General features: G+C 46.4%; 11 protein-coding genes, 2 long non-coding RNA genes and 1 pseudogene across 20 annotated transcripts in view; 9 read left to right on the top strand and 5 right to left on the bottom strand.

The window, feature by feature from the left end:
- Positions 1–25,369: 25,369 nt before the first annotated feature.
- LOC105416564 (uncharacterized) lies at positions 25,370–26,405 on the top strand. The gene is made up of 2 exons (XR_964613.2): positions 25,370–25,660; positions 25,969–26,405. It is a non-coding gene; the product is annotated as an uncharacterized lncRNA (long non-coding RNA).
- Positions 26,406–43,311: 16,906 nt separating this feature from the next.
- On the bottom strand, positions 43,312–48,486 carry gpat3 (glycerol-3-phosphate acyltransferase 3). 2 transcript variants are annotated; one of them, XM_003965462.3, is made up of 13 exons: positions 48,344–48,486; positions 47,709–47,897; positions 47,536–47,602; positions 46,215–46,497; positions 45,451–45,525; positions 45,256–45,345; positions 45,080–45,173; positions 44,891–45,006; positions 44,358–44,413; positions 44,194–44,279; positions 43,997–44,125; positions 43,835–43,914; positions 43,312–43,723 (listed from the first exon to the last, which is right to left on the bottom strand). In XM_003965462.3, exons 2-13 carry the CDS (start codon positions 47,853–47,855, stop codon positions 43,570–43,572), a joined length of 1,377 nt encoding a protein of 458 aa, XP_003965511.2. In that variant the 5' UTR covers positions 47,856–47,897; positions 48,344–48,486; the 3' UTR covers positions 43,312–43,569. The 2 variants fall into 2 exon arrangements, with proteins under 2 accessions (XP_003965511.2, XP_011603113.1); XM_011604811.2 differs by having other exon boundaries at positions 43,482–43,723; positions 48,349–48,466.
- An 8-nt stretch (positions 48,487–48,494) lies between these two features.
- On the top strand, positions 48,495–51,816 carry abraxas1 (abraxas 1, BRCA1 A complex subunit). Its single transcript, XM_003965461.3, has 9 exons — positions 48,495–48,651; positions 49,170–49,260; positions 50,099–50,135; positions 50,224–50,290; positions 50,377–50,573; positions 50,711–50,830; positions 50,908–50,992; positions 51,068–51,179; positions 51,261–51,816. Exons 1-9 carry the CDS (start codon positions 48,568–48,570, stop codon positions 51,545–51,547), a joined length of 1,080 nt encoding a protein of 359 aa, XP_003965510.3. The 5' UTR covers positions 48,495–48,567; the 3' UTR covers positions 51,548–51,816.
- Positions 51,817–52,182: 366 nt separating this feature from the next.
- mrps18c (mitochondrial ribosomal protein S18C) lies at positions 52,183–53,318 on the bottom strand. The gene is made up of 6 exons (XM_003965460.3): positions 53,179–53,318; positions 52,971–53,023; positions 52,811–52,894; positions 52,556–52,613; positions 52,410–52,469; positions 52,183–52,301 (listed from the first exon to the last, which is right to left on the bottom strand). Exons 1-6 carry the CDS (start codon positions 53,237–53,239, stop codon positions 52,225–52,227), a joined length of 393 nt encoding a protein of 130 aa, XP_003965509.2. The 5' UTR covers positions 53,240–53,318; the 3' UTR covers positions 52,183–52,224.
- Positions 53,319–53,516: 198 nt separating this feature from the next.
- On the top strand, positions 53,517–61,721 carry helq (helicase, POLQ like). Of its 3 annotated transcripts, none has more exons than XM_003965459.3 (18): positions 53,518–54,292; positions 54,473–55,091; positions 55,260–55,438; positions 55,583–55,783; positions 55,872–55,944; positions 56,028–56,125; positions 56,217–56,315; positions 56,438–56,583; positions 56,649–56,888; positions 57,391–57,532; positions 57,928–58,032; positions 58,136–58,343; positions 58,443–58,600; positions 58,690–58,788; positions 58,886–59,059; positions 60,966–61,079; positions 61,310–61,444; positions 61,529–61,721. In XM_003965459.3, the coding sequence occupies exons 1-18, from the start codon at positions 54,116–54,118 to the stop codon at positions 61,610–61,612; spliced, it is 3,051 nt and encodes a 1,016-aa protein (XP_003965508.2). In that variant the 5' UTR covers positions 53,518–54,115; the 3' UTR covers positions 61,613–61,721. The 3 variants fall into 3 exon arrangements, with proteins under 3 accessions (XP_029693138.1, XP_003965508.2, XP_011603111.2); XM_011604809.2 differs by having other exon boundaries at positions 61,509–61,721; XM_029837278.1 differs by lacking the exons at positions 61,310–61,444; positions 61,529–61,721 and having other exon boundaries at positions 53,517–54,292; positions 58,886–59,063; positions 60,897–61,027.
- Positions 60,911–62,724, bottom strand: LOC115250138 (uncharacterized). The gene is made up of 3 exons (XR_003888697.1): positions 62,586–62,724; positions 61,358–61,597; positions 60,911–61,052 (listed from the first exon to the last, which is right to left on the bottom strand). It is a non-coding gene; the product is annotated as an uncharacterized lncRNA (long non-coding RNA).
- A 33-nt stretch (positions 62,725–62,757) lies between these two features.
- On the top strand, positions 62,758–67,473 carry hpse (heparanase). The gene is made up of 12 exons (XM_011604810.2): positions 62,758–63,013; positions 63,501–63,619; positions 63,696–63,824; positions 63,942–64,115; positions 64,369–64,540; positions 64,884–64,931; positions 65,023–65,116; positions 65,194–65,300; positions 65,661–65,775; positions 65,969–66,090; positions 66,160–66,306; positions 66,705–67,473. The coding sequence occupies exons 1-12, from the start codon at positions 62,790–62,792 to the stop codon at positions 66,862–66,864; spliced, it is 1,611 nt and encodes a 536-aa protein (XP_011603112.1). The 5' UTR covers positions 62,758–62,789; the 3' UTR covers positions 66,865–67,473.
- Positions 67,474–68,043: 570 nt separating this feature from the next.
- On the top strand, positions 68,044–80,659 carry ppp3ccb (protein phosphatase 3, catalytic subunit, gamma isozyme, b). Of its 2 annotated transcripts, XM_003965373.3 has the most exons (14): positions 68,046–68,593; positions 72,371–72,568; positions 73,189–73,313; positions 74,973–75,084; positions 75,162–75,307; positions 75,628–75,767; positions 76,488–76,565; positions 76,669–76,763; positions 76,871–76,996; positions 77,069–77,146; positions 77,725–77,809; positions 77,950–78,047; positions 78,618–78,644; positions 79,228–80,659. In XM_003965373.3, the coding sequence occupies exons 1-14, from the start codon at positions 68,542–68,544 to the stop codon at positions 79,410–79,412; spliced, it is 1,545 nt and encodes a 514-aa protein (XP_003965422.1). In that variant the 5' UTR covers positions 68,046–68,541; the 3' UTR covers positions 79,413–80,659. The 2 variants fall into 2 exon arrangements, with proteins under 2 accessions (XP_029693293.1, XP_003965422.1); XM_029837433.1 differs by lacking the exon at positions 78,618–78,644 and having other exon boundaries at positions 68,044–68,593.
- Positions 80,660–81,863: 1,204 nt separating this feature from the next.
- Positions 81,864–89,000, bottom strand: dmtn (dematin actin binding protein). 2 transcript variants are annotated; one of them, XM_011604808.2, is made up of 15 exons: positions 88,822–89,000; positions 86,646–86,693; positions 86,214–86,294; positions 85,996–86,139; positions 85,831–85,875; positions 84,717–84,831; positions 84,417–84,461; positions 84,196–84,324; positions 83,891–84,091; positions 83,745–83,800; positions 83,514–83,559; positions 83,368–83,375; positions 83,192–83,257; positions 83,003–83,048; positions 81,864–82,913 (listed from the first exon to the last, which is right to left on the bottom strand). In XM_011604808.2, exons 2-14 carry the CDS (start codon positions 86,652–86,654, stop codon positions 83,037–83,039), a joined length of 957 nt encoding a protein of 318 aa, XP_011603110.2. In that variant the 5' UTR covers positions 86,655–86,693; positions 88,822–89,000; the 3' UTR covers positions 81,864–82,913; positions 83,003–83,036. The 2 variants fall into 2 exon arrangements, with proteins under 2 accessions (XP_011603110.2, XP_011603109.2); XM_011604807.2 differs by having other exon boundaries at positions 83,003–83,083; positions 88,822–88,999.
- Positions 89,001–89,836: 836 nt separating this feature from the next.
- On the top strand, positions 89,837–91,382 carry pbdc1 (polysaccharide biosynthesis domain containing 1). The gene is made up of 6 exons (XM_003965456.3): positions 89,837–89,942; positions 90,388–90,453; positions 90,541–90,600; positions 90,688–90,828; positions 90,904–91,015; positions 91,095–91,382. Exons 1-6 carry the CDS (start codon positions 89,913–89,915, stop codon positions 91,187–91,189), a joined length of 504 nt encoding a protein of 167 aa, XP_003965505.2. The 5' UTR covers positions 89,837–89,912; the 3' UTR covers positions 91,190–91,382.
- A 211-nt stretch (positions 91,383–91,593) lies between these two features.
- Positions 91,594–101,898, bottom strand: xpo7 (exportin 7). 2 transcript variants are annotated; one of them, XM_029837600.1, is made up of 28 exons: positions 101,756–101,898; positions 99,627–99,773; positions 99,440–99,533; positions 99,132–99,298; positions 98,941–99,006; positions 98,766–98,870; positions 98,476–98,641; positions 98,333–98,406; positions 98,142–98,261; positions 97,918–98,064; positions 97,424–97,596; positions 97,146–97,339; positions 96,973–97,078; positions 96,650–96,785; positions 96,229–96,302; positions 96,066–96,146; positions 95,900–95,963; positions 95,717–95,825; positions 95,532–95,638; positions 95,363–95,451; positions 95,172–95,279; positions 94,921–95,003; positions 94,618–94,832; positions 94,396–94,534; positions 94,157–94,314; positions 93,972–94,070; positions 93,775–93,902; positions 91,594–93,638 (listed from the first exon to the last, which is right to left on the bottom strand). In XM_029837600.1, the coding sequence occupies exons 1-28, from the start codon at positions 101,786–101,788 to the stop codon at positions 93,545–93,547; spliced, it is 3,276 nt and encodes a 1,091-aa protein (XP_029693460.1). In that variant the 5' UTR covers positions 101,789–101,898; the 3' UTR covers positions 91,594–93,544. The 2 variants fall into 2 exon arrangements, with proteins under 2 accessions (XP_029693460.1, XP_029693461.1); XM_029837601.1 differs by having other exon boundaries at positions 94,157–94,296.
- Positions 101,899–102,710: 812 nt separating this feature from the next.
- Positions 102,711–107,171, top strand: LOC101067982 (uncharacterized). The gene is made up of 3 exons (XM_029837373.1): positions 102,711–102,737; positions 103,394–103,435; positions 104,727–107,171. Exons 2-3 carry the CDS (start codon positions 103,425–103,427, stop codon positions 106,339–106,341), a joined length of 1,626 nt encoding a protein of 541 aa, XP_029693233.1. The 5' UTR covers positions 102,711–102,737; positions 103,394–103,424; the 3' UTR covers positions 106,342–107,171.
- Positions 107,172–127,189: 20,018 nt separating this feature from the next.
- On the top strand, positions 127,190–129,865 carry LOC115250147 (uncharacterized; annotated as a pseudogene).
- A 965-nt stretch (positions 129,866–130,830) lies between these two features.
- Positions 130,831–139,080, top strand: part of LOC105419816 (uncharacterized) — a 15,784-nt gene continuing 7,534 nt past the window's right edge. Inside the window, exons 1-2 of one of the 2 annotated variants that reach the window (XM_029837374.1) lie at positions 130,831–130,981; positions 132,220–132,354. The gene's annotated coding sequence lies outside the window, so the exon portion shown is untranslated. The remainder of the gene's footprint in view (positions 130,982–132,219; positions 132,355–139,080) is intronic. The other variant, XM_029837376.1, reaches the window with a different exon arrangement.

Below are 139,080 nucleotides of genomic sequence, written 5' to 3'. Positions count from 1 at the left end.
GGCTTTTTGGCTTTTAAATGAGACTAGTGTAGAGAAAAAGGGCTGTCTATACTAACACATAGCAACATAGACAGCACTTCAATTCAGCTTTGTTAAGGTGGCAAAGGTGAAATAAAGTTTTTACAGTGGAAAAAAGTTCAATATTTCTACCCATCGTTCCTCAAAAATAAAATTACATACATACATAGTAGCCAAGCAACATCTGAACATTTGATGTTGCAGTGAGGCTAAGATGGCTACGGTCCCCACCCATAAGTTTTTGTTTCTTTTTAACAAAACAAAAAAAAAGTGTAATTTAATTCAAGTTTAACCAACTGATGAGGGTGGGTGTGTACGGTGGGGGCAGGGGTGGGGGGGTAGTGGATGGGGCCAGCTGCTATTTTTTTGGAGTCAGAGAAAACACAATAGCCATCTGAGTGACAGAGGTTAAGTCAATCCATGGCTGACCAGCTGCCCCTCCCACCACCACACACACACACACACACACACACACACACACACACACACACACACACACACACACAGACACCTCGGATTCACGTGAACACACAAACACACACATGCCTATTCATGGCCCCCGCCCTCAGCCCACCCTCCAACCTGCTTGATGGATCAGCCCTAATGTCATTACCTAAAATGTCCAACAAATTGCAGCCAAGGGTTGCTTAAAATCAAATAAGCCCCCACGTTCCGACTGCTTCACCTAATTAGCTGCGATGGGATTTACGCACAGTTTCAGTCCCAGAGAGAGACGGACAGACAGACGGCTGCAGGTTCAACACGTTAAATCAGCACCACAAACACAGGCGGACGGAAAAGACGAGCCGATCCGCGACGTTCCACGTTCATGTCAGGCAGCAGGAGTGTGTGATCAGGGGAAAACACACACCTGCGAACATGTCAGATTATTTTATAATCACTAAAACCCTAATACTTGTGTACTTTTATACTTTTGGATATGCAAATGCCATGAATTAACCAATAACATCAATTACAACTTTGGATTTTCAGGCTGCACTGAGAACTAAATAGTTTATTTGAATCAATTTTACGTGATTAAAATGGCAAAAACCAAAGTAAGAGAACTGATGCTTTAAATGTTTTTACATAGTTATCAACTGGGGATTGGTATCTTAGCGCATGAATATAAATGAGCAACTACAAACGTATTTGGTCAGCCAATGCAGAGCTCACGTCCTTTTCCCGTTGGTAAGACACTCAAATCTGGAAAACAGAAACAGAAAAACATCACTTATTTACAGAAGATTCGAACAGTAACAGTCTGATATGATGTGCAGGCAGCCAGTGCACATGGAGGGGTGAAGTACAGCCCCCCAATGATGTAAAGCTGAACTGCAGCCGGCCTAAAAAATGCAGTAAACAGTTTTTATCAGCTCTTTGCGGAGTTCAGTAATTTTACACAAATCAGGAGTCTTAATGTACAAATCCTAATCCATATACTCACCCGAATGCATATACTCTTTAAAATAGCCTTTTTCTGCAAATGGATTAATATTAAATGATACAGAACCTTTTCACTCTAAGTATTCTATATTCTCTCTCTATAGTTGAGAGCTTTATTGTCCGATTTTGTCATTTATGGAAAGTGATCTTCCCCTTAAAATCTCTTAAATTTAGAGCTCTATAAATTCTAAATGCCTCAGCGGCCAAGGTCTGTTTTGAACCAACACTTTCTCTTGTTACACACCTGTGTGGCGTTTCTTCCCTCACGTGTTTAGCCAGTGTGCGGCGGCGCCCCGCTCCAACGCCGCCCCCCTGGCTCTTCGAAGGCGCCAGGTTGTGCTCAGGTCTCCACGGCTCTGCTGCTCATATCCATAAAGTCATAAGATGTGCTGACATGTGACAGGAGTCAGGGCGAGTCAACGGGTTTTATAAATCAGAAATCTGCGGTCACAGTTTCAATCAACCGAGTCCCGACAACCAAACACGATCAAAACAAGCCGATGAAATGTCACCGCGACAAAAAATTACACCCAGGCTGTAAAAGAGATATCATTACATCATATCTCTGACATGTTTGATAGTTTAGGTAGATAAAACAACATAAAGGCCATAAAAACACCTTAAAAATTACAACTTTGTTAAAATGTAATATGGGGATTTTTTTCAACATTAGCAGAGACGTCGCTCATATAACATCAAAATATTCAAACATCTGAATCTCCCTGAGATCGGATGGCGCCTCCGAGGCCGACCGTTCGCCTCCGTCGTGCAGGCCTGCTCCTCAGGAGGAGCCTGTGAATGCTGGGAACAGGAGGAGGCCTGATCAACACGCAGAACACATGGGCGTGACGTGTCTGCTCCGGGCCTGGAGAATCGATCCACTGACGTTCGGACCTGGGACATGTTGAGAAAGAGCGAGTCAACTTTTCCCAGCACTTGGCGTGAGTGATGCTCTCTGGTAACGGCCCCGTGAGAGACAATTCCATTAAATCTGTGTCATGTGAGAATCATTAGTCCGTCCTCAGCGGACACGAGCGTCGCCGCCTTTGCATCCGCGACCGATTCGCTCTCCTGAAAGATGTCGCCGGTTTAAACGAAGCGTCACGTCCGGTCGGAGGCTGAGATCAGGCGCCGGCGGCCAACGGCCAGCTCCCCCTTCTCCTCCCGTCCGGCAGGAGAGTGAAGCCACGCTGCGTTTTAAAATATACTTTGCGAGCGTTTCCTTCGGCGGACTCACTTTGATGTGAATTTGTGGAGGGATGCTCGGCGCTGGAGCGTGGTCGAGGGGAAATACCGCTGGGATTTCTGCTCTTTGAGAAAACACGATGCGCTCTCACATCTCCTCAAATAGACACTTCGGGGTCCTGACCCGTTGTGGGGGTGGGGTGGGGAAAACTTTTATTGTTGTTGGTGCAGTTATTTTGGATGCAGACACACAGAAAACTTGAAGGTGTCCCCGTAAGCTCTCCGTCATCATCGTGTGCGCGCTCGTGAGCGGGCTCTTTGATGAGGCTGATGATGTCCTGCGAGGTCACGGCTGCAGGACGCTCACTCAGAACACTTTCAAACAGAGGTCCGTGCTACAATAATATTTTCCCCCTGTGACTTTAGCCCCTTCCCCTTGTGAAGCAGCCATCTGTAAGACATAATTCCCAAGCTGAGTAAACTGAGTAAGAGCAGGACACACACACACACACACACACACACTGTATTTACAGACGTATGAATAGCTGAACAACAGCGAGCACTGACAGTTTATCTGGCTCGTCCAAACATCCACATGCATCACACCAAGTTAAAATGGGATTATCCTTTCAGGTTCGGCGTTTAGTGGAATTTCACCCTCTAACTGAGGTCATGAACATCACCTGCCATGGCCATCGTGGCTTCATCTCAAATACTAAAAATAATAATTACCCATCCATATTTTTTCTACATTATTTCCCCTCCCAAGCTATCATTTATTGTTGGAACCAAACAAATCATTTCGGGAAGAGTCTCACCTTTATCAGAAATGTGGAGCTAAAGCAATAAAATCATTTTAAAGTCAAGAAATCGTGCTGTTCTCGGTGCTTTTCTTCAGTTCATGTGGAAAGGAGAGCCGATGAGAGGGGGAGCTGAGAAGAGACGGGGGTCAGTGTTTGATGTGGGAGGTCTCCCCCCCTCACCCTGCTGAGCTGCTCCGCTGGACCCCTCATTAAGCATGTCATCAAAGGCCCTCTGCCCAACCAATCATAACATTAATGTTACCACACAGGCAGAGCTGTCCATAAACATGAACCCAACCGGTCCTCTCGTCCAAACACCGACGAAAAACACCAGAGTCCCTCACGTTTCCCCCGCGGCCCCGATCAACGTTTCAGCAGACGTCGGCCCCGCAGATCTGCAAATGCGAATAAAACCAGACAACGTGAGGACCAGATGTGACCACCTCTGTGTTCTCTGAGTCCAACATCCTGTGTGCAGATCACCACTTCCTGTCCGACAGAGCAGACCCTCCCCCAACTTTACCCGTCCAGGCAGGACATCCAACCAAAACCAGCCAATCAATCATATGCACGTGCGGTTCAGAGTTTAAGGTTGATGTCCCTTCATTTTAACAGTGTAGAAAATAAATCCAGCATTTAAGCAGCAGGAGTAGATCCACCATGAAGACCTGACCATGGAGGCTGGAGAGTCTGATTGACTGGTGGTGATTTGGCTGACGAAGGGAACACGGGTGGATCTGGGAAGGAGGAAGAGAGGAACGTACAGAGACGTAGAGCAACCACACTTAAAAGGGCAGAAGCTTGATGATTGGCGGACAAATTGCCGCGGCGCTGCCTCAAGGACAAGGTCAGACGGCGAGATCAGCCCCTGAGAAAACGTTAAAAAGTGCACGAGAGGCTTGAGCAGTTGTGCGCCTGTATAACACCGCCATGCTAGTCCTGCAGCAGGTGTCTCCTCCTCTCTGGTCCTGCTGAACAGGAGAGACGTCCCACGCTCACACGTCCTTGATTAAAGCAGCAGTGACAGACTGCAGAGACCGACTGACAGCGGATGACTGTCCTCCTCCCCCTGTCCTCTAGCTCCGCCACCCCCTCCTCCTCCCTCTCTCGCCTGTCTCAGGTCAATGGGTCTCCAGTGGCCACCTTGCTTTTAAGCCATCATGCTCCCCCATGGGGCGCGGGAGGGAGATCTATCTGTGTCACCCTCTTCAGGTGATCCCTCTGTAATGTACCGAAGGACGGGCGAGCTCGGACCAGTGCGCCTGACTCCGGCACGCGCCGCTCCTGCTTTTTGGTGGGTAATTACAGTGAGGCTTGCTCTGGTCGTGAGGGAGGCAAACCAATTAGAGAGTGTCTGCGCAGTTAAAGGACATCTCTGCGACAAACCTGGCCACGGGGTCGCATGTTTATTATGTCATCCTTCCACCTGGGGGCCGTTATTACAGAGAAGTGTCACAGTCTGGAGGTCATTGATGGAAATGGGATTCGGTTTTGGCCTGCGCTTTTACATGCCCTGATTATTCTGATGGCTGCCTGAGTGCTTAATTATGATCATTTGTCTCCGATTGGGCTTCGAATCACATCCATAACTTATCGGTTTAAGAGGGTATCAGCGAACGTCCTGCAAGGATCACGCAAAGAGCGGCGGGGGTGGTGGGGGGAGAGGGGATGGGGGGGTGCAGTTAACTCCAGATGGAGTTTATGTATAACATGAAGTGCTGCATCTCCCAAAATAAAATATAATAAAATTAAATTAAATATCCTGAATATATACTATACAATACTGTGGTTTGCTGGACCATCAATCTGATATCCATATTTTCTCCTTGAAAAACCTCCAGGACTGATGGGATTATTGTCCCCAGTCAATCTAAATACATTGTTGCTCCTCTTAATAACACTCAACCTGTTTAAAGAACATTATAGACGAGAGGGAGCACTGCAAGGAGCAGCTGGTGCGTGCCGCTACGCTTAAAACGTAATTAAACAACAGGCCTCAGGCATCAGGGGAGCCATGAGTTTCAGCCCATTTGCGAATCAAAGTGTTATGAAGTGTCAATCAAGGCTGAAGCATTCTTCACTTCTCTGGAGGAACCACACCAGCACCCGTGACGGCGTTTTGTCACTGATTTTGCTCGTTGGAGGGAAATTCGTGGTCATCCGAGGTCTTTTGAACGTGCATGTTTTTAACACTGGGTGTAAAATCATTGAGCCCCTTCAGGGCTCATTAGTTGAGACTTTGAAAGCAAAAGTCTGTCAGCCTGTGTGTTGAGCAGCGCCGCCTGGGCTCTCTAACTTCACACTCCATTTGCTTCATTCTCCCGAGCAGCAGCTCCTGCAGGTGTAAAGTGAGGGAACGCTTCATTAGGCTCCATTCACTTAATGAGGCATCGTTGGAGGAGCGCCGTGATCGCCACACCGCTGCCACAGGAAAGCAAACACGCCATGACAGGCCAGCGAAGGAGCTCAGTGTGATGGAATCAGCTTTCATTTTGGAGGATTTCTTTTCCACCAGAAATAAAATCTGTTTTGTAGCAATCGAACATTCTAAGTTATGTTGTGTGACAACCGGCTTTTGTTGTCTGTTAGCAAAGTAACTCAGTTATGAAGAGATTTTAATGAAGTTTTCGGGAAATATTGATAACGGGCCACAGAACAGATGATTATATTTTAGTTTCCGATTCCAGAGGGGCTTTGATCATCAAAGCAACCTGCTCTGTTATGTAACCATGTCTTTCTACAGCCTGTATATAAATATAATACTACAACACGATATGTGGGTAAATGAGCTGCTTTTTCTCTGGTTCATTCTGCTTTCAGCTGATTTTTAAGTAAAAAAAATAACTTATAGTCACATTTGGATCACATAAAATCAATAGACTAAAAATAACCTTAAGTGTCTGATGTTCTAGAAGGGAAGAAAGCAGGTAGTCCATGATTTGGAGGAAGGTTTAAACCTTATAATCCCGAGCAGCTGAGCCACAGAGATGTCGGCTGTTGTCAGTGGGAGTTTTTGCTGTTTCATACTGTATCGTCAAGTGGGCATTTGTATGTGTGCGCAGTAATTGACCCCAGTATAAATCAGTGTGCTGATTTGCATACTGCGTGGGCAGTACTGCGGCTCTCTCCATCAGCATGCACTGACACCTGCACAGTTTAATGCACTCCTTCAGTTTATTAATGCCCAAAGTGTGATAAACATTTCTGCAGAGGAGGCTCACAGGTCACAGGCGCACATCCCCGACAGTCTGCACGGCCTCCACAGGAAACTACAAGTTTCAGCAACATAAACATTGTATTAGTGTATGTTCTACAGTCATGATAGCTGTCATGTTACCATATTTCTATCATAATGTGCAGCATTAAGTAATTAATAATTAGTTACTTAAGTTCCACAATCCTACCTGTCAAAATTCTATGAAACATACTAAATACACCTTTATTATGCTTCCATACAAGAATCCTGGGGAACTACCTTGTTAAGCCTCAGGTCCTTGGGATTGAACTGGATTTTACATTCAGTCTAATATATATAATATAATATATATACGGCAGACAGTGACAATGCATTGTTATTGTTACAATAAACCACGGCTGGACCTGAACAAATCATAGAAACCATAGCAACCATGCTTCTACAGTACAGCAGCTGTGATAACTATCTGAATAAACTTCCTCGCGGTGGTTTGATGCTCAACAGAAATCACGTATCCACGCCTACTGTTATTACGCCGACACAGTGACGGGCCCATTGATACCCAGAATGCAGCAAACATCACAACTCAGGCTGGCGTCGAACATCCGCGACTGTCCTTCTGAGGCGTAAATTCCAACATTATCCCGCAGCCTGAAACAGACAGCCCGAAGCTTCTCTGGCTGATTAAGTGTCTCCACTGAAATATGGACAGTTCCAATGTCCTCGCTGTTTGCCTGCCGTCACCGAAGGTGTCTGTCTGTGTCGGACGGAGGTGTGAGAAGATTAATTGAGTCGTGCTTTCTGCTCAGCAAGGTTTCCGGGGGCCCCGGGGCAGAAAAAAAGGGCCTGGACGGGCCAAAGTAAAGAGACCATCTCATTAATATATGATTAATAGCTCCTGCTTCGGTGATTAATTAGTGTTTGTGACAGTAAACTTTTAACAGGCCTTTGTGTCGTCCCCTGGAATGCCCATTTATCTTCCCCCCTCCACCACTACCACCACAGCTCCCCAGCCATCCTGAGAGAAGGCACAAGTTTGCATATTCTAGTCTTGTCCTATTTCATTCTGCTGCTGCCTGGTAGGAGCAGCCAGGAATGAGGGCTCTCTGACATGATTGATTGCTTTGCTTTTTTTATTTGCAAGTTGGAATCCAGAGTTTTTTTTTCTCCACCTCTTTCTCTCTGAGACTTGTTATTTCTTCCCTCTCTCCTTCTGTGTACTTGTTCTTCTGCCTGGGCCCACTGGTGTAGAAATTTCTCCCACCTATGCTCTGAAATTGATTTGAATTGCTGTTGTATGAGCTTGTGTGTTTTTCTCACAGGCCCCTGCTGTGGAATCTCAGCGTCCTCGCCCAGCGTCCCTCCTCTGCCACACACTGAACCGCCACGTTTCTATTAGCGAAGTGTAATGTGATGCTTTTTTAATCACTTTAAATGGTTCAAATTTTAAAGAACAATTATATAATGAGGTATTTTACTGCTGTGGGCTGAACTTTGACCTTTACTATGGAATGTGATAGTTCTACATGTGGAATTGGGCATTAATTTATTACTGAAGCTGTAGTCATCCATCATTCACTCCATACCCTAAAAATGCACATGAAACTCATATATATATATACTCTAACATACTGTTTCTCCTTTAATAATAATAATCATGCTACAGTTAGGTAAGAACAGGATGCATTGTGTCTTATAAACCAGGGCAGAAAATGATGTCATTTGAGGGGAATAAATATTTATTCTTAAATAAGAGCGCTTTTTAAAAATTATTATTTTACTTCCAACTGCACTTGATGGAACGAGCTTCGGTCTGTGACAACTACAGAAGAAGAATTAGTCCCCCAGAAGGAAAATTACACGGTATTACGCACAAAGCACTGAGGGAGAGGTGACAGAGGAGTCGTCGGGCTCCAGTACCTTGCTCAAGGGCACTTCGACAGTGCTCAGGCTCTCCAGATCCTCCTCATTGTCTCCCGACTCAGGTGCTCGTGTGTTTAAACCCCACGGTTGCCGACTGGTTACGAGCAACACGGCAAATTTGATGTTTCCGTTCTCGGCCAGCAGTCGTATAACACAAACAGCCTGGCGGTTGCCTGGCAGCTTCCGCTTTAAGAGCAGCCTGGGCGCAGACATATGGACATTAACGGTTGTTTTCTGCAGTATGGGGAAGATCACAGATGGTTGTTCTCTTTCATGACCCGCTAATGTTGTTGCCTTCACAAAATCCCTTACAACCCAAGAACTGGTGCTTTTTTATACGTGCCCACCTTCAAATCCTATTAAATGCAAAAAGAAAAAGGGAAATCAGCAAAACAGCTGCGAGTTTTACGCTCCGAGTGCTGATTTTCCTGTTTGAACGATATACATGTTCAGAATTATCATCAAATATTAAGATACGATACGAAGGGGTTTGGCTTGTTGGAGTCTGAACGCTTAATAGAAGCAACCAAACATGGAAACGGACTTTTTTTGGTGCCCGACCTGATCGAGGGTTTTTTTTTTTTGTCTTATCGCCCAACACGCAACACTACGATCAGTCGTGATGACGTCTTCATCTCATTGGAGTTTTTCTGCTACAGAAAACCAGAAAAATTGCAAGCGACCGTTGAGAAACCCGTTCGGCGGGCCTCTGCTGCCACTTTCTCAGAGATTCCTTCTTTCTTGGAATTCAAGAGGAGGAGAATTAATCAGAATATATGGCTTTTAATATAAAAGCCTATCATCCCTCCCCTGTGTTATTGAGTTTGTAGAGGCGAGTGGAGCTGCTGGAGATCACAGGGTGAGCGCACGGCCACCTGTACTGCCCACCCGCCTGCACTTATACAATAAAAAGCCTTTTCTAGGAATTTGCTTGAGAAATGCCAGGACTTTTCCGGGTGTCCGTGGAGTGCAGGAACTTTTCTTGAGATTATTTTTATTGTCGATAATCTCTTTAACTACAGGGGTGAGCTGCTACACCTGAACCTCTCTATCCAGGACCGCCGCAATCGCTCTATAGCCTCCACCGCTAATCCCATCACACCCCGAGGAGGACTCCTCTTCTTCCTCCCGCTATTTGGCCGACGGGAGAAAACAGATTTAGAGTAGATCCATTTCATTTCAATAACCTGCATCTGCCCCGGCGTCCTCCCCGAGGAGCAGAGTTCAGTGTTCAGAGATCAGATCAACAAAAGTTGTGGCTGCAGCAGCATAATATGCTGAATCAGCAGCTTGTGGACGCCCCAGAATAGAATGCCCTGATTCTTCTGCATGACTTCTTCCTTATATTATGCAAGTGAATAACTACTGATTAACAGCATGTACTTTCTCAGTTTCCCTATATTTATAATGGTGAGTTAATTCAATCCCAAATCCCAATTTTCTCATAGACTAAATCAAATGGAGGCCTCTACATTTGGCTGTTTTATTTCCTTGCGTGCCAGGAGCTGTTGTCCACAGAACACAGTCCCTTTGTATCTTAGAGGGAATGGATGCAAAACCTTCTGTTGCAGTCATCATGGGGGGATCTCTAAACCTATTTAACTTAGACCTGACTTTGAGCCAGTCGTTGCTCTGAATCTTAATTTATTCATTCCTGATTATACTTCCTGGCTGTGAATTGTGAAAATAAGTTGACAAATATAGCAGTCAGTAGCACCACGGCTAAACTAAACAGCACCTCCAGTGTGTGTGTGTGTGTGTTTCATTTAAGGAAAAATAAAGTAGATATTCTCTCATCATGCAACCCAAATAAAGACCAATGGAAACCAATGGGGAGTTAATTAGATCAGCAGCACTCTAATTCAGTGGATATTGATCAAGTCGGATTCTTAGTGTGTGTGTGCGCGTGTGTGTGTGTGTGTGCCAGAGAGAGACAGATGTGACACTGAAAGACCCACTCTTATTGTTTCTTGTGCATACTAAATTAGGAAAAGATGCAAAATTGGCAATAACTGGATGCAAAGGTAATTATTTCGATAAAGTCGGACAGATCCATTTCCCCGAAGTGGGATTTGAAAAGCTCAATTACAGTTATTGAGGTTTATATTGCAGTTAAATGTTTGTTCTGAAGCAGCAGACACGCAACAGAACTGACAGTAATAGCTTTTTAGTGCATTTCAAAGCTATTAGCATGATTGTTCATTTTTACTGAGCCCATATATTCATTAATTTTCCATTCAGTGGTTCTCTAATGTAATGGGCAGGCTGAACTCTCCCCAAGTGTCCAGTCATTTCTGAGGACATTTACATTTTATAACCAGTTTTTTTTTTTCCATCACAAAAAAACAAAAACAAAGGAATTCATTTCCACTGAAATGTTTTTGGCTACTTTCTAGGATTATGTCTTCAATAAAATCTTCATCTAAATGTATTACATGCACATTCCCTCTCTTCCTGCTGTGTGAATTATAATGATAATTTGCTGAAAGAGAAGGCTTTGCTTTGAGTTAAGAAAGACAGGCTTCTGTCAGTTTTCTGTGTTTTTATGTAAAGATATTCAGTTTCAGCAACATTTTAATTTAATGTGTCCATATTGTCGGCCGACGCTTGTTCAAACAATCATTTTTCTTGTTGTGGGCAACAGTATTAAACCTTTTAAATGTCCTCGTCTCTGCATAAATGAAAGATGGTAAGCAGGCGGAGGCCATGTTTTTAATAATATACCTGACATCAGAGCAGCAGTCTGAAAGAAATGCCCCCCTCCTCCTCCTATTGCTTGTTTTTATTAGGAAGCATGAGATTACATTGTTTTCCCCGTGACATCATTTTCTGCCCCGGTTTATGTTTGCTCGCCACAGTCCATGCAAATCAAAAGCTTTGATTTATGCACCTTTCCCGCCGCGGATTGGACATTAAATTTAATTTTGCCGCTGTGGAAGGGTGCCTGCCCCGCGCTCAGCCTCAACACGGTGAACCGGGCCCGCGGCCGCCCCCCGCGAGAATTCATTACTTCCTCCACAATATGCGAAAGCAACATTTGAATGAAACATTTGTCTCGTGTCAGAACAGAGTAGCGTCCACTCTCCCCGCACAGATACGTGGAAACGGGGAGGAGAGGGCCGGGCGCCGGCGCCTGACTGTAACAAAGCAGCGAGTCTCGTAATGGTGGCACATTGAAATGAGGCCTGTTGGATGTGAGTAGCAGAGCAATCCGTTTCTCTCGTGAGCATTACAGCTTTGTAATGATGGTGGTGGGGGGGGGGCACCCAGCAAAGTAATGAAATGTATTTTTCTCCTCCACCTGCCGTAACTGTAAGCTCCCACGCCGCGCCTCGGTGGCAGCCAGCAGCCGCTGTCTGTCGTTTTTATAAGCGTTTGCTTTATGACTAGAGGGTTTATTTGAGGTCGCTTTCTATCGTTTGCAATCTCATGTCATATGTGTTACGCCGTGAGGCGTGTGCAAACACTTTGTGCTCTTGTTAGCATGTGCTAACATGGCAGGCGTAGAGCTCCGGGTTCTGCAATTAGCACTCTCAGATATTAGCATGTCCGTCCCTCCCTCGGTCTGACGGGGGCTGGCTCGCTTCCTGCAGGTAAGAGGTGAGGTGGATGTAAAGTTGCCTTTATTATTGTCGCGCACCATTCCTATCCCATCAAATTGGATCTGACTTTGTTTTCAGCAAAAACTCCAAACATGCTCGACCACCACCTCGGTTAGAGCAGCTGTGAGCACCAGAAGGCAAATCCTGCATTATATTCAGCTGCCTCTGCCCCCACGACTCTCCCATTTACAGTTTGATAATCATTGGAAACGGAAATGAACCAAAATGGCGGGTGAACGATCTGTCCGTTTTGCTCGTCTGTCAGTGATAATAGAGGAAACACACGCTACCTTTAATTCGTGACAAGTCATTTCCACACGAAAGTGAAAATAAAACCCCCAAAACTCTTGTCTGGTCTCTGAGCGTTGTCAGATTGGGGGGGTGGGCGCACTGGCGAGTATGTCTACCTCAGCCGTCCACCTCACAGTGTGCTGGACAGATTACAACCTCATAGCTGTGGATGTGAAAGCAGACAGGGTGATTACAGGGCTAGTGTGATGTGGCCCAGTCTGACCCCATGATAAAGTAGATCCTCTGTGTGTGTGTGTGCGTGTGTGCGTGTGTGTGTGTGTGTGCAACTACTGGCTTTGCAGCCTCGGAAAAATGTTGGGAGATGGTTTCCAGGTCCAGTATAACCCCCCCCCCAACACACTGTTTCCTTCGTGTGTGGATTTGAACACGTCCGTGTGTGTGTGTGTGCGTGTGTGTCAATCTTTTAGATTTTGCATCTTTTTCGATATGCCAAGTAGTTGGAAGCTTGTGATCTAAGCAGCCTACTAACTTTGGCCTTTGTTGCCAGGCAACATGGCCTCATCTGGACCATAACGCAGAAAGTTCCCACAATGCACCTCACACACGTGAAGACAGTTTTAATGCAACTAAGAAACACCCAAAAGCATCAAAAGGTCTTCCTCTAGGTCTCCTACAGGTGCTACAGCTACACCCCATTGAGCAGATCCCACCTCAGATTCTGGCTTCATCGGGTCTGAAAGTCCAATTGTTCTGGTACATAAAAAGCTGATTTGTCTTGTTTCTGGAGCAGAAGGGTTTCTGGACATAGTGGATCCTGGGTCTATTCTCTAATTATTATGTGTGCCGCGCGTCCTTTCTTCCTTAAACGGCAGCAGGCAGGGACTACTTTGCAGTATCATGGCTTCTCTCTGCCTCCCTCGAGCCCACTGCCGGCCAAAGTGAGGAGCCCGTGCCCAGATGCAAATGACTTTCCAAGGTCCTTGTGATTGCTCATTAACTTTCCGTGTGCATAAGTCCTAACTTTATTATTGACTGCACAGAATACACAATCCGCCGACCTTTGCCACCTGCAACTAAATCTCTTCCATCCGATCCATTGCACTGATTTCTGCTACGGGCCAGAAAACTCGAGCCAGCAATTTAGTCACCTTAAGCGTTTACACTCCCCCCCCCCGGGACTCACACATCAACGAGACCCCGCAAATATTCATTTCAGTTTCAAATTTTGGCATCAAAACACAATCTTAAGCTTTTTTTTTAAAGCACCTTGAATGATTTTTCTTAAACCACAAAGTCCCCGCAGTGCTGGTTTATTCAGTGCTGGGGGGGGGGGGGGGGTCACCTTGCATCCTCCCGCTCACGCGGCTTTACCACTGCATGAAATATTTATTAAAACCCACGGTAATTTTCAGCCTGTCATTATTTGTCCTCCCTCGGCGTGGGGACCTGCCCCCGGTGAACGCAGTACTTATGCAGATCAGGCTCCAAGAATCAACATATTACAAGCAGCTGACATTTGTCCTGATATATTGAATCATTAGGGCGACAGAATCACTTAAGCCGGATCCACTAACATCAAGTTTCCTCTCGTTATTGACCCTCGTGGGCCAGGCCTGACAAGTGGAACTGCGGCAAAGTTCATTAATAATGTGAAATAAATCAATTTGCTTGGAAATAACAGGATGGCAGCAGCCTGCAGGAGGCATCCGGATTCTTTTGTTGTGGTTTCAAGCATTTAATAAAGGATAATCTATAATTTAACAATCGGAAGGGTAAAAGAACAGTTCTCCCTTTTTTAACTATCCCAGAATGTGGCTGAAAGCACATTGCTGGGGTGTCCCCATGTCCCCAAACTAGCTCAATGACATCATAGAGACCCACCAATGATGTATTTATTAATGTCCTGGGTTTATAATATAGATCTAACAGATGGAGCATTTCCAGGGGCCCTTTAGGGACCATTTTTGTTACAGGATGACAAGTAAATAACATTAGTGATGCCAGCACTTTATTCTGCTACCTTTGTTTTTACATAAAAGCTGACCTGTAATTCATGGATTCATAACTGTGTGCTGTATAAATGGTTGGGTCAAAGGTCAAGGCACTAGCTAACCAATAACTGCACCCATGTTGACCTGACGGCTTTCTCTTCCGTCTCCAAACAATCGCCTCAACCTCCGACCAACCTTCGTACCAGCAGCACTAGGCTGCTTTGAGACGGGCACCTCATATTTGTGCACTTCCTGGTGGGCCGGGTCTCTTCTCAGCACATGTGGCTCTGCCAGAGGCCGAACGTAAACACCGGCTCACCTCCGTACGAAGACAAATAAACCGCGTCTGACTGGCGTCCAACCGGGGAGCAGCTCAGGAGGCCATCAATCATTTCCCTGCACATCGCTGCTGTGATGATCTGGAAAAGGAGAACTGATAACTTAAGGCTCTTAGGAGCCATTCAAGCAGCCGTTGTGGCTGCGGCAGCAGTTATCGATCACTTCCTCCTCTTTTTTGCGTGTAAGTTTGAAGCCCCACCCCCCCTCCAAAATGTGACACACTCATTTGCGCCGCGTGTCCGTCCGCGCCCCTCATTTCTTCATCATTCCTCGCTCCATCGATTCTCCTGCTTCATCAAGGGCCCGCGCCGCGAGCGGACCTCTCGCACCTTGGCAGCGTCGGGGGAAGTGACGGCTGGGCAGGAAGTGCACCGTCAGCCCATCGGGACGCCCTTCAGCAGCCGCTGTCACGGGGAGAGAGGTCAAAGCTGCTGACAGCGGTTGGTGGCGGCGGTGGCAGTGGGGGGGGCAAATCACTCCAATTACCATTCCTACCTGAAGAGGGGCGATCAAACATCCGTCTGCGTGACTGAGAGCCGCTTCGATCAACTGATCGGTAGCCGTCAATTTTTTCCAGCTGCATCTGCTCCAGGAAGGGGATTTTGTTGTATACTGGGCAAAACTGTACTGGAAATGAGCTGAATTGAGAAATGTTCTTTTTAAAAATGTGGGTTTTCTGCTTCACGTCGAGTGAAATGTACAATTTCCCTGTTATTATCTGGTCTATTTCTCTTATTTGTTAGTCTTCATTAATTATAATTTAGTTAACAGCTAAAAAATTTAAAATAAATGACAGTGCATCAAGAGATAATGAACTAAAACCAGTTGTCACTGGGTCAGTCGCCCCCTGTTGGTGGGTTGCAGTATTGATGCTATGAAACCTGTTTCTGGTGTTTCATCCTCCTCCCTCCTCTTTTAAAGGCCTTCGGGTGTCCGTGCTTTAAGAGTCTGACCCTTTAATCAATGGCCTAATGTAATGATATTATATTCAGTTAATTTCATTGCTGTATGAGAAGGACTGGATAATTCCTGCTGGCTCAGCTCTCCTCCATCTTACCTAACCCCTCCTGGGTCGTGATTGGAGTCGTTCCGAGCAGTGGCTACCTCGGCGGTCGAGCTCATTTGCTAATTGAAAAGTGATTGACAAAGCAGGAGCTTCATGACTGGGAATCCCCTCAGCCAATTTCGAGCCTTCTGCTCCCCGCAGATCACACGCAGCAAGCGAGGGAAGAGAACCCGAAGTGGCAAAGGGAGGAATCGGATCCAGGCTGGAGTCAGGCAGGAAGAATTAGTGGCGGCAGAAGTGGAATCCTTCATTGTAATTCCGAGCAGAGGAGTCATCCACCAGTTGAAATGCCTTCTGTCAGTGCCTTTAAAAGTGAGCAATAACAAATCTCAAGGCTAATGGTCAGTGAATTAAGCCGCCAGCCTGTATAGACAGTGTGGAGCGGAGCCCAATCTCCCTCCCGGCTTCACCTCCCCCACAACCCCATTACCTGTCACACTGGCCGCTCCTCAATTAACGCAGACAAGTCCTTTTCTGTGCTCACAGGAGAGGAGAGCACACAGCTCCCCAGAGATCCTGTCCGATCTGTCACGGGCTGCAGGGGGAGCTCCACTCGGGGAGAGAAGCTGGATTTTAATGGCAGAAACCAGAGGAGCCACCAGTAATGGTGCGGAGATGCTTGGGGACTCCTCAGAAGCCACAGGGTAATGGACAGAGGGCGCCAGACCCCTCAGGTCCCCTCTGAGGAACATATTCCAGGAGATGGAAAACTACTCAATTAGCCTGGACATCAATCACCTCTTTATCCATTTACTTCTACTGGTATTCCTACAAGATATTTCCAAGTGTGATGACTTAAATTATATCCAATTACTGTCCAGTACAATGATACATGGCTGCGATGGGAACAGACACCCAGCAAGGCAACTGAACTCCCTGCACATTAAGCTCATAATAGATTTTATTTCCATTTTTTTTAATTTGATAACGACATGGAGCCCACTGGTCCAGGAGGATTATAGCAAATGGAAGTGTTAAAGCTTTGAAGTCCGGCCGTCCCATTCAGCTTAGCATCAACTGTGTGGTTTGGATGTTTGATGTTCTGAAAAGAAAAAGTTCAATCTTGCCTGTGTGAGAGGACCAGACTGTTTCTGACCTACAAAAACTACAAAAACAGATTCTTTAGATCGTTAGTAAAATCTCCAAATTCGTTTGTTGTGGGTAGCAGAAGTGCTACCACTCCAAGCACGCTTCTCTGGTGATCTCCACAGGCGTCGTCTCCACGGCACCAGCCCGGGTGAGAGCAAACAGTTTCTGGCTCTCTCTTTGTGTGAATGTCTGGCCTGACAGGACATTCAAGACTCTGGAACAAACCTCGGCTTTTAAATGTGCCTGCCTCCTTTGAGAGTGTGTGGGATCGTCACCGGCGACCAGCGTCGTTAACCACACAGCCCCTGCACAGCGTACACGCTGTCCTGACATCGCCGTGAACAGGCTTTAATTAATTCTGATTATCGCTGCAGGGGAGGGAGGGTGGGAGGGTGCGGGGGGGTTATTGTCCCTGAATGAATGGCAGCATTACACGGTCAATTTACCGCTGTGTTCTTATCAATGTCTACCTCACATAAGCCCTGATTTAAAGGAGCTAATTAGCTGGAAAATACATGACAAGTCAATTGTGACGGAGGAGACGGACTGAAGCGGCGGCTTCAGCAAAATGTCTGCTCACCACAGATACACTTGTTCTTCTGCGGGGTGGGCCGGCCCGTAACCACCTAATGATTTGTACCGGGTGCTTAGAAGCAATTTGCTGATTGATCCGACGGCGCTTCTCTTTTGAATGTCTTGTTTTATGGTGAGATGCTTGAGTTAAAAAAAGAAACCCAACAAAAACAACAAAAGCCTCGATGGCTCCGTTTAGAATCAGAATCAGAATCAGAATCAGATTTATTGCCATTGTTCATGTAATACACAGTATTACACAAACTAGGAATTTGTCTTGGTGAAATAATGCCGCACATCTGCAGTAGAAGAGCCGTACCTGTGATCAAATTCAACCACAGTCAGCAAAAAACCTATTTTATTTTTAAAAGCCGGGTCCTCTTGCTAAACTTCTTTAAGTGAACGCCAGCACATGCATCAGATTTCTAAGGGTAAATGGAGGCCCCAGATGGCTGACTGCCGACTGGACCTGTAAAGGTGCGTGAAGCAGGTGCTGCAGCCCGACTGTGACAGGCTCAACATGGATCTGCCATGGAAACCTGCGAGAGAAATGAAATCAGGTGTAAAACTCCAACTGGCAGCTGCTGCTTCTGTGTGTCTGTTAATACTCATAATGAAATCTTTATTAGCTTTTCAGTTCCCGCAGCGAGGAGGAATAATGCCGCACATCTGCAGTCTGATGTCTGCCTTTCGTCCGGGCCAGTAAGTGCTTCTTGTTTGTTTCTGCTGCTCAGTAATACTAATGAGAGATAACATCTGAATCGGTGCCTCAAATGTCTGAATAGGGAAAAAAGAATGAACTGTTGCTTTTGGCAGTGTCTGCGGACCCACCATAACATGCTGTTAGTGTTGTTTCTCCTTTTGGCTTTTGATGGCAGCGGGGAATTTATGTGGCAGCGGATCCATCTTGCAGAGCGGCCCATCTGCCCCGGAGCTGCGTCCACTGGCAGCGGCTCCTGAACGCTGCAGATTGCTAATGTGGCATTAAACAATAAATGGATGAAACACTGTTCTTTTAGTCATTTCTTCAAACCATCGCAGTCAGCAGCTGCAAAATACAAAATATGCCTTTTCTGTTAAAAAAACAAACAAACCTGGAACCGCACACTGGTTCTTCCATAGGTTCTTCATAAATCTCTTGCACAAAGTGAACCTTTATTTTAAAACTGCTTTTTTTGTACGCGCAAATTGGACCACAGACACAAGCAAGCGGACAAACCCACAGTTAAATCAAATTTAAATTGACAAAAAGCATCCAAATCAAATAACTGACACACTTAAAGGGGTTTTCATTCAAGGGTTCAGTTGCCAGCTATGGTTCTAACCACGTTTGGAGCCGGTTTTCTCTCCACCAGTCACACAAAATCAATTTGCCTGGCCCACATATGAAGAATTGCCCTCTGAGCCTTTTCTCTCTTGTGGTCATTGCCGAGTTTGAGCTACTTTTTTCATCATATTCCCACTATAAATATGCAACAGCATCGCTGCAGTTCATTAAATAATGCATAACCTTTCAATACTGAAGGTCTCGGCTGCTGAACCTGGGGCTAAAGTTCAATCCTCTTGGCTGCTGTGTCATAGTTTCCAACCATCCCTCTCAGAAGAACGCGTCTCCTTGCTGTGACAGTCAAACACCAAGTGTGAAAGAACCCCCGTCCCCCCCTCCGTTACTGCTCATGTGTGAATTTATTTACAGTCAGCGTGTGCCCACGTGCAAAACGGTTTCCCACAGTGCCTTCACAGCAACCAGCTGCGTTATTTTTCCAGCAGCAAAACAAGCACCCGATGGGAAAAAAAAGACCTGCGCGGAGATGAAGAACTCCGATCCCCTTCCTCCGAAAACATCTGCCCAGATATGACACGGCGAGGGTGACGCGTGAGCAGCGTTGTGTTGTTGCGATGAGGCTTCGGGACGTTAACGTGTGCTGACTTTGGAGAGCAACAACAACCGCTGTCATCAAAAGCATTGCAAAGCAAGCATGAGTAAAGGCTGTGGATGCTCCAAAGGAAAGAGCAACACAGGTCCCAGGCCGAAGCGGCGTACTCGGGGCGTCCTGCGGAGGAGCCTGTTTTCTCTCCACACACTGGGCACCAAGCTGGCCTCCAGTTCTCGCCAGTCTGACATCAATTCCCCGCGAGGAGTTTATTTTTGCTGCGTCGTGTGCGGCAGCAGCAGAAAAAAAACCACAAAAAAAACCCCAACGTTCTTTCATCTAAAATATTGTTCGATCCAAGCTGATGGAACGGTTGCTGAAGGGGAATTCTGGCCTGCAAAAGGGACGAGGGGCTCGAACCAGACGCCAGGTCACGGAAACAAAAATAAATGTCACATGGCAGATGGAGGTGAAATATTAGATCGTATTCATGTGGCCGGTGGTGAAAAAGAGCTTCAACTAATTTAGATTGATTATGTTCCTATTTTTATGTGGGTCATTAAATGCATCAGTCAGTGTTGTCCCCACTTTGCTGACCCATTGGACCGGAGGCGGTGGCGGTGGCAGAGGCTGCAGCAGCAGTTTGGGCGTCCGCGGGTCAAGAGCCAGGAGGTCGCCATCATCCCCTGCTTTACCTAATTACAGGGGACGATGAGAGTCGGTCCGGCTGCACCGGTTCGAACGGTCCTGCTGGGAGCAGCGTGGCGACAGTTCAAAGTCCTGTTATGGAAATCCTTAATATTTAATACTTCGATTAACATTAACAACTCAGGCAGAACTGTTTCAACAATTCCATTATTATTTGATATCTCTCCATAGAGCGATGATGGGTGGTATAATGAAAGGTGGATCTCTATTTCAACCTTGAAGGGGTTGGGCAAAATGCCAGTAATGAAGATGTATTAAAGCTTAATGTAGCTTAATGTAGCAGGTGTCATATATATAATGTACGGAAGCTCTTTCTAAAGCATTATATTCATCGCTACTACCTTAAAAGCCACTAAATCTTCCAGGCTAAGTTAGTCTGGCTATGATTCTCTTCCAATTAATCAATAGAAAAATTGTTAACACACCTTAACTGGGATCCATTAGAGCGTCCCTGGGTAATAAATGTTTCTGCAGTGCTGGGAGGCAAGGGGGGGGGGCTGCCTCCTGCACTCAGGTTAATGGGCAAAGTTGAGAGAAGTGACCACTAAATCTGCAAGGACGCCACATTCACACTGGCTGAGCCCCCCCCCCTCCGCCGTCAAATGACCATGCCTAAGAGCTCAGCGCTAATCAATGGTTGCTGTGGGAGAGGAGAGAGAGCCGCAGGGCTCCAAAGAGACCTGCGAGAGACCATCAAGTATGATTCATTTAACCTCCGTTCGAATCCCAACAAGGCAGCTTCATACGGGTTCAGATGTTGTATTGATGCAAAGGCCACTTGTCACTGTCGGCGGCCCGACAGACGGAAACCGCCGTGATGTATCGGCTCAGTTCTGCCAAAGAGGACCTGTCCGACCTCAAGGAGGAGGAAAAAACACACACACTTCTGATCGTGTGTACTTATAAAAGTTGAGCTCCTAATATATTTCAAGGTCAGGTCAGGAAATTGCTGCTGCTGGAAACAAAAAGGGGACGCGAACGGAGGTCAAACCTCAGAATCTGGAGGATTTAGGACTGAAAATTTGATCAACAGACCAATGGAGGTAAATATGAACGAGCGTTTTGAAAGCCGTGTTGTGTGACATCATTATGTGTTGGGGTCACGGACGCACATTTCTATGGAATTCACTGACACATTTCAACTAAAATCTACTTTAACTCCTGACAGGAAGTTGCGCACCAGCCCACATTGTAATCACATTTGCTCCCCCGAAACTCCCGCCAGGAGTCCCTGCTAGTCCGAAGATCGTTGGGATGAGTCGGCCCCGATGCGTCAAGAGAAAAAGAGCCCCAAGAACATCGACGTGAAGGCAGACAGCTCCACTTTGAGGTGTCAGAGAATTAGATCAGGAGGAAAGTGTGTGTGACAAGAGCTAATTAAGTCACATCATGCTGCTAAACCTGACAGGAGGAGAGGGGAAAACCGGGATAATTGCATTTACTTCATCTTGTAATGTGGGCCATCATAACTGCTAATTCAATTGTACAATCATTCTGCCAACTCCTGGCCATTAACCACACATTTAATTGCTTCCATAAAGCTTTTAATATGCAGCGCACAGAGCAGCGGACGTGACACGGACCCGCCAGCCAACATGCAGATGTCCGGCCGTCACCACGGACACGCTGACTTGGGCGCAGTGTTATTGGACAGGCCTGTTTCCAATACATCATCATTAGATGAGTGTTTAGGGCCCATTTCATGGTTGTTATTCAGCGGCTGGATGGAGAGATATCGGCTGCAATTTGTGTCTGACACATCTTTCTATTGTTATGTGACCCCACCCCCCCACTACTCACACACACACACACACAGACACACACACACACATGCGCGTCTTATCTTGTAAGGCAACTTTATCTACACAGCACCTTTCAATAACGTGGCAGCTCAAAGTGCTTACAAGCTTAGAAAAAGACATTATGGCCAGATATAAAGGAAGTACAAGAGTGCAAAAGATAGAGGGAAGAACGGAGGTTTGAAAACAGAAATCTAAACTTGACATAATACACTTAAAATAAACACACCTGGAAAAATTTAGTATTGCGGTCCAAACACAGTTTGATGCCATTGCGGACACAAATTCACAGTAATAAATAATGACTTCATCAGAGCAGTTTGAGATTTTTCTTTTGTCTGCAGTTTCAACGGCACGTTCTGTGGTCGCCACGTGATTCTGATAAACAGATGTGTCATTTGATGCAGGGCACAAAGGCACAGGAGCTATGAGGAGAAGAAAAGAGAAGGTCTGATAATGACCTGGTCAGGCCTGGTGCTCAGCGGCTCTGACAAGCACAGACATATATAACAGACAAACAAAGCCCCGAGGAGACGGAGCATCAATACCCGCACACATACACCATCAAGTCCATCCCCAAACAAAGGCCGTGTCAGTAGCAGCAGTGTTGTGGCTCAGTCTCTTAAATTAAAATCTTGTATCAGACTGCATCTGATGGCAACAACTATTTAGTGGTCATATTTTACGGCCAGGCCAATGAAAAGTAATAACAGTTTTATTTAATGTATCTGCTCCTGCCAGCTGCCAGGCAGAGAGGGTCTTAATAGAAGCTGTCCATCACTGTCAGTGCCAAGCCGAGGCCCAACAAGAGGCCGACTGTAATAAACATGAGGAGGAGATAAGGCGGCTGCCGGCTGCACCACCGTCGCACTCTTGTTAACATCCTGCTCAACACACCGTTTGTCATCCAAGTGTGTCGCAATAATTTGTCACATTATGTCTCCAGAGGGATTTTTGTTGCTGTTGTCATAGTTGTGTGGTGTGTAAACAGTGGCGACTCCTGCCTAACCTCTGCATGATGCAGACGATTGAGGATGTAAGTTTATCCATGAAGAATATACAAGATATGATTATGTAACCGGAAACAAGGAAGCAAACATTTGAAAATAGAAAAATGTCTAATTCAATTCATTTCTGTTGACGCAGCGTCTCTGACAAGCACCAAAACCCAAAGTCAGAGCAGCGAACAAGCAACTGCGGAAGGAAAGACTCATTTTTAACAGGCAGAAACCTTGAGGAGGACCCCCTCTGCTGCTGATACAAGAGGAAGAAAAGGGAGGGTAGGGTAGGGCAGGGAGAGGAGAGGAGAGGAGAGGAGAGGAGAGGAGAGGAGAGGAGAGGAGATGAAAAGAGAGGAGGAGAGGAGAGGAGAGGAGAGGAGAGGAGAGGAGAGGAGGGGAGGGGAGGGGAGGAGAGGAAAAGAGAGGACAGGACAGGACAGGACTGGACGGGACAGGACAGGACAGGACAGGTAGTGAAGGAAGGTACATTCAATTGTTTTGGCCCGGCAGTGTTGGAGGAAGTTGATTCTTTAAATGACACACTGCCCCTTTAAGGCTGCCTATCTCCGCAGCTTTTATTCATCATGGGGGCATTTTTCTCAGGCAATTAAGTGATTGTAGATGCAGAGATGCAAAGTACCACTTTATTTGATCCACAGCTCCACTTTCAGACAAATGTAGATGCACATTCCCCCGGCAGTCAATAATAAAAGCTTGTAAAGTCTACATTTAATTCAGAGGTGATCGACTGCACATCAGTCCAGCAGAGTGGAAGAATTCCTTTAGTTGTTGCAAAATAATGTCCACTAATTTTAGCTGTGCGTTACACTTCTTCGCTCTGGCGTATTCCTCATTGGACTGAACAGTAAATGTGCAGGACTGCGTGTGTTTATGCAGTTTGTGCCAATGAGAACATTTCTGAGAAGCCTCTCCCAGAACGCCCTGCAGAGCCTCCCCAATATCCCCTTTGATTGGAGGACAGCTTTGACCGTGGCGTTCTGGGCGCAGTTTTAATCTTTATAAAAACCTTCACCCGAGTCGCCCGTCCCACAGGAGGGAGATTAAATGCTTCTTCACATTAGTAATGTCAGCACAAAATGATTATCTTTTCTGAATAATTTATTCCTCAGCCCGGCGTAATTTTCTTATCTCCCCCTTTTTGCCTCTTTTGCTCTGCAGTAGACAGTAAATGGCTGTTAGTCTCCAGAAAACCTATGGATCGCCGTTTCCATCAATCAATTAGAAAACACTTACCTCACACTCAACATGATTTATATCTTGTTAATAGAATTGTCTCACTATATCCCTATATTATTATGGCCTTAATTCTATTAGCTGTTTGCTTAATGCTTTTTTTTTAAGGCTGACCTCCAGGAGCACAGAGATAGAGGGGGGATTAGTCCAATATTGGCCAGAATACACAGCCTCATTTCTGGGAATGTTGTAGGTCAGCGAAGGCAGAGGAGTTTGGATGCTGTATCCTGATTGGCTGTCGTAATCCTTTAATTATTCCCCATTATTGTGGTGGTATTCACTGAAGTGACCTCTCGTTACCAGGAATTTATGGATATGTGTAAAACAAAATAAAAGTTTCTGGTAACCCGAACAGTTACAAAAGAATTCAGGAAGATTTATTCAAAATTTCCAATGCCAGCTCATCGGTTACTGATCCCCTTTTGATGAATAACTTCCCTTCTTTTCCTCCATTTTCCAAATGATTGAAAAGCTTATTGATTGAAGCTTGTACAAATTAAATAAAGGCTGCCAGTGTGTCTCATTGATGGTCATTCTTCAGCACAAAGGCCCACCCCGTCTTAGCCGAGGCTAGCTGTTAGACTAGCTCAGGGAACGGTTGGGAATTTTTTCCAGGGCTTATTGTGTGAGGTGGTTTTAAAATTCCAGATAAATGATAACATTTCCTGCGTCTCCCACAAATGTGATCACGACATGACACAAATCCATCATCGTGTATGTTAAACGGCCTTATCCTTAAATAGGTGTCTTTAAACTGGTCATATCGCCTTGACAACCCTGGGTACCGTGCACTGTAAACACAGCACAATCCACTGACCCACTGATCAATAATTACCGGATCAACAGCTCTCACGATGATCAGCACAGGTCCGCCCACATTCAAGGACACGGCTGGAAAACATTTCAAATATGGGATCCCCATGTATTTTTTGACGTGTGGCACGAATCAAGACCCCCAAATGCACGCACGCACGCACGCACACACACACACACACACACGCACACGCACACACACACACACACACACACACACACACACACACACACACACACACACACACACACACGACTGGGCGAGGTTGGGATTAAGATTTACTGAAAGTTGGTTCAGGGCAAAACCAAGTGGTGCTGGAAGCAGACAAACGAGGCCAAACTGGAGCAGGCTGGGCAATCAGTTCAGAACTGGAAACAGGAATAATGAAACACGTTTCAGGTGCCACAGGAAGTTAACGACGGACTGACGATGATTGGAAAGCGGACCAGGCTTTTAAAACAGGAGGCAGGTGTGGGTGATTAGCTGGAGATGAGCTCCAGGTGTGTAGATCGCCCGACAGGAGCGAACCTGGAACCAGCCCTGCCCAGCCTGGAAGTAGAGAGACAAGGGAAACACAGACAAGAAACAGAAGGGAAGGGGGGAGAGGGAAACACTCCGAACAACGTCCAACCGATAAAAGACAAATGGAATTGTTTATAGACTCGTCATCGCGGCTCCAATTGACGTGGGACGAATAATTCGGTCCATGCCCTTGACACACTGGCATGTAAGTTACAGTTTAAATATTCATCACATACGGCCCCATGAACCCATTACTGCCCCCCCCCCCCCTTCCCCACGTGAGGAAAAGGATGAGTAAAAATCTCCCAGAACGTGTCGTCAAATAATCAATCACATGCCTTAACGGTGATTGCGGTCATCTATTACTTAAGCGTGTTGAATTGTATTTTAATATATTAGGAGGGAATTAATAGGGGATACGCATCAGGCTGCTGTTACAGGAAGCAGATAAATTCAGCTGTGGCAGCTAATGAGGATCACATCAGGCAACCTTTGATACCAAATTTCCTCCAGGTCCAGATCGAGCAAGAGGTCTCCTGCTGCACAAGGTCGGCGTGTGACTCTGTTTGATGGTCCAGCAGCGCTCTGGCCGCATGATTCTGCTGTCATTTAGGATTTGGACATGAAACATCAAATCAAGGTTGTTGACAGAGGAACCTGTTATGATCATTATTTTGGAAAGTAAAAAGAGGAAACTCTCTACTGAAGCCAGCCACCAGGGGGCGATCAAGAAGCTCACCCTCACTTTTGGGATTTCCCGTGTATTGTGATTATCTTGGTAAAGGACATACCACCACTAAAGGATGGTACACACTCTTTTTACACACTGTTTTAATATGATTAAGTTCAATTCAATTTCTCTTTATTTATACAGCATCTGTGACAGTCCGTCGGTCTCTCGGGTGCTTCAGAGGACCTCTGGGAAACGAGTCACAAATAAATGTTTTTAAGAACATCTTTTTTTATTGTTGATTTTTTTTTTTTCATTTTAAAAAATTTAAAATGCAGTTTTAAAAACGGAAGGTTTGGATGGATTGAATCTGTGGAAATATGTACACGGAGCAAAGCCGCAGCACCATTATCACATTACTGATTTAGCATTATGTGGTGGACAGTAGACAGAGCCCGAGATAATTCAGCCTAATTGAATGAAAGCTCTCAGGCCTGATCTCACCAAGGATATGGAGCATTAATTGACATTTGCTGAAGCCAAACAAAGGACAGTCGAGCCGTAACGCTCATTTAAACCCATTAATCCCCAGACCAAATCGTCCTCTTCAATCTGTTATTGATTCGAAAATGAGGTAAAACAGGAAATCAATCCAGAAAATATAAAACAAACTCTGAGGAACATTTCTCCAGACTTAGGTGAATTTATTTAAACCGGTAGCATTTAATTAGCAGGACACATTTATGCCGGGAGCAGAGATGGCGACACACACACACACGCACACGCACACACACACCCTCTCACGAACCTGGAGAGGCTGTTATTGTGCCTCTGCATCCCCTTCTCCAAGTCTCCATAATGAGGAGACAGATAATCAGAAATCCCTGCTCCAAGCCTTCAAAGACACCATGATGGGGGGCTTTTGGATGAGGGGTTAAACTGCTGAGAGCATGTTTGCTAAGCTGTTTGAAGAGCCTTCTCATATGGCCTACAGCTGTGATGGGCTACCTGGTGGGGGTGGGTTGTTGTGGAGGAGGGGGGTGTCTTTTTTTCCTCCTACCTTTCCATCTCAGTGCGCCAGAGTGCAATGATGGAATGACCTGGACTTGATCTTTGAGGGCAACAAGCCTGATGGCTGCAGCAGATTGATAAATTGATTCAAAACTATTACCATGGTAAAAAAGCAATAAGGTCATAAAAATTGCATCGGTCCAGCCGGCTAAGTAAATCCGAGGCTTTTTCGGGAGCGAGGGCTGTGGGACAGGACAGCGCCGGGCATGAGGTGGAATGAGAGAGCAAGAAATGACTTTGAAGAGCTCATCATCTTCAATCTATTTTTCCTGCCGGGGCTCCATGCCGCTGCATAGAGGCACTTCATTACAGGGGAATAACTGTATACAGGCAGAGCCCCGGCCAGCCTCCTCCGATTCCCTGGGGCCCCCGGGGGGATCCAGCTGGTTAATACCTCATCACTGGCTTCATTGAACGCTTTAATCTGCACTCCTGTGATCAATAGAAGCCCGCTGTAAATTAAAAGGACCATTTCGTGTAATCAACCCCGTTAATGCTCGTTCTGAAAACCATTATTTGTGGAAGGTATTTAGGAGAAAATTGCCACCGAAAATTGCCACGGCCACGCCCGACAAAACGTCCACCGGTGTCGGTGCTGGGGTCATTATACTGGTCATCATACTGGAAGCCGTGATATTTGGTTTAGGGGACACTCTTATCGCTCTGTTTGAAATAAAATTTAGATAAATTATAATAAAATGAGATGGCGAAAGCTCACAAGCCCAGGTTAAAAATGTGTAAATCAACTTAAATTTAAGTTCTTTTGAACTTTTTTTTTTTTACAGTGTATTTTTACAGTGATATTAAACATCTTAGAATTAAACAACTGCATTTACTAAAAAGCTGTTAATCATATTTCAATCAATCAAAAAAAGTGGGCCCTTCAAAGCTGCCTTATAGAACAAACAGAAATGAACAAATCATCCCCCCAAAAAAATGCCAATTTCAATTGTTCAGTCAGGGATTTATGGTATTTAAGGGTAAGTCAGTAGGAACCTGATAGTGTGGATGTTTACGTGAGTTTGAGAGGATGGTGAGCGGAGGCGGGACGGAGACGGCTCAAAATGGAGTTGGATGGCTGTGGGAAAGCATCGAGGCTGGGAAATGGAGGAGGATGATCAGTTAGGAAGGAGATGATGTGCCTCGGGCCAGAACGCACACACGCACGCGCACGTGCGCACGTCTGCCGGGAGCGAAAATGAAATTTTCCAGGCCGCTATTTCTGCAGCAAATTCAATTACTGAAGGCACTTGTACAAAGAGCTGTGACTTCCCTGATGGCGAGATTGGAAAAGGCTGATGGCGGAAGACAGTGAATAACAGGGGCATGGCTTTGGAGGGGCAGGCGCGAGCACAAAAACAATAAGGCTGATTTGGACAGGTGAGCAGGGCTCGGCGATAAAAGGTTACGAGTTTAGAAAAGTTCCATTGCGTTATCTTCCTCTTACATAAAGTGAGAGAACAGATTATGCCGCGACCCCGCGCTGCGATTCCCAAATTGCTATTGTCAATACGTATGAGCCGTCCTCCATCACATTCCAGGGCACTTAAAGGCACCTGCGATGATGAATAGGAGCTCAGACGGGGCAGGATATTAACCTCTAACGCACCTGTCGAGAAATACGGTCTGATTCACCTGATCGCCATGTTTTCAACCAGTCTGGGCCTCCAACATGGCCGATATCAAAGAACTAGCGCGTCGTTGGCAGATCTGGGATGGAACCAATGGCCTTTGTATCACTGGAGCATCCAGGGAGTCGTCTTCTCATTTTACACGCACACAGACACACAGATTATTAATCTACTGTTTATATAAATGACACGCATCACTAAAGATATCCCCTTTCTGGCTGCCACGGAACTCATTTTTAATCTAATTTTTGATTAGTGCAACATGGTCATTTTAGCATAATATTTTTATTATACTCGTATTAATTTATGTTTGACTCGACCAGCAGAAACAGTCCATATTAACGTTATGTACACTTTAAAATTTTCTAGCGATTATTAAAATAATGTCAAGATTAGAGCTCTTACAGGACTGAGGTCATGTGGTCTGGCTATTGATCATGACATTATTGGTCATTTGTAATTGTTGTCAGTGGATTTATTATGTGAAATCATGCTGGGAGGCTTTTTTTCCCCGTTGTTGATGCCCCACACGCAGGCTTTGTCTAGCTTGGCTGGCCACTGGAAAATGAGTGTCCTGTCTCGTAATCCTCATCGCCTGCTCCTCATTCTCATTGTGTGCTTTTCCTTTAATTTTCCTTTCTTTGCCGCAAAGCCGGCGGCATTACCGACGAGGAAGAGGGGATCTAAAGTATTTGATTCCAATTCCAGGCAAACCCTGAGGGGGACTTCATCAGCACGGCAGCCTCTCATGTTTCACGCTGAGCCAGACAGAGAGGAGAGAGAAAAGCTATTAAAGTTGTATCTTAAAAGGTCAATAACGCTCTCTGTAATGACTCTGACTGTTTAATCCAAATGTATGGGTGTGTGGTTGAGCCCTCCCCTCCTGACGCTGATAGACTTGAGTGGCAACTGAAGGATGTCAAACCATCCCAGCCTAAGGAGTAATGAGAAACACAAACTCTCTTACAAAATGTCTGATTTCTTCCTTTTAATCAGGAGGATTGTCAGACTGTGAAGAGGCAGCTGTGTGTGTGTGTGTGTGTGGTTTGTTTTGCTACACATGTGGGACCCCAGGGTAAAGACCTTAGTTTAAGGGAACATGAAGAATTTATGTGAGGATTAGGTCAGAGTTAACTTTTTGGATACATGTATATAGTAATTTTAATTACTGCATATTAAATTCTAATTTTTTTAGTAGTTTAATCTTCTGTATAGTTTAATCAAAATTGAGTTGGCAGCCACCCTCCACCTGTTGTGCTATTACACACCCTGTCCCCCAGGGACATATGCATCCCTTTAAAAATTTGGACGCAGTATTTAGTTCAAACTGTACAATGTGAGGCAGTTTAATGATTTTATTAAAAGGGGACAATAGCACATATTTGCTTGGTTCCGCTTGGGCTCTTCAAGGTTCTCAAAAGGTGGACGGTTTGATTGGGGGTAGATTTCAGCGGCTGTGTGTCTGACACTCCTCCTCCATCCTCATCGTCACCTTCTCGAAGGCAGTTTGTCCACTATTGTTTTGCTGCAGGCGGATGAGGTGGAGTTTAGCAGATACGGCGATATGAGTTTGTCCAATGCGATATCATCTCTCCAGCCCCCCCAGCCAGCTAATGGCATATTTGCTGTCGCCCCGGCCCCCAAATCCGGTGTCAAGCGGCAGATCTCATCTACAATGTAAGACAATTTCCGCACATGAGAAAAGACAGTTTCTCCAGTCAATAGACCATAAATTGCTCTTGGAAAATGGCATCATCTTCACTAAAGGTTATTCACTTTCATCCCAGGGTCCTGAGGGTAACCCCTCCTTTTTTAATAATATGTATGTTTAGTTGTTTGGTCAATCTTCCCTGCTCTTGTAATGTCTCATCTGAGAGCCCATCAATCAGGTCCGGCCTGGAAGAAATCTCCCACCACAACATTACAGGTTATTAAAAGGATGATCAGCAGGCAGCCGGGTGTGTGTTGGCTCTGGCCTCTCTTCTCATTTTCTGAGTGCATGGCCCCCGCCGCGTAATCTAGTGATTCATCCCCGAGCCCTCTCCGTCAACAAGTGCGGCCGCTCCTCGCCGCCCCGCTCCTCCATCTGATGAAAGGCTGTGTGGAGGGGCAGCCTAGCAGGGAGCCCTGGTCCCCCCTCAGCCTCTGTTTGTGACTGACAGCAGGACTTCTGAGCCAACCAATCAGAAACCATTAGGATGAACACATGGTAACTCATTTTCTTGTTGGGGGGTGGGTGTCTTTTTTGAGGTTCTGTTTATTCTTAGAATTAAACGTGCAAAAAAGACATGAATGTAAAAAAAAAAGGTATTTTCTGCATTAATCTCACACTCATCATCAGCCCGTCCCTTCAGAAACTCTCCCCAGTACATAAGTGCTTGGCTTCACTATGCTGCAGAAGCTGTGGGTGCTGATTTAATTACTGTGTAATAACATTTGTTCATGTATTAAATACGATTAAAAGGCGTTTGACAGGACGGTTTCATTTTTCTGCTCTGATGACACAAGTAAAGGCAGATAATACGACTCCAGTCAAGGGTGATCCATAACCTGTAATTTTAAAAAAGAGATTTATGGTCCATCTAACACGATTCTCAATGAAACCGCAAAATATTGCTGTGATTACTCAGCATTAGAAAAATTAATGTCTTTATTTAAATTAAAATAAAGCCTTATCAAGCCGGTATTTAAATAAGACAAATGACGACAGGCCTTAAATAATGACTCTCTGTCTTTACGTTGGCCTTACATTAATATTACTTTTTATCTGTATCCAGGATATTAATAATGGGATACTGTGGGAATTAACACTTTTGATCATTAAGAGTTCAGGCCTGTATGAGTGGGAGAAGTAAGCACTTGGGTCGTCATTAATAACCATCATAAAACAGAACCAGTGCCATTTGGTGCCACCATTACCTGATGATTGATAGTGAATATTAATAACACCAAATAGCAAATAGATGGCACTATTTAAATCCAGCTGGCCTCCTCCATATATGTCTTGTCATGGAGATGCTGTCGACACATTTCATCCCCCAAAGATGTCACGCAAGCGGAAGGGTCGTCCACACCGGGGACAAGGTAGAAGGTGTCACTTCGATCAATCTATCGAGGAAAACAGGCTTTTAATCTGTGTTTTCTGCACCACAAAAGCAGCATTCAGCTACCTGTAGCATCAATACGTACCATTTCTACAATGACCTTGATACCAGACAACCTCACGCGTGACACATTTATTAATAATATGCAGAATCAGCTTCCTGTTTTTCTGGTTATGATCTCCTCTCCGAACAAACAGACGCCGCTGCACAGCAGACCTGTAAAGGAGCGGCTAAATAACTCCTCTGGGATGTCAACTATCTAATAGAGCACATTTTTGCTCCCACAAACAGTGCAGTAAAGCTGCGACCGGCAGCCTCGAATAGATTTATTTCAAACGAGCAGCTCGGGGCGGTGCCAACGGCGTTACCATGACCCCATACATCACACCTCGTGTGAGCACATATTAAGTGCTTTTCTCATCCCACCCGCCCATTAAAAGTAAATAATCCACAGAGAATGAGGCATTTGTTACGGAGTGATCCTATTCTTCATAGGTGACAGGTATCTGTTTGTACAAAGCCGGGAAGGTGTGTGCAAGGAGGAATAGGAGGCCGGATGGAATGATGATGTGAGACGAATGTCCTCATGCACGCCCCCTCTGATACTGCTGCTGGAAGTGAGAATTTACCCCAAGTGATGTCGTTTAACCTCCATGTTTATACAAAGCTTATATCCCGTAGGAGGAATTGCGACTGCGTACAATGTGTTTTAAACAGAGTTCACCTATTTCTGTGTTTGTAAGCAGAATATAAAGGTAGTGGCCCCCCGTGCACTTCATTAACACATTATTCCTAATGAGAAACAAGAAACCAATTAGTAATTAAGTTCCACACTCATGCGAGGATAAATCACAATCGTGCAGCAAGGCTTTTGTGTTTTTGCATATGCATGATGTGGATTTCATTCCATACGATGTGTATTAATCATGCAAAATTTATGAAGCAGGAGGTCGGTTTTATTACGACGCATCATGTCACGTTCGATGTCTGTGATGTCGCAGGAAATGAGGTAAACGCCGAGCTGACGCTGTGGTGAGTCCACATTATTTATTGCCAGTTCAGCCGATACACAACTCTCTCCCTCTGTCCCTGGTCTGCGTGTGTGTGTCTGTGTGTGTCTGTACATGGGTTCCTGCACCATTCCTGTTATTTTAAGGGACTGAATGTTGTTGGTTCATTTAACTCATTAAGAGAAAATATGCTCACTGTTAACTTTACCTCATCGCACATTTGCATTTTAGGTCAATTACTGAGTATAAGAGCCGAAGTCATTTATTTTTATGTTGCGTGATTAAAGCAACAATTTAAATTTTCAATGAAGAGTTGTCGGTTTTTTTTTATTCGCTTTGGCAGAAGCCGTCAGATGAACAGTTATTAATTGGTCAGTTATTAATAGTAAGGTCTCCTGCAAAGGTTTGTCTTGTCCTTGTTGTTGTTTCGGGAGGAAAGAGAACACATGTGTTGTTCTTTAATTAGCATATTTAGCAAAATTGAAATATAGCTGCGTCTCTGAATGGTAAATTACCGCTGTCCTGCTTTTCTGCTGATAAATATCACTGGTTCAGTTTAATACTAGTATTCGGTGTGTGTGTGTGTGTGTGTTTTGCAATTCCAACTGTGAGTCTGCAGCGGAGGTGTCAACAGAGCGACGGGACGGCATAAGGCTGTAAAGTTTTAGCATTATCGTCTTGGATGGCGCCCCCCCAAAAAAATCACGGCATCCCGTCGTTGCAAAATTGACACCTGTGTTGGCGCAGCCATCATAAAGAGCTGGATAACCGGGTACACATAGTAAGAGACGACACAATTGTGGTCTTTATTTGACTGGGGAGAAAACTGGCACAAAGGAAAGCCATCAGTCATTTATTATGATTTGCTTCACCTGGTGCACTGGTGTCAGCATGAGGGCACATTCAAGAACAGTAGCAGACATTCTGCAACAGTTTAACACCCCCACTCGATCTGATACTGACAGCAAGATCTACAGTAACATAAAAAACACAAACTTATCCATCCTGACTCTTGTTACAGGTTTAGTTAATACATCTGCCACCATGTCAACAGTTGGGCAATATTCAATGCAGATTTTCCCATCACTGAGAGCAGACCGAACAAAATGATATTTGATTCCACATGTTTACATCTCTGACGCAATACCGGATTTTTCGACAAAGCAATAGCACCCTGATTGTCCTCAAAAACTGTCACTGGTGCATATTCACTGTCACAGTCCATTCCATTTAACAGCTGTACGAGATACATGCTTTCATGCTTTCCTGAGTTGTTGCTGCCAGGGCCATGTACTCTGCCTCACATGTGGATAAAGCAACTGTGGGCTGTTTCCCTGACTTCCAGGAAATAACAGGCCCTGTCTCAGACAAACTAAAACAGTACCCAGTTGTACTTTTCCTGTCATTCTGGTCTTCTGCCCAATCTGCATCACTGCATCAAGATTTACATCACTTCTTTTGAAACACAATTCCTGATTTACAGTTCCCTTCAAATATCTCAATACATGTTTTGCTGTTACCCAATGTTGTTCTTTTGGTTCAGACAGGTATTGTGACAGTTTGCTTACAATCCAACTTAGATCTGGTCTTGTACATATCATGTCATAAAGCAAACTGCCAACAACCTCACGATATTTCTTTTGATGAACAGGTTGACCCTCGTTGTCAAATTTCAGTTTGTTTTCACATGGAGTAAATCTAGGTTTACAGTTGATCATTGCAAACCTCTCCAAAATCTTTGTAATGTACCTTTTTTGACTCATCTTTATTTCACCTCCTCTTTGCACAAAATCAATACCCAAGAAATGTTTGAGTTCACCAAGATCTTTCATTCTAACTTTTGCTCCCAACATTTCTTTTACATTTTTCACAGTTTGATTGTCATTAGCAGCAATGATAAGGTCATCAACCCAGATTAACAATATAACCCTCTCATTTGCAGTCTGTCTACTATAAACACAATGGTCAGCCGGGTTTTTGTTGGGATTTCTGGTTTGTGTCTGTCTTTGGCCTGCAGGGTGTGGTGTTGAGCATAATTGGGTGCAGCTGGCACTGCAGGCGGGCGCACCTGTAGGCAATTTACATCTTGCTGCCTATTTAAGCAGGTTGTGCCTGCCTGTCAGTGCCAGGGTGTCTGGTCGAGTAGGGAGTGTGTTTGTTGGGCTTGTGTGGGAGCTTGTTTGGGTTCCTTGGTTTCTGTTAGTGTGGGCTGCCCTTCCCTGTAAATAAAGCCTGGGTTCGGGTCCGCTGCCACCATGTATCATAACAGTTTTGACTGTAACCATTTTCACATAGAAAATCATGAAGCATTTTGTTCCAATTTCGTCCCGACTGCTTCAGACCATACAATGATCTATTAAGTTTACAGACTAGTTTCTCATCTGCAATCCTGTTGTGAACATGGTATTTAACATCTTTCCATGTTCGTTGATGGAGAACTGTTTCTGCCTGAATTGCATCAAGACACAATTGTTTCCCAGGAACTTTCTGTAAAATTATGTTTTTCCCTAACTGTCTCCAGACAGCTGCCTTTTCTTCTTCACTCCAAAGTCTCCGTTGAAACGGTTTTGGGATGTCTGTAGCATCTGAATCTTCAGTCATCTTTTTGCCTTCTTTCCTTTTGAAGCAGGCTGTGCAGAGGAGGATAAGCAGACAGGTGTTTAGATTTCTTCTTTTTCTTGGGCATATCTGTTTTCTCTGTGTCCTTTGAGGGATCTAATGCCGCTGTTTCAGTCGATCTTTTGGCAACATCGAACACCATGACTCCTGCAGTTGAAGCCTGCTTATTAGAAATGTCGACTTCCTCATCCATGTCTGAAGCTTCGCTTTTTTTGAATGTGGTGGCTGGCACATTGCCACTTCCTCTTTGTTACGGTTCGTGGTGGTTTAGGACCCGTATGCAGGCAAGACGGAGTGATGAACAAAACAAACACAAAAGGGCAGTCCTCCTGGACTGCCAGGCAGCTACAATTCTTTCCCCGGAATGCACACAACGAGCTCCAGCATGGAGTCACAAAAATCTCAAAAACCAACAAAGTTACCAGATACACCTAGTCACACGACAATCCTCCGACACTGGTAGGCCGGCGTCTTAGACCTTAAATAGGCGGGTGATCACTGATGTCCTGCAGGTGCGCCAACAGGTGGCCGGAGCATGGCTCCACCACACCCCCTGCAGGACAAACAAACTGGGAATTCTGGATCACAACACTCTTCCTTCTTTGAAACACTTTCCTTGTGCCCTTCAGTGGCATCAACATCTTCAAAATGTGTGGATGATGAAGGGACATAGTCGCTGCCCAGGTCCTCATCTGATGGTTACAGATAGTCACCCGGGACACTAGGATTCAATTCCTTCTCTTCACTCATCACCAGTAACCAAAATCAACCTTTGCACACCGTATTAGTTTAAGCCAACAGACAAGTTTGGAGCCAACCTTTCTCCGTCTCTCGCAAAGACGTGCACAAGAAAAAGAAATTATCTGTTTTTATGTAACGTGACCATCTTTAGAGACATTTGACACATTAGACACATGCACTGACATGTTGAAAAACACAAATATAAGACACAACACATTCATTTTTTTCAGGGCTGTAACACCTGTGTTAAATATTAACAAACCTTTCATGAATGCTACGGTGTCATTAGAACATAAAAAAGTGTGAACATCCTCAATGGTTCAAGCACAAATGGGGACCGCAGAGTCGGATGGTAAATAATAGATGTGGATGATCCATTGTCAGCTGTATCGCCCTGGAGATAAAGCTGTTCAATGATCCTAAGGCTCACGTTGAGAAAAGGACAAGGAGCCACCCAGAGTTCAAGATCAATCCTCACGCCGTTTGCAACCCTTCTCCCGTGTCAGGAACCTTAAGGCATCAAACGCTTCTTCAGAAACTCACCTTAAACTAGTGGCCCGCTCAGTACCGGCCCCTGACCCGGAGCCTTGCTGGGAACATGATTGCTTTTGTTCTGTCCGGAATATTTAAATGGGGCTTTATAAACGCGCAAAGTGTAGGTCGTAACACGCCCGATTCTTCCAAACTGGTACAGATGCTGCGCATCAGCGGGGTCGCGGCTCCGTGGTTAACAAAGCCCTCGGCGCTCACAATGATCCAGACTGCACATTCACTGCAATTTAGCTTGAGTAATAGATGAGGGTCACGCCGGGTCACTTTCAATTTCCACTTCCAGGGTGGGAAAATGAAAACAACTCATTTGCACAAATCTGAATAATTCAGTTGTGCAAAAAAAAAAAAAAATGGGAGAAATGAAAATTCGGGCGGGAAGAGAGGCTGAAGAAAGAGGAGGGGGAAACTGTTGCATCCCGCGCCTTAATGACGGCCGGCCTCTTAATCGTCTTGCATAAAGGCTAATGACGACTCTGACAGAGGATATGAATCCAGACGCGAGAATGAAGCGTCTCTTTCTCTACAGCCTCGCTCGGGAGGCTCCGCTGCCTCCAGTGAGCTTTTAAACTTATCATAAATGTATTAAGATTGCAGCGGGCCATGAAACAGCTGTAGACAATTAATCTTCTGCAAATCTTATCCGAGGAATTGGTTTCCGCGAAGTAACATCTGCTGCGAGAGGCGATTATTCATGGGCAACGCGCAGCCGTTGCATAGGGCACAATCATTGCCAATGAAGTAAAAATTTATAGTTTTCCCTGTTCAGTAAAAATAACATTCAGCAGCATTAAAACATCATCCATCAACATTGTCCTGGGGCCCGGGGGCCATCCCAGGCAGAGAAATTAAAAAGTATTCATTTCACAGGGAAGTTGCAGAGCGTGCTGCTTCACCGGGCTGATTTTCTCATTTATTTATTTCTTTTTTTCTCCAGCCGAAGAGAAAATTGGAGACACTGGTTTGCTTTTGCTCCGGTCGGCAGGCACGGGGACGCGAGCCCTCATCAGAACCCCCCCCTCCACGAGCGATGCTGATCCAGAGGCGCACACGGGTCACAGAGGGATGACGATGAACACAAATGGGCCAAATATGAACTTGGACTAAAAACCAAGATGTTTGTGAAATGAATCTAATGGCAGATACACACACACACACACACACACACACACACACACAGCAACAAAAGCCGCGTGTTCGCGTCCTTTTTATGGTGTTTGTGCGATTGTTTTCATCTACTTCATGCATCCCCACAAAGGCAGAAAGATGAGGACGTGTGTGTTTGTTATTGCGTTGCTCAAGTCAACCTCAAGTTGTACTTTGTACTCTACAACTATTTAAAAAAATCTTGCAAAGATACAAGACATCAAGGTTCAAATAAAAAATACCCAATTTAAAAGGTCCGAGCACTTAAACAGCTGTAGAGCGATGGAGAGAGAAAAAAAAGAAGAAAAAAAAAGGTCATTTCAAAAACAGAACTAGAGCCTTTATTTGGTGTCGCAGCACAGTTGTGATATGAGCGGCCGGATTAGAGATTGATAGAGCTCCTCTTCCTCATTCCCCAACTGCTGTGATCTCACAGATGGCAACATCATTTAGAACGGAGGCTGTCAGCTGGAGCCAGGCCACACGATTTCTTTAAAAGAGATGGATCATCTGTAACTTTGCCTGTCACTTGTTTTTAGTTTTACACAGAGGTGGATGCGTTCTGGGGATCGATCCTCGCGAGTCCCTCCGGTAATCACAGACGCACAGAGAAAGAAAGAAGAGTCGTCTGTCATCAGCGTATAAGAGAATCAATTAAACCGAGAACCTCCAGAAGAGCAAAAACGAGACTATTGAGATGATGTGTTCGCACATCGGCCTCCTCCAGAGAAGCCTCATAATTTTGTTCAAGAGCGCTGATATAGTTGAAGCCACTTTTTGCTTCTTTCAACTTTATCTGTGGCTAAATAAACGTATCTTATCGTTACCAAAGTGGTGGCTGTTTAGCTTGACATGATTTCATGTGAAATCTATTACTAGCTGAAGTTTGGGGGGAATTTCCAGCATAATTTAGGTACGTTAATGGCGTATTTGATTCCGTTTGCGTGTCCGACCAACGCAAAGCCATGATAATCGACTTTAACTTGCCTTTTAAATCCACTCAACACTAAATTAGTCTTTAATTAGCGCTAACCGCAGACACGGGTTCAGTCTGGATTGCTCCTGAACCAGAACCCTGACATCCACGGCGGCCCCGCGCAGACTCAGGCGACCGTCTTTAAAGCCCAACATGTATTGTTCGGCGTGACACGCTCAATTTATCATTAGTTGTGAGGGAAGAACGGATGAGTACACTTTCAATTTAGTTCCGCTGCTTTCTCCATTCATCACGCCTCTCTCATCATCCATCATTTCCCGTGCTCACATCGAAACCCAAACACACCCTCATAAGTTAAATGCAATTAATCTTCATGCTAAGATAATTTTATATTAATGAACCCAGACATTTCTTTGATTATTCATTTGATGAAGTTGCTTCAGGGGGGCGATGACAAGATCTGCGATGCCCACTAAGCATGAAAGGAAGAAGCATTCGGTGATTCTTTTTTTTTTTTTTTTTTGGATTGTCTTTCAGCCGTGCTTTATGTACATTTCCCAGGGAGCGGCTGCCGCAGAAGCCTTCTGTCTTCATACAACAAGCCCTGAGAAATTGAAAAAGTTGCAGCAATAGATAGGAGGTGACCTGGAAACAAAAGCAATCAGGGCTGGAGGAGGATGTGGCGGGCGAGCGGGTCGCGCCGGCGGCGGCGGCTGCCAGACATTCAGCCCGCTCTGTCAATAAAAGAAGAAATACCTTTTGAGGCACACGGCCGGGGGCAAAGAGGAGTCTGCAATTTCACACCTTCATGTACCTCGCTGGGGGACATTTTTCATCCAGCTGCAACCTTCCCGCTCGGCAACGTGCGATGAATCGTTGGGGACAGATTGGAGAGGACAGCAGAAATGATTCCTCTCATAACAAACAAAAAAGGGGAGCGGGGGGGGCGGCGGGGGAGGTCGTTGGTTCTCTTCTGCCCGTCCGATCGCCGCATAATTATTAAATAAACTGGAATTCAACCCCGAATCAATCAGTTCTCCGTTTGAAGGAGTTCAGAGTCAATTGTAGCTCAATCACAGCGAGAGTGAGGGAAAAAATCAATTGTGACCAATTATAGTAGGTTTCATTAGCGTATGTAAATCAGCACTTTTAGAACTCTCGGTCTAATATTTCCCCCTTCTGGACGCTGGGGCGGTGCGCACGAGGGTCCAGAAGCATTGTTGGTGTGTAGCATGTGACAGCTCCAGGTTCATTCCACTGTGTCCTGGCTGGTCTGTGTTAAAGTGGCTGTTTTACCTCTTAGAATCAAATAAAATGAGATTTGGTTTTCTGGGGGGAGGCTGGATGACTTCACGAGGCTTCACCACTGACAGTTTAGACCCGTCAGGGGTCACTAGATGCATCTGAGCGCCGATGCTAACAATTAGCTATGAGTACGCTGTCGTCGTGCTGCAGAATCAGTGAGGGCCAGTCGCTGTAAGACGAAGGGACAGAGGAAGGTTCCCCGAGGGCTTTGAATGAAATGTGCACATCAGGATCGAGCAGAGATGGAACCTGACCTTTTTATCTGCTGACATTTCGCCACTGAAGACGGACCTTCTTTTGTATGTAAGAGATCGGATTAAGGACTCGTCAGTGGAGTAGTTAGAACTGTTGAATAAGGTCCGGGGCTCGATTCCACCTCAGGTTGCCTGAACGGCCTGTCGCTTTGTCAGTATCGACCGTCTCGCTTCAAAAACTAGACTCGTCAAAGTGAAACTGGCATCGCTGCAGCTGCGGGACTCTCCTGTATCTGTCCTTTATTATCGAGGGCCGCATCACTCTGAGGCCTCTGTCAAGGTTTTTAAGAGATGACTTGTCAATGGAGGCTTTTATTTTGAAGGGCTTCCCCGCGTTTGTCGTCCACGGCCCACTGAAAGTAGCACACGAGCTACATAACAAGATAACCTGACCTGAAATGGTGACTAACCGTTGAACCCGTTCCCTCTGTCCAGCCCGGGCTGTGGGTCTGACCCAGTGGTTTCTTCGGCCTCCCTCTGGTATCGATCCCCTCTCTCTGCGACGTACCCCCACAGCGTCCCGTGCATTACGGCGGGAGCGCAGAACAGATGGCGGAACAATGTATTTAAAGGCATTACGCTCCAACTAATGGCGAGTCTCAGGGAGAGAGCCTCAGTCATTTAGGCCCGTGAGTGGTCGGAGCGCTCGGGTTCCCAGCAGCACAGCGTGATTTAAAATGATGTCCTCTCCGGACTGCATTCACTTGGATTCAATTTGGAAATGTATTCATATTTACTTAGTGTACCTGCATTGCATTTGTATAGATCACTTGAGGGTAAAAGTAAAACGGAGCAAATCGAATCAACATATGTGGACATGCGGGGTAGTCTACAGGCAGGGTCACTCCAATGCCTTTTATGATGTCCCTCAGAAATCTATCTGAATCACATTAAATTGGATATAAAGATGTGCAGACACATACATCACAGTAAATGGTGTGGCGGAGCATCGCTCGCCAAGAATCCCACCTCAACAATCGGGTTATAGAATCGGCTTTAGATCCTATTAATAATTCACAATCTTGTTAGGGGAGAACAAACATTTCTGTTCAAGCAATTTGAGTTGTGGGATTGTTATTACAGCCCGGAGGGAGCCGGATCGGCCCGGGCGTGAGACGCAGAGAGGCTGTGAAATGTGCGGAACAATAACTCCATGCTATTTCACAGTCGCTGCTTTCTTTATTAAAGCGCCGTCACAGTAAACATGTCTGCATGGGCACCACTCACCTCTTCCTCCTTCTCATCCCCAGCGAGAGGAGATAGAGCTTTTGCCTTTTTTTATGATTATTTTTATTATAAAAGACAGCCGCTGCGCTTTAACTGCCTGAATGAGCAAGCCATCATTTCATAAAACGCCCTCTGAAAAGTGATAAAGGACTCTTTGAGGGCAACAGTCGGGAAAATGTCTTGTTTGGAAGAGAGAAACAGAAGGAAGCTGATCGTGTCTCCGGTTAAAGGTGGTCAAATGCTGGTTGGTGTTCACATATGATGTCTGGAGGGTTTATGGGGGACTATATGTTACACAACATATTCAGGAAGGGAAAAATGGATCAAAAGACACCAGATGGAGCAGGATCGATTCAACTAGAGGAACAGAAAATACTCAAATCAAGGAAAAGACAGTTTTAATAGAAAAAGGTCATGAAATGTGCTTAGGAGCACATAAAACCTATTCATCGGCCTCGCTTATCAATTATTAATATGTGCATTATGTAAATGACGTGGTTGTTCAATCATAAACGCTGTCGAGAACAAAATTTGCTTCTGTTTTACATTAAAAAGCTTCCTTTTATGCTCCAAATTACAAATATGGTGCCTCTTCTTTACTGTCCCAGATATATAATCAGCAAATGAACAGAGCTTATTTATCGATCCCTGGGGGCAACTTAAAAGCAGCAGGTCATAATTTAATAAAAGCTAAAGATAACGTTCAAACTGAGCTCACCAGTTTGCACAGGGCTGTTTTACATAGTGGGAGCTTTTATTTTATTTGCTTTTTTTTGCTTTATTATGGTGAAAAATCCGATTTTACGCCACTAGTTTTCTCAGCAGAACCGACAAGCACTTTAGAGTTTGCAGGACATAAATTCATTGTTTATTGTCTCGAAATCAAAGGCCTGATTTCCCCTTATTGATCACGATGACATCACAGCAGCCCTTGAATCAGATTTACAGTCGCTGCCGGTTCCTCTTTGTTCAGCCTGATTCATCTCTCAGGCGCTTTTATCAGCCGGCCTGTTTGCATAGATTTAGATGAAAGTAATACAGAATGTGGTTTTTTCCCCACATATTTTATGACTTCACAGTGATTATTTCTGTTGCCCCCATGCTTCACCTTTGCCCCTGCGCTCTGGTAATAGTTGGATAATCCTTTAAATGATTTAATAAGAAACATTTTAAGAGAAATCTGATGGCTTAATAACACTTTGGAAATATGAGGGTTTTCCTGTGTTTCCTTGCTAAGCATCAAATCATTTTAATGAAATAAACTATGGGGGGAAAAGGAAAATTTGTGCATTTATGTATCAAAAAGTGGCATCGCTGAGTGTCGCTTTAAACGAAAAAGTCAGCAAACATCATTATTCTTGTAACGGCGTGTTTGGAGGTTGAAGAGTGCACGTTTAACGACCGTTACAGCAGGTATCAGTGCCATCATTAACATGTTAAACGACGTGCACAGCCTCCAGCACTCTCGTGCGGAGGTTATTAACTGTTCGTGTGTCCCGCCCACCGCTGTCAGACGCCTCCTGTCATGTTTGAGTCGTCAATGAAGGAATAAGATGGATGAAAGGAAGAGAATTGGAAAATCTATGGATAACATTTTTCAGAAACAGAAATTTAAACATGAAAAAGAGCAGCTTACTTCATCATACAGGTGGTTTAAATATTAAACGCACATTGTCACATTGGTAGGAAAGATAAAGAGGAGGACGAACAGGATTGTGTTGTCGTATGCTGCCCCCTGCTGGCGGCGCACTGATGTACATTCTTGTTTTTTTTAGAGAAGTTCGTCAAAAGAATTCAAATAAAAATGTAAATATTGGACGTAGTTTGCAGTCACATCAGCATCTGTGTGGTCATGGCGACAGCCCAAAATCACCAGCGTCCTCTGTGTTTTCGCAACAGCTGTTTGGCGAGCTCCCGTTCTGTCCCACGATGATGCTGCTGTACATCTTCTGCTGCTCCTCTTTGTAAGAATCCTTCACTTTCTGCCGTTTGAGTCCTCCATCCCTGGGAGAAATAACCAATGAACACAGTTTTGTCTCATTAATTCTCAACGTGGTCCGCTGTGGTTGCATTTTTAAAGGCCAGAAACGTGAATGTGAAGTAGGGGAACCCCACCACGGCAGGTCCAGCAGCCCTCCCTGATGAGCGATGGCCGACTTCACTCTGTTTGCAAACCGAGCCGCATCCTCCCCTTCCTGCTCGCAGAGCACAGGACACATAAATGTAGCGTGGCTAAAGCTAATCCCAGCTAACGTACCCGTGGTGACGCAGGCATACCTGTATGGTCATGGGAGGGAGGTACCACACGTTGACCACGATGGCCCAGCTGGTCATCATCCGCAGCAAATAACTGACCATGTTGTATTTACTGCTGTTCCAGAAAGCGTCGCCAAAGCGAGGGTCGTACTAGGGAAGAGCGGAGCTTAGCTCCCGACGCTCACGCGTACCCGCAGCATCTCATCCACTGCTCTTACCTTGATTGTCACCGGGTAAATCGTCCCCCCGATTTCAAAGCTTCCCTTCTTGAACATCATGACCGACGTGTTGTTGATGCAAGTTCCTGTGACGAACACATCTGAGGTTAAAAAAAGACCCAAAAACCGCCGCCGCCTCATCGCGACCACGTTCCGACTCTGACCTTCGGGAAATATCAGGATGGGAAGTTTGGTCTTGGCTGCGATGTGGGCTGTCAGCCTGCCGAGAGAGGAAGAGGTTTTGATGAGTCACTCAGGAGGAGAACCCATGAAGAACCCGTGGGAGCGTGGTGACTGTCATCTTCACTTTTTTCAGCGATTCCATCCAGCAGCATAGGCGTCAAAATCTTCATCTATAAACGTCAAAACGCCTGCCTTCTGCTTTTGCCTCATAAATAAACAAGTAAACACATCTAAATCCTCTCCCACTGATATATTTGCTTTCAGACACTTGTCTGTAAACCAGGGGTGTCCGGATCCAGTCCAAGAAGGCAGAATCCAGCCGGGATTTCTGTCCTACCGGCTGGATTTTGGCTCTGGAGGACTGGATCTGGTTTTTTCAGTCACTGAGTAACGTTCCCCAGAGTTTGAGATCATTATTGAAGCCAACATGCTCCACACACCTCAAACACAGCATGCAAACTAACGCCGCTCTCCTTCATTCAGACTTTTTAAATGATCCATCGTGGTGTCATACCTGCTGGTCACGGCGTGTCTGTCCTTCATCTCCGACCTCTCAAACCAAACATGAGGACAAGCCCTCACCATGGACCTCTGGATGACTCCCAACAGACCCCCGTGGATCTGACCCACCTACCAGAGAGACATGAAAGTGTCCAAATATGGGAGACAGGAGACACAATGTCCACCTATTAATGAGGCTCACCATGGCGTAGCACCCATCGTTGGCCAAAATCACAACGTCGATGGGCGAGGTGTGATTGGCTACGCAGATTCCTCCTTTCCGGGGTCTATTTTCTCTGCAACACACAGAGCTAGCCTTGGTTAGCGACTCCTGATGTATGAGTAAGGGTGACGTGCACGCGCGGAGCAGGAACTGACCTGTTGTGATAGTGGATGGTGGCTGAGAGGCCTCGGGCACAGATCCTGTAGCAGGTCAGGTGCACCAGCTCGCTCAGCCAATTCTTCGCACTGGGCAAATCACAGAAAACACGTGCGATTTCCATAAAACCTGCACAGCATTGTCTTTACAAGGTGAGTAAGGGGAGATCCGGGCTCGCTCTCTTCCAACCGTACCTGCTCTCGGGGAGAATTCCAACCAGAATTGTTCCCATGACGAGCCAGGAGAGGCCGATGAGGGCCAAGGTGATCCTGCGGAACGCCAGAGAGGACACTGAGAACATTTAGGACCATAACTGTTATTATCCTGGGTCTGGTCTGTGATGCTCTGTTTCTCCACTAGGGGCGTGGTTGACCCATCGCTCCTGCTGGCTGCCTCCACACCTGCAGCTGATCGGGTTGATTGGAAGCCTTTTAATTAGCCTAATTAATTAGTCCTGGGTCAGAGCCTTTCCTCAGTACCAGTGGTAACCTGAGGGGTCCAGACTATCATTCCTTGAGTTTTCTAACTGTGTTTTCTTCCTTTGTCTTTGGGTCACCATGTCTTTGCCACAAGTAGCACGAGCACATTCCTTCACCGTTGAAATATTTTGGAAATAAACTGTTGTTGACTGCAGCTGCCTTCCTTATCTGTCGTCCTTGAGTTTTGTCAGTGAGTTCTAACAAAACATTACAGTCTACGTCATCCACATCTGTGCGTCAGGGAAGCAGATGCTAACAAAAAATGGCTAAGCAGCCAAGTGAACTCGTCTGTCTGAACAAAATGTTCGTTATACAGCGACCTGTTTTTGGAGAACCAGTCGGGCCAGTCAATACGCAACGCTCCTCACAGCTCTTCTGTTTAAGGCAGCAGAGGCTTTCCAATGTCAATGTTTACTTTCTGATCAACCCAATTGGCCCCAACAGTCTCAGGAACCCAGGAGAGATCGCTTCACACTGACCTGAGGGGGAAGAGGACGCAGTATCGCACGAACACGCCCACACCCCAAAAAACGGTGAGGCGCAGGCTGATGTAGCGGAAGTTCTGATTGGTCCGGGTGAGGAGGTTCCACGAGGCGAGCTCCTCGGAGGAGAAGCGCTGCGTCACCTGGTCGTCCACGATGCTCTCCAGGCCCTTCTTGTAGAAGTAGAAGGCGTCGCTCAGGGCGAACTCCCCCTCCGCCTGGGAGCTCCGCAGCTGCCCCATTTCCTCCTCCATCGAGCCTCCCTCACGTTCAATGATCCCTGGGACAGTCACAACATGTTTGGTGGATGTTAGATCAATTCTTAGATGTTTCAGGGATTCGTACGCCTCTGTGAACAAAAGGGAGTCCTATTTAGCAACATTAGCTTTAGAGTGGAAGTCACACTTTAAATATTTAAAGTCCATATTGTCTTGAAGATTTTGTGGATAATTATTTGCTTTTTGGCAACGTTGAGGACTGAGTAAGCTCTAAAACTCAGGTTTTGCACACTGCTGCTACTCAGAGAGCAAATATGATTTAGGCCTTTATCGAAAATTAAGACTCCAAATATTTAAAGTTCAATCATTTGAAAGAGGCTTATGATGATGATGATGACGATGATGAAGATGACCGAGCCTCTTGTCAGCTCTACTGTATCACAAGACCCCTGACGTGTCGGATACCTCCGACCCTTTCGTGACCCTCTTGTTTCCTCACAACACCTTCACATTAAACACTCATGGCGGGCTGATGGCGGCGTACGAGGCATTCTAAACATTCTGTACATTTTGATGCGAACGGCTGACGTTGCTCTGAAAAGAGCCGCACAACAGCCGACTCCAACCAGCTTCTCCGTCGCTTCGCTGAAACGCGGCGCCAGTAAAGAGCACGTGAGTCTGCTATTTGATTTAAGTTACGTAATCTCTGCTTGCATCATCCTCCTGAGACCAACCATGTGTTGTTCATGCACTCACCACCACCACATACATACATACACAATGTCACATGATCTCTGTCTGCAACTGAAAGAAATCCCTCATGCAGCAGAACCCAAAGTCCTCGGCGCACGGACGACAGCTGCACTACAGCTGCACGCCTCCACGACAGACTCCCTCAGTCTGCATGTTCCTGCTAATGCATCTGATTAACTGGTTCCTTTTAAAGACTAAAAAAAGTTAAACCTACACTTCCTGGTTTATGGCTTCTCCTAATGTCTCATACAGCAAAGCAGAACTCTGCAGAAAAAAACGTTATACTGTAAAAAGTAGCAGCTATACTTAGTTATTAAGAGTAAGTACTGTGTATTTTTTCCACTTACCATTAGGGAGTGGCACCGGCACGCTTGGCTGCTCTTCCCTCCCCCTCTGGATCCGCACTGTGGCCCACTATATATATATAAAAAAGATTTTCATATTATATTAGATATATTGGATTGCAGGATTACCATTAGCTTTAAGTTGACCAGGAATCACAGCCTCTGTTTTCAGGTACCTCCAGGACTTGGACAAGAATCTGGATGTAGACCCCAGTGACCCCCAGAGAGAGGCCGAACATGGCTGGGAGCATGATGAGAAACAGGACCACGAACATCCACGCATGGAAGATCCCGACAGCCACACACCACATGTCCTCCATCATCACTGTCAGCTGAGGCGGCCACAGCGGAGGTCACCTCATCATCTGCAAGCAGGGAAGCACCATCACAGCAGCCTTTTCGGGTACAAAAGCTCATCATGGATTGAAAAATAAATACAAGAGTTTACTGAAAAATGGAAAGAAATGATCCCATGCTTTATATCTGCAATCACGACTGTACGTCAGCACTCGCAGGAAGCTCGTTTATTAGAGTAAAAAATAAAAATCCTTATGCCGCAGAAGCGCTTTACATTTGATCATGTTTGCGTTAAGGGTTTTTGTGAAAAAGGAAAAAAAATAAAAAGTAGGGAAAAAACGCTTATTTCGAGTTAAAGCCCAAACAGTAAGAACTTATAAACTCTGGGACATTCCACCACGAAACGGGGAAAAAAAATAGTAGCCGTACCGTTACAAGTCTTACGAAATAGTGACAAATATAAAAACGAACAGTACTACGGAGGAAAAGCAAATCTACATAAAGATATAAATACCTGACCAGTTGTAAAATATTCCCGACGGTGTTTAATCCTTCTGCGGCAATGAAAATCTTCCAACAATAGATGGTTCAGGCCCGAAAAGCAAACTCGGCGAGCTGCGTAAAACACCCATGTGACTGCGCTGGAAAAACGCAGCCTGCGGAATTCCACCATTCCACCGCGGCTGCGAATACAGTGCGCAGTAGTAGCGCTCCTCAGGCGAGCGGAAAACAAACAGCATGGCGGCGGAGCCAACAGTTCGTGTGCCTGGAATTGTTTTAGCTTCTTTAATGTTCCATCATCTTAACAGTGATTCCGACGTGGTGAGAATAACGCCCACCATCTACTTAACGATATATATTGCGATTCGCACTGCTTGGCATATGGTCAACATTTCCAAGACAGGCATGAGAGCTAATATAACTTCAATGTTATTCATTAAGGAACGCGTAACTTCATTAGTTACGCGTAACTTCATTAGTTACGCGTTATTACTTAGACTATTTTCAACTGTCATTTGTCGCAGGGGAATAAATGGGTGTAAATTATTTTCAAGACTCCCATTCTACAAAATTTTTAACCAAATTAAGTGCGCTGTCCCCTTTGATGCACATTTAAATGCGAGAGGGACTTATGGAATTGGGTCCATTTTGTGTAGATCTTTGGATATATACGACATATGTTACAGCTAAAATCTGAATTCCCATCCATTTGTAATAAAGTAAATGTAATAAACATATAGTTTGTGGAATAATCAAACGGCATCAATGCACTGTAAATGGAATCGGAAACGTTCTTTTTGATTAAAATGACAGTTTGTTTCTGTCTCACCTTTCTGCAGGAAGGTTTCATCCTGGGAGAGAGCAAAATTGAAGAGCAGGTCACCATAAATGACTCCCAGGCTGATCACATTCACATTGAGGAAATATACAGTGAGTTATATCTGGACACATGAAATGGAATTTGATTGTGGAATGTAAATTGTATACAAAAGGAGGAATTTGAAATGGAATTCTATTGTGAAATGTAAATTGAGAACAAAAGGAAGGGTGTGATGGAGACTGGGAGAGCAGACGGAGTCCATTTGGTTCCTCATTCATTTACATGGAAACAAAGGTTGAAGGAAGACCAGCGTCAAAGGACTGAGGGGGGGGGGGGCATCCTCAGTCATTCAACTTCAGAATCAGAATCAGAAGAAGGTTTATTGCCATTGTTCATGTAATACACAGTATTACACAAACTAGGAATTTGTCATGGTGTGCCGCTGCGACATTCAACATAACACTAGACATCAACACCACACTAGAATAAGATAAATAAAATAAAATAAGACTTATATACAGTATATACATAAATAGTGAGTGGTAAGAAATAGTGCAGGTCCATGAGGAGTAATGTATTGTTTATGAGTCCGGCTGGCTTCTTGCGCCAGCCGGAACACCTGCTGTGAAGGCACCAAACTCCTGAGGTGCATACAGAGCACACCTACTGTGTTGGCGTCCTGTGTCCTGTGCATGCAGCAAACACATGCTGTGAAGACGTCCGCGCCTCAGAGGCGGGCCTTCAACTATATAAGATCAGAACTGTGTACATTTAGTAGAGATCTCTCCGCATGCTTCCGTGTGTGTATCCTGACCGACTGACTGGATTAAAACCATCTCCTACGCAGTAACTTAGATTAATAGCTTTTCTTCTCCAAACGGCTAAAAAATTCCACGACACACACTAAGGATTAGATCACTCGATAAAGCCTCTTTTTTCCTAAAACAGATGTACAGAAGCACCTCCCCTGCCATGAACTGAACAAGTGAGTATTGCATAGAATGGATAATACCTTCCATATGTGATCCCAGATGTTCACAGTCGTTCTCTTGTGACGGTTTGTGTGTTTTCAGCTTCTACAACGCTGTCAGTGACGTGAATATGGACGTTATAACGAAACTCCTGGCCGACAATAAGCAGGTAAAATCAATGCGTTTATCGCGCGGTTTATCGCATTTCAGCTGCACCGGAATAGTGTTACACTCGCCCCCGTCCCCGCCCCACAGGAGAGCATCATCGGTTGGTACAGACAACGCAGGAACACGGAACAGCAGATGACATTCCGAGAAAAGCTCGTCCACGAGAAGCTGAAGAGCGCGCTGTCCAACCCTCACCTGATCTTCCTGCTGCTGACTCCCAGCAGCGTGTCGCCGACAGGATCAACCCACAGGATGGAGTACGCTGCCTTCATCTCACGCAGCAGGTCGGCATTTCATTTATGAATCTCTGTTTATTTATTTGACAGTGGAATGCCATCATGTTGTCTCGTGTAACCATGTCTGAACCTACATTTAACTGTATTTGTACACTGATTTGTGTGTTTTCATGTTCTGCCTGCAGACGGTTCACAAACGTTCCTGTGCTGGTCAATAACCTGGGGTTACTGGAACAGTTGTCCTACTGGAAGGTGTCCGCTCCGTGTTCCGCCGCAGGTTATAACCTCACCATGAAGAAACACGGGTCTGATCCTGCGCACGGTCGAGATTTTCTGATTCGTTTTGTCACAAAATCATTAAACGCCTCTTCTTTTGTTCCAGCCCTAAATTCTTCTGCTCCAACGGGCTCCTAAAGGAAGTCAGTGAAGTGAACAAGATGAACGACTCTCTGCAGTCGGAGCTGCAGGTGGGGTTGGGGGTGGGGGGGCACTGAGGTTATGTTTGAAGGTTCCATTTTACACATTTGTTTCCTGTTTGTTAGAAAGCATGCAGAGAGGTGGAAGAGAGCGAGCGGCTTGTGGAGGCACTGCAGGCGGACCTTTTAGCTCTCAGGAGAACGCTGGGGGAGAAGAAGCAGGACGCAGTCGCAAAAGGTCTGAATCTCCGCAAAGAATCAAGTGATCCGGCACGTTTGAGTTCCAGGCTTCATGGTGCTGGTTTTAATGTGTCTGCAGCCGCCGCCGATCGTCCACCTGAGCAAAGGAACAACCTGCTGCTGCACGAAGCCATCAGAAGTTTGTTTGCCTGCTCGCCTCTGTTTCACACTCAGACATTGACCCTCGAGGGGTTTCCTGTTCCCAGCGCCTGCTGCAGCACCGCGCACGACGCGTCCACTGCAGCAGGCGCGGCCGAGCACCACGGGCTGTGCTCCCTGGTGCCTCCCAGCGGTTTAACCCCTTGGAAAAGACTGAAGCAAATGCAGCCAGTGAGGGAGAGCAAACGCAGGAAAAGCAGTTCGTGATGTGGAAATGTACAACTTTCCACGGAGCCGTTTTATTTCCTGATGAATCTTGAAGTGTTCCAGAGATGTTGATGAGAAATACTGTGTATTTATGTTAAACCGTTTGCAGTCTACAGCTGCACTAGCAGCGTGATGGACAATAAAATCTTTTACACTTTTCTGCAGGTTTAGTTTTTTCAGTTGGGATATTTTTGATTGATTCCAGATTAATACAGATGTTTTTGATATGCAAAAGCTCACAATTGGTGTTATAAAAACTGCAAAACTAGTCTGAATGGTTTTCATGTCTCCAGTGTGCAGGGGATACATTCATCTGAGCCAAGCTGTGCCACTGTTGCATTTTTAGTCAGAATCACGTGGATTGAGACCTGACCTTGATGTGTTTGAACAAGAATGATAACATGTTTACTTTTGCCGGTGTTGAAAATCAGGAGCTTAGTCACATGACCAGTGTATGGCAGGAACCAATGATCCAAGATACAGTTTTCAATCCAGAGCTGGTTTCTAAAATATTCTGCCAAACATTTTTTTTATCATAATAGCACCAGATCAACTGTTATTGTCTCTTTAAACCTGAAACCAGGGACTTTTCTATTTGTGTTGAATTTGCATTAGGAAAATCAGGCAAAAATCAGTTAGACGGCTCATCGGCAACATTTTATTGAACAAGAAAAATACTAATTCAGCTGTTTGACAGCACAAATATTGGGGTCTCTCATGAACTGGGGATGCTTGTGAGTAACTGACATAAAACCTGAAAGAAGAAAACAACACATTTAGATGTTAAGAAATTATAAATAAAAAAAAGACATAATAAAGCCAGTACACATTTTGCATTGAACTACTTCAATACAAAACTCACCCATTGATTGAGCTTTCTTTATTGCTTTGGCAACCTGCTTTTGCTTTACTCCACAAAGACCTAAAATGAAAACAGTGAGAAAATGAAAAAATTCCAAAACTGATTCAGACATCGACAGCAGCAGAAAGCAGACAGAAGCAGCTCACCTGTGAAATGTCGGGCATAGATGTGTCCAGTGTGAGGTGAGATAAACTGGGAAAGGAGCTGGGGAGGAGACAGGTGTGTTACTACATGTAAAGATGGTGAGTGGAAGACAGCAGCTTAAGACAAAATGCTATCTGAAAATGAATACAGGTGAGGTTCTGTGAAGAAAACACGTGATATAATGGTGTTAATTAATTAGAATCCTAAATAGAACCGTAAACCTGGTACTCCTGAAGAACTACAGGTACCAGGCTCACCTGAATGTTTTTGTAGTCCACTGTCACGTTACAGAGGAGGCATCCTTTTTGGGGTTCTTTGTACGGGTTTTCCATCTTGACAAGCTTTGAGATGAAACAAAATAGTATCAAACGTCGCATTGCAAATGCACTACTAATAAAACATGAATTTGTTACCCACCACGCCATCGTCTTCTTTGGCAACGTCTGGTTTGACCGTTAGACTCCTTAAACCTACGAGAGATTACAAATGATCGAATCGTTGCTGTCTTTAGCATTAGCATCAATATTTGTGGCTTATCTGATGAACGTGGCTCCATACACTTTTTGAAATAAACAACTTTGTTTATACGTAATAGATGCAGATGTGTGTATTCCTGTTGCCTTACTTATGTTCCCATGTGGCGATAAACCAGGTTTTAACCTCTGCAAGATTCTCAGTGTGTACATTTTGACCCAACACACGATAGGATGTTATGAAACAGGACATCCGTTGCTTCGTCTGTGTTACACAATAGAAGTTGCCACCTCTATGCACTCTGGTTTCAGCAGCATGTGTGCGATTATCATTTATTAAAAATACATTTTAAATAAAGAAAGCGATACATGGATGGAATAATTTGTTCTTTAAAATATACACAGCGTAGTATTTCTGGAAATTGTACGCCTCTTGTGCAAGAATACGGCGGGGGGCTAATGTTTTTACGGAAGGAAATAAATGTTACACATACAAAGATTCATAGACCTCATTGCAGCAAGATAGTTACCCATGGTTACTTTCGTAAAAGACTCTTGCTACTTCTGTATGAAGTATAGACACATTGTTTCTTTCGCATCAGCACCTTATAGCGACTGTCTGTTATGTATACGCTAGAAATCAACTAAAATTTTAAGGGTAATGATTGATTGAGCATTTATATACGCAAGTTTGAGCCTTTAAAGCAAAAGCGGAAGCGATGTTGGGATTCTTGTCTTGCTGTGACGACGGTGTTGTCAAATTTCAAACGAGTTTGCTCTCTTTTCAATTGAAAACTAAACACAAGAGCAACGCTGCACGTTTTAAAAATACTTTTACAAACATTATTTTCTGTATTTCGTTGTATTTCAGCCGTAGGACCAACTGTTACCAATTAGTTCGCAAAGGGAATTAATGTAGTCTCTTTAACAGGAATGAGCTAGCTAGGCTTAGGTTATTTAACGGTTTTTCGCAACGTGAATATTTTTAGACAATAAGAGTGAGACAATTAAGAAATGATTTTATTAGCACACCCTATTTGACATGGAGCACCATTCGTTGCTTGGTGTGGCTGCTGCGACTGGACTGTGATGAATGCTGGAAAGCAAGAAATCAAAGTCAAAAGAGTTTCCTCCAGGAAGAGGACCAGGGAGAGCCTACTGAAGAGACTCCTGACACCTGCCAAGAAGGGAGAGGGCGTCTGTTTGGAAGAATGCTCCAAAAACTGGAGAATTGGCAGCATCATGGCTGATGTAAAAGCCACTGAGGTATGATCTGGGCCCAACTGGAAGGATTCGGGAATTTTTGTAAGCTGTCAACCTTTTCTCATGATGATCAGAATCAAAAAATTCACCTAAATATCTTCCATTAATAAAGTCAGTAATACCATTGCATGGATTAAGATATTAAAGGACCACAACTTTATATTTGTCCGTTCTTTTGTCCAGTACTGCAGTGACAGTGAGGATTTATTTGGAGGCTATGACAGTATCCTGGAGGACAGCTCTCTCTTGGCAAAGCTTGACAATGCAGAACAAAACGAGAGGCGGCGCGATGCCCAACCTTCAGGCGACGCAGATGCTGTGGCGGCTCCCAACTTCAGCAGTTTGCTGCAACCTAAACAGGAAATTCGCACGGACTCCGTGTTGGACTCCCTCGGAGACGAATCCTTCGAGGATTTACCTCCCAGTCAGTTGCAGTTTCAGGAGCAAATCCTTGAGAATGCGAAGAGGAGAAGACTGCAGGAGGGCGATAAAACCTCCACACCTAAAAGCACTAATGGAACTGGCATGGAAAGTAATAGTGGGGGGGCCAGTAGACATACCAACATACGCAGGAGCATGATGGATAAGTTAAAGAGGACAATGGTTTGTAACGCTGCGTCTCCCTCCAGCCTTTCCCGGACTATTATGTTAAAGGAGGCTGTGGTTTTGGAGGAGATCAGCGTCGCCATGCAGGCCATGGAGACCGTTTCTGATGAGACAACTGACCTGGGGCCTTTCTTTGGCCTCCCTACCAAAGTGAAAGACCTGTTGCACTCCCTGAGAGGAATCAAGAATTTATATGGTATTATTTTGGGTTTTTAGTTTTAAATAAGTCCCTTCATTTTTCACCCTCTTATCTAAATGGGAAGGTTTTTCTTCCTCACCAGTTATGTTTGCTTGGTTGTTTTGATATTTTACATCAGGTAAAAGAGAAATCAGACAGTAAAATGATAATTGTGTCATCTTTTAGCATGGCAGGAGACATGTCTGAACCTGGAGTGTGTTCAGGAGAGGAAGAATCTGATCTACTCTCTCCCCACCAGCGGAGGGAAGACTCTGGTGGCCGAGATCCTCATCCTGAGAGAGCTGCTGTGCAGGAGGAAAGACTGCCTCTTCATTTTACCGTACATTACACTGGTCCAGGAAAAGGTACTGCCAAGCAAGAAAGCCACAGTAAAATGTGCTAGCTTCAGTTTCAGCTTTTCCCAAACCAAGAGTAATTTTCACAGCTGAACTGATGTTGATGGGATTAAAAACTGTCCTGCGGTGATGGTACGCCTGGTTGCTTTGCAGGTGCGTGGATTAGCAAGCTTTGGCCTGGAGCTGGACTTCATGGTGGAGGAATATGCCGGCAGCAAGGGCAAATTTCCACCCGTAAAGCGGAGAAATAAATCAGCGCTTTATATTGCAACCATAGAGAAAGCCCACAGCCTGGTTAACTCTCTGATAGAGACTGGCAGACTAGAGAACCTGGGCCTGGTGGTGGTAGATGAGGTACACTCACCCCAATAATCTCATGGTTTGACTGTAAATATAAGAAGGATTAGGCGTGAAGAGTGTTCTATTTTCCTTGCATATGTAGCTGCATATGTTGGGTGATGGCAGCAGAGGAGCTGTGATCGAAATGACGCTGGCCAAAGTTCTCTACGTGAACAGTAAGTGCTTCGGTCACATCCATCCTGCGTGAACGTTGAAAACCCTCCAGAGCGGATGAACACGTCCATCGTTTCTTTGCCAGAGGCGACTCAGATCATCGGGATGAGCGCCACTTTGGGAAACATCAGAGACCTGCAGGCGTTTCTGAGGGCGGAAAATTACACCAATGACTTCAGGCCTGTAAGAGACTTGAGAGGAACCCGTTCCAATGTGTGTCACGAGTGGTCGCTGGTCTCAGTCCGCCACCCTTTTAAAACTCTTCTCTGGTCAGGTCCAACTGCAGGAGTACGTTAAACTGGAGGACAGCATCTATGAGGTCGACCCAAAGGAAGAGAATGGTTTCAGATTCTCACGCCTTCTCAACTTTAAAGTGAGTTGATGCGTGTTCCGAGTTGAAGCAGAGACCTTAGTCATCACCTAGACGAGCTTCTATTTCCAACAAACAGTGTAAAAAGACACTATTAATGGATTTTCTCATCTCTGGTCCATCAGTATTCGAGTTCGATGCAGAAAATTGACCCCGACCACATTATTGCTCTGGTGACTGAAGTCATTCCAACACACTCGTGTCTGGTGTTCTGCCCCACTAAGAAGAACTGTGAGAATGTTGCAAGCATGATCTGCAGATACCTGAAAGAGTAAGCCAGCCGGTAATTTGATGTGTTGTATGTGGCTGTGCTGTGATCAGTTCTGACTCCTCCAGGGATTTCCTCAAGCACAGGGAGGCAGAAAAATCCATCCTCCTCAGAGAGCTGAAGGAGAGCGGGAACGGCTCCATGTGTCCGGTGCTCAGGAAGACGATACCGTTCGGCCTGGCCTATCACCACAGCGGGCTGACCTCAGAGGAGAGGAAGCTGGTGGAGGAGGCCTACTCTACTGGGGTCCTCTGTCTCCTCACATGCACCTCCACCTTGGCTGCAGGGATTAACCTACCTGCCCGCAGGTTGGTCTCACCTGATTTGTTTTTTTAGGAATCACTTGTAATGTTTTCAAACTAACACTAGAGTGCGATAAATAGTAGCGATGTAAATTCATAGCATCAGTTGATATTAATCTTTCTGTTCATTAAAACTAAGTGATTTGAGAATCCCTTACAGCTGCCATAGTCTGTTTACCCTTAACAACTTTTTGTACTCTCATTTTGAAGTAATGTTAATTAAAACCTACCAGTGAATTGTTTTTTTTATTGTTACACCTCTTTTGTTACGCTCAGCTCATCTTTCAACACTACACCGGTAATAATAATAATAATCGGTAATTTCATGGAAAACTTCATTTAACCTGTGGAATTCCCAAAAAGTGAAATGCAAATCAATGCGACCAAAAACATGAATGAGAGTGATTAAATCAAACAAATGGAATGTAATCACAAAAGTTCCCTCAAAACTGAAATAACAATGAAGCTCGTGTCGCTTGTTTTTCTCACCCGGACATCTTTGATTCAGAGTCATCCTGCGCTCGCCATACGTGGCCACAGACTTCCTGAAGAGGAGCCAGTACAAGCAGATGGTGGGGCGGGCCGGTCGGGCGGGGATCGACTCAGTGGGCGAGAGCATCCTCATCCTCCAGGACAAGGACAGAAAGATGGTTCGAGTTGTCAAAGGCTCTTTCAGTCACCAGGGGGCACTGAGATTGTTTAAACATCTGTTTTAATTATTCAAACCTTCAGGTTTTATCATAAAAATGGATGAATGGTTTCAGATATTAAAGTGAGACGCTTTCTCTTATAGTGGGGATTTAAGTGTTGGGGGGAGGGTAGGTTAAGAGAGAAGATTCTGTTAGAGGAATTTGAACATTATTCATGAATTAAATTGATATAATGATAATCTATAGACCGAAACTGACACTGAAATGAAGCCTGTCATCTTCAGTTAACTGAACTTGAGAGCTGGCTTAATGAAATGGGCCCAGCAGCTCTTCACAGCTCCAACCAGTGCTGTATTATACACATATATTTGAACTATCTTGGTTTATGTCTCCAGGCTAGATCACTGGTGTGTGCCCCGATGGAAAACTGTTACAGCAACCTGATGCACGACGATGGAAAGGGCCTCCTGAGCCTCATCCTCTCACTCATCGGATTAAATGTAAACCCCTCTGTTTGTCCCCCCTGTGTCTACTCATGCGATGTTCTACTTCCTGTTCCATTTGTCTCTACTGAGATGAATTGAAACCCCATTTTGGTCCCAGATTGCCACATCAGTGGACCAGATGAGAGATTTCTTGAGCGGGACGCTGCTGTACGTCCAGCAGGAGCAGCTGTGTGCTGACAGGAGTCTGTGGGAGGTGGTGCAGCGGTGCGTTCAGCACCTGAAGGACAAAGGTCTCGTCTCTGTGACGGAGCTCTCCCAGGGTCACTCGCTGCAGGTTACCAAGCTGGGGAGGGCCACTTACAAAGGTGGGTCAAGTTAAGGATAATCCAGAAGGATGAACTGCTCTGAGTCTGTGTGAAAGGAGACACTTCCCCAGTCATTTTGTCTCCGCTTGTCATCTTCAGGCTCGGTGGATCTGGCCTACAGCAAAGTTCTGTACCAAGACCTCACCAAAGGTCTTGATGGTCTTCTGCTCAACAGCTTCCTCCACCTGGTCTACCTGGTCACACCCTACGATATTCTTTCCCAGTGCAAGCCTGAATGGATGACGTACCTCAGACAGGTCGAGGCTGTGAATCCCTAAAGTCCTTTTACTTGTGGTAAATGTGGGTAAACCAGTCGCTCTTAACATTTTCTCTCTTTTTTTTGCAGTTCTCGCTGCTGTCGCCTGCAGAACAGAGGATGTCCGCAGCTATCGGGGTGCCTGAGAGTTTTGTTGTCAGACAAGTTGCGGGGCAGACGGTGAAAAAGGTGGAGTACGCCTCAGGAGACTCATAGGACGATGTGCTGCAGCAGCAACTTTGCAAAATGACAACGCTTTAGCGGCTGCTTGTTGTTGGGTGTCCAGGGTGTCGACATGGATGTGGTGAAGCGGATGTATTTGGCTCTGGTGCTGTTTACTTTACTGAAGGAGACAAACCTGTGGAGCGTGGCCGAAAAGTTCCATCTGAGCCGTGGCTTCATCCAGACGCTCCTCAGCTCCTCCTCGGCCTTCTGCTCCTGCGTGCTGCACTTTGCAGAGGTGAGATTAAGATTAAGATTAAGATTAAGATGGACTTTATTCATCCCCGTGGGGAAATTGAATTATAGTAGCAGCGAATGCAGAGTAAAGAGACAGAAAAAAATAAATACAGATAGATTAGAATGTTATAAGCATATATACAGCATATATTATAAGCATATATATAATATATACATAATATAATATATACATATTATAAGCATATATACATAAATATAGAATAAATTAGAAATAAAATTACAACATAAACATTACACAATTATTGTTGAGTTGGTTTGAGTGAATTGTACAGTTTAATGGCGGACGGCAGGAATGACTTCCTGTACCGTTCCTTGGAGCAGCGAGGCTGCAGGAGTCTGTTGCTGAAGCTGCTCCTCAGTTTGTCCACTGTGTTATGGAGGGGGTGGGAGGGACTGTCCATGATTGTCCGCAGTTTCAACACCATCCTGTCCCTCACCACCTCGTCCAAGTTATCAAGTCTACAGCCAACAACAGACCCTGCCTTTTTGATGAGTTTGTTGAGTCTGTTGGCATCCTTTGCTTTAATGCCTGCACCCCAGCACACTGCAGCAAAGAAGATGGTGCTAGCCATAACAGACTGGTAGAACATCTGGAGCATCCTGCTGCAAACACTGAAGGACCTGAGTCTCCTGAGGAAATAGAGTCTGCTCATGGCCTTCTTGTAGACAGCATCGGTGTTTGTGGACCACTCCAGTTTATTGTCCAGCTGAACACCCAGGAACCTGTAAGATGGGACTATTTCCACGTCCTTCCCACTGATGCAGACTGGGGAGGGTGGGGACTTGCTTTTTCTGAAATCCACCACCATCTCCTTCGTCTTGGTCACGTTGAGCTGCAGAAGGTTCTCCCTGCTCCACCTGACAAAACTCTCCACAAGGTCCCTGTATTCATCCTCCTGTCCATTCTCCACACACCCGACTATGACTGTGTCATCCGAGTACTTCTGGAGATGACATGTCTCAGAGTGGTACTGGAAGTCGGCTGTGTAGGTGGTGAACAGGAATGGGGAGAGCACAGTTCCTTGAGGAGCTCCTGTGTTGCTCATCAGGGGGTCGGACACACAGCTCCGCAGTCTCACAAACTGTGGCCGACCTGTCAGGTAGTCCTCGATCCAAGAAACAAGGGGAGCATCCATCTGCATCTTCTCCAACTTCGCCCTCAGCAGTCTTGGCTGGATGGTATTGAAGGCAGAAGAGAAGTCGAAGAACATGACCCGCACTGTGGTGTTTAGTCTGTCCAAGGAGGAGTAAGCCCTCTGCAGCAGGTATATCACTGCGTCATCAACCCCCACCTTGGGCTGATAGGCAAACTGCAGAGGGTCCTGAAAGGGGCTCACCAGAGGTCTGAGGTGTGACAGCACCAGCCGCTCCATGACCTTCATAATGTGGGAGGTCAGTGCTATTGGCCTGTAGTCACTCGGTGCCACAGGATGGGTCTTCTTTGGCACCGGGACCAGGCAGGATGTCTTCCAAAGCACTGGGATCCTCTGAAGATGAAGGCTCTGGTTGAACAGGTGCTGCAGTATTCCACACAGCTGCCTGGAGCAGTTCCTCAGCACTCGTGGGCTGATGCCGTCCGGTCCGGCAGCCTTTCTCTGGTTGAGCCTCTCCAGCTCTCTCCTCACCTGGCCAGACGTGAAGGATAGTCCTGTCGGGGGGATGGGTGACATGCTGGGATCCATGTAGGGTGTCAGCAGGGGGGAGGGGGAAGAAGTTGGCAGAGGTGTTAGGGGCTCTGGGAGGTGTGAAGGGGACCCATTGTTATCCAGAGGAATATTGGGACAGCTGGGGGAGGGGGAGCTAGAGTCAAACCTGACGATGACAGCTGATGAAAAGTGATTCCAGGCCTGTTAAATGAACAGTGCTTCCTTCATGCTCGTATTCAGGAGCTGGAGGAGTTCTGGCCCTTCAAAGCTCTGCTGACGGAGCTGATGCGAAGGCTGAGCTACTGCGTGACGGCGGAGCTCATCCCCCTGATGGAGGTGGTTGGAGTCATGGAGGTTAGTGTGGAGAGACGAGAGGATCATTTAAATAGTTGACCAAATTGCAAAGTCTTTCAAGCGAATCTAGAAGCATAAATGTGACTAAACGAACACAACTAGCATGTTTTTGTCTCTTAGCTCAGATTCGTTTGGACTGGATTTATTAAAGTCTATTGCAGAAACGCACTGACCACTCAATTTCACATCATCCCTGTCATCTTAAAGAAAACATCGTTTTCTTTCTGCAGTCGCGAGCAAAGCAGCTGTATAAGGCCGGCTATAAAACGCTGTCTCACCTGGCCAACGCTGACCCTGCTGCCCTCTCCAAGACTATTGAAAACCTGTACAGGAAACAAGCCGTTCAGCTAGTGGCCTCTGCTAGGGTGGGTGTCCCCATTACCTGAGTTTTATATTTATAATTGTTAACAGGAGCCCTTTCTTCATCAGGTGATGTATCTGTGTTCCAGATGCTTGTGAATGAGAAAGCTGCAGCTCTTCAGGAGGAGGTCGACGATCTGTTAATGGTTCCTTTAGATCTGCCCACACCATAAATACAAAAAACAGAAAATGTCACCTCGCCCTATTTATTTATACTCTTTATAAATATTGCTTTTTATCACCTTATGCGCACCTATTAAACTAAGGTACTTGAATGATTAATTGTGTTCTTTTTTTGCTTATTTAATGGTAGCCTCCACCTTACAGATCCTTGATTCACTACCATGCTTTTATCACTCACCATTGCACTTTTAATGAGCCGGTTGGTTAGACATCGATAAGTATTTGTAGAAGATATTAATCTATAAAGCTATGCTGAGAAAACTCCCAGAATCCCTTTACAAGCCTCTCTCTATCTAGTAGATTTCATCTGTGAACCTCGAAGTGGCTGCGTTTGAACGTGCCCCAGTTTTTGATAGATCTGGACAAAAGGTTCTCCTGTCATGCACCGTGACGTGAGGAATTACCTCCAAAAAACACTTGTATGCTTTATGGCGTTATAACAAGGAATGTATTGTACTGTTTTATGGTTTTACCATTTTATTGCTTTATTGTTTCATGTACTTGTTTTTAACAATCTTTAACTTTATATGACTTAACTCTAACTCTCTCTTGTAAAAGAGATCGTTAACCTCAACGGGAGTGGTTAAATAAAGGTTAAGTAAATAAATGTATAATCACATTCACAGTATCATGAACCAAAAAATGTAAATAAATAAAAGACACTTGGAGCAAGGCAAAAAGATTTCAAAATTAGCAATAATTTAAAAGTACTTTGTCACGGGAGTTTGAAATACAAGCCGTTGCGCCGCCCCCTAGCGGCGACATAGTCATGAACGTAAGCCAAATTATTACCAATAGACATTTTCAATTGACTTTTATTCAAACAGAATAGTACTTTATTTTAAACTAATATACTAATTTATACTAATTTTATATAACGCACACATAGCCGAGTTTCGACAAAATAACGAACTGTAATGTGACTTTTCAGTCAGTTCATCGAAGAAAAGTAACAGATGGTACCTGAAGGGTGACTGAGACCTCACCCGACCTTCCATCAACAGGCTGTTTGCCTCCGCAGACGGCCCCGGCCCACAGGTTCGCCCGCTCGGCCCCGGAGCCGGTGATGTTCCGTCCGTTCCGATGGATGAATCGCGGCTCTGGCCAATGTAAACAAGGAAGTAGCGCAGGAAGTGGTGTGCGCGAGCTGCGGCTCAGTCACTCGTCATGGAGCGTGTCGCGAGCTCGCATCTTCTTCTTCTTCTGTGTATCCTGGGTTCTGGAAGCGGCGGATTCCTCCTCCGAGACCAGAACCAGAACTCCTCACAAGTTCTGGAAGCTGCAATGATTGCGGATCTGTCTGCGGTGCTCCACCGCGTAGACCCGCGCTTTCTGTCCGTCACCATCGATGCCAGCCTGGCCGCGGAGGAGAAGTTCATGTCCCTCCTGAGGTGGGTTCTTAGCCGCGGAATAGAGTTCAAACGGGCGCTGCGAGGCTTCGTGCCGCTCCTGTTCCAGTAAATCCTGTTACTGTCAGCTCAGTTAATGCGCTGCGATCTGCTGCTAACTTCCATTTAAAGCCGCTTAAATCCTCTAAACTCCCGGGTGATGATCTGAGCTCCGAAGAACCTGCGGCCCCGGAATAATGCGATGATTGGATTTGTCTTTTTAAAAAGGGCTTAAAACTCGCTTCTGTTTCAGTTTAACGGATTAAATAAACTTTGAGCAATGAGCCATTCTATTACCCACAACGGGACATTATTTTGTTGTTGTTTTTCTTTATTACCTGCATTGTTTATTGTTTGGCACAAACTTTAAGGCGCTTAATTGGTCTGAGGTTTTTACGTGTTTGTAACTGTTGAGAACTTTCTTATCGTCATTTTCTCAAGGTTTACAGTCCCCACATCCGCACTAAAGGTTTTGTTTCTTTTTTCCCAGCTCCCCAAAGATAAGGACCTTGGCAAAAGCATTAAATCCAGCTTTTCTAAGATTCGGAGGGACCAGACAAGACTTCATGGTGTTCACCCCGCAAAAGTATCAACCAGGATTTACTTCAGGTGAACTCACATATATTTCTATTCACGTATGTCTTCACACTCGCACGCGTTCAAATTTGTTTCATTGTCTTCTTAGAACATTCCTGTGACAAAACGGAGTTGCCCTTGTCGCTGGAGCACAGGCTGAAGACCGAGTGGATGAAGCAACGGGTGATCCTGAGGAACGAAGATCTGCAGAGCGAGTACAGACGAGTCAAGTTCACAGGTGCTTCTTCTTTCTTCATCGGCCTTTTTGATGATCCGTTCTGGGTTTTATATTAAACACTAAGGCAGCCTCAGATATGTTAAACACACGTGCACTGCTCTCGCGTCTCTGCCTCAGAGTACACCGTGGATCTTCTGCACGCCTTCACCAACTGCTCGGGTTTGGATCTGGTCTTCGGGCTGAACGCTCTGCTCAGGACTGCTGACAACACGTGGAACAGCAGCAACGCCCGCTTACTGCTGCAGTACTGTGAAGCCCAGCAGTACCGAATGTCCTGGGAGCTCGGCAACGGTACCAGTCCACACCATTAGCACCTTCAAGACTTTTTTCTCAATCAAGTTTGACTTGGGGGGGAAAAAGGGCATCAAGCACGTCATCGGTTCTTTCTGAGTTTTACTTCTGTTTTCATATGATCTTATTCAGGAAGTCATATTGTCATTTAAGCTCTATTTTGTTCCATAAATCTAACTTTGTTTTTGCTGCATTCTTTGTGAAACTGATATTATTATTTCTTTAACCATTTGAAACAAACCTTTCGCTTCAGAGCCCAACAGCTATGAGAAGAAAGCAGGGATTCGTCTGAACGGATATCAGCTCGGAGAGGACTTCACTGTCCTCAGGAAGATTCTGTCGGATTCCAGATTTTACCGTGACGCCAGACTGTACGGACCAGATGTCGGTCAGCCGCGGGACCACCGCACCAACATCCTGAGGGGGTCAGGCCTCACCGTCTGCACACATATGTTAACTATGAAATTAGCACGTGATGATTCAACACACACATGCTGATGATGGGAATAGTGGAGTTTCTTCACCCTGGAATAATTGAGACTATTCAGAGCTGAACTGGATCCTCTTTCTAATCGAATGACACGGTCACGTGGGCTTTCCGCTCCTTCCTGGTGTCAAACAGAGCGAGGAAGTCTCTTCTTACAGTGCAAGTTTTGTCTGCTGCTGATTTAATGCACATTCAGTCAAACGGGGAAGTCTGCACACGTGGCGACAATGACTGTTAAAGCCATGTGAGCCAACATCCTGCCGTGTGTGTTGCGGCTGTAGGTTTCTGCAGAGTGGAGCCGGGGCAGTGGACGCCTGCACCTGGCACCAGTGAGTTGGGCCAACAGTATCATTCAAATACCGTAATTATCAGAATTCTGAATGAATCATGTTAAGTCGCTCATTCTTTCCTCTTCCCCAGTTATTATGTGAATGGCAGAGACACCTCCTTGGAGGATTTTCTAAATCCCGACATCCTGGACACCCTGGCTGTCAAGATCGAGGAAGTCTTGAAGGTAACAACATGCAGTTTCATGTGTGCATGGACACAGAGGTGTCAGGTGTTCAAGTCAACCCGTTTCTCTTGGTTCAGGAAGTTAATCAGGTGTCTCCTGGGAAGCCAGTGTGGCTGGGAGAGACGAGCTCGGCCTACGGAGGAGGGGCCCCGGGACTGTCGGACACATTTGCCGCAGGATTCATGTGAGTTTCTGCGTGTTGTGGCTGTATATTGGCATAAAACTCCACTTCAAACTATAGAATAAATATGGCATGTCTGCATTTCAGTCATTAAATACCTTCTGGTTTGGATTAAAGTCAAGCAATTGTTGCACATGCTGGAGAGTGCATGTGCTCTTTCCCTAAGTGAACGCCATGAGGGCTGGGACTTCTCAGAAGTGCTGTTTCCTGCTTAATTAAGTTTACTTTCCAAACCCTCGGAGTAGTCCAGCTGCTCGCACCACAGCTCGTGCACTCTAAAATAAGGAAGATAGAAATGTGAAGCACGATTAGCAGGTTTTTTTTAGCATTTCCAGCGTGTCGGTGAACACTTGCTGTCTGCAGGTGGTTGGACAAACTGGGCCTGGCAGCCTCACTGGGCCTGGAGGTCGTGATGAGACAGGTGTTAATTGGAGCTGGGAGTTATCACCTGATCGACGACAACCTGGATCCTCTGCCAGTGAGACCTTAATCTCTTCTAGCTCTCAGACTTCCATACCTGTAATACCTGTAATTCCCTGGAGAGATGACTTACATCATATTGAATCAGTAATGTAGGGAAATTTGGATTTCTCTGCCACAATTCCTGCATGATTAATGCATCTGTCTGTCTGCGGATGCCTGTTTCATACGCTTCTGGCCTCTTCCTGCAGGATTATTGGCTGTCTCTTCTCTACAAGAGACTTGTTGGACAGGAAGTCTTGAAAATGACGCAAACGGGCCTTTCTGGAAGTAAGCGCGTGAGGCTGTATTTGCACTGTGCCAACAAAAAGAGGTACTCGGCTCCTTAGTGGAGTTATTTTATTTAAATAAACAGTGTAGAGTAACATGTTCCTCTGTCCAGTTACAGAAACGGCGCCGCCACGTTGATGTCCATGAATCTGAGTTACAAGACAGCCAGGATCTCCCTTCCCAAGTGCCTCTCCTCCAGCACAGTGGAGGCTTTTGTTCTCGAGCCCGAGCAGCCGGGGGAGGAAGGGCTGAACTCCAGGTGCCGCTCAATATACCCGCCGATGACTGAGTTAGCTGGGAAGCTTCTCTAATTCTCTCACGTGAAAAATCATCCTCCGTCAATCAGGTTCTCTTAGAGCCAAAGGTTTTTCCTGGCAGCTGTGCATGGAAAACAGGTCAATGTGTAACACACGGTTTGCTTTAGTCCAGAAGGTTCAGCCTGTTTGTACAGCGAACCAGCCTTCTCCAACTCTGAATGCAGCTCCGGCGTCCATTGTTAAAGCCTTTGTTCATTCAAACAGATCGCAGGTGTTGCCAGATCATTTGAGTTAACAGTGTTTGCCAGGCTGTTTTTGTTTTTTTGTTTTTTTAAAGTTCTGAATTGCACTGAACTTTACCTGGAATGGGCTCATGAGCTGACTCTGGTCCTCCTTCCAGGTCAGTGAAACTGAACGGCAAAGTGCTGAAGATGGTGGATGATAAAACGTTCCCAGACCTTGACGGAAGCCGCCTGCCTCCGGCCGAACATCTGCAGCTCCCTGCGTACTCGCTGGCCTTCTTCGTCTTCACAGATGCTGAAGCCGAGGGCTGCGTCTGACCTCTGACCTCTGCCACACGGACTCCACAGACAACATGTTTATAGAGCTGCTCATCACTGGACTGAAGTGACTTGAACTCCGGTGCTGTTTCCTACAATGAAGAATAGATTTTTTTTCACATGATTGATGCTGAGATAACCTATTTATAGGGGTTTAATTTATATTTTATTAACGTTGGTGAAACATCACTGCTTAATCTAGCAGGCAGTAACCTAGCAACAAAATGCACCAATGAAGAAAGGCATTTAAATAAAGCACATACGGGTTATCCATGCACATAAAAAAGATATAAATGTAAGGAAGATTATCAAAAGATTTACCCTTTGAAATATGCAATGTAAAGGATGATGGATTCGTAATCAAAATCATTTTATTTAGAAAATTCTGAGGAATTAAATGACTTTCTTGTCTGAGCGAAGCAGGGTCTTCAGGGACAAGTACGAATTGAAATTGGACTAGCTCACAATCCTCTTGTATGGGTAAGATGTTGAAACTGCTGGTGATGATCAAAGCCTTTTAAAAGTGTTTCCATTTACATAGTTTCACCTCATACAGAATTTTTGTGTAAATGATACACTTTTGACAATTAAATCATATTTTGAAATGAATGATATGTTGTCGAACTGTTTTTCCTGTCAAGTATTGCAGAACTTGATGTGTTTTTATTAAAATAGACATCGATAGTATTTGATGTTGGTGTTGTTCCATGGTTTGTCCACAGGGTGTCGCTGTAGTCATTAGGTTTGACTTTTGCCATGTTGCGTTCACGTGAAAAACTGAATAGTTTAGAAAGGCTGCTTAATAAATGCTTAAAACCTGTATAATATTTAGAAATAATCTCCACAAATTTGTCTGAACAAACTAACAAATTTGTGGAAAATTGGTGAACTGTGTTGTCTTCTTATATGAATCACTGTCCTAAGAATGAGTGGCAAAAGCAATAAACACCGAGTACGCTTAAACGATTAAGGATAAATTGCCAGTAAATTGCCTTTGATTTTCTTAAGTAGATGCACTTGTAGTATTTGTATTAAGCGTAGATTGATCCTTGTTCATTTATTTGGCACTAAAGTGTCAGTAGTGTGTTTGCGGCTCATCAGACTGAAGGTATTGGCATTAATTTCGCAGTAATACTACACTACCCACAGCCCCCCGCGTTGAGCCATGTTGTAGGAAATCCGTTTGCGGCGGATTATTGTAATCCGACAGAGTGTCTGGACGACACATCGGATCACGACAGAAAAGCAGAGCCCAGCGGCCTGTACCAGATGCACCTCAGTCCGAGAATAAAGGGATAAAGTTGCGTTATGATCTGACGTACTGCCGTGTGCTCCTGAAGGCATCACCGGCGGTTCCAGACCCGTTTCCTGGACCAGACGACTCGTTTGACAGCCAGTGACAGCGGCTTGGCATCACTGCACCGCAGAGCAGCGCGCACGGAGAACGCATTCATTTAATATTGATAGATCCCCCTTTTCCCGACCCCGTCAGTTTTAAGCCCAGCCTAGCCCGGCTCGGTCGCCTGTCTGCGGAGCGAAGCGCTGCTGCCCCGAGCCGCTGACACACTAGCTAGCGCGGCTAGCTCACCCCAGCTAGCTAGCTAGCTAGTAAGGAATTTCTCAAATTTAGGTAGGAATTTCTCAAATTCTCCGACCCGCAGCCCACAGGGAGGGAGGATGTCGGCGAAAGACCAAAACAAACTCTCCACCGTTGACCGGCCTATTAAAGGTATGTGACATTAATTCTCGTTTTTCCTCACGGGTGCAGGAAGTTACCAGTGACTGCCGTTGAGGCTAGAGCACCAGACGAGACCGTAACGCATTGCTGCATTTTAAATTAATCCCGTTACAGTTAATTTGGGCAGGTTTTTGTCGAGCCCGATGGAGCCTGGTGCTTACCACCGCCTCGCCGCATTAATGGGATGAGGCAGCGACATTATGTAAATTGATCAATCTAGTCACAGCTAACGGGTTAGCGTTTCTAGCTTAGCGGCGCGGAGTGCCAGATGTCAGTTATGCGTTTGACATTCAACTGGAAATGTGCACGCACGCTCCGTGACCGTCGAGCAAGTTTGGAGCCCAAAGCATCCGACTGCAGCGTGAGAACAATAAGCACGCTGTGTTTTGCAGGAAGGAGGCAAATTTCAGTGTAGATAACTTTGCGTAAAGTAACATCGGTTCTGGGGGTAAATGCGGTGTTGCAGTGTGCGTGTGAACGTGAAGGTGTGTGTGTGTGCGCGGGCGTGTGTTGGCCTGATTGTAAGAAACCCCTCCCAGACCAATAACACTTTTATTTTTTTTACATAATGACCGAGAGGAAATCTATGACAACTGCAGTGGCTGTTTCTCTTCTAAAACCACTGTGATACTACTAGAACATCGAGTTATTTCTGCAGGAATAGGCTCATTTTGCTCCGTAAAGGAGAAGAAACACTGAAGACACCCCACAAGTGTGTCACAATAGCTTAATACGATGCCCCCATTGTTGCATTTTCACCAGTATGCAGAATTAGGTGGAAATTGTAGCAGGAAGTGTGTCCTAAAGGTGTGTTTAGAGAGCTAATATTTCACCTGTCAATATATGGTCGACACTAAAAACCAGTGTTAATCCTCCCCAGTCAGGACACACACACACACGCGCACACACACACTGTTTGTTCTGGTGTTTGCTGCATTGCCTCCCCCCTTCAGTTTGTTCACTTCTGATCATCCTGCGTGCGTTTGTAGCTAATAATGATTTGAAACGAGAGTTTCCTGTTGCCTTTGCAACATTTTTAGCCAGCGTTGGTTCTGTTCAGCCATTCAAATGTGCCAACCGACCGACGCAGGAAATGTTCCAACTGCGTGAGGTTGGCGAAGGTGTGGTCAGCGTATCGCAGCAGCTGCAGAAATCCGCCTCTTGACGTTAGCGCGGCTCCTCTGTAGCCCCCCAGATGCTTCAGGTCTGTACACGCACGCCTGGTGGAGGAGGGGGGAGGGATCCTCCCAAAGGGAAGAATGAAGTTCTGGATCGGTCGGTAAATCTGCTCTTTTTCAAGGTGGATCCTGAAGTGCGAACCCTGCCCAGCCGCCGTTGCTCTGCCAGCACGTAATCTGGCCGCTCGATAAGATTTCAAACCCTCCAAAGTCCTTTCTGGACAATCTTTGAATCCCGTCTCGGGAACATCGGAGTGTCGGGAAAGTTGAGTGAAACTCGCTCAATTGGTTTCAAGTGAAAATGAGGAAGCTAATTCTCAGATTACACACACACACACACTAATAATGCTGTTTATTTGTGGATTATGATATTCATAAAAGACCTTTATGGTCTGTAGCGTTCCAGAGAACATTCCTGTGGAAAGGGAAGGGGGGGGGGGGGGGGCTGTGCACACCCCTGCTGGCGACTGCATGTTGGGCTGTCTCGTTTACACCGTGTTGAAGCATCACCAGGGTCACGGCCGCGGCGGCGAGCGCCCACTTTGCTCAGTTTTTCTGTGGAACCTTTGGAAGACGAGAGACAATTATGTTCATCTCCTGGCAAACTGGCTGGATGGAGGCTGAGGAGCACAAAGCCGTAGGAGAGCTTCACATCATTAAACCTGCCTGCTTAAGGCTGCCGCTCACACACACACACACACACACACACACACACACACACACACACACACACTGTCTTAGCTTATATCGGAGACCACAAGCTAATTTTGCAATTTTTAGAAAAGCTGGTTGGCTGCTAATTATTTAGGCTTCACTGTTTTCGGTCGTTAGCCTCGGTGTGCTTGCGTCAGCTTCTGTTTTGCGCCTCCGTTTCCTGATTGAAAGGGAAAAGCTTCATGCAAAGCAAGAGGCAGAGCCAGCTGTTCTCGAATCCACCGTAACACCGTTCTGCTCCAGAATAATGCAGCTCAGGATCCCGGCCCGAGGCCCGTGCTCTCTGACATTTAATCAATGAACTCAGCTCTCCATCCACTACGTTCCTTTCTGTCTTTAGCTCAATTTTCTTTCTGCAGTCGGATCGAGTCGAGTTGCTTCTCGGTGCTTCGGCTTCGTCGCTAACGCCTTTTTTTTAAATGTATTTTTAACGCCAACGCTCCCACAGTTCTGATGAATTGAATCTGATTAATGAGGTGTGTGTGTGTGTGTATGTGTGCGTGCGTGCGTGTGTGTGCGCTGCATTGGCCTTTTGGCTTAGTTACTGATTGTAATTGGATCAGTCTGGCCGTTTGCATCTGCTGGCAAGTTTAACGACTCTGTCCTCGTCCATGATTAATGGAGGACCTCCGGGCCTCCTCGCGGACCTCCCCGCTCCCCCCGTCCTGTGAGCGCCGCCTCCATCATAAAGGCAACAGGTGCCGTCGCGGTCGAGGCCGAGGAGCGCGAGCCAAGTCCCGCCGTCCACGAGCCAAACCAGAACATCGAACTTTTATTGAAGACGAGCTGCGGTGGCCGGAGGAGAAACGGGTGTTTAAGAGACGCCGCTGATCAGAGCCGCGCTCGGCGGGGCCGTTACGTCCCCGCGGACCCAACCCTGTTGGCACACATAATAAACTTTATTAGTTTCTGTAAACTTTCTATTGGTTTCTTGCTCCTCGCCGCCGGCGCTCGGATGAACCAGTCTTTTATGTGGGACACAGTCGCCGTCACTTCGTCGCCATAAAGGAAAACGCTTCTCCCGTCTTTCACGTCAGGTTCAATACGGTCGGATTGTTTTTACTTATTTTTTTGCTACCGTACGCAAACGACCTGACCTTCACACCCATCACAAACCTCATGTAAATGTCACCGAGGGCGAGGACGCCGAAAAGAACCGCCCCGACGCGGCGAAACTATGGGTTAAACCATTAATGTTAAAGGGTTGAAGAGCTTTATTTCTTCACATTTTACCCTCGTTATTGGTGGTATAATCCACCGGATTTGAGAGGAGTGACTAAATAAGTGCCTCACTAATTTGGGTGTGTGATCTGTGTATCCCCACGGGACAGACAACACACACACACACACACTCTGCCGACCCAGTGATCCAGTTTAGGACCTGCAACCAAACCAGGTCGCTGACTCTTAACCAACCAGCCGACCGGCTCTGTTCTGTTCACCACCAGCTGCCGGAGCCAGTCGACCAATCGGCGACGACCACTGAGCAGTTTTTGTTCTCGGGGGAGAACACCCCCCCCCCCCCAGAGGAAGTGGTATCCAAATAACCACCGCGGATGAACCGTTCCTCCTCGCAGCTGACAGGGCGGCCGGCAGACTTGTCATCTGCGTCAAAACAGGCTTCTAGTTTACACAGCTTGAATAAACTCCGCTCAGCCGGGCTGGAAATTCTGACGCCGAGCGGAAATTGATCATTTCTTTTCAGCACAAACACACACACACACACACACACAAATCCAGACTGGGAAAATTGTGAAATATTCCAAGTTGGAATTTTCCGCAGGGAACGGGCTGATTGATAACAGGTGACGTTAAATAGTGCCAGGTTAGCCGTGCTAATGCAGGTTTGTCCCCCATCCTGTCTCTGTCTCTGCAGCGGTGCCACATCCTCCCAGTACACGCCTGTCAGTCAAAGACTTGTACGTGGACGGGAGGCCCAGCGTGGAGGTTCTCAAGGCCCACCTGGTGAAAGAGGGCCGGCTGGAGGAGGAGTCCGCGCTGAGGATCATCAACGAGGGAGCCGCCATCCTCCGCCAGGAGAAATGCATGCTGGAAGTGGAAGCTCCCATCACGGGTGAGACCCTGGGGTGGGGTCTGGGGTGGGTTCCGGGCCCAGACAGGTTCGTTTTGGTGGGACGCGCTGGGACAGAGACGTCCTGTTTGAAACTTCAGCCACTTGGACAGTCTCAGACGCAGCAGCTGGCCTCCCCGACATGTGGCTTAGCTTAGGTATCCAACCCTCCACCCTCATGCCCTTTGTCTATTTTTATCCCCTCCTGCGCTCTGCTCTCCGACTTCCATATTTTCAGGCAATCGGTGTTTCCCCCAGCGCCCGGCGTCAGCTCGATTTTGCCTTTTGACGTGTCTCGTCGGGGCTGCAGGACAATACGAAGCTGAAAATGAATTTTGATCAGACGACACTTACTCACACGGAGAAAATTCAGCACAAACCACTCATTTGATTTTGGTTTAATTATTTGTATTGTCTCCCTGATAACAACTTTAATTTAGCTGGCTGATTAGCGACCAAATAAGCAATATGATAACTGGTTATTGTTGGATGGAGCTCACGCAGCTGCAGCGCCATCATTTCCCTCTCTCTCTGTCTCTCTATGTCTCTCTCTCTTTTGCACACACACTTTGCTGTGAAAATGAGCCTCGATGTTACCTACACGCCTATATGTTTGTGTCCAGTGTGTGGCGACGTCCACGGCCAGTTCTTTGACCTGATGAAGCTTTTCGAGGTGGGCGGATCCCCCAGCACCACTCGCTATTTGTTCCTCGGCGACTACGTGGACCGAGGGTACTTTAGCATCGAGGTATGCGCTCGCCTCCAACACTTGTGTTTGTGTTTCTGCCCTTTGGAGTCGCGGCCCGTCGCTCTGATCCTGCCCCACAGGGTTTTAAATAGTTGTAGGAAATGAAAGGCGCACTGTCTCCCTCCTCCTCCTCCTCCTCCTCCTCCTCCCGACTGCGGCACGCGCCTAAACCCTCAAGTTTACTTCCAGGCACATGCCCCGTCTCGGCCTGCGTCACATTTCTAGAAAAATCAGAGGGAAAACCAGGGCGTGTTGCAAGGCCGAGGGGTGGCGTTCCAGTTTTATTGGCTGCCGTCGCGCTTCCTTGTTGGGACAATCGGATATCTTGTAACACTCTCGTCCACACAAGGACGAGAAGCGGCGTGATCCCGTTTCAAAGACTTGGTCGGAAACGGGGTCAGATATATTTTGGAGTAGCAGATGCTCCATTGAACTAGATGAAATTAGAAAACCGTTTATCTTCAGGCAGCCACACTTTCCAGACGGATTAGAAGAGCCTCGGAATACCGGAGGCGGGCGTTCTACTTGCAGAGTCAGACGGGAGGTTTTCCTCAAACGGCACAGCCAAATAAAATAATCAGGATCGCAGCCTCTGCAAAAGCACTCAGAATAACGTCGGCTCCGGTCCTCCCTGCGCCGCTTCAGGTGGTGTTTGGGCTCCGGCGGGTACTTCACAGGCGGTTACTGATACTGTAGTTACATTTACTCAGGAGACGTAAAGGTCACGGGGATCCTTTTACACCCTGTTGTCCAAACAGCCTCAACAGGAGCACTCGGCTTGTCTGTCATGCGACGGCGTGCCATTTAGGCCCACTTCTGTAACTACAGACTGTGAAAATCAAATGTCAAGAAGATCAGCTCCGCAGAGGTCCGTGTCTGGGGGAGGAGGGGGGGGGGGGCATTAATGAAGACCGCAGCGGTCCCTTTGTTCTCCCGCCGCTTCTTTTGTGATCGGGCCGGTTGAGCTTGGATAAACAGCTGTTCTCGGCACGTTCAGCGGAGAAAATGGAAGGTTTTAGGGAAGGAAAGGGTCGAGCGTGTATCTTCTCATGTAACACTGCTCAGAGGCTGGAGATGGTGAGATAAGCAGCTTTAATCCCCTGTTTTATCTCTGTTTATGCTGACTGGTTACCATGATACCTGGCCCAGCATGTTAGAGTCACAATCAAAGGAAGATATTGAATCATCATATGAATAGTTGATGACTTCTTTTGTATTATCCCCTGCAGCATCAACCGTGATGTCATTTCTTTTTTCATACAACAACCCTCTGAGAACATGAGTCACGTGTGTTAAAGAAAAAGACCCTCCGAGCAGGAAATATCGCCGATTTCCTCCACGTCTGGTGTGCGTTGATGTTAAAAGGAGGCCGGATTTGGAGCATCATAGGCGATGAGTGTCTTAAACGTGTGGGATTTTTCAGATAGTGATGTTACATTTCAATATAAACGTGGCAGAAAGGAAAGCCTGGCTTCAAATTAGGAAAAACTGCTTTTTAAGAACCAGCTGAAGCATTATAATTGAATTCACTGACATTTAAACACCGTGTGAGAGGTTTCAGCATTTGAAGTGGAAGGGGTGATGATTCATTCCTCACCTCCATGTGTGTGTGTGCGTGTGTGTGCGTGCGTGTGTGTGTGTGTGTGTGTTTCTCTGAAGTGCGTACTGTACCTGTGGGCTCTGAAGATCAACCATCCCAACACCCTGTTCCTCCTCAGAGGCAACCACGAGTGCCGGCACCTCACAGAGTACTTCACCTTTAAACAGGAGTGTAGGTCACCTCGTCCCCGTCCTTTTTTATTTGACATCAAGAACTTTTTAACTGACCTCCCACGCCTCTTCTTCCAGGTAAAATAAAGTACTCGGAGCACGTTTATGACGCCTGTATGGATGCGTTTGACTGCCTGCCTCTAGCCGCTCTCCTCAACCAGCAGTTCCTGTGTGTGCACGGAGGCCTGAGCCCCGAGGTCACCTGTCTGGATGACATACGGAAGGTAAACCGAGTGGACACGTGGCAGAATATTTATCAGGCGGTAATAATAATCTATATACTCCCTGCCGGGCCCTGCTGCACCAACCTAGCATTAGCAGGAGTTAGCAGTAAAATACAGGACTAAATATCACGTCCATCCCAGGAGAAACAGAAGGGAGGCGAAGAGTGAATTTTGAGTGGAGTTTTAGTGGCTTAGCAAGCTACAAATGTTTGGGATCGAGAAGATTCCGGGTCAAAATAGCAGGAGCCCTTCATGAGAACCAGCACCAGCGGACTGGTTAGCAGCTTGCTAAATGAAACCGGCGCCGCGTCTCTCTGCAGCTGGACCGATTTAAGGAACCGCCTGCGTTCGGGCCGATGTGCGACCTGCTGTGGTCAGACCCGGGGGAGGACTACGGCTCAGAAAAGACCCAGGAACACTTCTGCCACAACAGCGTGCGAGGCTGCTCCTACTTCTACAGGTACAGCTTTCCGCCACTGGAAATGTTTCCACATTACAAAAACAAGGGAGAGGGAGGAGAAGGAAAAAGCTCCCTCCGTTAATCTGAGCTGATTAAAGCTTATACAAACAATGGCTTATCTCTGGATAAGTGTCCGCTTAAATCCACTATCAGCCAGGACCTGAAAATAAATATTAGCATTCTCTGTTTTGAATTTACAGCGTTGACAGTTGCAGAATGCAGCTGCTTTCGAAAGCCTCTTTTCCTCCATGTCAGGTCGCTTCCAGTCCACTTCCAGTCGCACTTTTAAATGCTGCCGTTTTCAAATCCCAAGGAAAACAATGAAAAAGGGGCTGAATGAATCCCATCCAAGCGAACCGGATCCTCAGCAGTTATTGCTACAGAGAGATTAAGAGAAAAACCCGTTCACACCGCGAGCCAACGGAGGTCAGGGTCAGGAGCAATTAAAAAGCCGTTAGAAGCCTCAGCGGTGCTCTCCAAAAAGAATTTAGACTCCCACTCCTCCTGCTTTACCAGATCCTTAATTCTAACACCTTAAAGCTTCTCTTGCTACACTCTGATTCACACTGCCCTTTCAATTGTCATAGCAACCAAGGTGACTGAGCGAGGGAACAAAAAAACGGCGAGCTGTGGGAGGATACTGAAATCAATTTGGCAGAGTGGCATCATCTCATCGTGTCCAACGCAATGCCTAATATTCATTCTCCGCTCTGTTTGCAGTTACCCAGCAGTATGTGATTTTCTGATGAACAATAACTTGTTGTCTGTAATACGAGCACATGAAGCCCAGGATGCAGGGTGAGTAACACGCACGCACGCACGCACGTGTCTGAGAGCTGGCCGTCCTTTTCTGTTCTGTTTTTTCCCCCCTTCACGCTTGTGAAACTTCCCCCCCCATCAGGTATCGAATGTACAGAAAAAGTCAGACGACAGGCTTCCCTTCTTTAATCACAATTTTCTCGGCTCCCAACTACCTGGACGTGTACAATAACAAAGGTAAGTGGAGGCGGGGAAACCATGGCAACCCGACCTTGCATCAGCGGGAGCCAAGCGGGGATGATGTCGTCGTTAAAGAATGTCAGCGCCTGTTGTTCTGTCCTCAGCGGCGGTGCTGAAGTACGAGAACAACGTGATGAACATCCGGCAGTTTAACTGCTCCCCTCACCCCTACTGGCTGCCCAACTTCATGGACGTCTTCACCTGGTCTCTGCCCTTCGTCGGCGAGAAAGGTGAGACGGTTCGCGCGGACGAGCGTCGGCCGTGACGTGGGCTAAGCTTCTCTGTCCGTTGTTGTCTCGCAGTGACGGAGATGCTGGTGAACGTGTTGAACATCTGCTCCGATGACGAGCTCATGTCAGAAGGGGACGACACGTACGAGGGTAAGGGGCCGTAGCCACATGTGGCGTCTCGTCTGTCGGAAAGCCACCCGGCCAATTAGAAACGTGCAAATAAAGGAGGCTACATTACCCCTTCAGTCTGTCACATCAGACTGAAAATCAACAGTGCCCATCGCTAAATATAACCCACTTCCTGTCTTGGTTTTAGCACCCGGCCTGTTTCCTCCTTGAGAAATGCGCAGATAGCGTCTGAAAAGGTTCAGTAATTTCCTATATCAAACAGGCAGATGGGAAGGATGCTTTGTAGTTTTTTCCACATAAACCCCCCCCCATCCAGGCTTGTGAGCTGCTGCAGAGTAAGAACTGCTGCCGCGGCCTGCGGTGAGGCGTTGCTCATTAACGCTAAATGTAATTAGCGCTGCACAGGGAGGAAGCGGGACTTTGGAGGTTGTTGAAATGAGCGTTACAGCAGAACGAGGGCCGCAGCTGAGCTGCTAATGCTTCATCACTGCCCGTGTTGGCGCCATCGGATTCACCAATGTCGGATGTAAACGGGACTTTAATCACCGTCCGTCTGGCTGGTCTTCGTTCCCTCATTGTGTCTTTGTTTTGTCACTCAGGCGGCGCTCCCGCTGTCAGAAAGGAGGTGATCAGAAACAAGATCCGGGCCATCGGAAAGATGGCTCGCGTCTTCTCGGTGCTCAGGTGCGACATATTTCTCCGATGGTTTGGCTACATTACAGTTTATTCTGGCATTAAATCGTCCAGCTGCTTCTGTCGTCTAATGCTAAAGCTAAGAGTTCAAATGAGTAAATAAGACGTTAATGTGAGTGTGTGTTGGGCAGAGAGGAGAACGAGAGCGTCCTGCAGCTGAAGGGCCTGACCCCGACCGGCACTCTGCCCGTGGGAGTTCTGTCCGGAGGACGGCGCACCCTGCAGAGCGGTGAGTGCAAACGCAGCCGAGCATCCCACCGAACGCTAACGCGGACGCCAGCCGACACTAACGTCCCGTGCCTGCACTCACACCGAGAGACTAACCGCAGAAGCGCTCGTACGAGCGCACAGCCGAGCGTCAGAGCGGCGTCCTCTGGGTGACCGTCGATGCTTAGCACGCTGCCCGAAGCTTGGAACTAGAATCGGGTTGGTAACAATAAAAGAGGCGATTTCACACAATCCTGGTGTGTTTCAGCATTAAAAAAAAAAATTAGCCAAGCCATCAGTTTTTTAATCGCTCAACAGAAGAATTTCTGATGGCGTTTGAAGGTGGTTCAGAACTAATTTAAAGCATCACAGTTGGATGAATTAATAATGCCCCCATTTAAATCTTGCAACACTGTCTTTGGTCACTGCTTTTTTTTTGGGGGGGGGGGGGGGGGGGGTTGTATGTTGATTGACTCCTTGTTAACTGGACCAGGTGCTGTGATAATGTGAATGACTGAATGCATTGATATTTAACCTTGCAACTCTCTCTCCATTGGTTTTGGGCATGGCACTTCTACTCACGCTTACACAGCCACCGTAGAGGCAGAAGAGGCACGAGGTACGCATCCATCCTTCTGTCCGTCCGTTTGTCTGGGTCTGGCAGCTCCCTGTCATGAATTTTAACAATGTGACGCCGTTTGGTTTCATTACTGCGCTGCGGCTGTTAGATGAATGCTTACTGCAAGCCGAATGCAGACAAACGTAGACCGTTTCTTTGTTTGCTTGTGTCCAGACCCAGTCCTCAAGGGCCCAAAATCCAGCTGGGATTCCTGTCCTCCCAGGTAGACCACGCCCCCCCCCCTCTCCTCTGTTTAAGCAATTTCTGCCTGGTTGGACAGAACCCAGCTGGATTTCGGCCCTCGAGGACTGGGTCTGGACACTCTTGGATTAGCTCAGCCAGACCTCCCCGTCTGTTAACTGGATTATGGGCTTCACAGGTTCACTTGAATCATTTTATTTAAAGTTGGCTGTAAAATAATTGTTTATATTCCGATAATTGCTGCTTTGTCTTCCTCTGCTCAAATGCTGCCTTTAGAGCCACTTTATGAACAGTAATTGGGGCTATCGGATGGCTCGGTGATGACTGTTTCACATTTGATGCTGTGTTCTGGTGGTTCTGATTGTTCTGTTTGCTTTTGCAGCCATTCAGGGCTTCAACCCACAGCACAAGATCCAGAGCTTCGAGGAGGCTCGAGGCCTGGACCTCATCAACGAGAGGATGCCCCCTCGCCGCGACAGCAATCAGCACGAGGCCGCGCTGTCCCTCAACAACCTGCCCGCCAGCACCGGGCCTCCAGACAAGAACGGCACCAAGACCCAGGCCTAAAACCTCCCCCTTCTCTTATGCCTTCTCTCCCCACCTCCCCCTCTCCTCCACCTCTCCTTTCGTCCCCCCCTGCTTCCTTCCCTCTCCCCCACTTCTCTCCTTTAAGAGCAGGAGAAGAGGGCAGTTCAGTCCGAGCGACTCTCGCCACGCTTCATTTATTTTATCATCTTATTAAATATCATAGTTTAAGCCTGAACAGTCAGAAAATCTCAAAAACTTGGACCTGCTGCAGGCGCTCGCTGCCCAGTGCTGTCCGGGACGGCACCTTTTACTGTCAGCGTTTATAAGGTGTCGAGGGAGGAAGTGACGCTCATTCTAACGCTGTGTTTGTGCCCATAAACACACACACACACACTCTCTCACACACAGACACACACACACACACACACACACTAAAATGACAGAATCATTTTGCATAAACTCCATCCTTTCTTATGCCAATGATAGTGTGACTGAGCTCTGAGGAGCAAGTATTGACATTTATATTATAATTATGTATATTTTAATTGTTCCCTCTTTTCAATGTGATTTTTTTTTATAAGACATAGATCTAAAGGGGGGCACAGAAAGAAGAGGAACAAATGAATGAGTTATACCACTTTATTGTCACCTGAATTCGGATGATAGAAGAGCTAAAACTGAAATTACGAGCTTTTTCCCCACATCGGTCATGAAGCCGGGGTTTCTGATTCGACGACGTGTCATTGAACGCAGCGCTGACAGAACCCTGAATTCAGATTTCAAAAGCAACAGGTCTTCTTTCTGTGTCCAGGGCTGATGTTTATTGTTTAAAAAAAAAGTCCATGAAAGCATCAAGTTTAGACGATCGGGACCGACTTGTTGCTGTTTGCAGCCCGAAGACCCCCGTTAGAGTCCGATGCTGGCTTTGATGAAAGTAATTGAGGGAAAATAAAAGGCAAAATGGATGTTTAGGGTGTTTAACAGATCTGGGAGGGTGGGACGTTTGTGGCTTTCTTTATTTTGGAGGGGGCGGGTCGAGCATGCTGGGATTTTGTGGAGAACGAGGCCTCGTTTGACTTCTGTTCATGTCTCTGAACTTATCTCACAGAATGTACAGAAAAGGTTTCAAAAATGAATTGAACTTTTTTTTTTTCCTTCGAAAGGAAATTTGGGGGAGGAAAAAGACAACTTTTTTCTTTTTTTTGGGTCGGTCGATGTGTTGCGGGGCCTCTCATTTATGTAGATGTTTCACTCCATTCAAATAAAAAAAACCCAGAAAACTACCAGTCCTCGCGTCTGTTGAATGTTTCTCAAGGACGCCGTCTTTCCATCATGCAGCTGCCAATCGCAGGCCTGCGTGGGCGGCCTTTTTGTGCGGCTCCAGGAGCTGAGTGGCACTGAAGCATCTCCAGCTCCTCGTTTTTATGTGTGGGCCCATATGTTTCTTAGCAACGAAACCCCCTCCACGTTATTACCTGCAGATCGCCGCAGATGCTTTCGCTTCACAAGTTTGAGCAGGCAGGAAAAAAAGGTTGATTATGGTTAGAGAAGAGGAGCAGAATGCCACGGGGGCGTTTTAAACACAGTTGCCACATAATAGAATCTGCCAGGTTGGGGTGTGTGCACGTCGGAAAGGAGTGGAGAACATTTTTGTGGTGTCACACTGCACCTTAAAAGTGATCATTTAAAATCAGGGACGGGAAGGTGTTTAAAACTATTTAATGCAGCATTTGGAAAAAGAAACTGGAAATTTAGCTTCTTTAGGAAAACTGTCGGCATTTGTTGCGTGTAATACCTCGTTGCGCCACCAGAGGCGATAGTGAGGTTATATTGCACCATCTTCCTGGGGTCCAGACATAATGGAAGGCCCGTAAAAACCTACAGGAATTCAGATTATTGCAATTGGCCCTAAAACCCGGAACTACTACAGCACTAGCAGCATGTCAGATCCAGCATTTTTGCACAATTGCAAAAGGACAGTGACTGAAGCTTCGGTTCAAAACACTGTAACAAGCTGAGCTGGTTGGATTTTGTCCATTTTAATAATTTAGGAAGTGATGCACTTGTGACTTATTTAATGACTTCCTTTGAACGAGGAGCTTCAAACGCATCTCACTGCTAAAGTACCTCTGAGGCAGTTTCGATGTTTGTCCAGCAGGGGGCAGCAACCAACAGCACTGCTGCACGACATCGCCCGTTCTGTCCAGTTAATCACATAGAGCTGATGGATGTTCCCTCCCTCCATAAAACCTGACATTGATTTATGACCTGGTCTCACAGGAACCGCCCCAGAGTGTAGAATAATGATATTCAGGATGAGAATCAAGGATGCCTAGTGTCTTTGATTCTTTTAGAAGCTAATCAAGGAGTCAAGATGCAACAGAGCCAAGAGTTGATGGCAAGAGAATACAATTTTCTTGCTGCTTTCCATATAGATGATAACTTGTATAGAATCTGGAAAAAAAAGACATAATAAAGCCACTCGGAAGCTTTTGTTTCTATGATTTATTTGACTGCTTTACATTACACAACCCAAAATGATGACAGATGGATGGCGTTGCCCAGCAAAGCGTGAAGACAGACACCTTAAATGTGGCAGATGCTTCCGTGTGGATGACTACAAACTGCTGCTTTAGCGTCGAGATGTGCCTTCGAAAAAGGCCAAACCCCAGGGCCAAGGTGAAGGTGAGCTGTACAATCATCAAATAAATAAATTCCACATAATAAATAGTTACTACAATCAGATGAAGTTACTCCTCGTGTTAAACAGCTGTCATATGAAGTGAAGCCTAAAAAATAAAAAAAAAACAGGTGAGAGGACTGAATCTGCTTTTGTTGGTTCAACGTTGGCCAAAACCACAAGCTTGATATGACAGAGGTGAGTGCACGTCCTGTATTAGCATAAAACTAGAAATACTCAGCAATAAAAGCAACACTGATTAAAGATTGGTTACATCGCAGAGCTGCTAACATCCGACGTGGCAATGTGGTCACTGGTTACCACGGCGATACAACCGCAGTTGTAAGTGAGCCTGCTTCATGTCACCAGGAGAGCTCCACGGCCGCCAACGTGCTACCGAGAGGACCCGATCCTGACCCGCGGAGCTCGGCGAAACCAAAAAAAAAGAAAGAAAAGGGGCGACAGGTGACGCAGGACGTGGGTGATTAGCGAGCAGTGGCGACTAAAAGGGCAGCACAGGTAATATGAGTGTTAGTGCATCAGTTAGGGTTAGTCAAAGTAAAGGGCTGAACAGGGCCGGCTCTGATCCACAGAGCCCACACGGGCGCACGCATCCAGGGACGTGATTGGTTAGATAAGTCATGGCTCGGTGCGTTCCATCATGTCTGATGTCACTTCCTGTTTTTCGCCTTCGTCAAGTATCTCAAAGGGGCTGGGGGGGGGGGGGGGTCAAAGGCCACTGCCTGTTAGAAAAGCGAGGCCCTCTTCTTTAGGTCGTTTCTTTTCCACAAAGACAGACGGTCGAACTCGGCCATCGGCATCCCGAACACCCGCTCGAAATCCTCTGGGGACAGATGTCTCTGAGGACACGGGGACAACCAGCTTTTATCACATTTGAAAACAGGAAGGCTTGGAGGTATTTCGCTGTTCCACCGCTGGTTGCTCCTACCTCGAGGCGAGTGCGGTCCACTCCTGGTGGCAGCTTACAGCGCCCTCTGTGGGTCACAATCAGAGCTTCATAGGGATAAATCTGCAGAGACAGAACACTTGAACGTGCCTTCGTCTTCGTCACCCATCGCACGCTCCTCCGAACGTTTGCTAAATGTTACAGAACACGGATAAACGATAAATAACCCACCTTCTGTTCCAGAATGCTCGGTAAAGAGTTTCCTCTGTCCATCCTCTCCCTCTGAGCTTCACCGTTCTAAACACACACACACACACACACACACACACACAGACGTGCTGTCAAGGCCTGCCGTCAGTGCACCGCCGATGCCGTGCACGTGCCTCATGGGCGTGCATGATGCTTACCTGAGCGGCTGCAGAGACAGGAAGTCACGAGGAGCAGAGAGCGAGGTCCAGAACATGAACAATAAAGGGAGAAAAACATCAAATTAAAGCCACGCCCCTTATTTGTGATCCTCTCTTCTTCTATGGTTTCAGCGGAAAGGTCCTACCTGGCCGTCCCTTATCTCCTTCTGTGGAAAACTCTGCTGACTGCATCTGCAGATAAATAGATGGATGGATAGATAGATAGATAGATAGATAGATAGATAGATAGATAGATAGATAGATAGATAGATAGATAGATAGATAGATAGATAGATAGATAGATAGATAGATAGATAGATAGATAGGGAGGTTGGTTGGTTGGTTGATTGATTGATTGATTGATTGATCGATCCTACCCTGGTCAAGCCTGGGCCCGAGTGTGAAGGAGACTTGGAAGCACCGGTGGACAAGCCTGCGTGGAATCAAAAGACAATAACTGAGGACCAACGTGTCCCGACGGCGAGGATGGGTGAAGGCGGCGCCGGTCCCTACTGTTCCCTACTGGTGTGCATGTGCGTCCTGTCGGGCAGCGACTGCGTCTTCCTCCGGAAGCTGACGGCCTTCTCCTTCTCCTCCTTCAGGATGAGGCGGCCCAGGTTGGACTTGATCTTCTCCAGCTCCTGTTCCGGCAGCGTCTTGGGCTCGTCCGCCTGGTCCTCCGTCTCGTCCTCCTCCTGCAGCCTCCTCTTGTTCCACTCGATCTCTGTACGGGAAGATGACATCACAGGCCGATGACCTCAGCGTTCTAAATGATCGGGACCACATTCCTGGTGCTTCCATGGCAACCAGTTGTGGTGCATTCGTTACCCATGGCGGCCAGCGAGGGGGGGCAGGGCCAGTACTCTGTCTCTATCTTGGACGGCTGGTTGGGGTCTGGGGGCTGAGCTGCCGGAAACTTGGCCGACTGAATGACGGCTTCGACGTGTTTGTTCACATCTGCGGAGCCGGAGAGGGCGGAGTGGCGTGAGCCGGACGGGACGCAGACGGAGGAGAGGCGACGGCGGCGGCGGCGGCGGAATGAAGCTCACCTTGTTTGTAGATGGGAGGCTTCCTGTAGATGTTGCTCCCATTATCTGCAAACACGACAGTTATGAAAATAAAACGGCAAAAACGAAACCTCAAGCGGCTCAAATTTAATATTGGATGAGCAACGCCAAAGCGAGGACTGGAATATATATTTAAGTGAGGACCTTTTTTGGTTCTCACATCTTTAGAGGTCTGTTTGAGGGTGAAGACTTGGTTTTAGGTTTAAGGATAAAGTTAGGGTTGGTGCACTTTGCATGTCTGTGTGTGTGTGTGTGTGTGTGTGTGAGTGTGTGTGTGTGTACCTGAGCCTGGTCTGTGGAAGTGTTGATGGCTGGAGCTGTTCTTGCGTGAAGTCTGCAGTTGCAGTGAGGAACCTCCAGGGGACCCGCTCTCACTTTTGGCTCTGAGAGTCTTCACCTTCACACACACACACACACACATGCACATTCAAAACGCTTCACCGCTGTCCTTGGAAGAAGCGGTTTTCTGCCTGGTAGGACAGAAAACCCGGCTGGATTCACGCCCTCCAGGACCGGGTCTGGACACTCCAGCCTTCAGGTCCAAACAGCGCCGAGGCCCATCAGACTTAAGCGTCCAGATTTAACTATGAATGAGTTGTTGTGTCGTCTGCGGGCGCAACAACACTACGTTTCCCATGACTACCAGCGTAAGCACATGCCAGACTGGTGGCTGAGGTCGCCCTGACAGAGACTCTCTTTGTTACAGCAGCAACGCCGGAGCCATTAAATGTCAGATTTACACACAGAGATACAGAACTGAGTCATGGAAGGCTGCAATGGGGGGGTCACTGAGGGTTCATGTACTGTACTACACCCACTGGGCCCACTGGACTCTGCTTTACTGGTGCACCAGTGGAGAAAAACCACAGGTCAGGTTGCTGGACAGGAACATTAAAAATACATGATGAGGATGAGGACCATGCATGACACTGCTAATACTCGGAATCAGCCTCCACTGGTGCAACAGCAGCAGCCAATCAGGGCCAGCGCCTTAGCTGGTGACATCACACCCAGTATGGCGATGCTTAACATGTCTGCCATATGTGCAGTTATTACTACAGTTATTACAGTAGCGGACTCAGTAGTAACTAAAAAAACAGATCATTTGACTAACAAGGCCGGTCTGTTTGAAAGCCGCCGCTGCTAATTTGGAAATGTGGGCCTACGTTAAGGCAGAAAGGCGGGACACGTTTGTCTCATTTGTATTTACCGTATGAATCACCCGGCTCACCGCCGCCACTTAACCCGCTTAGAACTGCAGCGGCTGACGCGGGATTAGCGGTTGTGACTCATTCGCTAATATCTAACGGATGTCACAGCACGCTGCCGTCGCCCGAGTTTGCATGCTAATGAGCTCGCAGACGGAAGTCACACTCGCAAAAACACCGAATCTTACCTCAGGAGACCTGGGAGGAGACGTGGGGGGCGGGGACAGAGATCTCTGCAGGGAGGCAAAAAAGAGAGACTGAATGTGTGATGAGAGGGTGTCGTAGCGTCTCTGAGGCTGATTAGCAATTAGCGCGCGAGCACAGAGGTGGTGATGGCGATGAATGTAAGACACCTCTCGGCGCGGCGGGTCCAGTGGCGAGAAGCTGAGGTGCGGCTGGTAGGTCATGAGGTCGGGTCGCTCCACCTGCAGGATGGCTTTGTCTCTGGGCAGGGCTGCCAGGTCTCGATAACCCACCACCTGGTCGTTCACCCGGGCCTGAACGCACACGCGTGAAGGTCAGAGGGTCAGCGTTCGTGTGGACGCACGCTAACAAGATGGAGGTGTCTCACCGTGATGGTCGTGGCAGGAGACCCCGGGGTGCTCAGGCCTCTGGAAGATGGCAGGTTGACCGGGGTTACCTGTCCCTCCACCTGTGACACCAGCAGGTAAATGCCCATTACCAATTAGCATATTAGCACAGTTTCCTGTATCCTGTTTAATCCTGTATTTATTTATTTTTTAGACGGTTTCCTGGCCAATCACAGCGGGGAAGGAAGTGCGAGGAAAAGACTTCCTGCGGCAAGAATGCAAACAAACCCGCGCGTCTTTGTGTGTGTGTGTGTGTGTGTGTGTGTTGCTGGTGGTCAGGCTCAGGTTCAGCGCAGTGGTGTTTACTGGCAGCCATGTTTGTCCCCAACGTTCGGCGCCGCCGCTCTTGTTGCGATGAGAATATCGGCGATGATCCCGGTGCCAATAACCGACACTGAGAGGCGGTTGGTTACCTTTTGCATGGTCGGACGGTCGGCCTCCTCCCGGTCGGGCTGAAACGGCTGCAGAGATACAGGGAGACGGTCAGAAGCAGCAGATTTTCCGGCCTGAATCTCAGGATTTATGTCGGAGAATGACTCATCTCAACTCTGAGTTCGTTTCACTTCTGGTGCAGCAGAGGGTGGAGAAAATACGATTTCAGCATCTGATTAAGTGATTTCGCCGTTTCGGCGGGACTATTTTCAGCGGTGGAATAATCCACTCTGGGAACAATAGGGAGCATTTGGGGAGATGTTCGGAGCCATTTTTTAATATGGTAAGACCTCTAATTTGGAAGCAGTGCAGCATAAACATGGCTGCTGCTCAGACAGACACCACCTCCCAGAGGACGGTCCCCCAGCCTGGTGTGGGGACAAGCAGACTGTGTGTAAAACAACTCCACGGATCAGAGTCAGGCTGGGCCGTCATCAGAGACGCCTCCTGGGGACGGTGTGGGGTCGGTCAGCTGAGGGAAGGGCACCTTGGAGCGGGACAACGCTGTTTTTCGAGGGATATCCTGACTTCCTGTGACCCCCCCCTCACTTCAACTTGCGTCTTCTCTTTCATCCAACCCGCCCTTCATCTTCCTCTTCCTCCCTCCCTTGTCATCCCCCTCCCTGCTCCTCTCACGCCTGTTTATCAGCTCGCCCAGCCGGGCCAACGCCCAGCCGGTCCCCAACAGCTACTGCCCTGGTTACGCGGCTCTCTCTCAGGAGAGGCAGCAGAACGGCGGGCTGGGGGAACGCCGCCGTCCTCCCGCTGGAGCGCCAGATGCTGCTCGTCCCCAGCTGAACTGCACCAGCTCCAGAAGCACCTGTCACTGTCACCTGGACCAGCTGTGTCCATCGGGGTGACCAGCGGACGTCCTGAGTCATGTTAAAGTTGAACACCAACGGCCAACAGCTTGTTAGCTTAGCATAGCACAACGGTAGCTAGTCGAGCAACATGTGATGTGTGTGTGGGTGGAATGGCAGAACTAGATTCAACACTCAAAAAAGTTGGAGGTGATGAGAAGTTTGCTAACAAACAAACCTGTGTTTTAATGAGCAGGGTGGCAGCATCAGGAATAACTGCCTTAGACATTTGTTGAGTGTTGGTTCACTCCTAATCAGAGGTGGTTATTAACAGCGTGGGCATGAATGGACGCATGACGTTTGCCTGTGTGGTGTCAAACTGTGTCTGTGTCTCCGAAGACGGCCCGTCTGGGATCAATCCACCTGACCGGCAGCAGCCTGAGTGCTTTCTGTGTCTGATAGTCTTATCAGGAGAGCTTTTAACCACCATGGAGCCATCAATGGAGCTGAGCCCATTAGCCCCCCCCCCCCCCCCCCCCCCCCCCACACACACACACTCACACTCACACATCTACAAAATTGAAACCTTCTACAGCATGAATGCATTAAATCACATCAAAGATAATACAATATTATAATGGATTCATTCCATTATAATATAAAACCATGTGTTTGTGTAATTTAGTTAAAAAAACCTATTTTATGCTAAAATTATGTTGTGTTTATATATTTTGGAACACAACTTTCTTTTTTCCCTCACAGTTCTGTTGATATTTTATCATCATCTTGATCATAAAGGCAGGAAAATGCTTGTGAAATAAGTCAGCTTTCCTCTTGATGGACTGTAGATTAACAGAATGTGTCAAAACAGCGCGTCAATGTGGGGGGAAATGAGACATTTTCCCTTTCTATTGGAAGATCTCAAGCAAAACAATTGGTCTAAAGGAAGCACATCCAGTACTGGTAGTGTGGATCCTCCTGTGTGTTTTATTTTAGGAATAAAATCGTGCTTTCGGGGCCTAAAACGAGGCAGTCCGAGGATCTGTCCCGGAGAAAATACGCAAAATCAATTGAAAATGACGCAATGTGGAAAAACCTCACGTTTTGATCAACACATCGAGCAGCTCGGATCACATTATTCGACGTTTCCAGCCCATGAGGCGATGGTGCTGCTGGTTATTTGGCCTCTGGCAGGTTAATAACGCGGATGAAGAAAACGGGAGGAGGAGGCAAGTGCGTCTGCAGCCGCACGATAATAAATAACAAGGCGTGAACATCGCGGATCAGACGCGGCGGAAACGTGCAACATTTGGCAAAAAATAGACTTTAAACTGTGCGGAAATAATCCGTTTCTTACCTCCAAACAGCGCAGAAATCAATCAAAGTGTGCAGGTTGTGATGAGAGAAGGAGACCGACGGTGACGCTTGGAGCCCGTCAGAGCTGAGGAGGAGGATGAGGGGGAGGAGGAGGAGGAGGAGGAAGGTTGTGTGATGTCGACTATGCAGGCCCGGGCAACGGGCTGCTGCTGGGACCCCCCCTGGAGATGCTGCTGGAGGAGGAGTTGATCTGCTGCAGGCTGGATTATGTACTGAATGTTGGGAAACGATGGTTTTTTGGTTTTTTTTACAGACAGATATCGAGTTTTTGTGGCCATTATATATATATATATTTTATTATTCTTATACGATTATTCTGCGACACGTTTGCAACCCATGGGGTGTTGATCAAATCTCGCTCACATTTTCTAATAAAATAATCACAGTCCGACTTTTTGCGTTTTTCTCACAGGCTCTTGTATTTATTGGCCTTAATTGTGTTGAAATTAAACCAAATTGGCAAATACACATCTTTGTAATCATTTTCCACAACTATGCTGGAACCAATGCATTGGGAAGCACTTAGATTGTTTACCCTGTTGGTTTTACCACTTTAAAAGGACAGGTTTGTTTAATATGACATTTAAAGTTAAGTATCGCGTGATCTGAGACGTGAGTGGCTCTTTAAAACGTTGACGTCACATCCGTGTCAAAGTTCGTCAGTTGATTGTAAAATAATCAGACATCTCACTCAGGGCGTTATACATTTATCGATGTTTTCACATATTCCTTGTTTCTGACCTCAGTTTTAATGTCGTACTTTATTTCTCGTAAAATGTTCAGCTCCTGTTCAAATATTGTTGTATTATATTATTACTATATATGTCGCAATATACAATATTGTTATATTATTGTTACTGTATTATAATAACCGCGTAAAAATTGTTATGCCTACGGAAGTAGGTAGTTTAAACATACATTTTCACAAATGACGAGTGTGATAATTTTTTAATCGAACTTATGTGGCCAAACTTTGTGGATGATTCCGAGGATGAAACATATCCCGACGGGTGGACGAACGTTGACCCAAGAGCAGGTTCCTCGTTAATATTGACGATCTTTGTGTGAAAAATGGAGTCGGACGGTGGACTCGCCTCTCTGGTAACTGTCAAATTGTGTACAATTTGTCCACTTGAATTATTTTCCATCTTCAATTCATGAGTGACCGCACTAAATGATTACATACGAATAAATATGAGACTCAACCGAACTGTATAAAGCATGCGTGCGCCGAAAGTTAGCTTACTTTGCCCACGCCAGGCGACCGAGAGGAAAACACGTGTAGAATAGCCGAACACATTAGCCTGATGCGTCAAGTGATTTCATTTATACTGTACACGTACTCGTGTTAAAACACCCCGCATTTGGAATACTAGAACCCATTTTGTGTGGAAGTCGGCTTTCCTTCCTGTGGCTGGTGTTGCTAATGCTAAGCCCAGCCTCGCCACAGAGCGCTAGATGCTAACATCCTTGGGCTGATGTTGACAGGTGCTAAAGTGATGCTCGGACTGTTCCTGTTGTCACATTGGCTTTTTGCTGTTCACAGGGGGTGGAGGGGGCGTCCGCAGCTGCACATGCTCTGTCTCTTCCTGCAGAAGCTTATGGAAACGATGTAAGTAGACCCAATTGCATGATTCTTGGCTTTACCCTGCAGTTCAGTCAAATGCAACATTCTTACAGGCTGTTTCTTCTCTTTTAGCCCCGATTGGAGGTGATGTGGGCAATAAAAGCCAGCAACCATGCAGAGGTCTACTTCAATGTAAGAGTTGACCGTTACTATTGGCGCTTCACATCACAACCGAGTGGGATTTTTTGTTGAATATGACGTGAAAAACTGCGTCTTCAGCTCATCTCGTCGGTCGACCCCAAGTTCCTCAAGCTAACCAAAATGGACGACCAGATCTACGAGGCGTTCAGGGAAAGGTTTGAAGATTACGACATAAAGCTGCTGAAAGAAGAGGATTTGAAATCTGACAAAGCCAAAGAGGTCAGTGTCACCATGACCGTACCGCCGTGACTGCCGTGGGTGTGTGGCGAGCCTCTCTGTTGTGTGGCGTCCTAGACGTGGCGTACCTTCTGCAACCAGTTCCAAGGCGTGGTGGAAGACTTCAACTACGGCACTCTGCTCCGCCTGGACTGTGAGAAGGATTACTCGGAGGAGAACTCAATATTCGGTACGTTTGCATCCCCTCGGGTGATTTTAAAGAGTCAAACTACAAAACTCATCTCTGTGATGCGTTTTCCCGTTTTCAGCCACCAGGATTCAGTTCTTGGCCATCGAGATCGCCAGAAACCGAGAGGGCTACAACAGCGGCGTGTTCCGATCCAAGCAAGGAGCCCCCTCCTGAGGGGGTTTGATGGACACCACCCCCTCCCAACACCTTTTGTATCTACTGTAAAGTTTTATTGTGCCCATGATGACAGTTGTTTATCGAGTAACAACGTGAACGTTGCATGAATTTGCCTGTAATGGAGGAAACGACCGATTAAATCAGGATGTTTTACCGAGGTGTTGAATCACCAAGACTCCATCGAGGAAAATCTGTTTGTCTGGACTCTTTAGTGACATTTACAATTTTTTTTGCTGTCTGGTTTAACTGGCACTTGCTCACTCTTTTCCCATTTTTTTAAACCAAAAATGTATGAATACAGTCCATATTAATGTCCATATTTGTTGCAGCAAATTAAAAAAAGCTCACTTTAGCCGCCAACGTCCGTGGATTACAGATGAGTCGAGCGAGGGAGACGGTGATGTAAAAATCAATTATGTTTATTTGCAGTCACAAAGCTTACACTATATGTAGCAGACATCCAAACAACTCAAACAGCTATTCACTCTATGGACCCAACACATTCACATCAGGGACACGAACCAAAAAAAAGAACAAAAACCAGATAAACATGAGGAACTCAAACACCCATGTGTGGTGACGATTAGAAATGAGCTAGTTGTCACAAACGGTTAGCAGCAACAGTAGAGAGTAACACAAGATGCTAACAGACTCCACTCCTCCTTCGCTCTGACAAGTTTTTATTTAACACCGCTTTGACTCTTCAACGAGGGACGAGAGAATGTTCTTCGATATTGGTTTTTAAAACTCAAACTGGGTTCCTTCCAGAAGTTCCGACGAGTGGGCGTCTTTAGATGACCTTGTTTTCCCCTCCATCATTTCGTCCAATGAGGTGGCACAAGCCTCGGCTGTTTGAGCTCCGTCGCAGGGTTGCAGCACCATGAGACGCCACACACACACACACACACACACGCGCACACACACACCAGGCAACAGCGAGCCACCACGAACACACACACACTCACACGGGACTCAGCTGCAGGACTCGAAAGGGTGCAGTCCTAAAACCTGGTCCGAGGACTCCGGAGCGTAAACTACGCTTTGTTTACGTTTCCAGCATCACCATGGTAACAAGCATGTGCGCCTGGGAGGCCTTTAAGAGACATTCAGGTGTTCTTGGAACCTCAGCGCTGCGTCTGCTGTGGCCCTGGGCCAATCAAAACACAACAGTCAACTTAAATTTGAAGAAAATTACCTTAGAAATAATTATCTGGTTTTGATCTTAGATGGGACATTAAAAAAAAAGAAGTAACCTTTCCATTATGATCACATTAATTTTTTACCTCAAATATTTACCTTCACTAACCTGGTCCTTCTTTTAAAGTGTTATCTAAAATAACATGAGGGAAAAGGGTAGGTTTAGCCTAAAGTTGTTGTTTTGTAGCTAGTGGGCAGAACCTGAGCTGCTTTAAACCTGTCAAATTTTGTGTCAAAGAGCAAAACAAAAAAAAAACAACCATGTTGGCTTTGTCACATTAACAGTCATAAACCAACAGATGACTCGTTGGCGTGTTGTTCGTCGCTAGAAGAAACCTGCCGTTTGGACTGACCCAGAGTGAGGAGCGACCGACAGCAGGACAGAAACAGCAGAATGTCCCTTTAAAGCCCACTGAGGTCATTTACGTCACTGCAAACAGAGACTTGAGGAAAATGTACAACATGGATGCTCCGACTGCCTTCCTCTTAGTGTGTGCAGCCTTCCTCCTGCTCATCACAGCAACTCTGCAGCCTAAGTGCTGGCGTGGTCACGCTGGCCCCGCCCCCCCTCGCACACGGACAGTTGCACTAACTCACTACACTGTAAAAAGCTCAATCACACCATTTTTTAAACGTGGTTTTTTTTTTTTTTTTTTCCTCAACTCTTCCTTGTGGTTTAAATTTCGATCATTATAAACATTTTTCAAAATGTTACCAAAAGAAATGTACACTTGGGTTTTTGTGTTTTTCTATACAAGGCAGGCAGAAGCGGATTACTACGGTTACCGGCGTTCCTCACCCTCGGCTACCTTCACAGCACTCCGTCCTTCCTCTGCCAGTGATTTAGAGTGCTTAGACATGCGACACCCCCCCCCGACTCCCCCCTCTGTTAGGACAGCCGGACGAGTCCGACTGTTGTTTTAAAATAGATCTGTGTATATTTATATATGTTTATATCAAAAAAGGGGAAGGAGGAGAAGGGAGGGCCGCTTGCTGCATTTCATGGGCGATCCTGTGCGCCGTGATGGGAGGGAGGAGCTGATCCCCGGGCATCCGGGCCCGCGGAGGGAGGGGGGAGGCTGATGCAGGGCCGGGGAGGCGGGAGAGGGGGGGGAGGGCCGTCTGAAGCTGGGTAAGACTGGTCTGCGTGGAATGTCAGCTCATCATGTCGTTGCTGTTGACGCCGTATGTGGAGTTCTTCATGCTGTCGTTGACTTCTCTCCTGAACACCGACAAGTTCTGAGTGAACCTGCACACAGACATTTTCTTTACTGGAGGGGTCCGTTTCGGCCCAGGAAGACCCCTACGTGGCCCAGGACCACAACAGTCCCGCCGGGTCACATTTCAGATTCGACTGCGACGTTTCAGGAGTCTACCAGACCCACCTGTCCCGGTTCTTGGTTAGAAGGTTCCTCTCGATCCCCTCCATCAAGTTTTCAAAACACAAGTGCATGGCCTGCTGCTTCTCTGGAGGCTGGCTGTTGACGATGCTGTTCCTCAGGTCAGCGAAATACTGCAGGAACGGAACTGGGTTACAAACGCACATGTGGGGGGGACGCCCCCGACCCGCGCCGCCGTTTACCTTCTCGTTGAGCAGGATGAGGCCCAGCAGAGGCCGGGACATCGACCACTGGTTCCTACAGTCTTCGAAGATGATGATGTTCAACACTGTGGACAGCATCTGCAGCACGACGACAACAGGGTCAGATTTAGACAGCAAACACCACCATCGGGGTGGGGTGAGGGGGTCTGGAGCTGATCTCCGACCTGCTGGATCATCTCCGGATGCTGCTGCATGATGTGCAGGAAGCGGTCGTCCGTCGCCATGGCAGCCGGCCGCTTTTTCGTGGAGCGCGACAGCTGCTTAAATAAGTAGGTGACGATGTGGTCCAGACTGGAACAGCAACCTGTGCATACCATCGTATCTAAAACACACACACAGCCTGTAACCATGACCACTCCCCCCCCCCGCCCCCTCCTCCGGATCGTTTTCAGGCTGTATTTACCGAGCGCGGTGAGACCTTCTGATATGGACGACAGGATGTACATCACGACTTGAGGCTCCAGGCTGGCGATGAAGTTCATGTGGTCCTGCGTCAGCACTTCCAGCAGGGAGTAAAAGGACTGGCTGAGCTTGGGGTAATCCTACAGCGGAGGGCAGAGGCACACATGAACCGACCGACCGACCGACCTACTGCCGACGCGCCGCGATCGGAATTCAAACGCACCAGCAGGTCGCTGTGAGGGATGGACAGCAGTAGTTTGATGAAGGTCTGTAAGGCGTTGTCCAGAGCGTCGTCGCCGTACAGCCGGAAGACTCCGAAGTTGACGTAGTTCCCGCTGAGCACCGCCTTCAGCATGGTGAAGCACACGCTGACCCCCTTCAGCTTCACCCCGTACACCTGGTCCTTCGGGACTTCTCCCAACGTCAGGATGCGATTCCCTGCAATGAAAGCCACAGGCTTGTTCAGCTTCCCTCGCCTTAAACAACAAACCATGAGTTATTTTTCCTAAGGTTCATGACTCGGTACCGTAAGTTGTGATCATCTTGCTGGTTTCTCTGAACAGCAGAATGCCGTTGGGCGAAGACACATCAAACAGTAGCCTCTGAGATCTATTTAAAAGAAAACACAAACAGAAGAGACAGTCTTGAGGACACTGTAGTTGTCCTCAGGGAGTCTTAACGTCATACAGCCACCAGGTGTCACTGTTTCGCTCCAGCATTTCTGGGCTTCATGGAATTGGTCAATTCAATCACAATCTAATTTTAATCTAATTTTACCTGTTGTGGACGAGCTCAGCCATGAGTTTGAGGACAGGTGTGGTGCAGGCTGGGTCGTGGTACCACAGCTCAATAGCTCGTTGCAGAATGGGCATGTAGGTGGGATATCTGTGGGCCTGGGCTGAGGAAAAGTTCTGGGAGCCGTGTGATTAACGTTACATTAAAAAAAATAAATGTGTAAATCAGGATACATCCAGTCAAACAGCATCATGAAGCTGGTCTTGGCGTTGAAGGCAAACGCGATGCCGCGCAGGTCCCTGACCAGACCCACCAAAGTTCTCTACAAGTAACATACACACAGAACCATTAAAACCAAAACGTCTCACAACAGCAGCACAGGAACCGATTGGACGGAGTGACCTTGGCTTCTTGCTCGTTGAAGGTGTTTGTACTGAGCATCTGCGCCACCGCCTCGAACGCCGCCGTCAGAGGCAGCATGAACTGTTCAAACTGGTCCTCGTCCTCACCTGCGCACAAACACGACTCGGCGTTTAGAACTTGGAGTCAGCGCTGTCCTCGCACGCTTCAAATCGAGTCGCGCTTACCCAGATCGACCATCAGCAGGCGCCCGAGTGCCGTGTAGAAGGTGGTCCGGCACCTCATGTCGCTCAGATTGGACTGGTTGTTGACCCCCAGGAAGGAGAAATGCTCGCTCTGAAAAAGCGCCGTCGTAGCACAGGTCAAAGTTCACCCAGCGGCATCGTGGGAGGTTGGAGGCGGGTACTCACCGTGTGGTTATTCAACATGAACTGGACGGCGCTGAGCTTCACCAGCTTCCTCACGCTGCTGTACGTGAGCGAACCCGAGTTAAGGGGAAAAATGGTCACACAATTCACAACGACAGACGCGGACGGAGGCGGGCGAGCTTCCGCGGACGGAGCTCATCAAGGATATCCCAGAGAAAGGTCATTCAGTAGTTGGAGCGTCTTGGAGGTGATTGGTTCACACTGACCCCAGTACTTCAAGTTTGTGATGCTGAAAGAGGCAAAAATGGTGCCAACCGTCACAACTTCCTGCCAATGTTACAACAAACGGGGGCCAGATCGTCCGCACTCACATTTTCCCTATAAAGACACTGAGTACCATCGTCTCGTTGTTCAGACCCAGGACCTCCGATAGTCTCCGATAAAGCTGCAACACACACAAGTTCCGTTAATGAGCTCAGACTGGACCCCGACTCCACACTTCAGGGACATTTCTATTTATTCTCTGGGTGTTTTGTGTAGAAGGAAGCCCCCCCCCAATCACTCAACAGTAAGAATGAATCACGTGTCGGATTTTTAAGTGCCTTCAGTATCTGACACACACAGAGTTGACTGGCACAAACCACTGCCGGGTCTGGCATAAAGGGCTCTTTGGAAAGTGCTGGACTCAGCATTAGGACAAAAGAGCTCCCCCCCGTTGACAATGGGTTGCCACCCAGGTCAGGTCCCGGCTCATTTGTGGACGCACGTTTGTGGACGGTTGCTCTTGTTTACCTTTGAGGATTTCTGCACCTGGTCACCGATGTAGATCTTCCTGAACTGCTCAAAGAAGCTGAGCATGGCCAGCTCCAGCCTCTCGTTACCGGCCTGAGCCAGCCGAGAGTCGGTCAGATTCATCAGCTGGAGCACCCTGAGGAGTTAAAGAAACCAGGAGTGGCGCTTTAATCACAACTCAAGGACGTTATGTGCTGTAGTCAAAACATGTCCTTTCTGATAAGGATTTCCTCTTGTGTCCCCTGATAGATGACACCAGGGGGAAACAGCAAAGCTAACCAAAGCTACCAAAGGTGATCTATTCGTTCAGGGTTCGTTCTTACCGACAGACCAACTCCCCGTCCATGGCGTCCTGCTCATCAGTGCTAGCAAAGGACACCCGTCCTCCGATCACGGCCCCGATTATATAAACCAGCCACGTCAAGCGACCTACGGACAAAAACCCCGTCAGTCCCGCGATGAAATGTGTCCAGCTAGCACAGATTGCGTCTCATACCCTCCTGCACGGTGATGTCCACGGCATTCGAGTTGGTGGACTGCAGCAGTTCCTGGTAGGATTGAGCTGCCTGGTCGAACAGCTGCACCAGCAGAGCGCAGGTCTTTTCATATTCGCACCTCCCGATGGTGGACAACTGGTCTAGCTGCTGCTGGACGAGGCCCGCGTCGTCCAGCGGGTCTTCCAAACCGTCTCTGTAGCGTGAACACACAGGCCGACGGCCCGTTTAGTCCCGAGGCAAAACCGTTTTGACCCTTTCTGACCCGGGATGACCTCACCGTAGAATGACGTGGACCGACTCCAGCCGGGAGGTGATGTACGCCTTGGTGACCTCTGGGGTGTAGGTCTCCAGCAGGTGAGGTTCGGTGGCTTTTACGTACGGGACCGACGCTGCCAGTCGCTGCCAGAGGCTCAGCAGGTAGTGAACACTGTTGGGGGCAAACTCCCAGTGCTGGGGGACACAAGAGGACAGAATTTCCCCTTCACTTCAGGCCTCATTGATAGCAACCAAACTGGATGTGACATATAAACAAGAATCACTCTTCAGGTTATAAAATTAAAACAAGAAAAGAACGAAACGGGCTATTTTTGGAGTCTGATGCCTATCAGAGGTGACAGGCATCCCACAATGCATTTCACCGATGCAGAAAGAACCTGCGTCAGAAGTCGCCGAGCCCATCCTTGCACGCTTCGTCTTGAGAAGCTCAGATGGTCGAGAGCGAGCACGCCAACGCTTCTGGCAGCAGCGTTTAGCCTGCGAGCCAGCACTCACCTGCAGACTGGTGACGGTGAAGTTAGCTATGAGGCGAATAACCTCGGGGTAGTTCTCCACTTTGACCAGCTCCCCGAGCTGGTAGTTGCTTTTCAGCCTCGCAAGCAGACGGCAGAACTCGTGGTAGTTGTTGGGATCCGGCAAACACTGCCGTGCGGACAAAACCGGTGACATCATCAGCTACAGAGCTAAGCAACGAGACGCGCGGCGGGACAGACGCACACCTGTGGGTTCGCTAGTATCCGCTTGACTCCGTCCACAAGATGCGAAAGGAACTTGGCTCGTTCTGCATTGTTGAAAAGGGACCTCCTGACGGAGGCGATCTGGACCAGACAGGATAACACCTGAGCACAAACACGGCAGTGAGTCTCGGCGAAGACGCGGCGAATCTGTCGCGGCGAGAGAGCAAACGTACCAGCGGGGAAAGGGACGGCGGGATGGAATGATACAGATTGAAAAAGAGTTGCAGAGTGGAGGAATCAAGGAACGCTGCAAGAGAAAGATCAGAGGTTCAGTCCGTGTTCCTGTGCCACCTCCACCCCCCCGCTCCCGTTCTACCTGATCTCCAGGAGGTGGGGATCTGCACGGTGCACAGGTCGTCCGACGACTCGTCTGTGGAAGTTCCTATGAAGTCGTAGTTGAGGCAGTTGTAGCTGAGCTTGAGCAGCTGCATCAGCAGGCCGTGCTGGGATTCGTCGTTCAGGTTCAGGTTCTTCCCCGAAGCCTTGAAAAAGACCATTCGTTACAAACTGGACTGGATCGCAGCCCTCAAGGGGGGGGGGGGGTCGGGACCCCCCCCGATGAGAGCCGCGACCGTCTCTCCGTCGTGTTAGCGTGAGCTCGGGCACCTGCTTGAGGAGGTTACAGGACAGCGTGAAGATGTCGAAGAGGGAGGAGTCTCGGAACGACGAGGCTATCTTCCTGTGTTTCGTCAGTGGGTGCGTCGTGTCGGCCTGTTGGGACGAAACAGCGCACGTTGAATCACGATTTTCACACGCGCGCGCACAAACTGTCGCCGCGAACCTGGTTGATCTCGTTGGTCAGCTGGGACAGGATCGTGACCCCGATGATGCAATGTTCCACGCTGTCCTGCGAACACGGAGCGGATTCATCGTAAAAGACCGGATATCGGCGCCGTCGTGTGGCACGCACACACACACACACACACACACACACACACACACACACACACACACACGCTCGCGCACACACACCTGGAGGAAGCGGGTGACGTCGGCGATGACGTTTCGGAACACGTAGTCATCTTTCTGACAGTCGAACCAGCCCAGTTTGGTGATCCTGGCGTACAGCTGGATCAGCGCCTGCGTCACGAACGCCGCTAATTTCGGCCGCGTTGCCAGATAGTTCAGCACATAGTTCCCTGAAACAAACAAACAAACAAACAAAAGAGGCCGCGGCTCAATAATAGCGAGGCCGGGGGTCACGTGACACCTCAGAAACAGGGACGGCGGGGAGGCGCGGTCAGTTCACACAATTACGGGATCTAAAAGGGATCACTCACGGATGTCGATGCGTTGCTCGAGGGGAAGAGGGTTGCTGGTTCGAGACACCAGTTTGGATAAACAGGTGGCTGCGAGCAGCTGAGAATACGATGACTGCCGGGGAGAAAGGACAAAACAACAACATTATGTGGGAACGCCACGCCGATCGTTGGCGCCGCCGCACTAGAAACGACACAGGTGACTCACGCTGCCTCTCTCCAGCAGCAGCTGACACTTGCTGAGACAGTCGGGGCTGTTGGTGAACTCCACCAGGGCTTTCTCCGCCTGGTGTCGGACGGCGGTGTCAGTAGTCTCGTACAGCTGCTTACACAGGATCTCCAGCTGGGCGAGGCCCTGGAAACACACACGACGTCCACCTGAGTGTCCGACAGGCTGCAGCGGGGTGTCAAATATGAGCAGTGAAGAAAGACGACGTAAAGGTCGATAAATGCGGCAAAATCTGCCACCGAAATCTGAAGCAGCCTCGTTTGTGCCGACGTAAAGAGGAGATTTACAGGAAATGCCGAGTCACCGCATGACTCGGAGAAATTCAAAACAGCGACAAGGGGAACAGAATTTCAGGATGCGACGCCTCAGGGGAAACCCGAGACCAAAACCAGAGGAGGCCTGAATCTTCATAGCGTTCACCGGGGCTGGGACGGGGCGGCGAGCCGGAGTCGGCGTGGCCTCGCGCGGACCGGCGCACTGTTAAAAAAAGCTTCTGCCGGCCTCAGATAACGAGCACGGCACGAAATTCTGCAGCTGGCGGATCTGCTGTCCCCCCGTGCAGTCAAAATAACAACAATCATACATTAGGGCCGAACAACTGAAGGGTGAGGGAGCGATGGAACAGCTCAAATGACACAATTACCTCCGGGAAATTCAATCTCCGCTGTATTATTCGGTGCTTGGTATCTTCTGCTGTGTAAAAGTTCTTAGAGATTCCTAGTTGGTGGAGAGGGAGGCACCATCCTGTTGGCACTGATGGGGGCAGTATATGCAGATGTGTATCTACTTAATAATAAATAAGCAATTACGTGGCCTTGGATATTAAAGTAGTTTTGTAATCCTTCCACAGTATTTTATTGGGAGCTCATGTGACAAATCTAATACCAGCCTGGCTTTGAATAAACTGGATGCTGCGGCTCCTCCGCGCTGCAGCATCGGACGTCGGACTTCTGCAACCGGCTAAAGCTGCCCCTCTCCGCCACAGTAGTTGGGAAACGTCCACGTAATTTAAAGTCACCGCATGAGTTTAGTTTCACTACGGTGCCTCATAAAAAAAACGCACAAACGACCTCCCATTAAACCGTTGCTAGCTAACGTTGCCAACGGCGCTTCCGACAAGCTCTCGATGCAACACTGTTTATTAATACGGCTTTTAAACTACACTTGCGATGGAGGACACCAGTCGGGTGGCTAAGAGAAACATTCCAACGCAGACAGGGTTTTTTTTCGGACACATTTTATTAAATGTGCACTGCTCTGCCTCGTTGCACTTGCCCGACATGTGTCCAGAACACACCACAAAGCTAGCTTGAGACGGAATAGCTAAACAAATCAGCACTGCTTAGTTACGCGCACAAACACCGCCGGTTTTAAATCCCCTGTAGCCAATGTATGAAATAATTACACTGACTGCAAATAGATGCACGAAACCGGGTTTTCCATAGAAACAACGGAAACGATGGTATCACGTTTTCAAACGGACCCAGGCGGGAGAAGTTGACGTCTGGGGCTAAAGCTAGAGTTAGCCTAGCTTGCTATTGGGTCGCCCCTTTTCCAAAACAGGACCTTAAATCAAACAATCATCAACATTTAGGCTACGTCATTGAAGAAAACGTAAGCGTTCGTGCTCATGACTGCAAGTACCGGCCATTCCTCGAATCTCGCTGGCGCCAAATGATGTTTAACCACTTCGTGTTAGCCTGACAGCTAGTCATCCACTCATTTGTTTTACTGTTTACTTCATAGATACACGCCGATTAAACTGGGTGATGCCCCGCGTCCTACCTACACAGACTAAGGGCATGGCTCAGATTAGAACCGAAGGGTCCAGGGATTTTCATTTAGGCGTTTTAAACCCGAAATCATCCTTGCAGCTAGCGAATGCTAACTGCAACAAGCCAGCCCCAGCAATGACAGCAGGCCACAAGTCAACACAGGCGGCCACATCCTCGCTTTTACCACCGACAGCCTCAACACAACCACCCTAAACACACACTGGCCGCATACATGCTGGGCCCGATGGGCGCATGCAACCGAAATCGCCCTCAAACTTATTTTCGGGCGTGTAGATAAATTGTCTGATGCCAAAACATGAAACCTCCACTTACCTGCACATGATCCGCCATTTTTCTCCATTTCATGCACCTCTCACTCCCCCGCTTATGGTTATGGGGAGAGGCAACAGCGCCCCCTCTGGTGGCTCCTGCGCACTGCAGCTTCCACCACACGTCCAAAACAAGCAAAATACACACACACACACACACACACACACACACATATGTTTTAATGTTTAAAACTGTTTTACATTTTAAATTCTCAGATAAGATGCAGTCAATTGATACAGAGAACTTCTACAAAGGAGTGCAAGGAAGGGTACATGTGCAGACCGGGAACTTAGCGCAACGGTGTAATAATAGTAATGAATTTGCATTCATTGGTCATTTTAAACACATCAAACGATGCTACATCACAGGTCTATGTTGGTGTGTGTGAGCAGAGTAGAAACAGAATACTGACTAAACTTTTGCGCCGCCAGCAGAGGGAGATATTTCACTTCTGTTGCTGAGACTGACACACGTTTGGTTTTGAGTGTGAATTTAAGGCATCATGCCATGCAGTTAATTTCACTTAGTTTCACATATTGTTCTAGATATTTGGTTATCATTGCATACTTTTGAAGTTAGATAATGTCTCTGTGGGTGATGCCTGATATTGAGGGAAAAAACACTTCAAAATCAAAATCAAAAAGGGATCGAACATAGAAAGCTAGGGATCAAGGGTTTTTAATTAATAGAAAAAAATAATTTGTTAATTTTATAAATTAAGAATGCTTAAGTGCAACGTGTTGGTTCATGGTGGAATATTATTAATTTTTGGATTCGTGCAACATTTGTTAGTCTATTTCCTTCATTTAAAAAAACAACAACTCGCAGTTATAATTGACTCTTCATAAATTTTGGGTGGACTTCTGGTCCGAGTTTCTGTGAAATCACGTGGTTTTAAGTGCACCAGCTTGCTGCCAGCCTCCTTAAAAGCATCCCTCCACCCCCCTCCTGTCACTCCTCTTCAGCTCTCTCCGTCAAACCACAGGTAAGAATCCTTTACCAATATTCAGAGGCTCTTCAGGAATTAAGAACCGATCAGACGTTGAATTCTGCAATCGTTGAAATAGATCCGATATATTAGTTATATTTGTAAAGGATCTGGTGTTTTCTCGTATATATCCCACTTTGGACCAGTTCCCGAAGCAAAAGTCGGATCATATTCGGCATGTCAGACAAAGTTAATGTGTTAGAAGCAGTGAAGTCAGCGGACGCTCCAATTCACTTGCTCTGTGTATACGAGGCATTTCGGTAAATGCTGAGCACAGGCGGCTTTCTCTTGCATTTATTTCGTCCAGTAAATGTGAAACTCTTCATGGTTCATTAATTGGAGCAGTGAATATCTTTAACAAAGTGAACAAATGTCGATATTGTCATAATGTTTGATAATGTGCCTGATATCAGTCATTCATAAGTGGTTCAAATCAGCATTTGGATAACTGTTTCTTATTGATCACTATAACTGCTGGCAGCTGATTCCTGTGTGTTGGGTAAAGGTAAGTTCCAGCTGCTGGTGAGGGGCAGAAAGGTGGGAGGTCACTCCTGGGAACCAAGGCCCCTCCCCTAACTGTCCATCAACCTGCCACCAGTTCCAGTGAGTCAAAGGAAACATGCGGTAATCTGAATAACTTCTATTTTCCTCAGATTCGAGGACTCTGAAGAAGACAGCATCGCCATGGCTACTGAGTAAGCACCGATAGCTCGACTACCTATCTAATTTACATAGACTGCATATTTATGCCAGGAAGAAGCTTTTATTAAAGTGTGGCACACCCCTACCGTGGCCTAGACCATTTCACTGAGCACCTGCATGAAAAACCTGCAACTTTAGTCATAGTGAACATTTTGGAAACAAGTTACAGAGTCTTTCAGATATAAACGCACAGCAGGAACCAAATGTAGCAGCAACATAAAGGCATTGGTTAAGCTAGAAAATAAAGCTCAAGATAGAATAAAATAAAACAAGATAAACTGAAATAAAACCAATCAACAGCAACAGAACATCTGACCCGGTAGGTGTGAACCTGTTACCAGGAGGGTACTTTAAAAAAAAGCTGCTTGAATTATTGGAAAATGATGTGATTGACTGCGGCTCAGGTAGAGAGCTACAGACCAGAACCTGTAGACTGAGATCACTGGGTCAGGCACCAAAGATTCTGAAGGGAAACAGCACTTGTGTGACGGGTACGGTATGGACCCAAGTGCAGTACAAAACAGGCAATAAACTGATGATCCGTTAACAGGTTTATTAACTGTAATCTGGCAAAGAACAGTTCGAGGGCGGGGCAGTGGACTTGGTCGAGGCAGGCAGAATCAGGTAAACAATCCAGAGGGAGACTGGCTGAGCTCGTGGTCAAAACAGAAGACAGAGTTAATTTACCGGGGGTCAGGCAGAACAGGCAGGTCATAAACAGGCAGGGTTGATTCCGGGAAGACAGGCAGGTAAACGCTGGAAGGTCATGCATAGCAGAGACAATCTGGCACCGAGCAAGTGTGAGGCTGGAGAATATATACTGGTAGGTGAACTGATTGATGAGTGAGGTGTGTGATCAGTGACTGAGAGCAGGTGTGGTGATCAGAGGGTGTGGTGTGAGCAGGGGAGTGGAAAAGAACTGAGTCCATGGGCTGGAGCAGGGTGTGACAACTTGGGGCTCATTACCTTCTGGGCCTGCTTCCCCATTTCTTCTGCATATTCTTCTCCATCATTTTGCTCAGAACTAATTTCCAGTGTTCCAGAAGATGAGCTCGTGTTCTCCAGGATACTTCTGGGGCTACAGAATACAGGCACCGTTCAGCGAGCGTTCACATTTTTGGTCAGCAGTAATGTCCCAGTATGAAATGTGTGTGAGACTGTAAATTATGTTGTGAAAAAACAAATTCACACAGATTGAACGACTTCTTCAATGTGTCAAACACTCAGCCCGGCTCACAAAGGTTGCAAAACTGTCTAAGTCTTCTGAGTCTTCTTCCTCTGCAGGAACAGTGAGACCTTCCTGAGTTCCATCATAAAGACGAGTCAGCTGATCCAGACGGGATCTCCTGAAATCTACCGGCTGAACGCGGTGACGAAGATCACCGAAGGCCTGAAAACAGTGACTGTCGGCACCAAAAATGTGAACAGGCGGAACAAAACCATCCTGCTTCTGGGTGAGACAGGAACAGGGAAGTCCGCTCTGATCAACGTCCTGGTCAACTACGCCATGGGAGTGAAGTGGGGGGACGAAGTCTGGTTCAAGATCGTAGAGGAGGAGACGACGAGTCAGTCCGAGAGTCAGACGTCAGACGTGATCATGTACCAGATCTTTGGGTTCGAGGGGAAAACGCTTCCTTTCTCTCTGACCCTCGTCGATACTCCCGGGTACGGAGGCAACAGAGATGACACAAATGATGACATCATTGGTGAGAGACTGCTGGAGTGGTTCACCTCTGATGGTGGAGTTCACGAGGTCCACGCAGTGGGTCTGGTGCTGAAGGCCAGCGTTAATCGACTGAGTGACCGACTCGGGTACGTCTTTAATTCAGTGGCGTCTCTGTTCGGAGCAAACATGGAGAAGAACATGTTCGCCCTACTGACGCACTCAGATGGCGGACCGCCCGATAACGCCCTGACCGCTCTCGCAGACGCACAAATCAAGTATGCAAAAGATGAGCAGGGCCAGCCCGTTTACTTTGTGTTCAATAACCGCCAGAGCACTCAGAGAACGGGACGATTTATGCGCAATCTGAAGAATGCTTGGGAAGATTCTGAGGATGAAATGAAGCGGTTCATGGAGGTCCTGAACGTCACCGAAGCTCAGACACTGAGGACAACCGTGGCGGTTATAAATCAGCGAAATCTGCTGAAGGAGTGCATCATTAACATTCAAGATAAACTCAAGTTCATCGAGGTTAAAAAGACACAGATTGATCAGGAGAAAGCGTTACACATCAAATGCGAAGAAAAGATGAAGGCGAATAAGAACTACAAAGAAGATGTGGACGAGCCCTACAAAGACAAAGAACCCATTCAGGGTGGACGCTGTGGGTTCTTGTGGATGTACTACAGGGGGGCTACGTCATGCCTGCAGTGTGAGGAGACGTGTCACCGTAAATGCCGCATGAACTCCACCAGACCAGATGGTCCTCGTTGTAAGATGTTTGATGGTCGTGGGCACTGCCAAGTCTGCACCAATAAGTGTGAAAGAAAGAATCACGTGAAGGAGAAGTGGATCTATGTGACCAAGACAAGGAAGGTCAGAAAGACCAATGAAGACATCAAAAAAAAGTACAAAGAGGGCGTGAAGGGAATGGAGGAACATTCGAATACTTTGGAGCGAATGCAGCAGGAAATGGATAAACTTCTGGAACAGGAACACGAGGGGCTGGAGAAAAGCTTCCAGCATATCACCAGGCTGGAGAGCATCGCCCTGAAAGTCGACTCCATTTTCACCCTCAAACACCTGGACTTCCTGATCGAGAGGATGCAGGATGAAAGGTTTGCAGAAGAGGTCAGGAAGCTGAAGGAAATGAAACAACGCATGGGAAGTAAAAACCTCAGAAAATTCCTGAACTACGCTGCAATAGCAGGAGGGGATAAAAAGAAGCAGAAATGATGTTAATTTCATCAAGAGCAAGGCTGGACAAAAGCTGAGCAACCCAGACCCTGCAGAGCTTCAGTGATGTTGTCTTAATGCTTATTCTGTGAATGCTACGCAACGGGACATTTGACCTTTAACCTTTTCAAACAAATCCTGCCCTTTTGTTCTTTTTTATTTCCTCCCAGCTGAAAGCTGATGTGTTGACAGCATGTTCATGTATTAAAAAGCCACGTCGAAAACATGCCTCAAGTCTTTGTGTTTCAGGGACGTCGTCTCGGGGAGGGGTGGGGGGTGGGGGGGCTTCCTGAGTGTTTCCTGGCTGAGGGGTGGATAGCAGAGTTGATATTTTATCCTATTTTATAAAGCCACAGTTTATTCCCGTCCGCTCTTATCATTTCCCCTTCATGTGTACCATCTGACCTGAAGCCTCACCCTGACTCTGTACGCAGCAGCTTCATGGTGAAGCTGGATCTTATCGGGCTGATCTCCCACCGGCCTCCACTCCCTTCCTGGATTTGCTCTCTCAAGCTTCAGCCTTAAAGCGACACCAGCCGCTAAGTCGACGCTTTAGCAGAAACAGCCAGGCCCTCCCGCTTTATAAAGGCTTATTTATTCATCCATTATTCTGATCATGGTGTGTTTCCCAAATCCCGTTGGTTAAAGTCACACGTCACTGCATTTATTTGCTTCTCGCCGGCTTTTGCTTGAATTATTACAGGCGCTTTTGCCGCCATCCTTTTAACTGTTTGCTGACTGTTATGACCTGCAAGAGGCGACCGTTGATCATCACGCTGCTTCCCTGGTTGTTCATTTGTCATCTCATCGCTCCAACTGTTCACGTCTTCAGCGGGCTTCGCCGTGCCAAGAGGGTGATAAACATTTAATGTGAGTGTGCACACATGTACGTCTTCGGCCCATTTTTACTGGAGTTATTTAGTCATTTGGTTTGCAAGGGTTGCATTTAGTCAAGGGTTCTTTATGGAACACTCTTATATTAAACATCGATTCACTGAAATGTGGATTCCTATGTATCAAGAGTTATAATTATTTGCTTCCAGCTCAGGCCTGGTTCAAATATAAGAACATCACAGAGACGAGTCAGCTGATCCAGTCGGGATCTCCTGAAATCTACCGGCTGAACTCGGTGACGAAGATCACCGAAGGCCTGAAAACAGTGACTGTCGGCACCAAAAAGGTGAACAGGCTGAACAAAACCATCCTGCTTCTGGGTGAGACAGGAACAGGGAAGTCCACTCTGATCGACCTCCTGGTCAACTACGCCACGGGAGTGAAGTGGGGGGACGAAGTCTGGTTCAAGATCGTAGAGGAGGAGACGACGAGTCAGTCCGAGAGTCAGACGTCAGACGTGATCATGTACCAGATCTTTGGGTTCGAGGGGAAAAGGCTTCCTTTCTCTCTGACCCTCGTCGATACTCCCGGGTACGGAGACAACAGAGATGACACAAATGATGACATCATTGGTGAGAGACTGCTGGAGTGGTTCTCCACTGATGGTGGAGTTCACGAGATCAACGCAGTGGGCCTGGTGCTGAAGGCCAGCGATAATCGACTGAGTGACCGACTCGGGTACGTCTTTGATTCAGTGGCGTCTCTGTTCGGAGCAAACATGGAGGAGAACATGTTCGCCCTACTGACGCACTCAGTCACCAAAGCTGAGACACTGAGGACCACTGAAGACCACTGAAGACACTGAAGACCCACATAAGGGTGGAGACATCACCCATGCAGGATTATTTGAGTCACTGATATAGTTGCAGTAGTTAACAAGCCCCGTCCTGTTATTACGCACAAAGCCACTAGAGGTCACTTAACGCGACCTGTCGGCCATGTGAATCTGCCATTCTAAAGAAAAATGGAATAATTAGAAGTATCTATGGGTCATTAAACGAAATCACTATTGGAAACAACCCTTTTACTTTCATTTAAAGAAAGCATGTAAAAAAAACAAAAAAACCAACTGCGCCTGTTAGAAGTGCTTCCACTCACACATACAGGGCACTGAGCTGCAGGAAAAAGTCAGTGACACGTTTAAAATTTCAAATTTGAATAAACCAACGGGTAAAACGTGGCCTAATAATTTTATCTCCTGTGATTCAATTGGCTGGTGTAGATGTTAGTTTTAAAAAACTGAAGAAAGGACCTCTTCGGAGTATCCCAATAACACTTGTTATGACCAACCTTTTCCCCTAGAGGGCAGCATAGCACCAGGAAGGGTAATGCGAGGCTTTGCGGGCGCACGTTATACGCGCGCGCGCGCGTACACACACATACATCCATGTTATAAAACCTATATTTCTGTGGGTATGTTTATGTTTACTTAAACCTTTAAGGCACAACATGGGTCTAAAGTGACCCGACTGAGTTTTTATTTGCTTTATCTTTGCAATTAATTAAATTTATTACTCAGCATTCCAGGTATTCCTCGATTAACTTGTTTTTGATCAGAATTAATCCTTCTTGTATGTTTTTCTTTTTTACATTTTGAATAAAAACACTTTTTATATCACTACCCCTCTAATGCACAACATGGGTCTAAAATGACCCGTAACCATTTCCCATGTTATTTTATGTATGGCTGAATGTTTCTATGCTGAATGTTTATAATCTATGCATTTCATCATTTATTCATCCAACTATTCAGTAAATTTTAATTGTTTTATTCAGCATATTAAGTGTTCTGTCCTTCCTTTATGAATAAGCATAGCTATTGTCAGTCTTCATGAAGTTTTCACACAGTAAATATAACTGATAAGGTTTAAGTTACCTTGAGAAAAAGTACATTACTTGTCAGAGAGGAAATATATTCAATACACTACTATTAGCTATATTGTGTTATAGCATATTATATTGTAGCTAGCAATCTATCTTAGCTAGGACACCAAAATAAAGCTAAACTAGTGTGACAGTTGACAGATCCTGTCACTAGAAATGCCTCAAGATCATAATAAACCCTTGCTGCCCCACTATCAAGCTTGTCTCTGTATACTGATGATCATATGTTGTGCATTTGCTTTTCTATATTCAGATCATGGCTGTTCATAGATTCACTGCTGAAATGGTTGTGGAGATGCTGCAGAAGGGACTAGATCAGGAAGATGAGGATGGAATTGGTCCTGATTCTGAGTCTGAAATCTCAGATGATGATAATGACCCAGCCTATGTGCCTCAGGGTCAAGCTGGAGTTATGGGTGTGTCTTTCCTGAATGAAGAAGACTCTTCTGATGACAAAGAGGGCTCATCTGATGAGTCTTCTGAAGAGGAAATTCAGACCCAGTCAAATAGATTTAGTAAAAAAGGGTCTTACTGTAATGACAATCCCCCCCACTCACAGCAGAATAAGAAGCCATAACATTCTTCCCTGAAGTTGCTGCTGATTTAGATTTGCACTAATAAAGGCAGCAGTCGCGGTTTGTTAAATGTCACGGTGCCGCTCTGCATCCTGATAGGCCTTGTTACAGTTGTGTTGTCCATTAGACTTGTCTGATTGGACGTGTTAAATTGGAATTTATTGCTTATGGTTATGGGGAGAAGCAACAGCGCCCCCTCTGGCAGCTCGTGCGCACTGCAGCTTCCACTACACGTCTAAAACAAGCAAAATACACACACACACACACACACACACACACACACACACACACACACACACACACACACACACACACACACATATGTTTTAATGTTTAAAACTGTTTTACATTTTAAATTCTCAGATAAGATGCAGTCAATTGATACAGAGAACTTCTACAAAGGGGTGCAGGAAGGGTACATGTGCAGACCGGGAACTTAGCGCAACGGTGTAATAATAGTAATGAATTTGCATTCATTGGTCATTTTAAACACATCAAATGATGCTACCATCACAGGTCTATGTTGATGTGTGTGAGCAGAGTAGAAACAGAATACTGACTAAACTTTTGCGCCGCCAGCAGAGGGAGATATTTCACTTCTGTTGCTGAGACTGACACACGTTTGGTTTTGAGTCTTCTGAACTGGCAGAAATGTAAATTTATGTTGTGAAAAAACAAATGGGATAGGATAAGGATAAAAACTTTATTGATCCCACATTGGGGAAATTACACGTTACAGCGGTAGCCCGTGGTGTACAGTACAGAATAGTACTAAAAGAAAAAATAAAAAGACTGTTATATTATGTACATTACTATGTACATTATACAGTATATACAGAAATTAAAAATTATGTACAGAAGGAATGTTGGACAGTATGAAGAAAAATGAAGGTGCAAATAAGATGTGCAAATAAGACATTCCAGCGGTAGGATGATTAGTTAGTGCAGAGAAACATGCCAACCTTGGGTTATAGGTGCTACATTAAGAGTTGTGAATGTTGTACAATCTGACAGCAGTTGGGATAAATGACCTGCGGTAACGTTCCTTTTTACACCGTGGGTGTAACAGTCTGCTGCTGGAGGAGCTGCTCAAGGCCCCCACAGTGTCGTGTAGGGGGTGAGAGGGGGTGTCCATAATTGATGTCAGCTTGGCCAACATCCTCCTCTCACCCACCTCATCAATGGAGTCCAGAGAACAGTCCAGGACTGAGCCAGCCCTTCTGACCAGTTTGTTAAGTCTCTTCCTGTCCCTCTCTGAGCTTGCACAGCTCCAGCAGACCACAGCGTAGAAGATCATCGATGCCACCACAGAGTCATAAAAAGTCCTAAGCAGGGTCCTGCACACTCCAAAGGACCTCAGTCTCCTCAGCAGATGAAGACGACTTTGGCCCTTCTTGTACAGGGCGTCTGTGTTATGAGAAAAGAGATGTTAATAGAAAAATAGATGTTAATAGAAAAATAGATGTTAATAGAAACAAATATTGTATTCATTTTATAAATTAAAAATGCAACATGTTGGTTCATGGTGGAATATTATTAATTTTTGGATTCGTGTAACATTTGGTCCTGTCCGTTCCTGCACTACATCCACCTCCTGACTCACGGTTAAAGCGCATGCACGCCAACACTCTGCCCCTCACTCGCACTCACATATACGCTCACCCCCCGCACGCTGCACCATACATGCCTCTCCACCACTACTCCCATGTCTGCCATCAGGATCACAGGTCATTCACTCCATTGACACCATCATTTCATACAGACAGAAACCCAGCACTGTTCCCAGACGCAACAGTGCTTTTATTGTTCCCATAAAAAGACATGATGAGCGCACGTCCGGCGCGGACATAAAGATGGCCGTGCTGAACGTGTGCTCTCTTTTAAATAAATCTTTTATAATAAACGACTTAATTTTAGACAGAAACCTCGATGGTATTCTCCTTACTGAGACATGGCTTGGCACTGATGCACCTGCTGTTCTCACAGAGGCTTGCCCCCCAGATTTTAACTTTTTATTTTCTACAAAGGGGGGCAGGAAAGGAGGTGGAACCGCTTCAATAACAAGGACCGAAATGTCATCAAGTGAGGTCTCTTTTAATAAGTTTCCATCATTTGAGCATCATGCCTTTGTTTTTAGCAGCCCTCCTGTTCTATGCATAACAGTTTACAGACCACCCCAATACTCCACCTCTTTTATCAGTCAATTCTCCAAAATTTTATCAATCATTTACGCTAAATACAACAGGATTTTAATAACTGGTGATTTTAATCTACACATCAACAACACCGCGGACCCAGTGTCCAGAGAATTTTTAAACCACCTTCACAGTTTGGATTTTAAACGACATGTCACGCAGCCGACCCACAGCAGGGGGCGCACCCTGGACCTGGTCATAACCTATGGCCTGTCCGTGGGTGGGTCCTCGGTTGTGGACCTGGCCGTGTCTGACCACTTTTGTGTGTTTTTTAACATCACCAGTTTTAACCAGCGGAGGGCCCCTGTGGGAACGGTGAGGAGACGCTACCTGACTCCTGAAGTGGCTGCAAATTTTATCCAGATCTTACAGAGCACTCCTGCAGAAATTTTACCAGCATCATGTGATCTTATTGTTGACACTTTTAATAATAAATTAAAGTCAACGCTGGATTCTGTGGCTCCACTTGTCACAAAAACAGTAAGAACAAAACTTGCACCACCGTGGAGAAATGAAGAAATTAGAAAACTGAAAAGAACCTGTAGGAGTGCTGAGAGGAGGTGGAGGAAATCCAAGCTGACCATTCATAAAGAAATATTTTATCAAGGCGTCTCCTTCGCCTCAGGTCTCGGTGCCCAGCCATGTCTCAGCTTGCCTCAGCTTGTTTATGTGTGTGTGTAAGTGTGTTGTATGCATGTGTGTGTGTCTGTCCTTTTCTTAATTCTGTTGTTCTCTTTGCTGTTTTTATCCTTTGTGAGGCACTTTGTGCTACCTAGCGTATGAAAAGTGCCATATAAATAAAGATTAATATTGATATTGATATAACAACTCAAAACCTACAATAACACAATCAAGCAAGCAAGAACCTCTCATTTCAAATAACTAATCTCCGACAATAAAAACAACCCCAAATTTCTATTCCACACAATTGAGCTTTGAACCAATGGTAATTTTAACAGGTGTCCCACAACAACAACTGACACCATCTGCGAGACCTTTGCAGACCACTTCAGGAGTAAAATCGATGCTATTAGATCCAGTCTTTTATCACAACAAATTTTAATCACCAACACTCCTGGATCATTGCTTTCACCTGAGGAGACACTGGGGAGTTTTGTCCTGGTTGATGCGAGGACACTTGGTCGAGTTTTCTCCCATGTAAGGCCCACAACCTGCCTTTTAGACCCAATTCCCACACCGTTTTTTTATGGAATCTTTGAGGAACACCTTCTATATATGGTGAATTGCTCTCTTCAGACGACTGTCTTCCCCACCTCCTTTAAAACGGCGGTGGTGAAGCCCCTTCTGAAGAAGAGCAATCTAGACCACAGCGTTTGCACCTGTATCCAACTTACCATTTTTAAGTAAAATTTTAGAAAAACTTGTTTTTAACCAAGTGAATGATTTTTTAAACTCAAACGACATTTTAGGCATCTATTTTAGGCATTTGAGGCATCAGTCTGGTTTTAGGATGAACCACAGTACAGAGACAGCCCTTTTAAAGATTTTAAATGACATCAGGTGTAACCTAGATAACAAAAAGCTCACGGTGTTGGTTCTACTGGATCTGACCGCCGCCTTTGAGACAGTAGACCACCATATTTTATTAAATAGACTGAAGAACCTGGTCGGCCTTTCTGGTACTGTTCTTAACTGGTTCACCACCTACCTTACTGATCGAAGCTTCTTTCTAAGTATGGAGACAAAATGTGGGGTTCCCCAAGGGTCTATCTTAGGTCCAACTCTTTTTAATCTTTACATGCTTCCTCTTGGGGACGTCATCAGGAGCCACGGCATCAGCTTCATCAGCTATGCTGACGATACGCAGCTGTACATCGGCGTGGCTCCTGATGACACAGGGCCAGTTGATGCCCTTTTTAACTGTATTCTAGATATCCAGTCATGGATGGCAGAAAACTTCCTACAGCTCAACCAGGACAAAACAGAAGTCTTAGTCATTGGTCCTGAAGGTCAGAGAGAGAAACTTGTACCAAAATTAAAGGATTTTAAACCATCTCAATCTGTAAAAAATCTGGGTGTGATCTTTGACTCTGAGCTTAGTTTTATCCCACACATCAAAAACATAACAAAGGTAGGTTTTTACCACCTGAAGAATATAGCCAGAGTCCGCCCATTTCTCTCTCAGGCCAGCACGGAGGTGCTGATGCACGCTTTTGTCTCTTGTCGTTTAGATTATTGTAATGCCCTGCTCTCTGGTCTTCCAAAAAAGAGCGTCACTAACCTACAATGATTACAAAACTCAGCTGCACGGGTGCTGACGAGGACCAGAGGGCGGGAGCACATCACACCGGTTTTAGAATCGCTGCATTGGCTGCCCGTGCGTTTCAGGATCGATTTTAAGGTTCTTTTATTCGTTTTTAAATGTCTTAATGGTCTTGGCCCAACTTATTTATCAGACATGCTTTTATTCTATCAACCCTCGCGGACTCTGAGGTCCTCGGGCACTAACCATTCCACATGTAAGCTCTAAAACGCACGGGGAAGCGGCCTTCAGTTACTATGGTCCCCGACTGTGGAACAGCCGGAGAACCTCAGGGCCGCAGAGACTGTTGAGATTTTTAAAAAGAGGCTCAAGACACACCTTCTTAATCAGGCCTTTAATTGATTTTCTGATTATTTTTAATTTATTTTATGTTCTCATGCTTTTTTATGTCTTATCCTTATTTTACTTGATACTTTTACTGTTTTACTCCCTCAGTTCTTAGTTTCTCAGTTTTTAGTTTTTACACCTTTTATCCCATTTACTGTTTTAGTCCTTCAGTTTTTAGCTCCAGTGTTTCCTCATGATGTTTCCTCATGGGGGCCTGCCAGGCTGGGAGATGTTTCCGGTCTACCGCTGGGGGTGCTGTCCCGTGGACGGCTCTGGCCTGGGTGGTTAGGGGGCTCTGTGCCTTGGTGTGGAGCCTCCTGTCTGCCCAGGTCAGGGTGGTCTTTGTGGCGGTACCACCTGTGGTCACGGACCGTGACCTCCCTCGGCCTGGTGGGCCTCCAAAGGTGGCGTCTCCTTCGCCTCAGGTCTCGGTGCTCAGCCGTGTCTCAGCTTATTTGTGTGTGTGGGTGTGTGTGTGTAAGTGTGTTGTATGCATATGTGTGTGTGTATCTGTGTGTGTGTCCTTTTTCTTGATTCTCTTGTTTCTCTTTGCTGTTTTTATTTTGAGGCACTTTGTGAGGCACTTTGTGCTACCTAGTGTATGAAAAGTGCCATATAAATAAAGATTGATTGATTGATTGATTTATTGATTGATTTGTTAGTCTATTTCCTTCGTTTAAAAAAAAACAACAACTCACAGTTATAATTGACTCTTCATAGATTTGGGCTGGATTTCTGGTCCGAGTTTCTGTGAAATCACGTGGTTTCAAGTGCACCAGCTTCCTGCCAGCCTCCTTAAAAGCATCCCTCCAACTCTCCTGTCACTCCTCTTCAGCTCTCTCCATCAAACAGCAGGTAAGAATCCTTGACCAATATTCAGAGGCTCTTCAGGAATTCTCGTATATATCCCACTTTGGACCAGTTCCCGAAACAAAAGTATACGAGGCATTACGGTAAAAGCTAGGCACAGGCAACTTTCTCTGGAATGTAGTTCGTCCAGTAAATGTGAAACTCTTCCTGGTTCCTGAATCAGAGGAGTGAATATTGTGGTTGCGGAAAACTCAGACGCAGACTTCTGCAAATTTATTCTGCATTTCAAATTGCAGAAAGTCTATTAAACACTGAGCAGAAGACACACAAACAAAGGGAAGTCTTCAATCACACACATAACCTCGCTTATGGTGTCCAGGTGCGAACAATAATTAAAACAGTAATTAAACACATCAACAACCAGAACCGAATAAATAGAACACTAACATTGAAAGTTGCAAAAGATAACATTTACAACGAACAAAAACAGGGTTAACACAAACCTGAACCCACAGACACACTGCCACAAAGCATGCATGGAATTTCCCACACTGACCCTCCCCAACACGCTACAATATGTTTAACAAAGTGAAAAAATGTCGATATTGTCATAATGTTTGATAATGTGCCTGATATCAGTCATTCATAAGTGGTTCAAATCAGCATTTAGATAACTGTTTCTTATTGATCACTATAACTGCTGGCAGCTGATTCCTGTGTGTCCGGTAAAGGTAAGTTCCAGCTGCTGATGAGGGGCAGAAAGGTGGGAGGTCACTCCTGGGAACCAAGGCCCCTCCCCTAACTGTCCATCAACCTGCCACCAGTTCCAGTGAGTCAAAGGAAACATGTTGTAATCTGAATAACTTCTATTTTCCTCAGATTCGAGGACTCTGAAGAAGACAGCATCGCCATGGCTACTAAGTAAGCACCGATAGCTCGACTACCTATCTAATTTACATAGACTGCATATTTATGCCAGGAAGAAGCTTTTATTAAAGTGTGGCACACCCCTACCGTGGCCTAGACCATTTCACTGAGCACCTGCATGAAAAACCTGCAACTTTAGTCATAGTGAACAATTTAGAAAATTACACGTTACAGCGGTAGCCCGTGGTGTACAGTACAGAATAGTACTAAAAGAAAAAATAAAAAGACTGTTATATTATGTACATTACTATGTACATTATACAGTATATACAGAAATTAAAAATTATGTACAGAAGGAATGTTGGACAGTATGAAGAAAAATGAAGGTGCAAATAAGATGTGCAAATAAGACATTCCAGCGGTAGGATGATTAGTTAGTGCAGAGAAACATGCCAACCTTGGGTTATAGGTGCTACATTAAGAGTTGTGAATGTTGTACAATCTGACAGCAGTTGGGATAAATGACCTGCGGTAACGTTCCTTTTTACACCGTGGGTGTAACAGTCTGCTGCTGGAGGAGCTGCTCAAGGCCCCCACAGTGTCGTGTAGGGGGTGAGAGGGGGTGTCCATAATTGATGTCAGCTTGGCCAACATCCTCCTCTCACCCACCTCATCAATGGAGTCCAGAGAACAGTCCAGGACTGAGCCAGCCCTTCTGACCAGTTTGTTAAGTCTCTTCCTGTCCCTCTCTGAGCTTGCACAGCTCCAGCAGACCACAGCGTAGAAGATCATCGATGCCACCACAGAGTCATAAAAAGTCCTAAGCAGGGTCCTGCACACTCCAAAGGACCTCAGTCTCCTCAGCAGATGAAGGCGACTTTGGCCCTTCTTGTACAGGGCGTCTGTGTTATGAGAAAAGAGATGTTAATAGAAAAATAGATGTTAATAGAAAAATAGATGTTAATAGAAACAAATATTGTATTCATTTTATAAATTAAAAATGCAACATGTTGGTTCATGGTGGAATATTATTAATTTTTGGATTCGTGTAACATTTGGTCCTGTCCGTTCCTGCACTACATCCACCTCCTGACTCACGGTTAAAGCGCATGCACGCCAACACTCTGCCCCTCACTCGCACTCACATATACGCTCACCCCCCGCACGCTGCACCATACATGCCTCTCCACCACTACTCCCATGTCTGCCATCAGGATCACAGGTCATTCACTCCATTGACACCATCATTTCATACAGACAGAAACCCAGCACTGTTCCCAGACGCAACAGTGCTTTTATTGTTCCCATAAAAAGACATGATGAGCGCACGTCCGGCGCGGACATAAAGATGGCCGTGCTGAACGTGTGCTCTCTTTTAAATAAATCTTTTATAATAAACGACTTAATTTTAGACAGAAACCTCGATGGTATTCTCCTTACTGAGACATGGCTTGGCACTGATGCACCTGCTGTTCTCACAGAGGCTTGCCCCCCAGATTTTAACTTTTTATTTTCTACAAAGGGGGGCAGGAAAGGAGGTGGAACCGCTTCAATAACAAGGACCGAAATGTCATCAAGTGAGGTCTCTTTTAATAAGTTTCCATCATTTGAGCATCATGCCTTTGTTTTTAGCAGCCCTCCTGTTCTATGCATAACAGTTTACAGACCACCCCAATACTCCACCTCTTTTATCAGTCAATTCTCCAAAATTTTATCAATCATTTACGCTAAATACAACAGGATTTTAATAACTGGTGATTTTAATCTACACATCAACAACACCGCGGACCCAGTGTCCAGAGAATTTTTAAACCACCTTCACAGTTTGGATTTTAAACGACATGTCACGCAGCCGACCCACAGCAGGGGGCGCACCCTGGACCTGGTCATAACCTATGGCCTGTCCGTGGGTGGGTCCTCGGTTGTGGACCTGGCCGTGTCTGACCACTTTTGTGTGTTTTTTAACATCACCAGTTTTAACCAGCGGAGGGCCCCTGTGGGAACGGTGAGGAGACGCTACCTGACTCCTGAAGTGGCTGCAAATTTTATCCAGATCTTACAGAGCACTCCTGCAGAAATTTTACCAGCATCATGTGATCTTATTGTTGACACTTTTAATAATAAATTAAAGTCAACGCTGGATTCTGTGGCTCCACTTGTCACAAAAACAGTAAGAACAAAACTTGCACCACCGTGGAGAAATGAAGAAATTAGAAAACTGAAAAGAACCTGTAGGAGTGCTGAGAGGAGGTGGAGGAAATCCAAGCTGACCATTCATAAAGAAATATTTTATCAAGGCGTCTCCTTCGCCTCAGGTCTCGGTGCCCAGCCATGTCTCAGCTTGCCTCAGCTTGTTTATGTGTGTGTGTAAGTGTGTTGTATGCATGTGTGTGTGTCTGTCCTTTTCTTAATTCTGTTGTTCTCTTTGCTGTTTTTATCCTTTGTGAGGCACTTTGTGCTACCTAGCGTATGAAAAGTGCCATATAAATAAAGATTAATATTGATATTGATATAACAACTCAAAACCTACAATAACACAATCAAGCAAGCAAGAACCTCTCATTTCAAATAACTAATCTCCGACAATAAAAACAACCCCAAATTTCTATTCCACACAATTGAGCTTTGAACCAATGGTAATTTTAACAGGTGTCCCACAACAACAACTGACACCATCTGCGAGACCTTTGCAGACCACTTCAGGAGTAAAATCGATGCTATTAGATCCAGTCTTTTATCACAACAAATTTTAATCACCAACACTCCTGGATCATTGCTTTCACCTGAGGAGACACTGGGGAGTTTTGTCCTGGTTGATGCGAGGACACTTGGTCGAGTTTTCTCCCATGTAAGGCCCACAACCTGCCTTTTAGACCCAATTCCCACACCGTTTTTTTATGGAATCTTTGAGGAACACCTTCTATATATGGTGAATTGCTCTCTTCAGACGACTGTCTTCCCCACCTCCTTTAAAACGGCGGTGGTGAAGCCCCTTCTGAAGAAGAGCAATCTAGACCACAGCGTTTGCACCTGTATCCAACTTACCATTTTTAAGTAAAATTTTAGAAAAACTTGTTTTTAACCAAGTGAATGATTTTTTAAACTCAAACGACATTTTAGGCATCTATTTTAGGCATTTGAGGCATCAGTCTGGTTTTAGGATGAACCACAGTACAGAGACAGCCCTTTTAAAGATTTTAAATGACATCAGGTGTAACCTAGATAACAAAAAGCTCACGGTGTTGGTTCTACTGGATCTGACCGCCGCCTTTGAGACAGTAGACCACCATATTTTATTAAATAGACTGAAGAACCTGGTCGGCCTTTCTGGTACTGTTCTTAACTGGTTCACCACCTACCTTACTGATCGAAGCTTCTTTCTAAGTATGGAGACAAAATGTGGGGTTCCCCAAGGGTCTATCTTAGGTCCAACTCTTTTTAATCTTTACATGCTTCCTCTTGGGGACGTCATCAGGAGCCACGGCATCAGCTTCATCAGCTATGCTGACGATACGCAGCTGTACATCGGCGTGGCTCCTGATGACACAGGGCCAGTTGATGCCCTTTTTAACTGTATTCTAGATATCCAGTCATGGATGGCAGAAAACTTCCTACAGCTCAACCAGGACAAAACAGAAGTCTTAGTCATTGGTCCTGAAGGTCAGAGAGAGAAACTTGTACCAAAATTAAAGGATTTTAAACCATCTCAATCTGTAAAAAATCTGGGTGTGATCTTTGACTCTGAGCTTAGTTTTATCCCACACATCAAAAACATAACAAAGGTAGGTTTTTACCACCTGAAGAATATAGCCAGAGTCCGCCCATTTCTCTCTCAGGCCAGCACGGAGGTGCTGATGCACGCTTTTGTCTCTTGTCGTTTAGATTATTGTAATGCCCTGCTCTCTGGTCTTCCAAAAAAGAGCGTCACTAACCTACAATGATTACAAAACTCAGCTGCACGGGTGCTGACGAGGACCAGAGGGCGGGAGCACATCACACCGGTTTTAGAATCGCTGCATTGGCTGCCCGTGCGTTTCAGGATCGATTTTAAGGTTCTTTTATTCGTTTTTAAATGTCTTAATGGTCTTGGCCCAACTTATTTATCAGACATGCTTTTATTCTATCAACCCTCGCGGACTCTGAGGTCCTCGGGCACTAACCATTCCACATGTAAGCTCTAAAACGCACGGGGAAGCGGCCTTCAGTTACTATGGTCCCCGACTGTGGAACAGCCGGAGAACCTCAGGGCCGCAGAGACTGTTGAGATTTTTAAAAAGAGGCTCAAGACACACCTTCTTAATCAGGCCTTTAATTGATTTTCTGATTATTTTTAATTTATTTTATGTTCTCATGCTTTTTTATGTCTTATCCTTATTTTACTTGATACTTTTACTGTTTTACTCCCTCAGTTCTTAGTTTCTCAGTTTTTAGTTTTTACACCTTTTATCCCATTTACTGTTTTAGTCCTTCAGTTTTTAGCTCCAGTGTTTCCTCATGATGTTTCCTCATGGGGGCCTGCCAGGCTGGGAGATGTTTCCGGTCTACCGCTGGGGGTGCTGTCCCGTGGACGGCTCTGGCCTGGGTGGTTAGGGGGCTCTGTGCCTTGGTGTGGAGCCTCCTGTCTGCCCAGGTCAGGGTGGTCTTTGTGGCGGTACCACCTGTGGTCACGGACCGTGACCTCCCTCGGCCTGGTGGGCCTCCAAAGGTGGCGTCTCCTTCGCCTCAGGTCTCGGTGCTCAGCCGTGTCTCAGCTTATTTGTGTGTGTGGGTGTGTGTGTGTAAGTGTGTTGTATGCATATGTGTGTGTGTATCTGTGTGTGTGTCCTTTTTCTTGATTCTCTTGTTTCTCTTTGCTGTTTTTATTTTGAGGCACTTTGTGAGGCACTTTGTGCTACCTAGTGTATGAAAAGTGCCATATAAATAAAGATTGATTGATTGATTTATTTATTGATTGATTTGTTAGTCTATTTCCTTCGTTTAAAAAAAAACAACAACTCACAGTTATAATTGACTCTTCATAGATTTTGGCTGGATTTCTGGTCCGAGTTTCTGTGAAATCACGTGGTTTCAAGTGCACCAGCTTCCTGCCAGCCTCCTTAAAAGCATCCCTCCAACTCTCCTGTCACTCCTCTTCAGCTCTCTCCATCAAACAGCAGGTAAGAATCCTTGACCAATATTCAGAGGCTCTTCAGGAATTCTCGTATATATCCCACTTTGGACCAGTTCCCGAAACAAAAGTATACGAGGCATTACGGTAAAAGCTAGGCACAGGCAACTTTCTCTGGAATGTAGTTCGTCCAGTAAATGTGAAACTCTTCCTGGTTCCTGAATCAGAGGAGTGAATATTGTGGTTGCGGAAAACTCAGACGCAGACTTCTGCAAATTTATTCTGCATTTCAAATTGCAGAAAGTCTATTAAACACTGAGCAGAAGACACACAAACAAAGGGAAGTCTTCAATCACACACATAACCTCGCTTATGGTGTCCAGGTGCGAACAATAATTAAAACAGTAATTAAACACATCAACAACCAGAACCGAATAAATAGAACACTAACATTGAAAGTTGCAAAAGATAACATTTACAACGAACAAAAACAGGGTTAACACAAACCTGAACCCACAGACACACTGCCACAAAGCATGCATGGAATTTCCCACACTGACCCTCCCCAACACGCTACAATATGTTTAACAAAGTGAAAAAATGTCGATATTGTCATAATGTTTGATAATGTGCCTGATATCAGTCATTCATAAGTGGTTCAAATCAGCATTTAGATAACTGTTTCTTATTGATCACTATAACTGCTGGCAGCTGATTCCTGTGTGTCCGGTAAAGGTAAGTTCCAGCTGCTGATGAGGGGCAGAAAGGTGGGAGGTCACTCCTGGGAACCAAGGCCCCTCCCCTAACTGTCCATCAACCTGCCACCAGTTCCAGTGAGTCAAAGGAAACATGTTGTAATCTGAATAACTTCTATTTTCCTCAGATTCGAGGACTCTGAAGAAGACAGCATCGCCATGGCTACTAAGTAAGCACCGATAGCTCGACTACCTATCTAATTTACATAGACTGCATATTTATGCCAGGAAGAAGCTTTTATTAAAGTGTGGCACACCCCTACCGTGGCCTAGACCATTTCACTGAGCACCTGCATGAAAAACCTGCAACTTTAGTCATAGTGAACAATTTAGAAAATTACACGTTACAGCGGTAGCCCGTGGTGTACAGTACAGAATAGTACTAAAAGAAAAAATAAAAAGACTGTTATATTATGTACATTACTATGTACATTATACAGTATATACAGAAATTAAAAATTATGTACAGAAGGAATGTTGGACAGTATGAAGAAAAATGAAGGTGCAAATAAGATGTGCAAATAAGACATTCCAGCGGTAGGATGATTAGTTAGTGCAGAGAAACATGCCAACCTTGGGTTATAGGTGCTACATTAAGAGTTGTGAATGTTGTACAATCTGACAGCAGTTGGGATAAATGACCTGCGGTAACGTTCCTTTTTACACCGTGGGTGTAACAGTCTGCTGCTGGAGGAGCTGCTCAAGGCCCCCACAGTGTCGTGTAGGGGGTGAGAGGGGGTGTCCATAATTGATGTCAGCTTGGCCAACATCCTCCTCTCACCCACCTCATCAATGGAGTCCAGAGAACAGTCCAGGACTGAGCCAGCCCTTCTGACCAGTTTGTTAAGTCTCTTCCTGTCCCTCTCTGAGCTTGCACAGCTCCAGCAGACCACAGCGTAGAAGATCATCGATGCCACCACAGAGTCATAAAAAGTCCTAAGCAGGGTCCTGCACACTCCAAAGGACCTCAGTCTCCTCAGCAGATGAAGGCGACTTTGGCCCTTCTTGTACAGGGCGTCTGTGTTATGAGAAAAGAGATGTTAATAGAAAAATAGATGTTAATAGAAAAATAGATGTTAATAGAAACAAATATTGTATTCATTTTATAAATTAAAAATGCAACATGTTGGTTCATGGTGGAATATTATTAATTTTTGGATTCGTGTAACATTTGGTCCTGTCCGTTCCTGCACTACATCCACCTCCTGACTCACGGTTAAAGCGCATGCACGCCAACACTCTGCCCCTCACTCGCACTCACATATACGCTCACCCCCCGCACGCTGCACCATACATGCCTCTCCACCACTACTCCCATGTCTGCCATCAGGATCACAGGTCATTCACTCCATTGACACCATCATTTCATACAGACAGAAACCCAGCACTGTTCCCAGACGCAACAGTGCTTTTATTGTTCCCATAAAAAGACATGATGAGCGCACGTCCGGCGCGGACATAAAGATGGCCGTGCTGAACGTGTGCTCTCTTTTAAATAAATCTTTTATAATAAACGACTTAATTTTAGACAGAAACCTCGATGGTATTCTCCTTACTGAGACATGGCTTGGCACTGATGCACCTGCTGTTCTCACAGAGGCTTGCCCCCCAGATTTTAACTTTTTATTTTCTACAAAGGGGGGCAGGAAAGGAGGTGGAACCGCTTCAATAACAAGGACCGAAATGTCATCAAGTGAGGTCTCTTTTAATAAGTTTCCATCATTTGAGCATCATGCCTTTGTTTTTAGCAGCCCTCCTGTTCTATGCATAACAGTTTACAGACCACCCCAATACTCCACCTCTTTTATCAGTCAATTCTCCAAAATTTTATCAATCATTTACGCTAAATACAACAGGATTTTAATAACTGGTGATTTTAATCTACACATCAACAACACCGCGGACCCAGTGTCCAGAGAATTTTTAAACCACCTTCACAGTTTGGATTTTAAACGACATGTCACGCAGCCGACCCACAGCAGGGGGCGCACCCTGGACCTGGTCATAACCTATGGCCTGTCCGTGGGTGGGTCCTCGGTTGTGGACCTGGCCGTGTCTGACCACTTTTGTGTGTTTTTTAACATCACCAGTTTTAACCAGCGGAGGGCCCCTGTGGGAACGGTGAGGAGACGCTACCTGACTCCTGAAGTGGCTGCAAATTTTATCCAGATCTTACAGAGCACTCCTGCAGAAATTTTACCAGCATCATGTGATCTTATTGTTGACACTTTTAATAATAAATTAAAGTCAACGCTGGATTCTGTGGCTCCACTTGTCACAAAAACAGTAAGAACAAAACTTGCACCACCGTGGAGAAATGAAGAAATTAGAAAACTGAAAAGAACCTGTAGGAGTGCTGAGAGGAGGTGGAGGAAATCCAAGCTGACCATTCATAAAGAAATATTTTATCAAGGCGTCTCCTTCGCCTCAGGTCTCGGTGCCCAGCCATGTCTCAGCTTGCCTCAGCTTGTTTATGTGTGTGTGTAAGTGTGTTGTATGCATGTGTGTGTGTCTGTCCTTTTCTTAATTCTGTTGTTCTCTTTGCTGTTTTTATCCTTTGTGAGGCACTTTGTGCTACCTAGCGTATGAAAAGTGCCATATAAATAAAGATTAATATTGATATTGATATAACAACTCAAAACCTACAATAACACAATCAAGCAAGCAAGAACCTCTCATTTCAAATAACTAATCTCCGACAATAAAAACAACCCCAAATTTCTATTCCACACAATTGAGCTTTGAACCAATGGTAATTTTAACAGGTGTCCCACAACAACAACTGACACCATCTGCGAGACCTTTGCAGACCACTTCAGGAGTAAAATCGATGCTATTAGATCCAGTCTTTTATCACAACAAATTTTAATCACCAACACTCCTGGATCATTGCTTTCACCTGAGGAGACACTGGGGAGTTTTGTCCTGGTTGATGCGAGGACACTTGGTCGAGTTTTCTCCCATGTAAGGCCCACAACCTGCCTTTTAGACCCAATTCCCACACCGTTTTTTTATGGAATCTTTGAGGAACACCTTCTATATATGGTGAATTGCTCTCTTCAGACGACTGTCTTCCCCACCTCCTTTAAAACGGCGGTGGTGAAGCCCCTTCTGAAGAAGAGCAATCTAGACCACAGCGTTTGCACCTGTATCCAACTTACCATTTTTAAGTAAAATTTTAGAAAAACTTGTTTTTAACCAAGTGAATGATTTTTTAAACTCAAACGACATTTTAGGCATCTATTTTAGGCATTTGAGGCATCAGTCTGGTTTTAGGATGAACCACAGTACAGAGACAGCCCTTTTAAAGATTTTAAATGACATCAGGTGTAACCTAGATAACAAAAAGCTCACGGTGTTGGTTCTACTGGATCTGACCGCCGCCTTTGAGACAGTAGACCACCATATTTTATTAAATAGACTGAAGAACCTGGTCGGCCTTTCTGGTACTGTTCTTAACTGGTTCACCACCTACCTTACTGATCGAAGCTTCTTTCTAAGTATGGAGACAAAATGTGGGGTTCCCCAAGGGTCTATCTTAGGTCCAACTCTTTTTAATCTTTACATGCTTCCTCTTGGGGACGTCATCAGGAGCCACGGCATCAGCTTCATCAGCTATGCTGACGATACGCAGCTGTACATCGGCGTGGCTCCTGATGACACAGGGCCAGTTGATGCCCTTTTTAACTGTATTCTAGATATCCAGTCATGGATGGCAGAAAACTTCCTACAGCTCAACCAGGACAAAACAGAAGTCTTAGTCATTGGTCCTGAAGGTCAGAGAGAGAAACTTGTACCAAAATTAAAGGATTTTAAACCATCTCAATCTGTAAAAAATCTGGGTGTGATCTTTGACTCTGAGCTTAGTTTTATCCCACACATCAAAAACATAACAAAGGTAGGTTTTTACCACCTGAAGAATATAGCCAGAGTCCGCCCATTTCTCTCTCAGGCCAGCACGGAGGTGCTGATGCACGCTTTTGTCTCTTGTCGTTTAGATTATTGTAATGCCCTGCTCTCTGGTCTTCCAAAAAAGAGCGTCACTAACCTACAATGATTACAAAACTCAGCTGCACGGGTGCTGACGAGGACCAGAGGGCGGGAGCACATCACACCGGTTTTAGAATCGCTGCATTGGCTGCCCGTGCGTTTCAGGATCGATTTTAAGGTTCTTTTATTCGTTTTTAAATGTCTTAATGGTCTTGGCCCAACTTATTTATCAGACATGCTTTTATTCTATCAACCCTCGCGGACTCTGAGGTCCTCGGGCACTAACCATTCCACATGTAAGCTCTAAAACGCACGGGGAAGCGGCCTTCAGTTACTATGGTCCCCGACTGTGGAACAGCCGGAGAACCTCAGGGCCGCAGAGACTGTTGAGATTTTTAAAAAGAGGCTCAAGACACACCTTCTTAATCAGGCCTTTAATTGATTTTCTGATTATTTTTAATTTATTTTATGTTCTCATGCTTTTTTATGTCTTATCCTTATTTTACTTGATACTTTTACTGTTTTACTCCCTCAGTTCTTAGTTTCTCAGTTTTTAGTTTTTACACCTTTTATCCCATTTACTGTTTTAGTCCTTCAGTTTTTAGCTCCAGTGTTTCCTCATGATGTTTCCTCATGGGGGCCTGCCAGGCTGGGAGATGTTTCCGGTCTACCGCTGGGGGTGCTGTCCCGTGGACGGCTCTGGCCTGGGTGGTTAGGGGGCTCTGTGCCTTGGTGTGGAGCCTCCTGTCTGCCCAGGTCAGGGTGGTCTTTGTGGCGGTACCACCTGTGGTCACGGACCGTGACCTCCCTCGGCCTGGTGGGCCTCCAAAGGTGGCGTCTCCTTCGCCTCAGGTCTCGGTGCTCAGCCGTGTCTCAGCTTATTTGTGTGTGTGGGTGTGTGTGTGTAAGTGTGTTGTATGCATATGTGTGTGTGTATCTGTGTGTGTGTCCTTTTTCTTGATTCTCTTGTTTCTCTTTGCTGTTTTTATTTTGAGGCACTTTGTGAGGCACTTTGTGCTACCTAGTGTATGAAAAGTGCCATATAAATAAAGATTGATTGATTGATTGATTTATTGATTGATTTGTTAGTCTATTTCCTTCGTTTAAAAAAAAACAACAACTCACAGTTATAATTGACTCTTCATAGATTTTGGCTGGATTTCTGGTCCGAGTTTCTGTGAAATCACGTGGTTTCAAGTGCACCAGCTTCCTGCCAGCCTCCTTAAAAGCATCCCTCCAACTCTCCTGTCACTCCTCTTCAGCTCTCTCCATCAAACAGCAGGTAAGAATCCTTGACCAATATTCAGAGGCTCTTCAGGAATTCTCGTATATATCCCACTTTGGACCAGTTCCCGAAACAAAAGTATACGAGGCATTACGGTAAAAGCTAGGCACAGGCAACTTTCTCTGGAATGTAGTTCGTCCAGTAAATGTGAAACTCTTCCTGGTTCCTGAATCAGAGGAGTGAATATTGTGGTTGCGGAAAACTCAGACGCAGACTTCTGCAAATTTATTCTGCATTTCAAATTGCAGAAAGTCTATTAAACACTGAGCAGAAGACACACAAACAAAGGGAAGTCTTCAATCACACACATAACCTCGCTTATGGTGTCCAGGTGCGAACAATAATTAAAACAGTAATTAAACACATCAACAACCAGAACCGAATAAATAGAACACTAACATTGAAAGTTGCAAAAGATAACATTTACAACGAACAAAAACAGGGTTAACACAAACCTGAACCCACAGACACACTGCCACAAAGCATGCATGGAATTTCCCACACTGACCCTCCCCAACACGCTACAATATGTTTAACAAAGTGAAAAAATGTCGATATTGTCATAATGTTTGATAATGTGCCTGATATCAGTCATTCATAAGTGGTTCAAATCAGCATTTAGATAACTGTTTCTTATTGATCACTATAACTGCTGGCAGCTGATTCCTGTGTGTCCGGTAAAGGTAAGTTCCAGCTGCTGATGAGGGGCAGAAAGGTGGGAGGTCACTCCTGGGAACCAAGGCCCCTCCCCTAACTGTCCATCAACCTGCCACCAGTTCCAGTGAGTCAAAGGAAACATGTTGTAATCTGAATAACTTCTATTTTCCTCAGATTCGAGGACTCTGAAGAAGACAGCATCGCCATGGCTACTAAGTAAGCACCGATAGCTCGACTACCTATCTAATTTACATAGACTGCATATTTATGCCAGGAAGAAGCTTTTATTAAAGTGTGGCACACCCCTACCGTGGCCTAGACCATTTCACTGAGCACCTGCATGAAAAACCTGCAACTTTAGTCATAGTGAACAATTTAGAAACAAGTTACAGAGTCTTTCAGATATAAACGCACAGCAGGAACTAAACGTAGCAGCAACATAAAGGCATTGGTTAAGCTAGAAAATAAAGCTCAAGATAGAATAAAATAAAACAAGATACACTGAAATAAAACCAATCAACAGCAACAGAACATCTGACCCGGTAGGTGTGAACCTGTTACCAGGAGGGTACTTTAAAAAAAAGCTGCTTGAATTAATGGAAAACGATGTGATTGACTGCGGCTCAGGTAGAGAGCTACAGACCAGAACCTGTAGACTGAGATCACTGGGTCAGGCACCAAAGATTCTGAAGGGAAACAGCACTTGGGGCTCATTACCTTCTGGGCCTGCTTCCCCATTTCTTCTGCATATTTTTCTCCATCATTTTGCTCAGAGAACTCATTTCCAGTGTTCCAGAAGATGAGCTCGTGTTCTCCAGGATACTTCTGGGGCTACAGAATACAGGCACCGTTCAGCGAGCGTTTCCATTTTTGGTCAGCAGTAATGTCCCAGTATGAAATGTGCGTGAGACTGTAAATTATGTTGTGAAAAAACAAATTCACACAGATTGAACGACTTCTTCAATGTGTCAAACACTCAGCCCGGCTCACAAAGGTTGAAGCTTGTTTAAGGTGCAAAACTGTCTGAGTCAGCTGAGTCTTCTTCCTCTGCAGGAACAGTGAGACCTTCCTGAGTTCCATCATAGAGACGAGTCAGCTGATCCAGTCGGGATCTCCTAAAATCTACCAGCTGAACACGGTGATGAAGATCACCGAAGGCCTGAAAACAGTGACTGTCGGCACCAAAAAGGTGAACAGGCTGAACAAAACCATCCTGCTTCTGGGTGAGACAGGAACAGGGAAGTCTGCTCTGATCAACGTCCTGGTCAACTACGCCATGGGAGTGAAGTGGGGGGACGAAGTCTGGTTCAAGATTGTAGAGGAGGAGACGACGAGGCAGTCCGAGAGTCAGACGTTAGACGTGATCATGTACCAGATCTTTGGGTTCGAGGGGAAAACGCTTCCTTTCTCTCTGACCCTCGTCGATACTCCCGGGTACGGAGACAACAGAGATGACATAAATGATGACATCATTGGTGAGAGACTGCTGGAGTGGTTCACCTCTGATGGTGGAGTTCACGAGGTCCACGCAGTAGGTCTGGTGATGAAGGCCAGCGATAATCGACTGAGTGACTGACTCGGGTACGTCTTTGATTCAGTGGTGTCTCTGTTCGGAGCGAACATGGAGGAGAACATGTTCACCCTACTGACGCACTCAGACGGCGGGCTGCCCGATAACGCCCTGACCGCTCTCGCAGACGCACAAATCAAGTATGCAAAAGATCAGCAGGGCCAGCCCGTTTACTTTGTGTTCAATAACCGCCAGAGCGATCCGAGAACCAGACGATATATGGAGACTCTGAAGTTTCCTCACCTGCGCATTCACCAGTCTCTCCAGCCGGTTGGCATGAGATAAAGTGACCTCATAGATGGAAATTGGCCACATGAGCCGAGGTAGTAGCCCAAACTGAAAGCACCACAGTTTCAGTTTTCCAGGGAGAGCAGTACTGTTGATCTGCCTGAGGCCACTGATGATGTCCTGCTTAAGTTGCTCCACCTGCTTTGAGTCTTTGAGCTCTGCACTGTACCAGCGGCCAAGACTTTTAATAGGCTTCTCCAAAATTGTTGGTACAGGCTTGTTGTTAATGTGGAACCTCTCATTAGCAAGCTGTCCTTTTACAATAGAGATGCTGCCAGATTTGCTGAAGAATAAAAAATGAAGGTGCAAATAAGATGTGCAAATAAGACATTCCAGAGGTAGGATGATTAGTTAGTGCAGAGAAATATGCCAACCTTGGGTTATAGGTGCTACATTAAGAGTTGTGAATGTTGTACAATCTGACAGCAGTAGGGATAAATGACCTGCGGTAATGTTCCTTTTTACACCGTGGGTGTAACAGTCTGCTGCTGGAGGAGCTGCTCAAGGCCCCCACAGTCTCGTGTAGGGGGTGAGAGGGGGTGTCCATAATTGATGTCAGCTTGGCTAACATCATCCTCTCACCCACCTCGTCAATGGAGTCCAGAGAACAGTCCAGGAGTGAGTCAGCTCTTCTGACCAGTTTGTTAAGTCTCTTCCTGTCCCTCTCTGAGCTTCCACAGCTCCAGCAGACCACAGCGTAGAAGATCATCGATGCCACCACAGAGTCATAAAAAGTCCTAAGCAGGGTCTTGCACCCTCCAAAGGACCTCAGTCTCCTCAGCAGATGAAGACGACTTTGGCCCTTCTTGTACAGGGCGTCTGTGTTATGAGAAAAGAGATGTTAATAGAAAAATAGATGTTAATAGAAACAAATAATGTATTCATTTTATAAATTAAAAATGCAACATGTTGGTTCATGGTGGCATATTATTAATTTTTGGATTTGTGTAACATTTGTTCGTCTATTTCCTTCATTTAAAAAATCAACAACTCACAGTTATAATTGACTCTTCATAGATTTTGGGTGGATTTCTGGTCGGAGTTTCTGTGAAATCACGTGGTTTCAAGTGCACCAGCTTCCTGCCAGCCTCCTTAAAAGCATCCCTCCAACTCTCCTGTCACTCCTCTTCAGCTCTCTCCGTCAAACAGCAGGTAAGAATCCTTGAACAATATTCAGAGGCTCTTCAGGAATTAAGAACCGATCAGACGTTGAATTCTGCAACAACAAAAAAAAAAAATCCGATATATTAGTTATATTTGTAAAGGATCTGGTGTTTTCTCATATATATCCCACTTTGGACCAGTTCCCGAAGCAAAAGTATACGAGGCATTACGGTAAATGCTGGGCACAGGCGGCTTTCTCTGGAATGTAGTTCGTCCAGTAAATGTGAAACTCTTCCTGGTTCCTTAATCGGAGCAGTGAATATTGTGGCGAACTAGGGTTTTTAGTTGCGGAAAAACTCAGACGCAGACTTCTGCAAATTGATGATGTCCTGCTTGAGTTGCTCCACCTGCTTTGAGTCTTTGAGCTCTGCACTGTACCAGCGGCCAAGACTTTTAATAGGCTTCTCCAAAATTGTTGGTACAGGCTTGTTGTTAATGTGGAACCTCTCATTAGCAAGCTGTCCTTTTACAATAGAGATGCTGCCAGATTTGCTGAAGAATGAAAAATGAAGGTGCAAATAAGATGTGCAAATAAGACATTCCAGAGGTAGGATGATTAGTTAGTGCAGAGAAATATGCCAACCTTGGGTTATAGGTGCTACATTAAGAGTTGTGAATGTTGTACAATCTGACAGCAGTTGGGATAAATGACCTGCGGTAACGTTCCTTTTTACACCGTGGGTGTAACAGTCTGCTGCTGGAGGAGCTGCTCAAGGCCCCCACAGTCTCCTGTAGGGGGTGAGAGGGGGTGTCCATAATTGATGTCAGCTTGGCTAACATCATCCTCTCACCCACCTCGTCAATGGAGTCCAGAGAACAGTCCAGGAGTGAGTCAGCTCTTCTGACCAGTTTGTTAAGTCTCTTCCTGTCCCTCTCTGAGCTTCCACAGCTCCAGCAGACCACAGCGTAGAAGATCACCGATGCCACCACAGAGTCATAAAAAGTCCTAAGCAGGGTCCTGCACCCTCCAAAGGACCTCAGTCTCCTCAGCAGATGAAGACGACTTTGGCCCTTCTTGTACAGGGCGTCTGTGTTATGAGAAAAGAGATGTTAATAGAAAAATAGATGTTAATAGAAAAAAATATTGTATTCATTTTATAAATTAAAAATGCAACATGTTAGTTCATGGTGGGATATTATTAATTTTTGGATTTGTGTAACATTTGTTCGTCTATTTCCTTCATTTAAAAAAACAACAACTCACAGTTATAATTGACTCTTCATAGATTTTGGGTGGATTTCTGGTCGGAGTTTCTGTGAAATCACGTGGTTTCAAGTGCACCAGCTTCCTGCCAGCCTCCTTAAAAGCATCCCTCCAACTCTCCTGTCACTCCTCTTCAGCTCTCTCCGTCAAACAGCAGGTAAGAATCCTTGACCAATATTCAGAGGCTCTTCAGGAATTAAGAACCGATCAGACGTTGAATTCTGCAACAACAAAAAAAAAAAATCCGATATATTAGTTATATTTGTAAAGGATCTGGTGTTTTCTCGTATATATCCCACTTTGGACCAGTTCCCGAAGCAAAAGTATACGAGGCATTACGGTAAATGCTGGGCACAGGCGGCTTTCTCTGGAATGTAGTTCGTCCAGTAAATGTGAAACTCTTCCTGGTTCCTTAATCGGAGCAGTGAATATTGTGGCGAACTAGGGTTTTTAGTTGCGGAAAAACTCAGACGCAGACTTCTGCAAATTTATTCTGCATTTCAATTGCAGAAAGTTTATTCAACACTGACCGGAAGATAAACGAACAAAGGGAAGTCTTCAATCACACACATAACCTCGCTTATGGTGTCCAGGTGCGAACAATAATTAAAACAGTAATTAAACACATCAACAACCAGAACTCAATAAATAGAACACTAACATTGAAAGTTGCAAAAGATAACATTTACAACGAAGGAGTGCGGAGCTCATGCCCAAACATGAGTACTGCTGGGGTGCATTTTGTGGACTCCTGAACTGCTGTCCGGTATGCCCACAGAACCAAAGGTAGGTGCCGATCCCAGTCTCGCTGCCGGCGGCTGGTCAGGATTGCAAGCTGGGTGGCCAGGGTTCGGTTGAAGCGTTCGACCAGTCCATTGCTCTGCGGGTGTAATGGTGTGGTCCGGGTCTTCTTGATGCCGATCCTCCGGCAGACCTCACTGAACACTTTTGCTTCAAAGTTGCGACCCTGGTCACTGTGCAGTTCCTCCGGTACACCAAAGCGGCAGTTGACCAGGTGCTCAGCAGTGGTGGATGCACTCTGATCGGGAACGGCCTCAGTCCATTTGATAAAATAGTCCATGGCCACAAGGACGTAGCGGTTCCCTTGGTCAGTGGTAGGAAAGGGGCCCAGGGTGTCTACACCCCACCTGGTACTGCTGCAGGGCAGCGTGCGAACGCCGACTTGGTCCCTTCTGAACAGTGCAAGGGTCACACCGATGAACGTAGAGCTCTACATCCTGACGACACCCTGGCCAGTAGAATCGTGACCTGAGCCGGTGTAGAGTCTTGGTCACTCCAAAATGGCCTGCCCCCACTGAGCCATGGACAAGCTGAAGGACCCTGGGGCTGTTCAGCTTCACAAGGGCGTCGAGACAAGGCGTCTGCGTTGGTATGAAGACGGCCAGACCGATGACGGATTTCAAAGTTGTAATCCTGTAGTGTCTCTAGCCATCGTGCGAGCTGTCCCTCTGGCTCTTTAAAGTTTAGGAGCCACGTGAGAGAGGCATGATCAGTGCGCAGGAGAAATCTTCTCCTGTAAAGGTATGGCCTGAAGTGACGGAGCCCGAGGACGACAGCCAGCAGTTCCCGACGAGTGACACAATAATTCCTCTCTGGTCGGTTGAGGGAGCGACTGTAGTATGCGATGACCTGCTCCCCGTTCTGTCCCTCCTGGGACAACACGGCCCCACATTGCTGGCGTCGGGCACTTGTCTCAGTCCCTTCTCACGTGTGGGGTGAAGCGTAACAGCCTCAGAACCCAGGTAAAGTGTAGTCCTGGGAAGGTCGACCACAGCCTCCCACTTGGCTAGCAGATCCAGCCCGATGATGCAGGGGTCTTGTATGTCAGCCAGCTAGAACTCGTGATCAAATGTGCAATTAGCAACACATACCTGGAGAGATCCTTCGCCCCGCATTCTGGCGCGCTCACCGGTGACTGTGGCTATACAAAGCTTAGTGGGTTTCCAACCCCGTGGTCTCGGGCCCTCTGTACCCGGTAGCGTTCCAGGCCAGACCAGCAAAATGGTGGACACCGTATCCACCAGGGCTCTGCATGGAGTGTCATTAAGAGTACAGTCCAGGTACAGTCCATTTGTCTGGCCCAGGCGACCCAGACGCTACTGCGACTTGGCAAAGGAGGGAGGATGAGTCGTGGGTGACAGTTCCCCCATTGTGCCACCCCGCTCTAGTTTAACGGAGGCTGAGGAGCTGGGCTTCGTGGGGCTGGTGCTGGGCAGTGGCGTGCGATGTGACCCGGTTCTCCGCACCGGTAACATCTTTCCATAGGCTGCCCGGCTGTTCTCCTAGTTCCTCGTTGGGGTCGTTTCAGGGGTGTGGTGGTGGCTTGGCGGGTGACCTCTTCGTCATCAGTAGGCAGCCTGATGCACTCTGTACCTTGTATTGGTGGAGCGGTCTCCCGTGGACAGCACATGTTCAACCCGCTCAGATTCAGCCAAGGTTGCAGTCAAGGTCTTTGGTGCATGCAGGCGGATGTGTTCTCGAAGTCGCTCTGGCTGAAGCCCTCGGACGAAAGCTTGGAGTGCCAGCTCGTCCTGTACTGTAGGGTGGAAGGTAGGATACCCACGCTTGGCATAAAAATGTAGATCCGCAGCATACACACCCAGACTCTCTCCCTCGGCTGAAAAGCTTGTCTCGGGTGTCGTCGGCATGAGCATGGTGGCCAAAACGGTGTTTCAGTGCTCTTTCTATGGCTTGCCAGTTAAATATCTCTTCAGGCTGGAGGTCTGTGCGAATCTGCAGGGCTTTGCCTTCCAAGGCAAGGGCGACCTGTACTGCTGTCTCTTCTGCTGACCAGGCATTGAGTTGGGATGCCAGTTGGACTTGAATGAGATAAGTCTCTGGAGGCTCTTCCCGTTGTAACGTGGCAGCTTCATGGTACTCAGTTGAGGGATGGTAGTGTTTCTTCGCCGGTTTCCCAGGCTGCAATCTGCCATTAGCTCCATCAGGGAGGCTCTTTGCCCCAGCGTTTCCCTGTGGTGTTCCTTGCATAGCTCTCAAGCTTTTGCAGACCTCTTTCACTTTCCTGAGGGTCCCTTCCATCATGTACAATCCCAACTATGACACCAATGTGGCAAGCCAGGGCTTTTAGTTGCGGAAGAACTCAGACAACTTCTGCCAGCTTGTTCTGCAATTCAACTACAGATAGTTTATTACACACTGAACAGAAGACATGCGAACAAAGGGAAGTCTTCAATCACACACATAACCTCGTTTATGGTGTCCAGGTGCGAACAATAATTAAAACAGTAATTAAACACATCAACAACCAGAACTCAATAAATAGAACACTAACATTGAAAGTTGCAAAAGATAACATTTACAACGAAGGAGTGCGGAGCTCATGCCCAAACATGAGTACTGCTGGGGTGCATTTTGTGGACTCCTGAACTGCTGTCCGGTACGCCCACAGAACCAAAGGTAGGTGCCGATCCCAGTCTCGCTGCCGGCGGCTGGTCAGGATTGCAAGCTGGGTGGCCAGGGTTCGGTTGAAGCGTTCGACCAGTCCATTGCTCTGCGGGTGTAATGGTGTGGTCCGGGTCTTCTTGATGCCGATCCTCCGGCAGACCTCACTGAACACTTTTGCTTCAAAGTTGCGACCCTGGTCACTGTGCAGTTCCTCCGGTACACCAAAGCGGCAGTTGACCAGGTGCTCAGCAGTGGTGGATGCACTCTGATCGGGAACGGCCTCAGTCCATTTGATAAAATAGTCCATGGCCACAAGGACGTAGCGGTTCCCTTGGTCAGTGGTAGGAAAGGGGCCCAGGGTGTCTACACCCCACCTGGTACTGCTGCAGGGCAGCGTGCGAACGCCGACTTGGTCCCTTCTGAACAGTGCAAGGGTCACACCGATGAACGTAGAGCTCTACATCCTGACGACACCCTGGCCAGTAGAATCGTGACCTGAGCCGGTGTAGAGTCTTGGTCACTCCAAAATGGCCTGCCCCCACTGAGCCATGGACAAGCTGAAGGACCCTGGGGCTGTTCAGCTTCACAAGGGCGTCGAGACAAGGCGTCTGCGTTGGTATGAAGACGGCCAGACCGGTGACGGATTTCAAAGTTGTAATCCTGTAGTGTCTCTAGCCATCGTGCGAGCTGTCCCTCTGGCTCTTTAAAGTTTAGGAGCCACGTGAGAGAGGCATGATCAGTGCGCAGGAGAAATCTTCTCCTGTAAAGGTATGGCCTGAAGTGACGGAGCCCGAGGACGACAGCCAGCAGTTCCCGACGAGTGACACAATAATTCCTCTCTGGTCGGTTGAGGGAGCGACTGTAGTATGCGATGACCTGCTCCCCGTTCTGTCCCTCCTGGGACAACACGGCCCCACATTGCTGGCGTCGGGCACTTGTCTCAGTCCCTTCTCACGTGTGGGGTGAAGCGTAACAGCCTCAGAACCCAGGTAAAGTGTAGTCCTGGGAAGGTCGACCACAGCCTCCCACTTGGCTAGCAGATCCAGCCCGATGATGCAGGGGTCTTGTATGTCAGCCAGCTAGAACTCGTGATCAAATGTGCAATTAGCAACACATACCTGGAGAGATCCTTCGCCCCGCATTCTGGCGCGCTCACCGGTGACTGTGGCTATACAAAGCTTAGTGGGTTTCCAACCCCGTGGTCTCGGGCCCTCTGTACCCGGTAGCGTTCCAGGCCAGACCAGCAAAATGGTGGACACCGTATCCACCAGGGCTCTGCATGGAGTGTCATTAAGAGTACAGTCCAGGTACAGTCCATTTGTCTGGCCCAGGCGACCCAGACGCTACTGCGACTTGGCAAAGGAGGGAGGATGAGTCGTGGGTGACAGTTCCCCCATTGTGCCACCCCGCTCTAGTTTAACGGAGGCTGAGGAGCTGGGCTTCGTGGGGCTGGTGCTGGGCAGTGGCGTGCGATGTGACCCGGTTCTCCGCACCGGTAACATCTTTCCATAGGCTGCCCGGCTGTTCTCCTAGTTCCTCGTTGGGGTCGTTTCAGGGGTGTGGTGGTGGCTTGGCGGGTGACCTCTTCGTCATCAGTAGGCAGCCTGATGCACTCTGTACCTTGTATTGGTGGAGCGGTCTCCCGTGGACAGCACATGTTCAACCCGCTCAGATTCAGCCAAGGTTGCAGTCAAGGTCTTTGGTGCATGCAGGCGGATGTGTTCTCGAAGTCGCTCTGGCTGAAGCCCTCGGACGAAAGCTTGGAGTGCCAGCTCGTCCTGTACTGTAGGATGGAAGGTAGGATACCCACGCTTGGCATAAAAATGTAGATCCGCAGCATACACACCCAGACTCTCTCCCTCGGCTGAAAAGCTTGTCTCGGGTGTCGTCGGCATGAGCATGGTGCCCAAAACGGTGTTTCAGTGCTCTTTCTATGGCTTGCCAGTTAAATATCTCTTCAGGCTGGAGGTCTGTGCGAATCTGCAGGGCTTTGCCTTCCAAGGCAAGGGCGACCTGTACTGCTGTCTCTTCTGCTGACCAGGCATTGAGTTGGGATGCCAGTTGGACTTGAATGAGATAAGTCTCTGGAGGCTCTTCCCGTTGTAACGTGGCAGCTTCATGGTACTCAGTTGAGGGATGGTAGTGTTTCTTCGCCGGTTTCCCAGGCTGCAATCTGCCATTAGCTCCATCAGGGAGGCTCTTTGCCCCAGCGTTTCCCTGTGGTGTTCCTTGCATAGCTCTCAAGCTTTTGCAGACCTCTTTCACTTTCCTGAGGGTCCCTTCCATCATGTACAATCCCAACTATGACACCAATGTGGCAAGCCAGGGCTTTTAGTTGCGGAAGAACTCAGACAACTTCTGCCAGCTTGTTCTGCAATTCAACTACAGATAGTTTATTACACACTGAACAGAAGACATGCGAACAAAGGGAAGTCTTCAATCACACACATAACCTCGTTTATGGGGTCCAGGTGCAAACAATTATTAAAACAGTAATTAAACACATCAACAACCAGAACTCAATAAATAGAACACTAACATTGAAAGTTGCAAAAGATAACATTTACAACGAAGGAGTGCGGAGCTCATGCCCAAACATGAGTACTGCTGGGGTGCATTTTGTGGACTCCTGAACTGCTGTCCGGTACGCCCACAGAACCAAAGGTAGGTGCCGATCCCAGTCTCGCTGCCGGCGGCTGGTCAGGATTGCAAGCTGGGTGGCCAGGGTTCGGTTGAAGCGTTCGACCAGTCCATTGCTCTGCGGGTGTAATGGTGTGGTCCGGGTCTTCTTGATGCCGATCCTCCGGCAGACCTCACTGAACACTTTTGCTTCAAAGTTGCGACCCTGGTCACTGTGCAGTTCCTCCGGTACACCAAAGTGGCAGTTGACCAGGTGCTCAGCAGTGGTGGATGCACTCTGATCGGGAACGGCCTCAGTCCATTTGATAAAATAGTCCATGGCCACAAGGACGTAGCGGTTCCCTTGGTCAGTGGTAGGAAAGGGGCCCAGGGTGTCTACACCCCACCTGGTACTGCTGCAGGGCAGCGTGCGAACGCCGACTTGGTCCCTTCTGAACAGTGCAAGGGTCACACCGATGAACGTAGAGCTCTACATCCTGACGACACCCTGGCCAGTAGAATCGTGACCTGAGCCGGTGTAGAGTCTTGGTCACTCCAAAATGGCCTGCCCCCACTGAGCCATGGACAAGCTGAAGGACCCTGGGGCTGTTCAGCTTCACAAGGGCGTCGAGACAAGGCGTCTGCGTTGGTATGAAGACGGCCAGACCGGTGACGGATTTCAAAGTTGTAATCCTGTAGTGTCTCTAGCCATCGTGCGAGCTGTCCCTCTGGCTCTTTAAAGTTTAGGAGCCACGTGAGAGAGGCATGATCAGTGCGCAGGAGAAATCTTCTCCTGTAAAGGTATGGCCTGAAGTGACGGAGCCCGAGGACGACAGCC

The sequence above is a fragment of the Takifugu rubripes genome, chromosome 6, assembly GCF_901000725.2.
Source record: "Takifugu rubripes chromosome 6, fTakRub1.2, whole genome shotgun sequence".
In the NCBI taxonomy this organism is placed as follows: Eukaryota; Metazoa; Chordata; class Actinopteri; order Tetraodontiformes; family Tetraodontidae; genus Takifugu; species Takifugu rubripes.
The sequence above is the reverse complement of the archived record's forward strand: the minus strand, read 5'-3'. Positions and strand labels throughout refer to the sequence as shown.

Coding starts and splice junctions, on each gene's coding strand:
- gpat3 (XM_003965462.3), bottom strand. CDS start 47,855: ATGATGGAGGACATGTGGTGTGTGGCTGTCGGGATCTTCCATGCGTGG. Junction 43,915..43,996: donor TCCCTCCCATGACCATACAG/GTATGCCTGCGT, acceptor CTCTGCGAGCAG/GAAGGGGAGGATGCGGCTCG. Junction 43,724..43,834: donor GGGCTGCTGGACCTGCCGTG/GTGGGGTTCCCC, acceptor TATTTCTCCCAG/GGATGGAGGACTCAAACGGC.
- abraxas1 (XM_003965461.3), top strand. CDS start 48,568: ATGGCGGCGGAGCCAACAGTTCGTGTGCCTGGAATTGTTTTAGCTTCT. Junction 49,261..50,098: donor TCACATTGAGGAAATATACA/GTGAGTTATATC, acceptor TTCCTAAAACAG/ATGTACAGAAGCACCTCCCC. Junction 50,291..50,376: donor TCCTGGCCGACAATAAGCAG/GTAAAATCAATG, acceptor CCCGCCCCACAG/GAGAGCATCATCGGTTGGTA.
- mrps18c (XM_003965460.3), bottom strand. CDS start 53,239: ATGTACACACTGAGAATCTTGCAGAGGTTAAAACCTGGTTTATCGCCA. Junction 52,470..52,555: donor CTATGCCCGACATTTCACAG/GTGAGCTGCTTC, acceptor TTTTCATTTTAG/GTCTTTGTGGAGTAAAGCAA. Junction 52,302..52,409: donor AAAGAAAGCTCAATCAATGG/GTGAGTTTTGTA, acceptor TTCTTCTTTCAG/GTTTTATGTCAGTTACTCAC.
- helq (XM_003965459.3), top strand. CDS start 54,116: ATGAATGCTGGAAAGCAAGAAATCAAAGTCAAAAGAGTTTCCTCCAGG. Junction 56,126..56,216: donor ACACCAATGACTTCAGGCCT/GTAAGAGACTTG, acceptor TTCTCTGGTCAG/GTCCAACTGCAGGAGTACGT. Junction 61,080..61,309: donor AGGTGGTTGGAGTCATGGAG/GTTAGTGTGGAG, acceptor TTCTTTCTGCAG/TCGCGAGCAAAGCAGCTGTA.
- hpse (XM_011604810.2), top strand. CDS start 62,790: ATGGAGCGTGTCGCGAGCTCGCATCTTCTTCTTCTTCTGTGTATCCTG. Junction 64,116..64,368: donor GTCCTGGGAGCTCGGCAACG/GTACCAGTCCAC, acceptor CTTTCGCTTCAG/AGCCCAACAGCTATGAGAAG. Junction 65,776..65,968: donor ACAACCTGGATCCTCTGCCA/GTGAGACCTTAA, acceptor CTCTTCCTGCAG/GATTATTGGCTGTCTCTTCT.
- ppp3ccb (XM_003965373.3), top strand. CDS start 68,542: ATGTCGGCGAAAGACCAAAACAAACTCTCCACCGTTGACCGGCCTATT. Junction 75,308..75,627: donor GTCTGGATGACATACGGAAG/GTAAACCGAGTG, acceptor GTCTCTCTGCAG/CTGGACCGATTTAAGGAACC. Junction 76,764..76,870: donor GGACGTGTACAATAACAAAG/GTAAGTGGAGGC, acceptor TTCTGTCCTCAG/CGGCGGTGCTGAAGTACGAG.
- dmtn (XM_011604807.2), bottom strand. Junction 85,876..85,995: donor TGGACCCGCCGCGCCGAGAG/GTGTCTTACATT, acceptor GCCTCCCTGCAG/AGATCTCTGTCCCCGCCCCC. Junction 84,092..84,195: donor CCCCTCGCTGGCCGCCATGG/GTAACGAATGCA, acceptor CTTCCCGTACAG/AGATCGAGTGGAACAAGAGG.
- pbdc1 (XM_003965456.3), top strand. CDS start 89,913: ATGGAGTCGGACGGTGGACTCGCCTCTCTG. Junction 89,943..90,387: donor ACGGTGGACTCGCCTCTCTG/GTAACTGTCAAA, acceptor TGCTGTTCACAG/GGGGTGGAGGGGGCGTCCGC. Junction 90,829..90,903: donor AATCTGACAAAGCCAAAGAG/GTCAGTGTCACC, acceptor GTGGCGTCCTAG/ACGTGGCGTACCTTCTGCAA.
- xpo7 (XM_029837600.1), bottom strand. CDS start 101,788: ATGAAATGGAGAAAAATGGCGGATCATGTGCAG. Junction 99,534..99,626: donor TGCTGCTGGAGAGAGGCAGC/GTGAGTCACCTG, acceptor TCTCCCCGGCAG/TCATCGTATTCTCAGCTGCT. Junction 93,639..93,774: donor CTAACCAAGAACCGGGACAG/GTGGGTCTGGTA, acceptor GTCTGTGTGCAG/GTTCACTCAGAACTTGTCGG.